This window comes from Rattus rattus, chromosome 4 (genome assembly GCF_011064425.1).
Source record: "Rattus rattus isolate New Zealand chromosome 4, Rrattus_CSIRO_v1, whole genome shotgun sequence".
NCBI lineage: Eukaryota > Metazoa > Chordata > Mammalia > Rodentia > Muridae > Rattus > Rattus rattus.
The window spans coordinates 31,074,037-31,218,215 of record NC_046157.1 but is presented as its reverse complement, the minus strand read 5'-3'; the positions used below and the strand labels follow the sequence as shown (position 1 = coordinate 31,218,215).

Genomic DNA, 144,179 nt, shown 5'->3' with positions numbered 1-144,179 from the left:
TGTCATTAAATCTGTGCTCATGTGGGAGTGGACATGAAAGGAAGTTATCAGTGGTAATATTTGCTTTAGCCATTCTTCCCTCCCCATATCTGTAAAGTAAATAAGGAAACAGAATTTATCTGATCTAGACTGTACATGGAAATTAGTCTGTAGCTGATCTGAAAACTAACTTCAGTCTCCTGTCGCTGTGAGCTTCAGGATCTCATCGGCTGTCAGGATTTACCTCAGGTAGATTCGCCTCGACCTTTCACCTTCCACCCACTACTCTCCAGGCATTTCAACTTACACGTACACACATGACCATGAATACTCACTCTTAAAGTTCTGCTAGTTTGTATCATACTCAAGTTGGACACGGCTCTCCACTGATACTCTCCCACTTGACTGGAGCTTTCAGGAAAGTTAAATAATCCTCTTTGTACAGCTGAAATAACCGCTTTATAGGTGTCTTATCTTGTTCAATTGGAATACTATAACCTTGTCCTTCTTTTGGTTTCGGTAGGTTTTAGAAGTTTGGTAAATGATCCAATCTTTTGTACCTGCCTCAGCTACTATGACTTATATTCCTTCCTCTTCATCCAAGAGAAACCCCTTCTCAATAGCTTTCCAATTTGGACAAAAACAAACTGCTGTCCTGGGGCCCATAGATAATTACTGGAAACTTGGCCTAACTGGAATCTGGTGTACCTCTACATCAACGGAGAGAAAGGCAAGGTAAGTCACCATTGGCTGTCTGACCTTGTGAAAATGTGTTTGCATACATGTATGTCCTACTTATTCTTTGAAGGAAATAATATAGAACTGATTCTTATGAGAAACATATTCCTCAAATGCCAAATATTATAATACTTACCCTGTAGAGCATAATAGGAATACAGTGCCTCTGAGAGAGTAACATGAGAGGTCTTATCAATGATTCATTGGAAATCATATTTTAAATAGTACTAAAAGAGTCACCCTAGGTTATAGCTTATATCAGTAAATATTAAGCTTTTAAAAAGCATGAACTTGCTTTTTAATTCACTGTCATCAATACAGAAGCAAACATTCAGGAGAGAGAGAGAGAAAGAGAGAGAGAGAGAGAGAGAGAGAGAGAGAGAGAGAGAGAATGCTTTAAATACATATTCAAGATAATGGCCCTGGCTACAGGGTTAAGCAGTAGAAAACTACACCAGCATCAGTCATTTTCACAGTCAGTAGTGTCTGTGTTCTTTGGGGAGCACTTTGTGTGAGGTAGAACATGACCTTGTCCTCACCAGGGCAGACAGTGGAAGTTCAACTGACTGGCTTGATCTTGGGGACCGGGAAGGGAATGCAGAATTGGCCTAGCTGGCCCCACCACTCCCCCTGGTTTGCCTTCTTTGCCTTTTTCTGCTCCGACTGCTTCATAAATCGGCCAAGAGTTACCTCTAATCTTCCCATAAACACTGGACAGCTAAACTGGATTTTCATGAACAGCATGACACTATTTCCTCTAGACTGGATTTGCAAGTTTGACATCTGAAACTTGATGAACAGAAGAAAGGTAGAAATCCTTTAAAATGACTCTCCCCCTCTTTCCCTCCTTTGTGCTTTATGGAAGAAGAGAATATGTGAGTTAATATAGAATATCTTCATGAACAACCTTGTCTATGTTTTGCTCTTATCAGCTGCTCATTTAACAAAAATTCACTGAAATCAGCAGTGTATTAGGTAAGGATTATCTTACATGTATAGTATACATTCTGTGTGTTTGTGTGTGTGTGTGTTTGTAAGAACAAATGACTTTCTTTTGCCTATACCTTTTGTAAGTTAGCTACTAATTCAAATAAACTTTATGTTAAGAAATAATCATGTCTCTGTAATTTAGAGATGAGAGCCGCAGAGGTCTTCTCTTTGAGAATAACACATAGAAAGACTTGAAAAATAATTGAATATTAGTCAAGATATTCTGGTGAAACCCGCCCCCTCAAGTTTCCTTATCTAAAACTAGTTCTGGGTATATTTACATGATTGAAACATAAACATTGTAGGGAAGTGTGTACTTTGCCAATAGGAATATTACTTTTTCTAAGCTTAAAACCGATTACATCCAGCAAAGTCATATCCTCTAGCATTAGAAGAGAAGTCCATGAGTACAATGGTTTATTATTTGGTGTCAGCAGGGCTAAGTAGACTGTCAGAGTAGGAAGAAGACCAGTGGGCAGATACAGGTTCCCCTAGTTGAAGGAATGACATTGAAAATTGCAGTATGAATGAGAGCGGGGCTTGCCCTAATGATAAACATACTCAAACCCTCTCCTGATCACACTATTGTTATTAAAAGCAGTGCTTTGGAGACACAAAAGAATATGAGTGTGATGTGTAGACAATATCTTGCTTAGACTTTAGAGTTCTGTTGGAAACCTATAACTCATAGACACAGATTCTCCCCTTCAGAGGCAAAAGGAAGATAAAGCTTAGCCTTAAGCTAGACTTTCTTGCTCTTTGTAACTAACTCCTGTGCCAGCAAACGTGACAGAGGTGAGCCCACTGTCTTGGAGGAATACTCCCACAGTGAGTACTCTTCCTGAAGAAGAACGCCAAGGAAAGAAAGCGAGGCTTGGGAGAGTAAGAACTTGATAATGACAGCTTGGCACCTAAGGAAAGAACTGAAGAAGAAGATCCCTTTCTCTTGCCTTTTCCCCCAAAGCAGACCATAAACGATCATCTGGTCTTCTTCTAGGGTGATCATACTAAGACTTACGATTGGGGAGTGGGTGTGTGGTTGGGGCATGTGAAAGTAAAGAGCAGGGAGCTGGACAAATGCCAACCTTAGCTCAGAACCTGGGGACAGAGAAGAATGTGCTCTGGATAATTTCTGGAAGTCCCTCAGTTACAGCCCCACCATATCCTCTCTGTCCAATCATCATTGCGCATGACCCCCCCATGTCGCATCAAGCTGAGCAACAAACACTGATTTCTCTGGGTCCTTCTCTCCCATGAAGGTCCCTGTGTGACACAAAATTCACATTAAGTCGGTTTATGTGATTTTTATCTTAATATGCCATTTGTCGCAGGAACTTCAACCATGAACTTAGCAATATAAGTGAGGGAAGCCTGGATTTCCTTGTATGTAAAGTAGAAAAAATATTAAATTCTTTTAGATAGAAAATTCCTCTCATTTAAAAGGTTCGTTTCCCTTATTGTATTCAGAAACAAAGAAACCTCCTTTCTTGTTTCAAGATTATATTTAAATCGTACTAGCTATGCAGGGTCTGTGGCAACAGGAAACAACATATATTTTAAATATATTTGCTCTTATTTATTTACTGTGTCGATGATTATATACTCTTAATACAAAATACTTGTGTTTCATGCTTCTTTGTGACAAGCCTTCCTCAATGCAATGGGGACTTTTTCATTGTTACTCGTGTAAAAATAACCAAATAACTTTTCCTGCTATAAGAATGTACAAGTTAAATTTCTCTATACAAATGCATATAAAGCTATTGTCCCATCACTGAAGAATATCTATTTGAAGAGAACTAAGACTTAATTACAAAGGGCCTGTCAATCAAGTCTTTGCGCGCAGCCCAGCACAGGTAAAATACCTTTTCCAATGACAACTCTGAAGACAAGCTCTTTAATGTTACTATTTAAAGACCTCCATGGGGAGCAATTCTTGGGCCCTGACATGAACTACCTCCAAAGTGAGAAGCATGAACCAGGGCCCTTGGAAAGTATTTATTAAGTAGATTTGCAATGGGCTTTTCAGGAAATGAGTATTATTTCATTTTTCAATAGGAGTCTGTGCTGTCACAATAAAAATAAGCTGCTATATCTTCTCCCATATAATTTTCTGAGTTCCAAATGCTAGGAAGGCCACAGCTATATTTGAATATTAAATTTTATCGAAACTACATTTGTTTTCAATATTAAAGTTAAGGATTTTAAAAAGTCTGGTGAGCAGAGTGTAAGTGCTATACTTGCAGTAAAAAAAAAAAAAAAAAACAGAACCTGGGGACAGAGAAGAATGTGCTCTGGATAATTTATTAATAATGTATTAATATACATATTTCAACTTTTTATAGTTAATGTATCATGAATAGCTGATTCACATCATTGTTAACATTTTCATAACAGCAAATAGCATGACTCAAGGGCATGGCCCTACTTTTATATTTGGCTTCATATTCTTAATAAAAAATATTTACTATACTATATTTTTTCAATGTTCATTTAAAGATCTCTTAAAACAGACACGTTATGTCAAATTTAACATGAATAGCATCTTAAAAAGAGTTTTACTAAGTGACAAATCTGCAGCTTCTGTGTAGTCTTATAGACAGATGTTGAATGCTGTCTGAGTACTAACACAATTTCAGAGAACTTAAGAGGATAAAATAGAATTGGTCTTTGTTATGTGGAGGCAAATCCTTATCAGTCTGTTCTTCCCTCACTGACAGACAATTGCCAGCAGAGAAATGGTACTTTTCTCTGCTACAGTAGCATTGCCTGCTATTTGAGTCCCCTCTTCCCACTGACAGATGTCGTCTTGTCCTTAGTTTTCCTCTTAGAAAGAAAAGCCCAAGGGTAACCACTGAGTTCCGTTCATTGTTTTGTCCCATCCCAAACAGCTCAGAGTTGATGGAGAAAGAGAGAGGAGCCGCTAGGGTTGCTCAATATCCACCCATCCATGAATCTACTGCCAATCCATCCTTTCTTAGGCATATAATTTCTACAACCTTCTATTCTTCTCAGACTTTATCCTTTGATTGACTGATTGATTGACTGACTGACTGACTGACTGATTTTTACAGTTTTCACAGTCTCCTCTCAAGGCATCCTCCCTTAAGACAAAGAAAATACAACAGAACAAACTCTCCTCAAACAAAGCTCCTTTTCATGGAAAATGTCTTTAACTTGGACCTAGTCAATTAACTCTGTGTCTCCCCTGTGTGGTCTGTAGAAATCGAGGAAACATTTTCTCTTGTTTAAGCATATCTGCCCAGTTATCCTGTGCATTCTAATTCCCCACGGATTTCTTAAACACGCATGCTTTTTCATCTCGTGTTAATTATTTTGCATGGTGATATATTTAAAAGATTCAAAGTTCAAAAATGATGGAAGAAGAGATGTTGGAAAGTCTCCGCTCCTTTGGAGACTGAGACGCCCAGCCTCTCCTTGGAATCAGATCTGCCAGAGATGCTCTAGCCATAGGGAATGAGCGCGTGAGTGCCTTTTCACTCCTAGGAGAAGGCAAAGCTCTAGACGCAGCTGCATAGCTGATTATCTCCTTTAAAATTTTATCTTCGGGATAATGCCAACTAATAGAGTGCCACTTTATCCTTCTCAATAATGGGGCATAAATTATGACTTTCTCAGACCTCAACCAGAACTTCCTGATGGATATTTTAGCTTGTCTCTAAGGTTTTACTATCATAAATAACACTGCCATCGCTGTACTTATGCTTGATTTTGCACATGCAAATGCTCACTCCATTTCAGTGGCTCTCAACCTCCCTAAGGCTATGACCCTTTACTATAGTTCTGAAAGCTGTGGTGACCCCAACCATGGAATTATGTTTGTTGCTACTTCATAGCTGTAATTTGGCTAATGATGACTCATAATATAAATACCCACAGGTTGAGAACCGCTTATCTGTGGGTTAAGTAACTTCTTTTTAGAGGGCTTTAAACATATAGGGTATGCAAATGCAATTTTGACCGGTGTTTCAAAATGATCCTCTCAACAAACAGTAAGAGCATGACAACACTTCCAGTGAAAACATCTGCTCTGTTTCTCAGAACTTCATCACTTTACGTTCAAGATTGAGCATTTTCAAATGTTTAGGACGTTTACGATGGATTTCATGTGCTTTCTTTGCTCTTACATTTTTCCTATTTTCTTTTTTTCCATTTTTTTATTGGATATTTCCTTTATCTACATTTCAAATGTTATCTTCCTGGTTTGCCCTCTGGAAACTCCCTATCCCATCTCCCCAGCCCCTGACTCCATGAGGGTGCTCTCCCACACAATCACCTACTCCCACTTCACTATCCTGACATTCCCCTACACTGGGGCATCCAGCCTTCACAGGACCAAGAGCCTCTCCTCCCACTGATGCCCGATAAGGCCATCCTCTGCTACATATGCAGCTGGAGATATGGGTCCTTCCATGTGTACTCTTTGGTTGATGGTTTAGTCCCTGGGAGCTCTGGGGGGGTCTGGTTGGTTGATATTGTTGCTCTTCCTATGGGGTTGCAAACCCTTCAGATACCTCAGTTCTTTCTCTACCTCCTCCACTGGGGACCCCGTTCTTAGTCCAATGGTTGGCTATGAGCATCTGCCTCTGCATTTGTCAGGCTCTGGCAGAGCCTCTCAGGAGTCAGCTACATCAGGCTCCTGAAAGCATGCACTTTTTGGCATCCCCAATAGTGACTGGGTTTGGTGACAGCATGTGGAATGGATCCCCATGTGTGGCAGTCTCTGGATAGTCTTTCCTTCAGTCTCTGCTCCACATTTTGTCTCTGTATTTCCTCCTGTATTTTGTTCCCCCTTCTAAGAACATCCACACTTTGTCTTCCTTCTTTTTGAGCTTCACATGGTCTATAAATTGTATCTTGGGTATTCCCAGCTTTTGGGCTAATATCCACTTATTATTGAGTGCATATCAGGTGTGTTCTTTTGTGATTGGGTTACCTCCCTCAGGATGATATTTTCTAGCTCCACCCGTTTGCCTAAGAATTTCATTAAATCGTTGTTTTGATAGCTGAGTAGTACTCCATCGTGTAGATGTACCACATTTTCTGTATCCATTTCTCTGTTGAAGGGCATCTGGGTTCTTTCCAGCTTCTGGCTATTATAAATGAGGCTGCTATGAACATAGTGGAGCACTATGTCTTTGTTATATGTTGGGGCATCTTTTGGGTATATGCCCAGGAATGGTATAGCTGGGTCCTCAGGTAGTGCAATGTCCAATTTTCTGAGGAACCTCCAGACTGATTTCCAGAATGGTTGTACCAGATTGCAATCCCACCAACAACGGATGAGTGTTCCTCTTTCTCCACATCCTCACCAGCATCTGTTGTCACCTGAGTTTTTGATCTTAGCCATTTTGACTGCTATGAAGTGGAATGTCAGGCTTGTTTTGATTTGCATTTCCCTGATGACTAAGGATGTTGAACATTTCTTTAGGTACTTCTCAGCCATACACTATTTCTCGGCTGAGAATTCGTTGTTTAGTTTTGTTTTGATGTACTTAGAAAGCTGCCCATCCCTACACTTCCACACCACTGCATCATGATGATAAAGGAAGATTGCACTTTCTTCTTCCTCTTTGATAATTTGTTTTAATTCACAAAATCTATTTATTTCTGTATATTAGTTTTGCAGTCAGTCACTGAATTCCCTGGTGGGTTCTTAATTAATTGTCTTGAGATTTGTGCAAGTACAATTGCATTATCTCTAAGTCTTAACGACTTAACCTCTTCCAACCTCTTATTTAAATCGCAACATTCATTTTCACCTGTTGTACTTAACATCCTCACCGGGGTTGGTGGGGGGAGGGGGGGCATGTCAGACAATCACATACCAGTAGGTATTGGTGCTTCTTACTCAGGGAGTCTTACACTTTAGATTATCTTCTTATTTCTAGCAACATCAGTTTCTTCCTATTCCCTTGCACCTTCTAACTTTAGAGACCCTTTGGGTTAGCACACATCCCCCATTTCCGCTCGGAGATAACAGGCATCCTGCATCTACTTGCCCTCTCTAAGCTATCTGGTCGTCCTCTTCCACTATTCTCCTTTCAGGTTTTGTTCACTTTTATTCTCCTTCCAGCGTCTGTTCCCAGCATTGGCTGGTGAGCTGCCCTGGCAGAAGGGCAGTGCTGACTGATGTACTACCCAACCTTTCTTGGTACCAGGTGTGGCCACTCCTGCTCACTGTCTGCAGGGACAGTGACCTCTGGAATTGCTGCACAGCTTGATTTGGAGCCATGTCCCTGGCTGTTGGCCTGGTTTGTTGCTCCTCCCAGAGGTTGATATTTTGACTCAGTATCTATTTTAATTAGCCATTCTTGGTTTTGCTCCTGAGATTACCAATGGTCTCATTTAATCACATTTCCTTTCCTTTTCTCTTTTCTTTCTCTCTTTCTTTCTTTCTTTCTTTCTTTCTTTCTTTCTTTCTTTCTTTCTTTCTTTCTTTCTTCCTTCTTTCCTTCCTTCCTTCCTTCCTTCCTTTCTTTCTTCCTTCCTTTCTTCCTTTTTCTTTTCTCAAGCCCTGGTCTTCTTTTCTGATACTGTGTCCCTTCAATCAAATACATCCAGCACTCAAGGTAAAACTTCATCTTCCTGTGACATGCTCATAAGTGATCTGATATACTTACATGTTAGAAACTTTAGAATTATTATCTTTGGCTTCCTTCCTTCTGACATCTAAATTCAACCAATGTCAAATCCTACCATGTTTGTTTCAGACTTGGCTTTATAACTTTAGATCTAACTACTATTACGTCTGACTTCAATTCTTGTATTCACTTAACTGACTGAATTCAGTTAATTCAATTCATGTATACACTTAACTGATCCCTGAATTTAGTTAATTCAATTCCCAGAGGGAACTCCTACACTCAGTGTTCGTGTTCTCGATAGTAGTCAAAATTGCCCTTTTATAAATGGAAAATTGATGATGTTATTTCTCAGCTGAGAATTCTTTAAAGGGTTGCTTCCTATAATTGATGGTCGAAATCCAAAATGTTTAGCCTGACCTTTAAGAATTTCTTCTAGCTCGATCCTTTCTACCTTCCTTGACTTACAGTATGGTTTTTTTTTTTTTTTTAGTTTATTTATTCACTTTACAACCCAATATCACCCCCTCCTCACCTCTGAGTACATCCTCCTGCCATTCCGCCTTCCACTTCTCTTTTGAGTAGAGGAAGTCCCCTTCTGGGTGTCACCTCCCCCAGTAACACCCCTCCCCTAGACCTCCCCATCACACATCAAGTCTCTGTGGGACGCATTCTCTTCTACTTAGGGCAGACAAGACAGTCAATTTTGGGGCTTGGGATTCACAAGCAGGCAGGCAACAGGTTCAGGGACAGCTCCCACTCCAGTTATTGGGGGACCCACATGAAGACCAAACTGATTATCTGTGCAGGGCTTCTAGACCCAGCACATGCTCACTCTTTGGTTGTTGATTTAGACTTTGGGAGTCCCTAAGGATTAAGGTTAGTTGACTTCATTGGTCTTTCTGTGGAATCCCTGTCCCTCAATCTTTCTCCCAATTCCCCTGAGTGCCATCTAATGTTTGGGTGTGAGTCTCTGCATCTCTTTCCATTGGGTGCTGAGTAGAACATCTCAGAGGAGAGTTATGCTAGGTTCCTGCCTGCAAGCCTAACAGAGTATTATTGATAGTGTCAGGGATTGGTTCTTGCCCATGAGTTGGGTCTCAGTTTGGGGCAGTCATTGGTTAGTCATTCCTTCCATCTCTGCTCTTGTTCCCTGCACAACATGGAGGTAGGACACATTTTGGGTCAAAGGTTTTGTGGTTGGGTTGGTGTCCTTATCCTTCCACTGGGAGTCCTGACTAGCTACAGGAAGTGGCCGCTGCAGGATCCATATCCCTCACTCATAGGAGTCTCAGCCTATGCTGCCCCAATAGACCCTTTGGAGTCATCCCCGCCCCCATCCCAGGTCTCTGGCATGCCCTAGAGATTGCTGTTCCCACCACCAATCACTTCCTCTCTCCCCTGCTCTCCCTACATATGATCTTGCTCCCCCACCCCTGCTCTCCTCCCCATCCCCTCTTCAACCCAGTTCCCTCCTTCAATCAATCTCCGGTGTATAGTTTGTTTCCCCTTCTGAAAAAGAGTCAACCATCCTCCCTCGGATCCTTCTTGTTATTTGGCTTCTTTGGGTCTGTTGATTATAGCATGGCGATCCTGTGCTTTATGGCTCATATCCACATAGAAGTGAGTATGCACTGTGTATGCGTGTCCTTTTGGGTCTGGGTTACCTCGCTTAGGATGATATTTTCTAGTTTCACCCATTGCTTAAAAAAAAATTCATGATGTCCTTGTTTTTAAAGGCTGAGTAGTATTTCATTGTGTAAATGAACCACGTTTTCTTTATCCATTCTCTACTTGAGGGTCATCTAGGTGGTTTCCAGTTTCTGGCTATTACAAATAAAGCTGCTAGTGTCTTGTGGGATGGTAGAGCATCTTTTCGGTAGATGTCTATAGCTAGGTCTTGGGGTAGAGCTATTTCCAATTGTCTGAGAAAACACCAAGTTGATTTCCAGAGCAGTTGTACAAGCTTGCACTCCCACCGGCCATGGAGGAGTGTTCCCCTAGCTCCACAGCCTCACCAGAATGTGCCATCGTTTGAGTTTTTGATCTTAACCATTCTGATGGGTATAAAGTGGAATCTCAGTGTCATTTTGATGTCAGTTTGCATTTCCATGATGACTATGGTTGCTGAACATTTCTTTAGGTAGGTGTATCTTGGCCATTTGAGATTCTTTTGTTGACAATTCTGTTTAGCTCTGTAATCCATATTTTAATTGGGTTATTTGGATTTTTGGTGTTTAACTTCTTGAGTTCTCTATATATTTTGGATATTAGCCTTCTGTCAGATTAAGTTAGTGAAGAACTTTTCTCTGTAGGCTGTTGTTTTGTGCTAATGACAGTGCCCTTTGACTTACTGAAGCTTTTCAGTTTAATTTAATTCTTCACCTCGTTCTGTTCAAGAAGTTGTCTCCTGTACTGACAAGGAGTTCAAGGCTGTTCCCTACTTACTGTTCTTAGTGCCATGAACTTTCCTCCTAGCACTGCTTTTAGGATGTCCTATAATTTGGGAACGTTGGTCCTCATTTTCATTTGAATTCTAGAAAGTCTTTAATTTCTTTCTTTCTTCAGAAACCCAGTGATTACTGAGTAGAGAGTTCTTCAGTTTCGATGAATATGCAGACTTTCTCTTGTGTCTGTTTTTGTAGAAGTCCAGCTTTAATCCATGGAGATCTGATAAGATGCATAGGGTAATTTCAATCTTGTATCTGTTGAAGCTTTCTTTGTGACTGATTATATGGTCAATTTTGGAAAAGGTTCTGTGAGGTGCTGAAAAGAAGGTATATTCTTTTGTGTTTGGGGGAAATGTTCTGTAGATCTCTATTAGGTCCATTTGAATCATAAGCTTTATAAGTTTTGTTATTTCTCTGTTTAGTTTCTCAATGACCTGTACATTGGTGATAGTGGGAGGTTGAGATCTTCTACTATTATTGTATGGGGTTCTGTGTGTGATTTAAGTGTTAGCAATGTTTCTGTTACAAATGTGGGTGCCCTTGCATTTAGGGCATAGATGTTCCAAACTGAGATGTCCCCTTCGTGGATTTTTCCTTTGATGAGTATGAAATGTGCCTCTGTATCTCTTGATTGCTTTCAGTTGAAAGTCTATGTTATTAGATATTAGATTGGCTACTCCAACTTGTTTCTTGGTTTTGTTTGCTTGGAAAACCTTTCTTCAGGCCTTTATACAGAGGTAATGACTGTCTTTATTGCTGAGATATGTTTCTTGCATGCAGCAGAATGTTGGTTCCTGTTTCCACACCCATTCTAAAAAGTCTGTGTCTTCTTATTGGGGAATTAAGTCTGTTGATGTTGAGAGATATTAATTACCATTGATTGTTAATTCCTGTTATTTTGATGGTAGTGCTGGTTGAGTGTGTGTGTGTGTTTGTGTGTGTGTGTGTGTTTGTGTTTGTGTGTGTGTGTATACATGTGCTTCTTTTCTATTGGTTTTAATGGTGTGAAATTATTTATATCTTGTGTTTTTTTTGAGTATAATTAGCTTCATTAGGTTGGAATTTTCCTTCTAGTATTCTCTAAGAGTTGGGCTAGTGGAATGGTATTGTTTTAATTGGTTTTGTCATGGAATATCTTGGTTTTTCCATCTATGATGATTGAAAGTTTTGCTGGGTATAGTTGTCTGGGCTGACATCTGCGGTCTCTTAGGGTCTGCAAATCCTCTGTCCAGGTCCTTTTAGCTTTTAGAGTCTCAGATGAGAAATCGGATATAATTCTGGAAGGTCTACCTTTATATGTTTGTTACTTGGCCTTTCCCCTTGCTGTTTCTAAAATTCTTTCTTTGTTCTGTATATATAGTGTTTTGATTATTATGTGGTAGGAGGATTTCTTTTCTAGTCTAATCTGTTTGGTGTTCTGTAAGCTACTTGTACCTTTTTAGGCATCTCTTTCTTTAGGTTAGGGAATTTTTCTTTTATGTTTTCTGGGACTTTGAGCTGGGAATCTTCTTCTATTCGTATATTATTAGGTTTGATCTTTTCGTAGTATCCCAAGTTTCCTGGATATTTTGTGTCGTGAACTTCTTAGATTTTGCATTCTCTTTGACTGATATAGTGATTTCATCTATTATATCATCTACACCTGAGGTTCTGTCTTCCATATCCATATTCTGTTGGTGATATTTCTGGCTGTAGTTCTTGTTCTCTTTTCTGGGTTTTCCATCTCCTGATTATGTCGCATTGTGTTTTCCTTATTGCTTCCATTTTTTTCAGGTCTTGAACAGTTTTATCATTATCTTTCTCCTGTTTGGTTTTGTTTCCCTGTATTTCTTATATTTATTTGCTTTCCCTTTTAATGTCTCCACCTGTTTGAAAGTATTTTCCTATATTTCCTTAAAGGATTTATTCATGTTCTCTCCAAAGCCTTCTGTCATCTTTATAAGGTTGGATTTAAGATCCTCTTCTTGTGCTTCAGTTTCATTAGGATATCTAGAGTTGTAACAGAATAGCTGGACTTTGGTGGTGCCATTGGTCATGTTGATTGTGTTCTTACACTGTCCTTTGGGCATCTGGCTGTCCCTGGTGTTGGCTAGATAATCCTGATGGCTGCAGACTTCTCAAAAAGGTGGGTCATCTGTAGACCAGTCAGTGAGGGTCAGGGTACCCAATTCTGCTGGCTGAGCCTCAGGCAGACCCCATTCTGCTGTCTGTGTTCTGGGTAGACTCTATTCTGCAGGCTGTGTCCCAGTCAGACTCTGACTAGGATAGGATTGGTAGAACAGGGTTCCAAGCTTGTTAGTATTGGAGCCCCTGGAGGTTTCCACAGGGAAGCAGAACACTTTTGGGCCCTTCAAGGGCCTTGCAGACTGAAGAGTGAGCCCAGAGCTAGAAAATGGGGCTCAGGGGACCACAGACGACTCACTTTTGCAGGCTATGTCCAGGGCAGACCAACTGTGATCTCAGTATGTTATTTTGAAAAAATATTTTAATTAATTTCTGTCTCTGCGAGATCATATTTGTATACATCATATTGTGGTTATATCACATACATACCATGTCTTGTCTCCTTGAGGAAATGGCAGTAGACAGCTGCTATAAGAAAGGAGGTCATTCTCTACATTGATGGAGTCACTGATGAATTTCTCATACTCTGGTTCAGAGCTTCCCATGCTTGTGCTCATAAGAGGCCCTACTTAAACCCAGCGAGTCACAAAGCAAAAGTGAATAAGTAGAATAACAGTGACATGGGATTGGGACTTTGGGGAAGGCTGATTGACAGGGGCGGGACAAAGATAAGAGAGCGAAAAGGGTGACCACAATGTACTAAATATGTGCGTGTAATTGTCAAAAGAAAAATCAATAGAAATACGATATGTTATTTTATGCTGAATAGTCTTTCTAGAACAAGAAAACTAATATCTGAGAACTATTTTGTCAAGTAAGATACCATCTGGGCCAGGACGCTGCTTTCCTCCTTGGACTGGTGCTCGTAGCTTTCTGTTCCCCTTCGTAGACCAGAGATGCTGCCTGCTTTGGCTCTACTAGAGCTAAGTAAGTGCCTTATTTTCTATAGAGGATGCTAGAAAGCTCTGTTGACCATGCTATGTCTTGTGCTGCAACTAAAGGCTCCCGAGTACAGGAAAATAAATGGCTTTTTACTTTGTAATGGCCACTGCCAGTGTTGCCCAGTGCTATATATGAACAGAAAATCTGTTGACCAAAGAATCTGCAAGTTTCCGTTTATACAGTTCCAGCCCCCATTGAGATGAGAACACAGTCAAGAATAGAGCTGGGAAAACAAACAAACAAACAAACAAAAAAGAATAGAGCTGGGAGGCAAATGTTCCCACTCTTAACTTAACAAATGAATCAAACGCCTGGCTCTTAACATCACCCTTTTCATGATGTGCACATACACAGCAAGTTGTTGAAAAGTTAATGCCAATGTGTCATAAGAGTCTTCATGGAAATAACAGCTCATCAGTAAAGCCATTTCAGATCCACATTAATCTGGATTTCTCAATACATATCCTCTGCCGTCCTGTGTCTTTCCTTATAAAGTTAATACGAATGACTAAGTAATGAATTACATAATTATTCATTTAATATCTACCTCCCATGCTAACCTGAAAAGTCATTGAAGAGAAGGATCTATATGTCTTATTCATGACTACCGAATGAAGCATGTGAAGTCTAGATTAAGTACTGTTGGGTACAGGAAGTGTCTCTTTTGTCATAGACTTTGAAAAAGTATTTCTTTCATCCATTGCCAGTGATCCTTTTAGGGACAAAACATTTATTACTTCAGAACAGTTACTTATCATTAGGCAAAGGGGTCAGTTCCTCAAGGGTTTCTCTCATGTTATCAATTCAGAGATAGAAAGGACATATTAGTTTTTCTGGGTAAGTCATGTTGAAGTTAAAGTAACATGTCTCTATATTTTTTCAGGAACCTCAACTGCTTTGGAATAATTTACGTCCCTGGGAAGATGGAGACAGATTGTGGAGGCACATTCAAGGAGTTAGATGACAGGACTATGGAAGACCTGAAGAGAACAAGATCTGATGAAACAACATTTGAGGAAAAAAACAGACCCTGAGATTCCCACACAGCTATTTATTGACCATAGGAATGATGCAAGTTATTCGCTTACCAAATGTTTACATACATTTCATGCCAAAGGGATGTGTTCCCACACCAAATGGCAACAGCTAATCATGACGTTACGGTTTCATGAAACGAATCCAACGTCTCTGAGAAGGTGGCAGGTAGCTTCTCTAGTTTGTTCCGTTCCTTAGGCCAGCTGCTTTTGCCTTTATGCTCCTGCAAAGAAGACCCTTGAGCAACATTTGAACTACCATCAGTCTGTTATTTCTGAATCTGGGTTCCAGGCTCCTAGTTAGAATTTAAAAACTATAAATGGTTTTAAAATTCTAATCTTCCAATGGTTGGCTATATATATATATTATATATATATATAATATATATTATATATATATTATATATATATAATATATATATTATATATTATATATATATATATTTTTTTTTTTAAAGAAGGGAGTTGCACTGATGCTCTTCTCTCCTCCTCAGCTGCAGAGACCATAATCATCCACAGGTTGTGACTTGTGGGGGAAGTTGGGAATGATGTTCCCAGAAGTGAATGTTTAAATGACTTCAGAGAAGAAAGAGTTGCCAGTTAAATTAGAAGGTGATTGCTAGATCATCCAGAAGCATCTCGATATTTTTCTGAGGAATTCAAGGTCGGGGAGATCTGAGGGGAGCACATGCAGGATTGAGAAGAAGAGAATAAAGAACTGCAAAGGCCTCAATTATACCAACAATAGATCGCTGCATAGCTTTGAGAAACTGAAGTGGAAGTTTGCAAAACAAAATTTCAGGAATTAAACCTGGCATGCTATTGAGATTTTTATCAAACAACTTGACCTAGGGCAGGAATGTTGAGTGCCATTAGTGAGGAACAGCAAATCACATAGGCATCGCTGAGTGCGTTTTTTGAAAAATTTGCCGTGACGTCCATTCCGGATAGGGAAGCAGACAAGCTAGACTGGGAACTTGGAGATGTGTCAGAACAGAACACAAAGCCTGGGAGATAGAGAGCTATTTGCCATTGATAATTTAGAGGAAACAAGGGACTAAGTTAAAATGACGTCTTACATCAGACATTTTTTTCCTAAGACTAAAGGGTCACATGGTGAGAGAGTACTGAGCACTAAGTAAGCTAAGTAGTTGAAGTAGAGCAGAATAAGAGTGTACATAGCATTCTAGCAGCAGCAGTGTTGTTGAATGCAGGCTACAGAACTGTGGTCCAGGAGTAGATACACTCAGTCCTGTTCTAGGAAGCCTGGGTTGAACAAAGTGGAAAACCAAACCAAACCAAACCAGAAGCTTCTTTGAGGACAGGAGATACAGATCTTACATTTTTGAGACACTAGTTCATGCTTCATTTCATTTTGAAGGGGAGGGTCAGTAAAGGCAGACATGAGGATGTTTGTCCCTAGCAGCATGGTGGCCCTAAAGGTATCAAAGACAAAGACTAGAAATGCAGATAGCACAGACTGCAGATAGGTAGGTGTGGTTGAAATAAACTGAGCTGATATCCCTGCCTTTCTGAACGCTGCTCAAAGTAGTTAAGAGTTGAAAAGTGCTGGACAAAGACTACTGATCAATGACTTTCAACAATGTATTATAGTTTTGCAGGTTAGTTTAACAGGGGTTTCTATGTGGCTGAAATCAAGGCGGGAAGAGTTGTCTTGCCTTCTCCCTCTTTTAGGTAGTGTGCTATTCCTTGATGCACATTTTCTTTCTTTTCTCTATCTTCAAAACCAGGACACAGCCTCCCTCTGGTCTTTCTAATGCACCGTTTTCTGACTCTTGTCTTCTGTCTCTCTTGACTTTTAAGAACCCTTGTGATTACACAGTATCCACCTGAAAAATTCAGGGGACCCTCACCATTTTTTAACTGAGCCAGTAGCAAATCAAATTTCATTCATAGGGGCTGGAGAGATGGCTCAGGGGTTAAGAGCACTGACTGCTCTTCCAGAGGTCCTGAGTTCAATTCCCAGCAACCACATGGTGGCTCATAACCATCTGTAATGAGACCCGATGCCCTCTTCTGGTGTGTCTGAAGACAGCTACAGTGTACTCACATACATAAAATAAATAAATAAATCTTAAAAAAAATTTCATTCATAGACCTTTCCCTTTGCCCTGGAACCCGATGTGTCCCTAGATTTTGAAGGTTGTCATGGGAACATATGCAAATTACCAGAAGTGAACTGATGAGGTCTGTATGTTATAAAGAAAAATGTGTACACTATTACTAATAGTGGGACAAGTTTAACAGAAGAGGTTTCAAGATCTTAATGGCATCGTTGAGAACCAAAACCTCATCAGAACAAGTCTCAGTTTGGTGTGATCAACAAGAAATAATAAGTTTATGTTTAAAACACCTCAGTGGTCAATAATAACTCAACCTCAATCAGAACTCTTGGGTTTTATTTCAAACCAGTTCTTAAGTGTCACATAAACTAAAGTAGCCTCAATAATCTGAGGACTGAATAATCATTTTCCTTACTTTCCATGAAGAAACGAAAGAGAATTAGTAATTTACCAAAGATTAAAAAGTAGGATGCTATGAACTGAATCCCTGGCAGAAATGGGCATTTTAACACCAATTACAACCTATGTACCCATATGTGCATATTTCTGGATTGGTGTACATGGAGTCGCTGCTGAATATCATTATGGATTGCATATCAAAGGAAGACTTAAAAACAATGCTTTACCTTGGGCAGGAACTACTGGAACCTCATGGAGAGCAAGGGGGTTTTCATTACATTGTCTACATGTTATGGATCCATTGTTATGGAGGATAACAAAGGGCTGTCTTAGTTCAGTGTGATTGAAATACAACAGCAAAAGCATCTCCAGGTCTAGTCCCTTTCCATTTCCATTCCATTAAAAAAAAAACCTATTGATTATTGACAGTTGAAAAGAAATTAGGCAATATACGAGCTGGCTAATTAAGACTTAAAAGTGATACAATTTACCCTGAAGTGGCCTAACAATGTATAAAACCATCAACTACATGGTGGCAGCTCTTGTAGTTTGTTTTTTCCCATGACAGGGTCACTGGTCTTTAACCATCTCCCACCTTTACACTGATTTCCAGTGCCTCTCCTTTCCCTCTCTCCCCACATCCTTTTATCCCTTCGTTGTCTCTCTCCACCATCTATAGCAGCACTTCTTAACCTGTGAGCTACAACCCTTTCACACAAGTGGCATATCAGATATCCCACGTGTCAGATATTTACATGCTGACTCATAACAGTAGCAAAATTACAGTTATGAAGTAGCAATTCTAGGATTGGGGTCATCCTGACATGCTGAACTATATTAAAGGATGACAGCATTGGGAAGGCTGAGAACCAGTGTTCTATAATATTACGTCTTATCTGCTTAGATAATATTCAGCACTACATGTACAGAGAATATTTTGTTTTAAGGCACCAAAATTTTTCCCAATTATTTTTTTGAGATGGACTTTCTCTTCTCCCCTTCCCCTTTCCATCCCCTCCTCATTCCCCTCCCACTCCCCCTCCTCTCCTTCTCCTTCTTCCTCTCCCCATATCTACCCCAGCCACAGTGGCCTCAAATTCAAAAAGACTCACCTGTCTCTGCTTCCCAAGTGTTGGGATTAAAGGCCTAGAGTTCCACACCTCTCTTCTTTAAACTGTTCTTTGTTTTATCATAATGACGTTCATTCACTAGCTGCTCTATGATGGTTAAACAGTTTTATGTGGAGAAACAATGTAGTCAGTCCCTCACTATACTCCCACTTGCAGTTTCCCCACATCAGTTCCTCCTTCACTTTCCCATTTTTCTCTCACTTCATTAGCAAAATACTTTGTCATTCTCTTACTCAAAATTCTTCAGTTGTTCCCATGATCTCAGACATAATCCAATCATCTTTACAAAATTTAGAACATCACAGATCATGCCTATAGTCCCGTCACTTCTGTGTAGGATTGTAACTTTATTTTTTTTCAAATCCTATTTTTAATGATGGTTCTTAAAACATCTTTAAATGCGTTAACCTCCCTTTTAGCCCACTACCGAGGATGTTGGGGAAGTGGACTTATTTAGAAAGGTTCTTTGGAGCAATTCCTGTCTGTGTTGTCTAGAAATCAGCAGTTTAGTTCACAGGTTAGCAGGCATGGCAGCTCGATCCACTCGCAAACACTTCACAGGTATACCAGCAGTCCAGTTCAGTAGAGTTGGGATAGCAAACGGGAATCACTGTCAGTGGTACTACCAAGGAGAGACAGCCAGGCCCCAGTCTCAGCACAAGTCAGAAGAGGGACCTGGAGGAAAGCCAGGGGAAGTTCTCAGCTGTGCCTCTCTCAGGAAATGAAGATCAACGAAGACGTGAGACCCATGAGCATTGCGCAGCTAGCTCTATTAGCAAGACTAGCTTAGCTTCTGACACTGTCCATTGAGTTCTGTGTGTACCCTACCAACATCACATGTGCTCAGGTCTGTCTCAGCTAACATCACTCTGCCAACCAATCAGAGTCCATGGAAGCAGCAAGAAACTACAGTATTACCACCTGAAGTTTTTTGGTGTGGTTTCTCTCTATGGGGTCCTGACAAGCACAACTCAACTATGAAATGTAAGGTGAACCAATGCCTGCATATTGTTAGCACGTGTCCTTTCACAAGTTCACTTTAGCAAACAACCTTTCACCTGTGTCTGCTTCAGCTAAATGTTCCTTCAGGAATCTGCCTCAGTCTTTCACCTGTGTCCACTTCAGCTTAAACGTTCTTTCATGTGTTTGCCCCAGCAAAACATTATCTAACTGGCTTTCCCAAGAACCCTTCAATTTCTAATTCATAGGATGGCCAAGACTATGCACCCAGCCTGGACTACAGGATAAGACCCATTCTCAAAAATTCCAAGCCAACCCAACCCAACAGCCCAAACAAAATATCTGTTGTCTTTGGGTTTTATTGCTGTGAAGAGACACCATGACCAAAGCAACTCTTACAAAGGCAAACATTTAATTGGGGCTGGTTTAGAGTATCAGAGGTTCAGTCCATCATCATCATGGCAGGAAGTATGGCACCATGCAGGGAGACATGGTGCTGAAGAAAATCCTGAGAGCTCTACAACTTGATCTGAAGGATGCCAGGAGGCTCTTCTGCACTGGGTGGAGCTTGAGCAATAGGAGACCTCAAAGCCTGCCTACAGTGACATGCTTCCTTCAACAAGGCCAGGTCTATACCAACAAAGCCACACCTCCTAATAGTGCCACTTCCCATAGGCCAAGCATATGCAAACCACCTCATCTGCCAACCTAAGTTCATTTTAATCTTCTGTCTTATATCCTTTTTATTCTACCCTCTAGTGGCACAGAAATGCTTGTGGTTTCCAGAGCATATAGTAACATGTCATGTGTCTGTAAGTTCCAACTGTCATTCCTGTTTTTCTCTCTTTTTTTTATTGTTGCTTTCCTTTCCCCCCTCTCTCTTATCTTTATGGAAAAATCTAGCTACATGTTAAGACTGTCCAAATGTTGTTTTGACTGAGAAGCTTTCCCATTCTTCTTAAGGTAAAGCTTTGCCCTCCATCTCTGTTCCCTTTTCAGTATGCATCTTTAAATGAATACTATCACTAGTATTAGAGTTAGTATTTGTTTTTGTTTTTGTTTTCCCCCAGAGCTGAGGACTGAACCCAGGGCTTTGCACTTGCTAGGCAAGTGCTCTACCACTGAGCTAAGCCCCCAACTCTCAACTATATTTGTTAATGCAACCTACTTTATTATTTAACAACTCAGTCTTGTAGCAAAGTTCTTCTTTCTGCTTGAATATGTTTCTTTTCAAGCTATGTTCTTTGGAATGCTGTAATCACTACAGAAGGTAAACTTCATTTTAGCAGTAGTCAGATGTATGACATGTGCATGCTCTCCCTGTTTGCTTGAGGAGTCCAACTCTTTTCCAAATAATCTACTAATCCCACAATGACTTATAAGTTCAGTCAACATGTATAAATAAAATAAATCACCATAGAAAATGAGAAGTTTGTATTTGGTTTTTAACATATCTGGATTAAAAAAAAATGACTAAGACCTATGCGTATAAGAAGTGCTTGCTGACAGGAGCCTGATGTAACTGTCTCCTGAGAGACTCTGCCAGAGTCTGGCAAATACAGAGGCAGATGCTCTCAGCCAAGCATTGGACTGAGAACAGGGTCCCCAATGGAGGAGTTAGAGAAAAGATTGAAGGAGCTGAAGAGGTTTGCAACTCCATAAGGAGAACAACAATATCAACCAACCAGACCCCCCAGAGCTCTCAGGGACTAAACCACCATCCCAAGAGTACATAGGGGTGGACCTATGGCTCCAGCTGCATATGTATCAGAGGATGGCCTTGTTGGGCATCAATGGGAGAGGCCCTTGGTCCTTGATGGTCTTGGCTTGATGGACCAGTATAGGGAAATGTCAGGGCAGGGAGGCGGGAGGGAGTGCGTGGGTGGGTGGGGGAACACCTTCATGGAAGCAGGGGGAGGGAGGATGGGATAGAGGGTTTCTGGAGGGAAAACCAGGAAAGGATAACATTTGAAATGTAAATAAAAAATATCCAATAAAAAATGTAAAAAAAATTAATAAAAAAAGGTAACAGTATCATATCCCTGCTTTCAGGATCACGTGTGCTAAATGTGTTTCGCCAAGGAAATAGAAAGTTTTGCTTTTTTGACTTGGGGCTTTTGTTTACATGTATTGGCAGATTAATGCTGGCTCTGTGCAGTTCAAACAGTTTTACATAGAGAAAAACGATGCCTATAAGTTAAGATGTACAGAAATAATCATAGAAAAACTGAGCATCACTTGGGGTCTGATGGTGGAGGTCCAAACTATTTAACTGAAAGAGAGTCACAGAGGAAAGTGTTGCAAAGGGGTTGGAAGGAGTCTTGGTTAAGAAGGGGCACATGAAGTCTCCTAGCGATAGGGCTTTATCTGGTAGGAGTGAAGTTATTGCCTCTATTGCTTTATCTGGTAGGAGTGAATAAAGGGGGAAGTTTGGATTATCCTTGCTCAGAAGTTCAGAGAAGACATGCTGAGCTCTCTGGAGAGCTCCTCTGAGGAATGGATGAGAAGAGCTTCGCTGGGGCAGGTCGCTCTAAAGACTGTGAAGAATCTGATATGTATGGTTTAAACTGAAAGTCTAGAAGCAAGTCCTAAAGACAAGGTAATGCAGACTCGGGTGGGGGTGGGGTGCTGTTGGGAGCAACAAATGGGAAGAAGCAAGCCCTGGAATCCAGTGACTTATCGATGGAACCTATCAGGAAGCCAGTCAGTCGACTGCAGGATTTCAGCCCTAGCATTAGGAAAGCAGAGTGCAGTATTCTGGGAGTACACAGCAGAGCTGGCTCAGTCGTGAAGCTGAGCATACGGGAGGAGCTGAGTTTAGATCTCTGCTGGCCTGGCCTGTTTGCCAGCTTTGTGGCATTAGTTTCCATCTCGGTCTTGCTCAGGCTCACTCTTCTCTATGGGAGTCCTCAAGGATGCTCTCTCATTGAGAATCTTCCTGGTCCTCCTCCCCCTTTCCATTTTCTCCTCCCCCACCCCCTTTTTTTCTCCAGACCCCGACAGGGATTGGAAGACTGGCCCTATTATTCTATTTTGCCCAGCTAATTGGCTGATCAGTTCTTTATTAATGAATCAGAGGTGATGGAAAACAATCTTTACACATCTTAGAAACGGGAGAGGCTGCAAATAGCATGACAATGCCAACGTCCAGACTGAAACTGAATCTCTGGCCACAGCAATCAGCATCTGAATACACAGGGCACAAAACAATCCCCAAACGCCTATGAGCTAAGAACCTAACCTGTTTCCCCAGGGCTAAAGGAGCAAACACAGAGGGATCTCTAGATGTCCCTGGTTAGGAAAGTTTAGTTTATTTGATAATTCCAGTTTAGTGAGAGGCCCTGCCTCAAAAAAAGAACTATTGATGAAGATATGCAATAATGATTTCTGCCTTCATGTGCATATGCATGCAGGTAATATGCATCCCCCAAATAACACACACACACCACACACAGACACACAGACACACAGACACACACACACACACACACACACAAATAAACAAATGTATCATTTATGGCAACTAAGTCAAACTCTTAAGCAACTGTCAGAACCAATTTCTATCTTGAACTTGCAACATGATCAATACATGCTAAAGTCTTGAAAATTTTAATGAATTTCTGTTGAATTTTTTTTAACCATTAGACAGGAATTTGAGTATGGTACATCATGTTGGTAGAGTGGTTATTTAATCATCCAATCTGGGGTCTGAGTGCTTCCTTTTTAGTAGTAAAAAAAAAAAAAAAATACGAAGGGACCTGGGGGCCCTTGTAGAACTTTCACTTTACAGGGAAATGACAACAGACATTGCTCATTACATGTGTGGAGATGAACTGAACTAAGTGTACAGAATGTATGGAGGTGGTTCTTGCACAGTTTATCCTTGACAATCTCAATGAAAAAGTGTTAAAAGTTGGGCAAGCAGAAGTAGTGCAAACTAATGTTTTTAATAAGACATTGCGTTTGATATAAGGTTGAAACTTCTCAAAGGGGTACACAGTTCTGTGAATTTGTACCTTGCTTGTAGTCATTTGCACAATTCTTTTTCGGAATCCTGTTGGCCTAAGTGGCTCACATCACCTACAATGTCTATATGGTACCAGAGTCCAAACATTCTATAAACCATTGTTCACCTCATCCACTAGGGAAAAGGAGTGCTTCTTTAATGTGGTTACTGAGGATAGGGACAATCAGTTGATATATATAATGTCCAACCTGTTTTACAAAGGACTTGTTTGGTCAAAGGATTTTACTAGCTTCAAACTTTTGAACCAATTTGAAATCACCAGCACTTTCCATAATTACTTCACTGTAAATAGAAAATCTGTTTTCTTAGGTAAGAGTTAATGAACTCTGATGATTGGCAAAGAGTCTTTAAAAATGGGATCGAGCCCACCTTGATGCTTAACCTGAAATAATGAAACTCTTTTTGGCATTAGACTTGTGTTACTTTTTCTTCAGATGTTTTTCCTAACATGAAAATATGTATTCCAATATGCAATGGGATCAAAAAAATCTTAATGAATTAGTTCTATTTCTCAACCATATTCTTAATGGGAATTTATCTGTAAAGTTAGACAACTGAAATTTATATGAAGCCTAATAATGTTCTCATGTTACAGGTTTTAAAAAAAAAACAATAATTCTAGTCTTTGGAGAAAAAAGTTTTATTATGAAATGGAAAATCTTTTTCTTTGGTCTGAGTAGAGTTTGGTGAGGACAATGTGCTCTCAGACTAGAGATTTGAAAGCAGAAAATCATTTCCTAAGTAAAGTTTTTAGTTAAAAGAAATCTTGAGATCTCAATGGTGTCCACAGGAAGGCAAGAGGAAATCTGGCAGGCAAAAAAAAAAAAAAAAAAAAAAAAACACTGGACGGGGGTGGGGGGGGAATTGGGAACTGGCAGGCAGGGAGGGTTGGCAGAGCACTTAACCTCTGTGCCTAGGTTCCTGCAACTGTCAAGTAGGGATAATAGTAATTGCCACCCTCCCTGTGATATGAACGTGCGCTTTGACATCTCTGGCTGAAAGTGCCATATCAACACAAATTATTATTATTAGCACATAATGCGTGTATTCGCATAAAACACCAGAGCATTGCTTTTCATTCATTATATCACCTCTCTAAGCACAAGCACGTTCTCTCCATGTCTTTGCTTCGTTTATAGGAGAGAATATAATCATAGCAAGCTACTATCCACTGTTTCCATATAGAGAGGACTGTTTAAAAGCTCCGTATCACCCTTGTGAGATAGCCTCAACCTGTTAATTCCTTATAGCTTTTGCAGCAGATGGCACAGTAGCCCCCAAATTAAGCCTTTGGCACCTTTAAAAATGTTAGCTAAATTATTTTTCCTGGAATCTGGAACCGTCAGGGGAAGACTGGGGAAATGAAATTGGCTAACAATATTAAAATTTTGGTTAACATTTAACTGAATCGCAGCAACGTGTTAAAAGTGCTATCTAAACAGATAATTAGCTGGTAGTTGCAGCAGTGGGCTCTGTCTAAATTTAGCAGTGAAATTAGATTTAGGGAATGTGAAAATAGGGGAAGAAGTGTTCTCAAGGGAAGCAGTGGTGTCAGCACAGCTGAGGGATGTCACAATAGCTACATTTTGTCAATTATGAGCATCATCGGGGGGATCGCCCCAGCAATGCAGGGCAAGGTTTATTCATAAGTGCATCTTGAGGATAGGTGGGAAGGCGATAGAAAGCAGTGACTGCAGGAAGACTGGGGCAGGCAGATGGAGGGAGAAAGAAGGGGAAGGGGGCGGAGGTAAGGAATTAGAAGTAGCCCCAGTGCTGGGAGCAAGATAAAGAGAGCCTGGATAGAATGCTACGGAGGTGAGTAAAACATCATAAATCAGTGTTGAGACGAGGAGATCCTAGTGATTCAAAGTCTTGAGCACAGCGTTGTCTTGGGCACCAGGCAAGCTTAACTTTAGCTGCCACAGGCTTCTCTCTGGGTGGCTGATGTTATTCTTATTGGAGCACATCTATAGCTATCTGGTGGAGATGTTAGGACCAACATAAAATTAATGGTGTCCAGCCTTAGGACAGTGTCCTCCGCTTCCACCTCCCCCGCAGATAGCCCAAACTGTTCATCCATCTCCTTCCCACTACAGTTACTGGGGCTTCAAGGTCAAGTCACTCTGGCTGTGCGGGGCGGGTATATGAGGAGGGCAAGGCAGACAAGCTTTTGGGGGTTGAGGGAGGGTTATGGTGAATCACAGGCGCTCCTCTTTTAAGGGTAAATGTCTAATACTTCCCGAGGTCACTTTTCGGAGACTAATTCAAAGAGAAACAAGCGAGAAAATAAAATTACACGTGCGAACATGCGAACGATCAAAGAGAAAACAAGACCACACTCGAAGCCCTCGCAGTGGGAGAAATCCATGGCCTCCTGTTGCCGGTCGCCTGGCGCAGAAAGTGGACAACCAGGCAAGGCAGCCCAAGAGAAGCAAAAGCTAAAGAGCAAACCTTCCGGGGCCCTTCCTGTCCTCAAGGCAGATTCGCTGACCCCTCCAACAAGCATCCCTCCCAGAGAAAAAAAGGAAGGTTAAACGCCTGGGCCAACGCGCGGCCAGGACAGCGAGGCAGGATGCCCCTGGGGAGGAAGGAGGAGTGGAGATTCTCCTTTCAGTCCCCACGCCTGGGTGAGGAAGGAGAAGGCTGGTCCAGCCCCGCGGCATCCAGCTTCCCAAATTAGGCACCTCCCGCTCGGACCAGCGGAGAGTGGGTACCCGCATCTTGCCTTCCCCGAACTCCCTCCTCCCCGGTTCCCGGTTGTTCCCCGTCCCGCTGGGGAACCGCGACACTCGGGAGGAGAGAAGGGCAGGACTGGGAGTCCCACAGCCCTCCGCCTCAGAGCGCCTCGGTGTGCCCCGGCGGCCCCGGCCCCGCGAGGGGCGGAATGGGCGAGACCATCTCAAGCGCTGGCGAGGGGAGAGACGAGGCGGGGCCGAGGGGCGGGGCCGCCTTTCCTGGTCCAGATTGCTTAGCCTCGGGAGAAGCCCGGTTTTCCAAGTGGATGAAGTTTTTTTTTTTTCGAAGTGGGAGGAGCGTGTGGGGAGAGAGGGTGGGAGGAGACTCGGCGGGGTGGCTAGGCGTCCGGGCAGCCGGGCGGCGGGGAGGGCGGGTTCGTCCTGGTAGTGAGGGTCGGCGGCTCCCCTCCGCAGGGCGGGTGGTGCGTTCCGAGTTCCCAGGAGTTCGCGGCGGGCGGGGACCACGGGGAGGGGAGTGGCGGCGGCGGCGGCGGCGGGCGGCTCCCGCTTCAGCCTCGGCAGTGGCGTCGGCGACGGCGGAGTCGAGGCAGCCGCGAGCGCTCGGCCGAGTGGCGGCGGGCGGCGACGGCGCAGGAGCCGGGGGTTGAGGACACGCGCGCTGGCCCTTCCGCGCCGCGGCCGCCGCCGCCGCCGCCACCCAGAGCCTGAGGCGCCGGGGCGCGGGCGAGCGGGTGGGCCGGGGCAAGACGGGCATGGCGCGGACCCCGGGCCCGGCCCTGTTGTGTCCTGGAGGCGGCAAAGCACAACTTTCCTCGGCGTCTCCTCCCGCGGCCGGACTGCTGCTGCCGGCCCCGACGCCGCCGCCGCTGCTGCTGCTGCTCATTCCCCTGCTTCTCTTCTCCCGGCTCTGTGGTAGGTGAAGCGGGCGAGCGAGGGGCAGAGCGGGGCGGGCGCGGGCGGCGAGGCGAGGCGAGGCTAGGCAAGGCGGTTGTGCCGGGCGGTTGGCTGCGCGAGCGGCCGCCGCGGACTTTGCCTGGAAACTTTTCGCCGCGCCCCGGGCGAGGCCCGGGAAGGGCAGGGAAAGCGAACAGGGCGCCGACCGCTGGCTTCCCGCCCCCGAGGCCGCGCGGGTCGTCGCGCTGGGCCCCCAGGGCTGGCGGTGGAGCTCGGTGCGCGGAGCCCCGCGTGCCCCGGGAACCGTTACTTCCGAGCTGATGCGCCGAAGCGGAGAGCGCGGACTTCTGGGCTGAGGTTAGGATGCCGGGATGTATGTTGCCGCCTCCTCCTTTCTCCCCGATGAAACTTGAGCTCCAAGTCCGGAAACCGTGTGGACACTAGCCCGGCGCACTGAAGCCTTCGGGTCCACGCCTCCTGGCCTCCGGGAGAAGGCACCATCTTAAAAACCCACCCTGCGGTAGCATCCCTTCCAGCAGGATTTGTGCCCTGGCAACCTTTGGATCTTTGGGTTGATCCCAGCTGGAACCCGCACGCCTCCTTTCAGTTGTTGGACGTCCTTCACGCAGCCCCTGGTTATTTTAGAAGAAAACCTTGTTTCCAGGGACTCAACATTTACCTTTTGAATACATATTGCATCTACTGTCCCCTGGCTGTTGAAACAAGTAGCCTCAGGTTTCTCCCGTGTGCCTTTTGTATTCCAGGTTTAGGAGCTAATCTCTCTGTAAGTTCTCTTCCCGGAATCTGAGACTAGTTTAGAGACCCACTTCTTAAGGAAAATGAAAAAATTGATAAATTTGCTTTTCATGCCAGAGAAGTGGACGTGATAATCAGTGGACGGCACTGATTTGGTGAAGTAAAGCTACCATTCTTAGGAGATTGAATGTCCGGGTGATATCAGAATGCCGAGAGGTGTTGTTCATTTAAGGTTTGCCGACGGGAAATGGAGGAATAAAACTTAGGTTGTTCAGACACTGGTTCTCAGTGCATATGAAATCTTAAAGCTGTTGTTCTACCAGTATTTGTTCTAAGGGAGAGATGTGTACGGGGATTTCCTTAGTGCTATCATGCAGAGGAAAGAAAATCTGCTACTGGTAGGTGAGTCAGGGTAGTTGGTTCAGAGGGAGAGGAAATTATGTTGAGATTGAGTGCCACTTACAGACTGAGAATTTTAGTACATTTCCAGTGCTGTAAGGCAAGTTTTTGATTTACATGGAATGCTTTGTGATAAAGGACACGCTATCTAGTCCAGTTTGCATATCCCCACTCCCCAGACGTTTGGTCCTGAGACAACAGTTTTTTAGCCCTTTAAGTTGTTAACTCACTTTGAAGGTAATATTAAATTCTAGATTGAATTTGTATGTTGTTCATATGAGCCATTAAGGAGAATCGTGGATGGTGCTTAATTAGGATTTCAGATTCATGATAAGTGGAAGTGGGGGGTGGTGTAGATAGGCATTTTACTGTGGTGACTTAGTTTGTGGTAAGTACTGAAAGAGTGTTTGTAGGTCTAGAGGGCGTTTTGTCTAGACAAAACCCAACGGGAGACTGAAATGATGCAAAAGTTGTTAGAGGAAATAGTTTGTATTGGGAATTTCATCGTGGCTGTGTCAGTGAGTTGTTTATTACTTCTGGGAACAAACATTAGTTTTTCCATAGAAGAAAATACATTTTAAGGGGATCCTGTATAGTGTTCTCATAGAGAAGGATGATCAGTTATTTTAGAGCCCAGTAAACTAAGCAGTGTGGGGAAGCACACTGATTTAGTCTGTATGGGAGTTTTTAAGAGTCAACTCTACTTGGCTGTTGTAGGTACAGATAGTAGCCATGTTACTGTGCCCCACTCATTTAAAGGGCTGCCTTTTTGGGCTTGTGTTATAACACCCTAATTTGCAAGTGCTTATGACACTTTTTTTAAATCAGCCTCTATTTTAGAATGCAGTGTTTGAATAGGACACAGTTGTCTTGACTTAGTAAGTATAGAAACGATTTTCATGTGAGCTTTTTTTAAATTCCCCTTGCTAACGACCTGTTGATATATGAATGATAGTAATATTAACATCCCACAGTACTAACACGCTTTGACTCATGCCTACTGTTTGAATGACTCAGTTTGAATGATTGAATAGAGTTTTAGAGTTGGTTCGTAGACTTTAAAAAAGATGACCCTGCCTGATTGTTAATCAGAATGCTCTTCTTTATCATTTGCGGTTTTAAAATTTTTAGACAAGTTGGTTTAAATTTAGCATTGCATTAGTTGGTATGTTTAACATCATCATGTTAATGTGACTGCTAAAAATACCCCTCATCCCTGGTAGACCTTATATTTTGAAAAAAATATATGTAAATGCTAGAGTTGGTAGTGCTTGGGGACTGTCCGATATCTCATTTGAACAGCTAAACTTTTCTCCTGGGGTCTTGGGGACAGGGTCTCACTGTCTAGTTGACATTGGCCTCAAATTCCTGATCCACCTGTTACCCTCCTAAATTCTGGGATTATGTAAGTATGCCACCATATGTAGGCTTTGAGAGCTGAAGTTTTAAAGAGCTTCAGCGGTGGAGAAATTGCCAGTTTTTTACAGTCTAAGACATTCTAGTTACAAGGTCTAAGGGACCAAGTTTGTGACATCTGACCCAAACCCAATTTCTTTAAGTCTGAAATTCCATATTCCTTTGTAATTATAATTATCAATTGATATTGTACGTGGCTTCCTCTTTCTTCCTACATTTTTTGGGGAGGTTGAGAACATTGTTTTATCAGCAGTGTGACATTGAAGTATTAGGAAGTGGGAGTTTTGATCGTTCTATGGCCATTGGTCTTTGGGGTTCTGCCATCATGGCTCTGCCTTTTGACCAAGGCTTTGTCTTATAACGGATGTTTAGAAGGTGGTGGCAAATAAGCTACCATATAATTGCAAACCTTTAAAAACACTTTGAATAGTTTTAGGGACTTTCTAAGCACTTGGGAATGCATGGTTGGCAGTGTGTTGCCCACAACATGCTTGCAAGTGTTCCCATAGAAAGAAAGGAAGGGGATTGCAGGAAAGGTTAGTGTTTCTGTAAAGAAGTGTATGAGATTCTCTGAGTTTCTAAATGAGTCTGCTCTAAAGGGGATAGAAGAACAGTAGGGAAACAGACCTACGTGAGGCCAAAACTCACTTTAATGTATGTATGTACGTATGTATATATGTATGTGTGTATGTATGTGTATATATGTATGTGTATATGTATGTGTATATATTTCTCTAGAGATGGAATCTAGGGAATTACATATTATAAGCAAGTACATTTACAACTGGACTATAGCCTGACTCTTAAAAATCACTTTAAAAAAATCATTTGAGTCGGACCTTCGTGAAATTAGACAGGTTAGTGATATGATATCCATCTGTTTCTCCTCCCTTTTCTCACCCTCTTACTGAAACTTATGATTTAGTCACTAAAAAGTCAATCTGATTCTGAATGAAGATTGCCACTTAGTAAAGATTAATTATTTGCAGGTTACATGTAGTATCCTACTGATATGGTTCTTAGAATATTAAAAGAAAGAATTAACTAAAACACTTAGAGTACATAGGTGTGCTTAGAGTACATAGTACATACTAGCTTACTACATTGTATATTATAAACTGTCAGTCCTGGCTAGGGGACTCTTAATCCTAAATAGTCGAGTTTCTAATTAAATTGATACTTCACATGTTTATTAGACTATATAACATAATCAGAAATGTTTATTAGATATACTTTATATAAACAAAGATCTAGCTGTTTCAGAAAACTAGAATATAGTCAAATTAAATGTGTATTAGCGTGGAAACTACTTGAATCCTCCCTTGGCCATGTTGAATGTGCTTTAAGATTTGGCAAGTTTCCATAGGGTCACTTAGAAAATTAGTGATTATATTGAACATGTGGGGTGGAGAAGGGAAGGGAGACACAATCTGGACACCACTCTGTATCTGTAACATCAGGTTAGGGTCTGTGTGAGTCTTTATGAATTATTGGAATGGCATCCAAGTTTAGGAGCGATAAAACCTTGCTTCTTTCTACAGAATCAGAACTAGGTATGTGTGTGCTTTTATTATGAATATTTATTGGCACACCTTACTTATGCCAGCCTTGTCGATGTCATCAGACTCTTAATTTGAAATACTTGGGATTGGGTATGTTTCAGGTTTAAGATAAAAAATAATCAGAATATTTTATTTTATGTGAAAATGATTTGTTTGTTATAAATAATCATGTGGGCCTGGTGCTTATGGAGGTCAAAAGAAGGAATCAGATCCTCTGGAACTGGAGATGAGAATTGTTGTGAACCACCATGTGGGTGCTGGGAACTGAACTTGGACCCCCTATGGAAACTGCAAATGTCCTTTACTGCTGAGCCATCTCTCTTGCCCTGAGACTTGGGTATTGGAATATACATACAGGTGATGTGATAATCATGATAGGACCGATCTAAATGTGTTCAAGTTTCTCATATTCCTTGTACACTTAACTTTAAGGTAACTTCATACAATGTTTTCAGTAACTTTGTGCATAGTATGATATTTTCTACTTGTGGCAACGTGTGCAAAGGTTTTTATTTGGGAGCATCTTGAATTTGGGATTGTGGATGTTCAACTTACATATTTGCATATACATACATATGTATTAGTACCTTACAAATTTTTTTTCTTTTTTTCCGGAGCTGAGGACCGAACCCAGGGCCTTGCTTGCGCTTGCTAGGCAAGCTCTACCACTGAGCTAAATCCCCAACCCCCCTTTTGATAATGCATCTTGCATCTTTATAAAGAAGTAAACTTTCTAGTTATTGCTAGTCATTAAAAAGTAATTGAAGAGAAGCTAGCTTTGATAGTCTTATTAAAAATAAGACTTATTTGATAGTCTTATTAAAAATAAGCATTTTGACATTCTATAATTTACCTATTAAAACTAGTAAGTGTATTTCCATAGAGTGTCCTGTTAACTCTTAGCCTTCATAAAAATTCATATTAAGAGCTGTATAATTTATAAAAGACATTTAATTAATAAATACTATTATATGTAAATTGGAGTAAAATAATCCTTAAGACAATAATGGAATTTTAAATATTCTGTGTGCTAAGCATTCAGAAAACACTTTGAATATCCATACACCATTAGTTTGTTGTACTTTTGTCTTTTAAATATATTTTTGCTTAAAATTGCCTTGTAATTCTTAAACACATGTACTTTACTGAATTTCATTAAGCTCATGATTTAAATTTTTAAAATTACTTTTTTTTTGTTTTGTTTTGTTTTGGACACAAAGTCTTACTATGTAGATATGTCTAGCTTGCAACTCACTATGTAGACAGGTTGACCTTGAACTCGAGCTCCAGTGTACTTCTACCACCCAGTGCTGGGCTTAAAAGAATTTGTCACCACCCCCAACTTATGTATTTTTCATGTGTGTGCATGTCCACGTGTGTGTGGGTGCACATATTTATGTAGGTGTTTGTATGTGAGTGTGCACATGAAGGCCAGAGGTAGAGATTGACGGTCTATTTTTTCTCTTTCTCTCTGTATTCACTGAGGTAAGTCTCTTGCACCCAGAGCTAGAAGGCAGGGATGGTCTGGCTGGCCTGGAGATCCCCTTGCCTGTTCCTCCCAAGGTTGCCATTACAACCTCCCAGCATTTATGTGGGTTCTAGGGATCAGTACCTTCTTTCTTACATGAAAAGCACCTTAATTATTGAGCCTTCTCCCTTCCCAGTAAGATGTTTATTTATTTTTTTTAGTAGAGTCTGACAGTTCGTTCATTTAGGTTTATTAAAAACATTATTAAGGGTGGACTTGAGGTTTTTTTTCCCTAAATGGCTCTTTTATAGGTTATCAACTTAAAATTTCAGTGAGGATTGCCTCACATTTGTCTTCATAATTCTATATTGCATATTTTGTGGTTACCTTACAAAGGATATTTATGCTTATGTTATAACTTTTATACATTTGCTTTAAACTAGTGTAGGCTTATTTTCTTGTAGGCTTATTGATTGCTTTCCATTCATGTACTAATCGTACAAGCAGGGAAGAGAAGAGCTGGTGTATTGTGAGTTGGAGAGCATTGAGTTCCGAGGTGTTTTGAGAGACACTTTTAGAATCTTCCCCCAGATGATTCTACTTGTTGCAACCTTTCATTTACAGCCTGACCAGATGAGCAGGCTCTGAAACAGATGCACTGCACCATCTTCTTCACCTGTCTGTATTTGCATGTGCTTGTCATGAGGTGGGGAGCACTCAAGTTTCTTAAAGAGTTTAACAACAAAATCAAGCTTAGTCTTAAGTGCACATGTGTATAATATGGTGTAATGAAACCTACATAATTTTGTTTTCCTAACATTACATTTAAAGGTTTAAAAGTAAACATGACATGAGGTAACCAAATACCATTTCAGCATTTAATTGATAATAAAATTGTAGATATTTATTTTTTATGTTACAGTTTTTCAGTCTTGTTGGCATTTTACACTTAAAGTTGGTTTCAATTTAGATAAGTCACACTCACAGTTGTGAGATGAATTGTAGATGATGTCTACCCTTTCAGACACTGAAGTAGTAAACTATAAATTGTCTCTGAAGTATGTTATCCTCTTTGGGCCTAAAGTCACATTGTTCTACCAACTTATACCCTAAAGTACTTGCTGTAAGAATGGCCTTCCTCACAAAGGCATCCTTCACAACTGCTTACATACAGTGAGAATGTCAATCCATTTCCCTGTGGTTTTATGTTCAGAATAGTGTTGGTAGGAGTTTTTCATGGAACATTCATCTTGGGAAGAAAATACCATGATTAATGTATTTGGGGATTGAAAAAGGTATATACTATATAGTTAATACCTCTCACAAAAGTTCATGGTGTGCATTACATTATTAGCGGGCTAAGAACTTGCTTTATGAAGCAATCTATTATAACTATTCTTTTTACGAAAAATTATGTTGTAAAAGTTATACTATATAAAATATGTTAAGGCAGATATGAACTGTTGAGATGTATTATAAATTTGAGGTTCGAACTAGGGAAGATTGATAGGCCTGGCTTTCTTTCCCGGTTTTCTTACTTTCCCATTGTAGTTTGTTTTGTTTTATCTGTTGGTTTTTCATTGCTATACCCATTTTGGATTTGAAGAAGTTCAAAATTGCCCTTTTGGAGGAATGTAACTTTTCTTCAGTGGTATTGTAAAATCAGCTGTGTTATTTAAGTAGTGTGGGTGTAGTTTAAATAGCTTCCAGTGGGGGCATATCTTTATAATTTGCATGAAGTGGGTAAATTTAGGATTGGTAGCATGTTATCTTACAATGTAAATATTCCAGACCTTCTGTTGTGGAAGACATAAAAGTACCAAGGAAAAAACCTAAAAATAGGTTGTTCATAGAGCTAGCCCTTCAAGTCAGTAACTGAGAGTATTACAATTAAGAATGTGGTACACACTTCAGAGAACAAAAGTATACAGTACTGGAAAACTGTGACAAGATTAGCTTTAAACAAATTATTCTGTGAATTGGGCATGATAGAAATGATTGTCTTTACAAAATATTTTGGACCATTGTTTTTGAAGACTTAGAATAAAATTTCTTAAATATAGCTACATTGAGTTAGGTTAAAATTAATTTCAGAATGGTCTTGTCATTGTGGATTCAATTTGATTTAAATTAGAGATAATTGTTTATGGCTCTAAGTTCAACTTAATGCTAAGGCAGTCAGTAAAATGATTTTAACTGGTTTAGAAATTGGTTAGGTCCTTAGAAAAAAAATGTCTTTTTTTTTTTTTTTTTTTTTTTTTTTTCCGAGCTGGGGACCAAACCCAGGGCCTTGAGCTTGCCAGGCAAGCGCTCTACCACTGAGCTAAATCCCCAACCCAAAAATGTCTTTTTTAATGCTTTTACTTAATCGTTTTTGAAGAGATTATGACTGAGAGTGGGTGGGGTAGTGCACACAGAGAACACTTGAACCTTGGTTTAAGGGTGCAAGCACACCGCAGAAGCATTTCTCACTAACTCGGAAGTCTGCTTCACGTTAGTTAATAGCCGACATAGCCTCTCTGAATGCTTGCAATTCTTGTAAAACTTGAGAGAGATAAACAAATAACTAGCATAAGACTCTAAAAACATGCCAGTAAGATACTCATGTGAATATCGATTTTTATACTAGCGTCTTCATTCACAAGCAGCGTTTAAATAGAATGAAATTTAGCATAAAATGTTGTAAAGAGTTGCAGTTTTCTTTCGTTTATTGTTTACTAATGTAATGTCAAAAGACTTTTTTTTTAAGTTGCTGTAGACCCTATACCTGGCTGGTTTTTAAATGAAAAAAGAGGGTATATAAAGTCTAGGATTGGTAATAGTGATGAACACGTACGTCTTAGAAAAATATGGCTGCCTGGTTAAAGTATGGCATTTTATTTCTGTATCTAAGAAGATAGTTCAAAAGTAAAAATAGATTATTTTCATGGTTTTAGTGGGAAAACCTTTTCAATTTAAGACTGGAAGTAATTAATGATTATAGTGCCTATTTTGAAGCCACGCATTGTTATTAAACTTATTTGTTTATATATAAATACACAGATTTGGATGTACGTGAAAATGTTTATATATGTGTGTATCTGCATGTATATACATACATACATATATACAAAAATTTTCATAACATTCCAAAAACCTCTTGCCTCCAAAGCTTTAATTTTGATGATGTATTTTGAGATTGAAGTTTTCTCTGAGGCTACTTGTGTTGCTTTGCTGCCCTCTACAGTCTTCTGGAGTAGCGGCTCTGTTTGTATTAATAGCTTCTTTTCCTATCAGATGGTTAGAGTACTTGTTGATTTGTGAAGTTTAAGTCTAAAGAGTGGGTTGAATAATATTTATAGTTAAGTTAAATGTGCTGAGGTTTAGGTAATTATAACAGTTGATCTTGTTATATAGAAATTAAAGGATTTAGAAACTGGATCCAGAGAGAGGTGCTGGTCATTGACTATTACTCAACATGATACCAGACTATATGTCATGGTACTTTCAGGAATGATGATCAAGAAAGCCTAAAAGAGATGCAAATAGAGTTCAGCTGAGTGAAATTGTTATTTCAGATAGGAAGGAGACTTCCCCACCTTTTATTAAACAAAGAACGCCCCTTTGGAATACTGGATCTTAAGATATGTACAGTTTATTTCTTTTTACAGCACCAGGGATCAAATGTCAGGCCTTGAACATGCTAGGCAAACACTTTCCCATTGAGCTATATGGCTTGCACCTAAGAAATATTAAGCTCAGTGTCAGGAGATCCGCATCGAAGGTGTGTGTGTGTGTGCGTGTGCGTGCGTGTGTGTGTAAGAAGAGACATATAGACAGAAACAGAGACTTAATTACTTTCTTCCTCTAAATGATACTGCATTCACACAGTTGTTGTTGAAATTAAGTTGTATTCCAGATGTACAACAAAACAAGTGTAAAGTGCTGTGGAGTAGGACCTGGTGCTGCCGGTCTGCAGTCTCAGCTACTCACAGGGTTGAGACAGGAGGATTTCAGTCAAATATTCAAGAACGTGAGCCTACCAGCATAGTGAGACCTTGTCTTAAAGAGATTTGAGCATATAGCTCAGTGGTAGTGCACAAGTCTAGCTTGCATTAGACTTTGTCTTCTGTCTCCAGTACTATAAAAATAAATGAAAATTGTTTGTAGGATTATAGGAAGAATATCTTTTACTATTGATAAAGGCTTGAGGAATCTAACATTCATAGCTGAGTCATGAACGAATCACTTATATTTACATTTACCATTATGTGGGAATCTAGTGAAGCAGGAGATAGTACATTGAAAAGACCGTTGGGGTAAGGATTCTAGAAGGAATTTCTACTTCTGTGGCATTCAAGTAGGAACTTTTGGAGGCAAATGATTATTTTTCCTAGCTAAGATTGGACTGGTTAACAGGTGCTATGGTAGTTTGAATGAGAACTCTGTGGGCTTTACTTGAACACGTGGTCTCAGTAGATGTGAGTTGGGGAAGTCATGGCGATGCTGGGAGTTGGGGCCTTACTGGAGGAGGTGCATCAGTTACTGCTCCCTCTCTCTACCCTTTGTGTGTGGATGGGAATCACACACTCAGTTCCTACTCTGGCTTCCATGCCGTTTCTTCTCTGCCTTTATGAACTTTCCTCTGGAGCCACATGCCCAAATAAACTAATGTCTTTCTTAAGTTGCTTCTTAACAGCAAAAGAAAAGTGACTACTAAGAGAAAATGGAAGGGTGCTGTGAAGAATGTGGGCCCATTAGTTTTGAAGGAATATGGAGTGCTTTGGAAGTTTGGACTAGCAAAGCTGTTAAATGCTGTAACAGAGCTCACCAAGGCATCGTCATAGGAATCCCTGAGACAGAAGTTCTCAGAGTAATGTGTACAGGGGAGACCTGGCTCGGGAAGTTCAAAGGTAGAATAAAGAGGTAGCAGTTGGACCACAGCCATTTGTATGATATTTCGTCAAATAATCTGATTGCATTATACCCTTGTCCCAAGAACTTACCTGAAGCTAAATTAAATAAGTCCTTTAGTAGAAAAGATTTGATGATAGTTGATTGATATTGAGTCTGTTGGCATGATTAATTCTTTGGGGGAAATTTACATTTGGAAAAGTAAGCAGGGCAAAAACAAAGGAGAAGAAAAAGTGACGGGGAAAAACTTGTGTAAATGTGGTTCAGATGGGGCAGGGTCAATCTCAAGCTGGCAGCAGAACTGTGGGCAGTGTCATCCGCATTCTGCTGTTTGGAAATCAGAAAGATGACAGACTCAGAGGGTAATGGATTCTTCCTCTGCAGTGTCAGAGAGGTATTGAGTCCAAACAATGTATGTCATGGTTGATGTTCTCAAGAGAAGGCCCTGTGAATCTATGAAGGTAAAGCCTGGGTTGTGGTGGAAACCCCAGGTTGTTGGAGATGCCAGAGCAGTGAGGGATCTGTCAAGGAGAGCTTTATACAGAGAGCAGCGCAGCCCAAGAGAAAGATGTGTGCTGCAGACAACAAAGCTGGGGGAATACTGAAGTCCCAAATGTGGGTTTGGAGAGATTTAATGATTGCCCTGATAGGACTCCACTCTTGTTTTGGTCCAGTAGTCTTCTCCTCACCATGCTTCTATTTTCTCTTTTGGAATAATAATGTGTATTCTTTGCAATTGTGTGTTGAGTATGTAATTTATTTCTGATTTAATGGGGTCATGAGTAAGAGATTGCCTTAAGTCTCAAAAGAGACTTTGGATATTAGACTATTGAGTAGTGAGACTTCAAGATTATGGAGACTTTTGAACTTTGACAAAATGCCTTTGGCATTCTATGGCCATGAGCCTGTGGGCAGGGCAGGGGCTTAATGTGGTGGTTTTGATGAGAAATGTGCCCTACCCTGACTCATGTATTTGAACAATGTCCCAAGCTAGTGTTGCTGTTAAGGGTGACTATGGGACCTTTAGGAGACGGATCCTTGCTGAAGGAAGTAAATGATCAGGTGAGCTTTGAGGGTTTGTTTACTCCTCTCCCTTCCTGTTTGTTCTGATTCTTGTGTATGGATGGAAATGGGATCACATCATTTCTCCCTGCTGCTGCCTTGTCGTGCATTCCTGCCGTTGTGGACTCTGAAACTGTAAGCCTGTTCTTCCTTAACTTGTTTTGGTTAGACCATTTTATCACAGTGATGGGAAAGTAACTGACTGAGAGGCTTTTGAAGGAAGGTAGCTATAGAGTCAACACTGTGGCTGAGTGTACATTAGTGGGTTCTGTTACTGCTGCATCAATGCTACGAGAGGCAAAAGTGGTCATTGGGAAGATAGGACTCCAAAATAAATGACAATATGTTAGGAAGACTTGAAAGGAGGAATGAATCTGAGAAGTAGAAGTACTTGGGTATCATTGTGACTCAGGGAGGAGTTAGATAAGAACTTGGATTTCTCCTTTAAGTGAGCAGCAAAGAGTAGTGATGGTATTGATTAATCAGTTCATTAATTATGGTGCCTATTCTTTAGATGCACTTGGAATGAAGTAGGATGCGATGTTGGGAATTGTTAGGATTAAGATACACTTGTATTTGGAGCTATTTGTGAGATTATATGACACAATAGAAGAAAGAGGGGGGTTGGGGATTTAGCTCAGTGGTAGAGCGCTTGCCTAGCAAACACAAGGCCCTGGGTTCGGTCCTCAGCTCCAAAAAAAAAAAAGAAAGAGGGATCCGGACGAAAAGCAGAAAGGGAACTAAGAAAGGGAAGATGGAAAGATCAAAGTGTTTCGATTAGATAAGCTGTCAGAGGGAGGAGGAGAGGCAAGGGTAATTTGGAGGGCTGACAAGATAGCAATGCCTTTGGATTGGTGAAGGGAGTAGAGATAAACCACTCTGTAGACAGTTTCATAAAACAGTGTCTGCTTTATTGCATGGGAGCAACCTCTTAAATAGTGGAAGCTTTTGTACTGTGAATGGTTAGCACATTACCTTGGATTGGATCACGGACACTAATATCACTAGGAAGAAGCACATTAAAGGAGATTGGGAGAATGCAGACTTATCCTCAGGCCAGATACTGTATACTACATCAGAATTCAGTACTCTGACTTCCATTATGACGTGCCATTTCTCTTATTTAGAAGTTCAATGTGCCAGGCCATGCCTGTATTTTCTACTATAGCAGGAGATAGGTCAGTTGGTACAATGCTTTCTTAGCACACATGGGCCCCAGGTCTGAGCACACAAGCCACATATTGTGACTCACACCTGGAATCCTTGCGGAGGGAAGAATCCTTGGGTCAGGAGAATCAGAAGCTCAGGGTCATTCTTTGAAACTGGTCTGGAATACATGAGACCCTGACTTGGTGCATAGAGGAAGAAAGGGGGAAAAAAGCTTTTAATAAGTAGACAAGTCGATCACTAGTCAGGAAGAAAAAGACTCAATTTTGTGTATGTATGTATGGATGTGTATGCCCATGGAGTGCTATAAGAGGGCATCAGATCCCCTTTAAATCCTGGAACAGGATTCAAAGATGGTTATAAGCTGCTCTAAATATGAGTGCTAGGAACCAAATTCACAACCTTTACCTTTCTAAGAGCAGTGAGGGAGTGCTCTTAACCAAAGAACCATCTTTCCAAGTCCCAGGGCTCAATAATTTTGGTGTAAAGAAATGGGGGAAATGTCAAAACCCAATGAATTATCCAGTGAGGTTGATGGATTATTTATTACTATATTTATTAAAGGAAGTAGGATATAGTTCCCAGTTACCTTTCGAGTTTCATGTAATGGAATGTCTTGACAGTTTAGGATGAGAGAATAATATAGGGAAAGTAATATGTAAAAGTTTGGGAAGAGAGAAATCATGTAAGGAGAGTAATATGATTTATAATAAAAAATATGTTCTGGGTTAGAATAGTAATGGTAAAAATGAAAAGGAAAGGTTTAAAATAAGAGATTAGAAGAAAATAAGTCTTTATGATCCCAGATATTAAAAATGTAGGGAAATGAGTGGATTTGGGGTTTTGTATTGAATATATTAAGAAGAGAGTAGTGTAGCACTTGTTGAATGGAAGACTGCGGTAAGAATCAGAAATTATATAGAGAAATGTATTAGCTTTCTATGTGTGCTAGCTTTCTATGTGTGCCATATAAGTACCATATAAGTTACTTAAACCACTGATATGTGTCCTAGAAATCTTAAATTTGTTTTTAGAATATACTCTTTCTTTGCAAACTAGTTCCTGTGACTGTTGGCAGCTTTTCTTGTTGGTAGCTATGTCAGTAGCGTAACTGCCTCTGTCATCATGTTACTCTTTCTGTACGTATGTCATAGGGATTTTGGACAACAATCCTATTCTATTAAAGCATACCCTACTTTAGTGTGACTACATCTTAAGTTACATGTTAGTTACATGTGCACATAATCCTATTTTCAAATAAGTCACATTTACAGGTATCAAGGCTTAGGTCTTCAACATATATTCTTCTGTAACACAATTGAATTCATGTCAGAAGTGTGAGGCTTTGTTTTGATGGTATGAACTACTATTTGGGGTTTGGTTCAAGTGAAAGGGCCAGGTAAATACAGCATTTGGGAGATGCTAATGTGAGCTGGCCTAGACAAAGTTCAGACAAATGAATGCAGTGTTAAACTCACATATGTAAGTGTGCTATTGAATCACTATGGAATTGATGTATGCAGGAAACCAAAACTCAGGACAAGAAATAAATCATTAGCAACATGCCAGAGGTCCTTCTAACTTTCCTTTGCAATTTTAAGTCTTCAGAAATAACCGCAATTCTGTCTGTTCACACTAAATTTTTCATCTTTTCTGATACTAGTGGGTTGGACCACATTATTATACATAGCAGCTTTTTAGAGCCACTGTATAGTATTTTTCATTCTGACTCTTGCAAAATTTATTAGAGTTCTGATATTACTTTGAATTGTCTTTATTTTTTAAGCTTTTATGAATAGTGTTGGTCTGAGCATCCATAGCAGCTGTCCTGGCAGTGGAATTTCTGGGCACACATAATCATGTCTTGCTTTGACATAGCTTAGAACACTTTATATACTCTTAACAGTAGAGTGCAAGAGTTTCCTCTATAATAGCAGATTTTTCTTGTAGTCATTCTAACTATTGAGCAATACTAAAGCATTAGCTAAATTTGTATTTCCCTGATGGTTTTAGGATTGTGGACCATATGAACACTTGTTTTGTGAAGTGTGTGTTCATTGTCTTGCTGTTTTAATATATTGGGATGCCTTTATTTAGATTTTGTAGGAGTCTTGTACACGTGCTAGATTGGAACTCTTGTATGTATCTTAGCTTTATATATTACAGATCTATTCTGCGCTTTTCGGTTAGTGAGGTGTTTGAGTGGAAGTACTTTGCTCAGGTCATCAAAGCGAATGTTTTTCTCTGACACTATCATCCATGCAGAATTTACTTCTGCGATGATATGTACTAGGTTCTGTGTTCGTTTTCTGTTGACTCTTCGCCGTCACTGTTGTCCTGTTGTATGATCATCAGTCTAGTAGCCCTGGATATGTTTTTTTTTTACTATTTGATTAGACAAGCAACCAGTTGTGATATTTTTATTATCAACACACACACATATACACACACGTATATGGATTTAAATTTAGTAGAGTTTTATCTTTATGAATATTTTATCCATAAGCATACTTTAAAAATTCTTTTGTGAATTTATATAGAGCAAAATTCAAGTTAAACAAGTTTAAGATTTTCCTGTTACTTCTTTACATTGTGTCTTTTTCTTACTTTTTGTATGTACAAACCATTTTTTTGTTTTTGGTTTTTTTTTTATCTCAGTGCTTTAAAGAGTTTTTTGATACTTTAATTTTTTGAATACTTTTTAACTTTGGTACATTTCCCCATTCCCTTTTTTCTCTCTCACCATGTACCTTTCTCTTCAAATTCATGGTTTCTTTTTAATATTCTTTACATATATGTGTATACATTTCTAAATGTGTATTATATACCTTAAATAAATGCAACCTGTTTGGCCTGTATGCTGTTACTTGTGTGTGTATGTTTTCAGGCCCAGGGAAGAGCACACTAATTAATGCTTGCTTTCTTTTTTTTAACTAACTAACTAACTAACTAACTAACTAACTAACTAACTAACTAGTGTTGCTTCCCAGTATCAGCCTCCTTTTCTTCTAGTTACCTCTCACATATATTCTCCCCACTCCCCCCTTCCCTTCTCCTCTAAGAAGGACCTCCCCTCATTCACTTTTTCTTATCAAGTCACTGAGGGCTGGCTAGGTGCGTCCTCTCCCTCTGAGGCCAGACAAGAGCCCAGTTAGGGGAACTGGATCCACAGGTAGGCAACAGATTAAGGGACAGCCAGTTGCTGGGGAACCTGCAGAAAGACCAAGTTGCTTAATGCTACATATGTGCAGAGGGCCTAGTCCAGCCCATTTTTGCTCTTTGGTGGTTCAGTCCCTGGGGTCCAAGTTAGTTGACTATGATGGTCTTCCTGTGGAGTTCTTGTCCCCTTTGGTTCCCCTCAATCCTTCCCCCGACTCTTCCACAAGATTTCCCGAGCTCCATTTAATGTTTGGCTGTAGATCTCTGGATTTGTTTTCATTGGCTGCTGGGTAGAGCCTCTCAGAGGACAGTTGTGCTAGGTTCTTGTCTGCAAGCATAACAGTATTATTAGTAGTGTCAGGAACTGGTTCTTTCCCATGGGGTAGGTCTCAGTTTGGGGCAGTCATTGGTCAGCCATTCTCTCCATCTCTGCTCTGTCTCTGTCCCTGCACATCTTGTAGGGAAGACACATTTTGGGTAAGAGGTTTTATGGGTAGGTTGCATGTCCTAATCCCTCCACTGGGAGTTCTGCCTTGCTACAGAAAGTGGCTACTTCAGGATCTTTCAGCTAGAGTCACCCCCATAGACACCCTGGAGCTCCCCTCCCCTCTGCCCATGACCAAATGCTTGCTTTCTTAAAAGCTATGTTAGGTTTTTCAGGAATTCTTTAGGACTCAGCATACTTTCATTCTTAAGGCTGCAAGTTATTACAGCAAGACAGTATGAGCATTATTATTAGCAGTGGTGGGGGGGGGTCGGGTCATAAGGCAATCTGGGGGAAATCAGGCACAAGCTTCCAGAGTGCCTTCCTAAAGTCCCACAGGATACATTTGATTGTCACAGGAAAAGCTGTGATGGCACATATGAAATGTCACTAACCACTGAAGCTTGTTTGAGACTCAGTGCTTCCTTGCTTAATAGATGCCCACATTCCAGGCTCAGAAGGAAAGCAGGGTGGTGCACTGTAGAATCCACCTAGTTGTATCTGAACCTCAAATTCACTAATTCTTGGTGCTTAGTACTCATTCTTGTGTTTGATATTTTGTTGAGGCTTTGTTAGGTGGTGACATTGATATCTTTTAAGTGGTAAGATAGACTTCTGTACCCAATGTGTTGTTAGGGATAATTTGTGTGTTCGTGAATACAATGTAGTTTGTTTTCATATTTGTTACCTACACTTTAAACATTTTATATTTATTTATGGATGTGGGAAGAGGTGTGTGTGTGTGTGTGTGTGTGTGTGTGTGTGTGTGTGTGTGTGGTATGTGCATGTGTGTACCCTTCTTCTATAGCAGGCTGTGTGGAAGTCAGAGACTGTGAAATTGGTTCTCTTCTCCACCATGTGATCTCCCGAAGTTTGGCTCAGACCGTTAGGCTTGGGGGCAAGTAGCTTTACCCACCAGGGCTCATGTTGCCGATCCCAGGCACAGTTTTATATCTCAGTTTTGTATCTGGAAAGTATACCACTGAACTGTGAGCTCTGTGTACTTCTGTGGGGATTCTGTCCGTAATACTTGGTAGGGTTCTCGATTATTCATTCATGTTAATGTGTATATACAATTGTGCATTTAATCAACACAAAAACTTGATATAAATAAAACTTAATACTAGATTATTGTCTTGAAAGCACTAGTTCTTTCTCTGGTGCTTATGAGATGGTTGTTGCTTATTTATACATCCCTGCTTCCTTTTATCCACCGCACACTTAAAATCAGAAGTACAGGACCAAAAGGAAGAGGTCAGAAGTGGATTCCACACAAAAGTGTGGTTAAAAATTATTCATTTGGTTGAAAATTGCTTGGTTGTTCTAATCACTGAAATATTGTGGAACACAAATTTTGTTATGGATAAAACTTAGTTTTTAACTAATTTTATTATTTAAAAACATAACAATACTGTGACAAAATATGTTGACAAGCAGCTTAAGGAAGCAAAGGCTTGCTTTGGCTCTTAAGACCTGGGTACAGACCGTCGTAGGGAAGTCATGGCAGCAGGGCCTCAGGGAAGCTTGTCACATGCAGTCAGGAAGCAGAGATGGTGCTGTTCTCAGCTACTTTCTTACACTTGGAACCATAGCCCACCCAGTGGATGGGACCACAGACATTAGTTGCCACTTGACCTCACCAAATCTAGATGACTCCTCATAGATATGCCTATAAACCTGTCTCCATGGTGAGTAAGTCTGCAGCCTGTCAAAATGACAGTACTAACCCTCTCAGGCACCGAAGGAAGAGTCTTGTAATTACCATGAACCCCTAGGCCGTTTGCCTCTGGTAGATGTAGTGCCGACTTGTGAACCATACATAGCCTTTCTCTGCCTCGGTATCTGGAAGTCATGGGAGTCTGGAAAGACTGGGTAAATAATCCAGTTTTTCTTTCTGCTAAACTGCCAAAACTTTCTCATATAGAGTGTGCACATGACTGGGACAGGACGAATGTCCTTTCAAATCTAGGAAGTGGCTTTTTGTGCTTTTGTTATAAACTGGCCACATGGAAAGAACCCTTTGTTTTACTGTAGAATAAGTTAGATCAGATACCATGCAAAATTCCTTCCTGATATTTGCAGTTTGCTTTTTTTTTTTTTTGGAAACTGAAATTTATAAATTTATTTAGGCATATCATGAACTGTTCTAAGTTTTGGGACAAATTAAGAACCTATGTAGTAGGAAAATACAGAAATGATGTCAGAGGTAAATGAGGAATTCTGTAGTTCAAAAGCATAAGGTGAAATAATTTCAATAGTTTAAAGACTTTTGGTAATTGCTTTTCAATTTTCCAGTTAGCATTTATGAAGTGGAAGCCTTAAGTGTTAGCTCATGACTAAACATTTATACTCTGAAGGATTTATAATTAAGGAATGAAAGAGTTAATGTCTAGGTTTTATACATTTATTTTCCTAATTAAATTTACCATAGTAAGGAATCTATTTCATTATTTCATAAATAAATATTATTACCACTTACTCTTTTTAAAAAAAGATTTATTTACTTTATGTATATGAGTACACCATAGCTGTCTTCAGACACCAGAAGAGGGCATCAGATCCCATTAGAGATGGTTGTGAGTCACTGTGTGGTTGCTGGGAATTGAACTCAGTACCTCTAGCAGAGCAGTCAGTGCTCTTAACTGCATAGCCATCTCTAAAGCACCTGCAGTTTACTCTGATACAGCTCTCTTCCTCAGCCATCCTTCCCCTTCTGATTGGTTCTTTTCCTTCCTCTATCAGTCCCCTTGTCTTTCTTGTCACAAGTATCACATGACTGTCTCATTTCCTCTTTGTTTAAATCTTTTTGTCTGCAGTCTTCTTTCTACTTCCCGGTGTGTGCGCGCGTGTGTGTGTGTGTGTGTGCGCGCGCGCGTGTGTGTGTGTGCGTGCGTGCGTGCGTGCGTGCGTGCGTGCGTGTGTGTGTGTGTGTGTGTGTGTATGTGCGCTTGCATGCATGGTGTAAGGTTATCACTGTGCGAGTTTGTGAGTCTCTGCTCTGCCTCATTGCTCTAACTCACATGCTGTCCTGCTGCTAGTGTGTTCGTATGAGACCCTCTGATGTCAGATACTGTGATGCCTCCAGGGTTGCTCTTGTTGCCTGTTTGTTGTCTTATTTTTCATGGGATTTTTAGAATTGTTTCTGCAGTTGTGTACAAATACCACTTACATTTGATAGACAAAGCTTTGAAGATAGTTTTCAGTAACAGCCATTTCATAATATTAAGTCTGCCAATCCATGAGCATGGGAGGCTTCACAATTTTAAGCATTTAAGTTTCTGTCTTACTTTGAAATTTTCATTGTAAAGGTCCTTCATTCTTCGGGTAGGACTGTTCTGGGTGTTTCATGGTTTAGGAACGTCTTTACTGGATGATTTGCCTTTGTTACTGGCTTGACGTTTGGACTTTTCCACTACACTGCTGTGGGGTGGCTCTTCTGTGCCCATGTCTATTTGTGGTTCTTCTTTGGGCGTGGTGTCACTTTACATTTGGGAAATTTTCATTTAATAGGATCTGTGTCTATGTTTTATATCAACAGTTCTACCCACATATTCTTGGGTCATATTCTTGGGTTTGATTTCTTGTTAGATTTGATCTTGCTTTAGTTGTTGTTTGTTTGTAAATGCCTGACTACTACTGTCTGGACTTTATTACACTTTTTCTTATAATTAATCTTGGGTTGACAGGTTCACTGTGTTTATTAATTTTTTTCCTCATCATCTCATTGTCCTTGCTGGCATTTTTTCTCTGTAGTTTTAAATTTCTCCTAAACATTGTTGATCTTTTCATCTAGTTTGCTAATTTTCTTGGCTAGGTGGTACCTTTATTTTTTTCATCTACTTCAGGCCTCTCTGTGGTCATATTTTTTTTAATGATTGTTAATTAAAAAAATTTTTTTAGCAGTTTCATTCTTTTTCCCTCCCTGGTTCCCTCCCTCCCTCCGACCCTCCCGCCCCCCCTGCCTCTCTGCCCCACCTCTTACTCTCAGGCACACAGTGCAGTCTAATTACTCTTTATCCCTTTCCCTCCTGTCAAACCCACAGTAGTCTCTTTCCAAGCTTCATGTCTTTTTGTTTTGTTAACCACTGAGTTTAACTAGGGCTACGTGTGTGATCATGGGCTGCTCATGCTTGACTCTTCACTGGCCAAGTGTGGGGAGGCCCAGAGGAGATAGTCCATCGTTGCTGTTGAGTTCATGACGACAGTGGCTGTGATGTGCCGTCGAGATGATGTTTTTCAGCCCTTTTCACTCCCTTTGACTCTTGCATTTTTTGCAGCTCTCTTCAGCAGTGCTGCTTAAACATTCAAGAGAATAATACATGTTTCCTGGTTAGGGCCGAGTACTCACTCAGGTGCCGCTTCCTCTCAGCCCTTCAGGGACCCATGAGCTGAGCATCACTGTTGTTCACTGGAGAGAGGCTGTCTGATTAACTGCCCATAGCAATTGATATGTGTATAAACATAAGACAGTTTAATGCTATGCCAGTATAGCTAATACAATAGCAGAAAGTGCCCCCCACCCACCACGGACGTGTGATATTCCAGACATGAGTTTTTGACCAGCTTATCGTGCTGTCTGTTGATTTCCATGTGGAGCAGATGTTAACTGGACTCAGTTATAGGATCTTCCCAGCCATGCCTCTATGCATAAGTAGGCTCATCTAATCTGGATAGGTGGGATTACATTGTTAGGATTCATAAGCACATATGACCATTGGTGCCTCTTCTCTACCATCAGCCTGTATAACATCTTGCAACCTTATGAAAGCCGGCCAGAAAGGAAGAAGTACTGAATGCTGGTCTTTAGTTTCTTTGTATCTTACATCCAAGGTATGTTGTGTCATCAGCAGTAGGACTTACCATCTAGTTCTGGTGGGCAACCAGAACTAGGGAAATGCCAGCCAACCTGTATTGTTTGGGGTACATGCAGGGCTGTCTTATGGAGGTATGCCGCATTCATCAGTATTAACCCACAGCTCCTAGGAACAGGGTTTTCAAGCTACGCAGTTTCATCTTTCAAAGTCATTTTTTTAAATTGTATTTTTTTAAACTGGGTTATAATGAACATGCAGAATCTGTTTTCTAAGGAAGAAATAAAGCACAGAGGTAAATGGGTGGAAGGTAGAGAGGAGCTGGGGTAGGGGAACCAGATCAGAATATACTCTTATGAAGAAAAATTTTCAGTAAATGTTGGGCCATTTACAGGAACACCTTGAAAATGTTCATATAAGAATCCAGTAAAACTTTCATGTACAAAACTCACATGCAGAAAACTACTAAAGCCCGAATAAAAGCAAAGAGCTAAATAAATGAGGTGGTTTTACATTCGTGGATTCAAGGCGCGATGTCTTTAGGATGTTCTTTCTTCACAGATTAGCATATATATGCAGTGCAGCTCCAATGAAGGCTTCGTCTTGTTAGATACTGACAAGTGATTTCCACGTTTGTATAGTTTTGTTTTGTAGATTGCCATTTTCGAGTTGAAGAACCTGCTTATTAATAATTAATAAAACTTCTTTCATTGTGAAGTAATATTTTACTGTGTAGTGTATTGCAAGTTGTTTACGTGTTGATGAGCAAGGGGCTGTTTCCAGTTTGGGTCTGTTTGCATCAAGTTACTGTGTCCATTTCAGGGGCTCGTCCAAGAGTGTCTTAAAGAGCAGAACTTATTGAAGCTTACTGGATAATCCTGTGACATGGCCAAGAGATTATTATTACCTAGCCAAGATCACTTTTGCAGTTCTATTTGAATTTTACAAACCTCTTGTCCATTCCTTCTAAAATCCCAATAAGATTTTTGATTGTATTAAGTGTACAAATCAATTTAGAGAGATATAGTGCCTTATTTATTGTCCAGTCTGTCTCACGGATAGAGCCCATCTCTATTTAGATCTTTACATTCCTCTTAGCATTTGCTTTTAGTTTCAGTTATGCAGAGCTTTCACACTTTTGCTCAGATTTTTCCCCATTTCTTTCCTAGCACTAGAATTTAAATACCAGGAGTATTTAAAATGTTTATTTTTGGACTTTTCATTGTTAGTGTGTAGGAATTCAGTCAGTTATGCATATTGTTCCCTATGAAATTGGCATCTCAAACATAAGATGTCTAAAACTGCATTTTGGAACTCAGTCTTCTTTCTCTGTGAAAAATTACACTTCCTAGTTCTCTTTGATAGATGGACGTCCTGTCATTCGGCATGTGCTGACCAGAAGCCATGGAGTACCTTTGCCTTATCTGCTTCTTTTACACTCTTGCTCATCTCTGCTGGAAATCCCTACCCTATGGTTTCCCTTCTCTCCCAAGACAAAAACCAGCTGATTTGGTCCCTGCTCCCTTGTGGTTTCTCTCTCCTCCTGTCACCCCCGCACTCATTGTACCCCAGTGAGCCTGAATTGTTCTTTGAAAGTCCTTGCTACAGTCTCCTGGTAAGAAGACCTCCATTTATCACTCTTGTATCTGTCACACCTGCCTACAGTGAACCTTCTTACCATGTTTCCTTTTCCTCCGTATCTATGCTGAATGTTATTTCCTTAATTATGTCTGAATTGGAGTAGACTCGCTAAAGGCTGGCATCTCTGCTCGAGCAGAGTTCCAGCCGCCTAGAGTGTGTTGCATAAAGTACGTGTTTCACACCTAACTGATGAATGAAAGAATGCTGGCTCCTCTCAACTTTTATGTGACAGTTTCTCCTAAGAGTATAGATTATAACCCCAGAGTTTGCCTTTCTAGTGATGGCATGAGAAAGATTCATATTGAAGAACATTTGAGTTTTATAGTGTATAAATTGTGATTTATTTTATGTTACTATTCTAATATTTCTGTTTAAGTAGTCGAGGATCTTAAAAAGCCCTTTTTCCTCAGGTCTTTGAATATGATATGACATTTATCATTTTAAAAGAATTCGGAGTATTTATTCAAAGTGTGTTTCTTAAAGTCTGGAGTTGATAAGGCATATCAATTTCAGAAAAGCTCTTAAAGTTATTGTAAATTACTGGAATTTGTAGTAGACTTTATTCTTTCATGATATTTAGAGTTATTTAATTTGGACAGAGACTAAAATAAGAACATTTTATTTATAGACTATTTTTAAATACTTACTTTATAAATATTGACATTTAAAAGAAATTGATACCTGAAATGTGTAAATTAGTTGTAGGTGAGAAGTTAAAAAAATAAGTTATGATACAAGATAGTATTTAAGTAGATAGAATCGTTTATGAAAAATTCCTTTACTTGTCGAGGCAAAGGGTGAAGAAGAGAACCGCCGTCTTAGTACTTCCACCTGACACTGTAGTGTACTCTTCAGTACGTGCGTTTGAAAAACTAATCCATACTAGTCATGGTATGTGGTATTCCATTTTCTCTTCAGCTGGAGGTTCCCAGATGCCTCGTCTTCTGGGGACACGAGTACCGCCTCTGATTGGAAGGTGCGTTTGTAGTATTTTCACTGATGAAGAGGTGCTCTCGTGTCTGAGATAATGACACATTCAAGTTAGCTAGGTAGATAATGGCACACAGCTTAACGGGTAAGCACGTGGAGATGCAGAGCCGAAGTAGGTGCCTCAGCGTGGGTTTTCTGCCAGAAGCAACTAGGGCAAAGCTAGCACTCTACGTAGGAACCATTGACGACGGCTCATGGTTCCTCAGACTCTTCAGATTCTGAACTTAATGTATTGGTACACTTTAAGCAGTTGAGGTATTTCATAATAAGCATTTGTGCATCTCAAGGACCCCTTTGTTTTTTAGTTAAACCTGGCTTCACGTGAGAAAGAAGGGACAGAGAATGGGCTTACTGTGCAGCAGGAGCGGCCCCCAGGAAACAGGGTCTTCTGATAAGGAGTTTGGCTTAAGAATTGTAACAGGGTAACAGAAAATCTGTTCCCCCACAGTTTCCAGGTTCCAAATGGGAAAAGCTTATTCAGAAGTGGTTTATAACCTGTGGGTTTATAGAAATGGAAACATGTTTAAGTCTTGTTTGGAAGGAAGCAAAAACCCTGTTCACAAAAGAAAAGAATTGTAATTTTAAACCGGTGGAGTGTGAGGACAACTGAAGCCTCGTTGCTTGATGGGCGGTGCAAAGCCTTGCTTTAAGGTTTAGAAACACCACAGTTGGTCTGTTATGTGTGCACCCCTGTTCATTTCCTCACGATAGTCAAACTATGTTATCTCCTGTGCTTGTAGTCTGTAATGTGTTTGACTTCTTCTTGGCCAGTGACCCACTGACAAAACTGATACAAGTAGAAGTTTAAAATTGCATTTGCTTGAGGATTACTTTTTCTTACCAAGTCTATTACAGTATGTCAGACTTCTTGGTATCTTTTTTTTTTATCTTTATTGTCAAGCTGAGAATTATTTAAATACTCTTTTAAAAACATTTTGAACAAATGGATTAGTTGTTTTCTCTTAGCCTTCCACATTCCTCCCTCCTGGCTTACTACTGTACAAATACTCTTTTAGCAATGGTGACCCAACAGGCTTTAGTTCTTGTGGGTCATTAGGATGTCCAGTTAGAAGTAGTTGGCCAAGTTTATTCTGATCTGTCTGTGTTGGTCAGCTTCAGCTGCTGTAACGTGTAAGATAGACCGAGTGGAGTGTTTCTCACCGCTGAAAGGCTGGGATGTCCCAAGACGCACGTGCCAGAACGCTGCTGTGTGTGAGTCAGTCAGGTTACCTTCCAGTACCGTGCATGCCAGTCCATGGAGGTGAGCGCACTCACTGAGATGTGTAGCTGTGCTCTTCAGCAGTAGAGCCTTACCATCAGGCCGGTAATTGATTTATTGGATAGTAAGTCTAACTTCTCCCACAGTCAATTTATACAAGTTGTATCAATCATAGCACATAGCTATGATTTATGTATTTCGTTATGTGAGCAGCTAGACTATTTGTTCTCTAACTCTGTTGCTTCGTCTTGATTTTTCTTTCAAGTGATGGGGTATTCTGTGCTTTATAAATAAGTTTTCGTTTTCCCTTTTCCTGACTTATTGTACTGGTTTGAATTAACATGGGGACAGTGACAACAGCCATCTTTTTTTTTTAAAGATTTATTTATTTATTATTATATATGAGTACACTGCAGCTGTCTTCAGACACACCAGAAGAGGGCATCAGATCCCATTACAGATGGTTGTTAGCCACCATGTGATTGCTGGACAGCAGCCATCTTTAAGGACTTCATTTCTTTGTATAATTTCAGTGTGATAATGGTGACTGTTTTGCAAAGTCTGTATTGTTATTGAGAGGCCTTGTTTCCTCATATGCCAGCCTTTGCTTTGATAAAAGGCAGGTTGTAAGAGTTAATGGGATGGGGGCTTGTATCCACTTTCTCCTCAATGTTGGGACCCCACATGCAAACCCAAACCTATGCAGGCCCTGTGCGTGCTGCCACAGTCTGAGTTCACATACATTTAGGCATGCTGTTTCTAGAAGGCCTTGTTTTCTTGGTGTCCTTTATCCCCTCTTCCTTAGGGTTCTCTGATCACAGAGGGAAGGAATTAATGGAGACCCCTTTAGGAATGAATGTTCCAAGATTTCGGTATTCCCTCTCTGTGGCAGTTGTGGCTGTCTGTATCTGTTCCCATCTGTTGTTCCCTTTTCTGATGATGGCTGAATAATGGAATGTCCTTAGGAGCTATCTTATTGCTATGTTCCTTTAGCAGAGCAGTTGTATTTGGTTTTACCCAGGTCCCTGGCCTATCTCGTATCCACTTCATGGCCATCTGAGCAGTGTTGGGGATAGAGTCTGTCTCAGAGTGGGCCTAAAACAGAACCAGATATTGGTTGGTGAGTTCTATTACACTAGTGCATCCTGCAGGCAGGGCATCGTTGTAGATCAGAGGTTTTGTAGTAGAGTTGGTGTTTACCTTTCTCCTTTGGTAGCTCGCAGAGTACCTTCCAGCACCGTGAATGTCAGCCAGTAAAGGTGAAGGTGTTCACCGAGTTGTGTAACTGTGGTCCTCAGCAGTAGAACCTTACCATCACGCTAGTAACTCCATTAGATATAACCCCTTCCCAGAGCTGGAAACTTGGCTTGGTGATGAGGAATTTCTAGTTAGGACTCTGTTTTCCCATTATTTAGCAGTTCCACTTAGATCACCTCCAATTATGTATGTCTATATTTTAGGAAGCTTCTGCTGCATTAGATTTCCACATGACTCCTTGAGTGGTCCTTCCCTTCCTCATCCTCCTCTGCCTCCCCCTCTCCCCATCTGATCATTTTGTCCTATTCCCCAATAAAAATCATAAGACTTTTTCATGAGTTTGGCCATAATTTCTGGCTTAATGCCTGACTCCTCTTGTTGCTAAAGTATCTTAGAATACTGCATATTATACAGCTTGAGTTAGTTATATCAACATTTGGAATGGATAATGGTAATAGAGGGGCTTGATAATGAACTATGGTATAAATATTCAAGGCTGTTAAATATACTGTTATAAATGATCAATACCTTCTTATGGTATCCTTCGTCACCTGTGAGAAGGTACATTTTTCCATCTAATTAATTTTTTACAATATTATCTCTACTGTTTAAAACTTTTCTCTAGGACTGTTTGAAGAATGCTATATGTGGTGGCACCAACCTGTAAATGAGCACTGTGGGGCTGTGAGAGGAGTCAGGAGGGTGACGGCCAGCTTTTCTGTATAGCCAGACTCTGTCAAACCAACAAAAACAATGTTTGAGTAAAACGGAATGCATTTAAAAATTATTTTCATTCCTTCTGAGTAAAAGAAACTCAATTTAAAATGTTAGACATAAAGCTAAGTGCTAAAGATGTTTTTACAGGTTATGGTTATGGCTTCACAGTCTTTGTCAGGTCCCATGTGTTATGAGCACTGTAAGGGCAGTGTCTGTCTACTGAACAGTGTGGTTAGTGTTGGTCTCCTTCAGGATGATCATGGTTGTCTATGGCTTCTAGGAAAGAACAACGGACATGTTTGCTGTCGTTTCAATTTAAACTCAATTGTGGTAGTTTTCTTCACTCAGCTGAAGTAATCAATTTTATATCAATGTAACATTTTTTCATCAGTGTTTTCTGGAAGTTGGTCTATTTTGAAGATTAGGTTTTTTGTTTTTTGTTTTTTGTTGTTTTTTTTTAAGAGAATTGTAATATGGAAGGATTCCACAGGAAAGTACTTGGGTCATATTTGATTTCAAAGATCTTATACAAATAAGTATTAAAACTACCTTAAAACTTGATAATTTTGAAATAACACCCACGCTCCTTAGGTTCTGTGGACCAGGGTATCTAGCCATGGTTCAAAGGTATCCTGCTTTATTTAGCTTCTCATAATGCTGCAGACAAGGTGTCAGCTAGGTCTGAAATCTCATGTGGAGTCTTGCTGGGGGAGAATCTGCTCCAAGCTTGTTAGCAGTGGAGTTCACTTACTACGAGCTCATTGCTATTATAGTCACTTTGGATGTGAATCTTAACTGAACTCAGATCCATCCTTTTCAATCTCTTATTGTTCAGGGGTGTGTGTGTGTGTGTGTGTGTGTGTGTGTGTGTGTGTGTGTGTGTGTGTGTGTGTGTGTGTGTGATGGGTGAGCTATGCAAATGTGTGTAGAAAAGAGGGAGAGTTAAGTTATAAGATAACATAAATATTCCATGGTCACACTGTGCTCTGTGTTTTCCCTGTAGGTGCCTTAGCTGGATCAATTATTGTGGAGCCGCATGTCACAGCAGTGTGGGGAAAGAATGTCTCCTTGAAGTGTTTAATTGAAGTGAATGAGACTATCACACAGATCTCATGGGAGAAGATACACGGCAAGAGTACACAGACCGTTGCAGTGCATCATCCTCAGTATGGATTCTCTGTTCAGGGAGAGTATCAGGGAAGAATCTTGTTTAAAAACTATTCACTTAATGATGCAACAATTACTCTGCATAACATAGGCTTCTCAGATTCTGGAAAATACATATGCAAAGCTGTTACATTCCCACTTGGAAATGCCCAGTCCTCTACAACTGTGACTGTGCTAGGTAAGCATACATGCCTTGGGTTGGGTTATTATGATAAATATTAAAACAAAAGATGTTTTCAAGAATATAAAATGAGGATTTCTGTAAATTTGGTTTAAATTAAATATGCATTTTCTAATTCTGTCCTTTTTTGTTTTTTTAGTTTGAATTTTTTTTTTTTTTTTTTTAACTTAGGTATTTCTTATATACATTTAGTGTTATTCCTTTCCGGTTTCGAACAAACATTTTAATCTTTATTAACTTGAGTATTTCTTATTTACATTTCGATTGTTATTCCCCTTCCCGGTTTCCAGGCCAACATCCCCCCTAACCCTCCCCCCCTTCCTTATGGGTGTTCCCCTCCCCACCCTCCCCCCATTGCCGCCCTACCCCCGACAGTCTAGTTCACTGGGGTTTCAGTAATAGCAGGACCCAGGGCTTCCCCTTCCACTGGTGCTCTTACTAGGATATTCATTGCTACCTATGAGGTCAGAGTCCAGGGTCAGTCCATGTATATAGTCTTTAGGTAGTGGCTTAGTCCCTGGAAGCTCTGGTTGCTTGGCATTGTTGTTCATATGGGGTCTCGGGCCCCTTCGCTTTTCTAGTCCTTCCTCTGATTCCTTCAATGGGGGTCCCGCTCTCAGTTCAGTCTTAAAGTCACACATTTCTGGTCTCTCAGTGTAGAGAGTCTGGGTGTGCTTGTCTGAAATGTTGTATGGAGTTTTCCTACGAGAGAGCAGCAGATGGCATTCTCAGCCGTGTATGGTGGCTCACACCTGTAATTTTGGCTCTTGAAAGGCCAAGGTGGGATCATTGCCACAAATTCCATGTTAGCTGGGGCTACAGAGTGAAATCCTGTTCTTCAAACAAAATCTGAACTATCTATAACATTTTTATTACTTTCTTTAAAAGCTTGAGACACATTTTTAGTTTAAGTTTTTCCTGGTTTGTTTTGGTCCTGGTGGCTTGCATTGGGCTTGTGGAGTCTTTTGTCACCTTGTGCTTGTTTTTCCCATTGATTTTTGCTGCTGAAGATTTGTATCCTATTTGGATCATACACTGTTTTCCACAGTAAATTACATTTATTTTCCTACCTGAATTAAGTTTGTGGTGAGAGTTTGAGTAAACCTGTTACCTTGTGGTAACTCCCTGAAGTGGACCGTAAAGCAGACTGGACCTTGTGCAGTCTGGTGCACTGGTGCAGATGAGTACTGTAGTGGTCGAGACCTAGGAGGGAGGAACCACAGCAATGTAGCTAACAAGGAGAGTACCACTGGTCTCCTTCAGAAAGCCTCACTGCTCAGCTCAGGAGCCCAGCCTTTCCCTAAGGCCAGTAAGAGCTCCCGAATAAGATATAGGAATGACCTGGTGAACACAGCAGCCAAGAAATATATTATGAAAGGAATGATTGTGAGTCCTGAAGTAATGGGTAGTGTGGGTTTGGCACATGGAAGGAAATTTAGGGACCCATTCAACTGCAATTGACAGAGAGCCAGGTCTAAGACCTTTTGAGCAAAGTTTCCTTATTTCTCAATTGTTGAATTTAAGAGCTATAATTTTTTTTTGTTGTGGACTCTGTCCTATTCATCATAGACTGCTTTGGAGATCCATGGATTCCAACCCATCAAATGCCAGTACCCTTTAGTCATTGTGATGAAAATCTGTGCCACACAGGTTGTCCTGAGGAAGTACAGAATTGAGGGAATTGAAATGGTTGGAAGGGGACCATTGATAAAATAGTTTGTCAGTTGATCAAAGGATTCATATGACATATAAGAAATTTCAAGTCTGGAGCATATGAAAATAAGTTGATTGAATGGAAAATTTGATGTTTCCACTATAAACATGACCGTGTGCTGCTGCCTCATCTGCTCTCAAGCGCTTGCTGCTTAGCGTGTAGCTTATAGTCCTGCAGCCATGTTCTCACTTAGAAGTGTGTTAGACACACAGCATTGGGGCTCCTTGTGTCTTATTAAATAGTATTGCCTAGGTTAGCAAGATCACGAGGGGTCCAAAGAGGCCGATGTGGAAGATGCTTTGCAGAGGGCATCTATTCACAGAAGCCAACTAAAATAAAGCCAGTTGGAACGACCAAGGACAATATAAACAGTATCATTCAAAGTTAACTTTAAATATGCATTTTTCCTGAAGAGGAAAAGAAAGCTTTAGTGGGTATGTAAGTTGCTCAAGCCAGCGCTTCAGCTGAGGCGTTTGGAGCCACTAAGAATGTCGTGAGGAATATGATTGCATAATCCTAGGAGAAGACGGCCTGGCACTGGAAGCTGATCCAACCTGGAGAACTTGGATAATCAGGAAGAAATGTCATGACGCTTCCATGAGATGGGAAGCCTACAGAAGGGAAGGTTGTCCTCAGCCTGTGAGCTAAGATCAAATGAAGCAAGAAGCAAAATCTAGTTCTGTCCATTGCGGAAATCTAACCTTATTTGCTTTGTGTCTTAAAGATTTGCACTCTGAGCAACAGTAATCTCAAAGCAAATCATGCTTGAACAGCGTAGACCTGTGATCTAGCTATTACTTTCAGTAGGCTGAACTTAAAAGTCCTGGCCTGGTTAACTTATAGGAGCTCAGCATTAAAAAAGAAAGATCTTTTCTGGAGGGAATGATCTTTAGTCTGAAAATATTTCTACATTAATAATTCAAATATAGGCCTGTCCTCCATTTGAGTACCACCAGTTGTAGAAGTAAGGGCAGTCTATATTCAATACCCTGTACAAAGAAAACCTGATGGAACAAATTGTGGCTGCGGATTTGGCTCAGCTGGTAGAGTGTCAATCACACATGTAGGCTGGGTTGTGACTCGCCAGTGCCACAAGTTTGCCATAACTTGGGGGCACATTCTTGTAATCCCTGTGCCCTGGATGTCGAGTCAGGCGGAACAGAAGCTTAGCGTCAGCAGGCTCCAGAGTAAGTTTGAGCCCAGCCTTGGGAGAAGAGCAGGATTGCCTTAAAAACACCCAAATGGATCTAAACAGATCTAGGAAGTTGAAATTACCAGAGTCTTTAAAGCAGAATTGCTTGTACCATTTGGGGAAGTGCATCAATCTATAAATTTATGGAAAGAACTAGAAACGAACAAAAATCACATAATAGCCTCAATTTGGAGTAGAATATTTGTTAGTATACAAATAATCAGCCATCAGAATAAATGACAGATTACTCAGTAAATTTGAATTTTTCAAAAAAGACTAGGGATACAACTCAATGACAGACGTGTCTAGCACCCACAAGACCTTGGTTCAGTTCCTGAGCATGTCAAGACAAACCAAAAAACAAAAACAAAACAAAAACTCCCACAGTACAGTAGAATGGCAAGTTTGAAACTGATAGAAAATAATCTGTCCTACATATAATTTAGAAGAAACACTTTCCATGGTTCATGTATAAGCTTTACATAATAGTTAAAAAAAACTATCTTTAATATACATTTGTCAGAAAACAAAGTTGAAAATAACCCTAAAACATATCTGATGGTATCTATGCTCATTCATAACTTGAGAAATATAAATTTTAATATTGTGTCATTATATATGAGATTAGTGAATACATCCTAATAACACAGCTAGCGATATGATTCCATATCTTGAAAATTGCAAATTAATTGGCACCTTGAGTAAGTTTAGGTGAAACTGAAAATAAACATAGAAGCAGGTCTAGTATTTGGTACAAACCAAAAAAAAAAGTTGTTCACCCATAAGGAAGGGGGGGAGGGAAGGGGATGTTTGCCCGGAAACCGGGAAAGGGAATAACACTCGAAATGTACATGAGAAATACTCAAGTTAATTAAAAAAAAAAAAAAAAAAAGTTGTTATAAATATACCATAATATGAATATGAGTGATGATTGTAGAGCTATTTAAGAAAAATAGGGAACAACCCTAGTATATATTAGCGATAAATTCTGGTATGAATAAATGACTTACTGTATAAATAAATTCTGCAGTAATTAAAATTCCACAAGGATCTAAGTCATGGGAAAATAAATAGTTGACATGAATTTAAAAACAAAGATAAATAAACAAATCTATTATATTCAAGGTTGGATAAAAGAAAACCTCACAATAATGTATAGCAGTTCTGTTATGCACTTCAAGTGCAGGTAAAGGAAGGCTGTCTGGTTTAGGTTTGTCATAATGATTTTAATGAGAAGATATTTAAAGTTCATTTACCAAGTTAGCATTAAAGAGCATAAGGTAAGATAAGGAGAGACAAGGAACTTTGGAACTGCTATTTTTAGTTTAGATGGTGGTGGATACTGGGCTATTTGCTATAAACTTACTCGTTATCTTTCTTTCCTTTCCTCTGTTTCTCAGAAGGAGCTAGGTAAGGAAACGTATGAACTAGAGGTGGAGCAGAACCAGTAACATTTCCTTAGAGTGAAGTAAGACACACACACACACACACACACACACACACACACACACACACCACATTCTTAAAGTATAAAAGTTCCAAAAAGTAATGGTTTTAATATCATAAAGGAAATTATGATCAAGGTCACTGATGTGTTTAATTAATTGGGTTATAGTTCATTCACCTCTGAATATGAAACTTTATCAGGGACAGCTATCTTTGTGGTGATAATTTAAAATTTGTCTTCTTGTTCTAGAAATGTAGTTGATGTTGGCATTACTTAAAAAAATACTTATATTATTTGTATTTGTCCTTAGATTATGAAATATTTCTAGATCTGGCTAGAACAAATTGTAAGTTACTATCTTAATTGATGTACCTTTTTTCTTAAACAGTTGAACCCACCGTGAGCCTGATGAAAGGGCCAGACTCTTTAATTGATGGAGGAAATGAGACCGTAGCAGCCGTTTGTATAGCGGCCACTGGAAAACCAGTTGCACGTATTGACTGGGAAGGGGATCTCGGCGAAATGGAATCTACTATAACTTCTTTTCCCAATGAAACAGCAACGATTGTCAGCCAATACAAGCTGTTTCCCACAAGATTTGCTAGAGGAAGGCGAATTACTTGTGTTGTAAAACATCCAACCTTAGAAAAGGACATTCGATATTCTTTCATACTCGACATCCAGTGTAAGTATGCACTAGCACTGCTTTTAACAGTCACACAGTGTGTTGTCTTCTGTCGACAAAGGTCATGGCTTTTGGTCTGAATACTGAATATGCAGGTATTCTACAGTGGAGTTATTCCAATTATATATGTGCTTAATTTTGTTGTTTTGAGACTTTAAAGTAGGCTAGCTTTAAGGAAGCTGTGGAAACTTGTACTTCAGATGTGTACTTGACAAGAAACTCCATTGTCTCTTACTGGACTGCTAAACCAGTCCTGGGTCTTATTGTTTTCCATAAGAATCTTTTACTTAGCCAGGTAGTAGTGGAGCTCTCACTTGTAATCCTAGCACTCATGAGAAGTATTTCTGTGAATACTTGCGTGGTCTACAGAGCGAGTTCCACCACAGCTGGGGTCACACAGAATCCTGTTTCAGAAAGCGAAACACAAAACAAAACAAATTCCCCTTTACTTTCTAGATACATTTTAGCAATTTGAAAGTCTGTCTTTCTCTGGTATTGTAAGCTGAACCTCCCCAAAAAAATCATATAATTTTTTACATATTTGAAAGTATTTTAAAGTAAATATTTTGAAATAGTAAAACTACATATAAGAGTCAAAGCTACCTGTACTTTAAAGTTAGAGGAGTTCTCTGACATGTTTTTATATTTCACGCGTATCTACATCTCACTTCAGCAGTTGCTGTTTTGATACATTATAATTTGTTTAGCATTTTCATTTTTTTGAATTAAAGGTGGTTGCTTATATTTTTTAGCAAGGGTGACTAGTGTTAGGCGGATTGGTGAGATGGTTAGCAGGTGTTGAAGTTAAGTGTGACAGTTGATGTCATCTGTATGGGGTTTTGACGTCATCTGTATGGGGTTTTGACGTTGTGTTGTTGTTACTTGGTGCCGAAATGCCAGGCTGAGGAGTTTCGATTACACTCAGTGCACTTATGTAAGTGTGCTTATGCCCTGCATGTGCTGTAGACCCTTGGGCTGCAGTGAGCAAATGGTTTCTTTTATTACTGTAGCAGCCAGTACTAGATATACTATACTTAGAGTCTCAAAAGTGCGTGCCATGGCTTTCCATGGCAGCCAAATGGTACTTAATTTTAAGGTATGAATCTTACTTCTCTTAGATTAAACATCCTTTTCAAGACAGTTTTAGAAGGTCCTTGGTACTAAAGCTAAGGCAGTACCTAAATGCCAGGTCTTATTAAGTACCACATTGTACCTTTTTGTTTATGTGGCTATGTCTTTCATAAATAGGGTTTATGAAGTCTTACATTCAGTGTCCATGCTAAATAGAGTCTTGGGTGACTTTTGTTTATCTGGTGTCTGAATTCCATTCATCCAGTCATCAATTTATTCATTCATTGTCTTAGTCAAGTACTGTTTACTGAATTTTGCCTTCCCTAGTGATTATGTTGAAAGTAAGGAAAAATAATTTCCATTCTTCTAAAGCTTATCTATTACATTAATGGTTTTTCATTGTACAGTGTATTTATTCCTAACAATAGATAATTGTGTCCTGTGTGCATTGATTTTTATAGATGCTCCTGAAGTCTCAGTGACAGGATATGATGGAAATTGGTTTGTGGGAAGAAAAGGTGTTAACCTCAAGTGTAATGCTGACGCAAATCCTCCACCCTTCAAGTCTGTGTGGAGCAGGTAATACGTAGTTAAAGTCACAGTAGCCAATCGTTTAAAAGAGAAATGTATTCTTAAATGCACTAAGGCTGATTTTAATCAGTGCATAATTAAATTAATAGCTAAAGAAATTAAACAAATGGAAAGTTTCTCAATAGTGGTATTTCTGTCTCTGGATACTGGCAGCAGTGTTAGAGATTTTAGCTTCCCCTCCTCCCCCTTTCACCTATAACTGCTGTCATGTGATGACAGCTTCCTGCAGTGAGGAAGCTTCCACTTCAGTTTCAGCTTGGTGTCTCTGTATCCCATCCTTAGGGTGCGTGATAGCTTCAGCAGCAGACTCTTACCTAATTCTGTCGGGCAATCTTGAGAAATGACAAGAGGCTCTATTGTTGGGGTCTCCAGGGCTTAGCTAATAAAGAGGCATCTCATATCTAGTGCTATTTTTGTTTAGTAATCCATGGCTTTTAGGAGTGGCACTAACTGAGATACGCAGAATGGCTCTTCTAGCTCTCCCTCTTGGTTTTGGCTTATATTTAAGTTAGCAAGTCTGCATATGGCCTCTTTAGGTCTACATCATTGATCTCTCTGCCTTGTAATTTCCCTGCCTCCCCTACCACAAACCTTGCACTTTGCATTTCTCCTGTCCCTTCCGTTCACTTTCCTATCACCACATCACCCATATTGTACTGCACCCCCTTTCTTATGTACCCAACCCCAGTGGCCCCTTTGGCTTTCACAGGTACTTGAAGCTGAACACAAGTCTACAGACTCAGTGCTGAGGCCTAGATGGGAGAAAGCACACGGCATGCTTTGTTTCTGCGCCTGGGTTACCCATCATTTTTCCATTCCATTTACTTACAGATTCAATCTCATTTTTCTTCTCAGTTGAATAAAATTATATTATGTCTATCTACATTTTTAATCATCCATTCATCAATTGATGAACATCTAAGCTGATTTCATTTCTTAGCTGTTGTGAATAAAGCATCACTGAATATGGATGAACAAATATCTCTGTAGTAGGATGTAGAGTCCTTTGGGTTTATCCCTAGCAGTGGAGAGCTGGGTGATAGTTCTATTTCTAGTATTTTGAAGAACTGATTTTCATACTCTCACTAACAGTGACTATGTGTTCCTCTTTGTCTACAGCCTTGACAGCATTTGTTGTCAGTTGATTATTTATATTTTGTTTGATTTTATGTGTATGTGCTTGCATATGCATACCATGTTCACATAGAAGCCCATGAAGACAGCACAGGGCTTTAATATCTTCTGGATGTGTAGAGAGACTATTGTGAGGGCCATATGGGTGCTGGAGCCAAGCACAGTCTTGGTTCAGTAACAGTAAATGCTTTTAACTGCTAAGTCGCGTCTCCAGCTCCTCACTTGCTTCCTTGATGATATCCATGCTAATGGATGAAATCAGCTCTCAAAGTAGTTTGAATCTTTATTCTTTCATGGCTAACGATGTCTAAATTTTTAAAAGTGGGTATTAGCCTTTTGTATCATTATCATCATCATTGAGAATTACCTGTTTAGATTGTTACTTTGCTGTCTATTCATGTGGTAAAACACTCTGACAGAAAGCAACTTAGGGAAGAAATGGTTTGTGCCCATTTACAGGTCATAGTCCATTATCAGGGAAAATTAGGTCAGAAATGAAGCAGAAACCATTGAGCAATGCTGCGTGTTGACTCCTTAACATGCTAAGCTAGCTTTTGTCCAGTTTCATTTACGTAGGAATTTGGTGTCCACAGTGGACTATGCCTTCCTAAATCAATTAATAATCAAACATTTCCCCCAAGCATGCCCATAATACAGTCTGATGTAGGAAATCCTTCAATTGAGATTTCCATCGTATGTGAGTCAAGGCAATATCAAACTGACACTTACAGCAAACTAGGACTTAACTCCATAGCCTGTTTTTAGAATTAGATTATTTTCTTGATTTTTTTTCTTGTGTGTATAGATTAACTCTGTAGATGTGTATAGCTGGTAAAGATTTTTCTTTGACTGGGCTTTTCTTTGCTGTACACAGCCATTTAATTTTGATTGTTGACTTTGTTTTCTGAGTGACTCAATTCCTATTTAAAAACCCTTGCCTATGACTGTATCTTGTATACATTTCGTTCCTTTTCTTCTAATAGTTTCAGAACGTGTGGTTTTACGTTGAGGTCTTCCATCCATTTAGAGTTGATTTTTGTGCCAGGATTGATCTACAGATTTAGTTTCCCTCAACAGTGAATGGTATCGAGACTTAATGGCTGCTTAGGGTCCTGAGACTTGAGTGATGGTTGAACACTCAGTGATAAATAGGACATATATACCACTCCATCAAAGGCTAGAGAAATACTGTGAAGAGTGAGTGGGAAATAAAAGGCAGGAAGATGGAAGGAAGTTTTAGCTGCAGCACCCTGTACTAGTCCTGGACATGACTCAACCTGTCACCAGTCAGGAAGGGACTAATAGGACCCATCTCTACTTACCGAACTATTAGCTATTCTTATATCCCTGGGGAAGGGAAGAAATAACATTGTTTTCAGTTAGGTACCAAGGATGAGCCACTAACCTCCAGTAGATAGTTCCAAATACATGGTCATACCAGTAGTTCTGGTTAAACTCAGTGTATCATAAAAAGACATGAATAGGGTGGGTTTGGCAGAAGGGGGTATGGAGCTTCAGAGATGTGGAGGGTGATAGTTATCAGGATGAGGTATATATGTAATTGATGCAATTTAATAAAAGCTTTGAAAAGCTTCCCTTTCATTATGCTGACCTATCTAACACACATGGATTAATTTTCCAAAGAAGTGTATGTATTTAATGGACTTGTATAGTTCATCTTTATTGAAATGAAAATTATATGCTTTCATAAGTAATTATAGGTAAAGGACACAAGAGTTTTACTGGTATCCTAAAAGTACAACAGTTTAATTATAGGGGTTTGCTATTTGAAGCTATTTAAAATAATGTTATGCTTTTTAAACATCTAGGTTGGATGGACAATGGCCTGATGGTTTATTGGCGTCAGACAATACTCTTCATTTTGTTCAGCCACTGACTTTCAATTATTCTGGTGTTTATGTCTGTAAAGTGACAAATTCCCTTGGTCAAAGAAGTGATCAAAAGGTCATCTACATTTCAGGTAAGCCATTGCCTTTTTCTGAGATGAGTTAATATAGTCATATCATAATAATCGTAAGGTAGTACTGAACAGTACTTTTCCTCATAGCAGTTCAGCTTCATTGATAGGAAATTTAAGAGACCATAAAGGGGCTATGATAGAGTAAGAGCATCTAAGATGTGTAAAGCAGTAGTTCTTTAAGAGAGGTCAACATGTGTAGTCAGCCAGTTCTTCATATAGCTTGACCCTAGCATGCCTTTCTAAATTGTGTTTAAACAATGAACAGTGTTTTGTTTTGTTTTCCTTCTTTATTTTCTGCTCTGCATGTAATTGTCTGATAAGTAAAATGTGCTATTAACTTTTTTATTTTGGCTTTGGAAATAACATTGCTTGCCATTGGAGATGGGACTGCCATTTTAGAGTAATGAGAAGTGAAGTAAGAATGCTACTGTGTTTTAATGATGTAAAATTTGATATTTTTCCTAAGTTTTTAAACCCTGAAAATGTATTTTTCACATACTGTTTTCACTATGAAAGTTTTGTTAATTCAGTATAAATTTGAGCATTTACAAAATATAAGAACAAAACCCATATTTTTTATTAATTACCCATAAGGTACTGAAACAGGGAAAATACATTAAATTCTTTGAATAATTCTTAATGATCAGAAGGATATAGCAGTGCTCACATCTACTTCATAGAAAATGAGTATGAGAAAAAGAAGGGCCCTCAGATGAAGTTTTCTACTACGGAAAGAATAGTTGTGGTTCTAAGTCTCTGCAAGTGTAAGAATGTGTTACAGACTTTAGAAAACAGTATGCTTTGCTGTCAGTTTTGTGTGACCCTGTGTGTGCCCCAGTGTCACTACAGGCTGGTGACAGTGCTTGCGTAGGTGCTCACCTGTCCTCAGGACAAGCCGTGGATCAGTGCTGGCGTACACCAGCGGTTCTGGTTTCCTGTGTGATACTCAGAAGGAACACAAAGCCATGTGCATTCACTTACCGCTCCTTAGTAACAGCGTTTTGGTGGGAAGGGGATTAAAGTATTAGTTACTTCTTCTGTTGAAAAATAACCATAGGCAGTGTGTAGTTAAATTATATTGGAGACTTAAATTTTAGTTTCCTGAGGAGTACTTACCTGTTGTTTCTTTTACTCCGCTTCCTATGAGGTAATGACCTTAGCTCCAATGTTACTGTTCTATCTTCTTTACATACCCAGGTTTAAGTTGGTCTCTTACATATGTGTACTGATTCCGTAGGTGACAGCCAAACTCTACTCCAGGGTTGTAATTTGTTCTGTTTTATTTTGAAGAATTCTTAGCCTTCATTTGCAGTCACCTATTTATAATCATGAATTCCATGCAGAAATTCAGTAGACATTTACAACTTACCTTGTTCAAAATCAAGATCTGGCCTGACTTTTCTCCTGCCCCTTGATGCAAACTCTATCACTTTCTCCCTTCGGTTGCTTATGACTTCTGTTACTGCATTCACTCAAGACACAGCCCTTTTAAATCAACTTTCTTATCACTCTTTCTTCTATACTCCACTCAGTCTACCATTAAACCAGCATCAGCTTTCCAGCATCCATTATATGGAATATTAATCCACTCTTCACCTTTTCTGCTGTTACCGCTTTGATCAAGAACAACCAGAACTCTTTACCTGTAAAGTTGTTAATCTCCCTCTTTGAACCTGTCACCCTTCAGTCTGTATTCACACAAGCAGCCAGTCTTTGAAAGAGTGCATTAGATTATGTCACTCTTCTTAAAACCTTTCGTGAACTCCATTTACTGGGTTAAAGTAGATCTTCATTGTGAATAGCAAGGCCCTCTGCATGCTTGCAGTCCTAGCGTCATCTCTGTCAGTGCTCAGTGGCTCCGCCTTTCCACTGAACAGACCAGGCATGCTTCTGACTCAGTGTGCATTTCCTGTCTCTGAAAGTCTGCAGGGCCCTGGTAACTCTTTCCTTACTTCCCTTTCCAAAATGTCACCTTTTCCAACAGAATCTCTCTTCTGGGATTCTCTATACCTGATTGCCACCCCTGTTCTCTGCCTTGTTTTCCTTGGTACTTGTTAGTATTTTATTCATATGTGTACCCATTTTTATCCCCACTAGAAGTTAACACTTAGAGGTCAAGGGTTTGTGTCTACTTTATTATTCATAGGTACATTGTTGCCATGTCCAATAATCTGTAACATAAGTAGGTACCCCATACACTTTTGCTGCATGAGTGAAAAAAATTAGATTTAGCAAAGAAGTAACCTTATTTTTCTTTAGGGAACTGAAGACTAACCAGTTTTTTAAAAATCAAAATCTATTTAAAGTGTTATAAAATGCGGAGACAACTGAGTAAAAATGAGACATCGGTTTAATTCCTCAGAGTACTGCTGAAGACGATAACTTTGTGTGAGGTAGTGCTTATGAAGTGATCAAGAATTAGATGTTACTTCCTAGGCAGAGTCTATGGTGCTGATGTCTCTGCCCCTGTAGTTGCCCTCTTTACTACTGTGTGTTCTTTTAAGTATCCTCGGTGTGCTGGTGTGTTTCCAAGGTGCCTTTTCTCCAACCTGCTGGGCTTTTGTCAGGATGAAAGGCTGTATGTGGTACAGTAAGATGCCATCTCAGTGTTAGGTTTAAAAATACATAATCAGAGTTTTACTAGGAGACTATGGACGTAGCAACTGTGAGTGAATTTGTTTTTAACGTATCTGTTTTTCCGTGTTCATGGCCATTAGGGTTAGGACAGAAGGCCATGGCTCAGGATTAGAGGATTGAATTCAGGCTGCTGCACTGTACCCGAGCTGACTGTCACTCTGTGGCTTTCAGCCCAGGACTAGCTGACTGCTGGACATTGTGTTTTCCTGATTTGCTGTTTGCTTGCCCCCTCCTGTAACTAATTTACCACTTCTCTGAAAATAGAAAATTTTCTCTGAAAATGTGTGTCAAATCACAACATTTTACATCAGTACCCAAGCCTGATATTCCCACTCCTCGCACAGTAGAATTTCATATTATTAATTTTGGGATCCAGGCATAAATTCAAGAATCTATAAATGGTGATTTCTGATTTTAAGATAGGAAGTTTTTAAAATTTTAACAACCAATATAGAAAAAAGTTAAGGTCAATATATTTAATTTTAACATATTTATTAATAGATTGAATTGTGCCTTATAGCTACAAGGATATTCCTGAATGTACTATTTGTTCTTCTAATTGGCAGAACTAATTAAGTCATTGGCAAAACAGACTAAAAAGACCTTTCCTTTGGTAGAGATCTTAGAATCAACTGCAGTTTTTATATTTGTCTTTTTATATGTCATACAGTTAGCAAATAATACAGATGTCTGGTTGAAACAATAAGGAGTGAGGATGTGATTTTCAATCACTATAGATGGGTAGCTGTTGATGATTAAAACATTTGACTCTATGCATGAACCAAGATTCATTGTAGGTCAAAATACAATTACCATATGTCCGTTGCTTAAGATGTAAAATGAAGTGTTCACTCCTGTACTGCTGACACTGTGGTTATGCTGTCTTTAACACTAGTTAAGGAGAATAGTTAATTGAAAAGTTGCCAGGGCCACTAATAAGGTTAACTAAGTTTTAAATATTTTTGTTAAATTTTTCTGAAATCTTTCTTTTATTACATATGAAAAAAACCAGTAGATATCCATTTGTGTATGCATAAAGAACTTTGCAAATGGAAATAAAGTTCAAATTTTTCATCAACATATTATAACACTGTTGAGTTTTATATTTTTTAGTTGGTAGGAACTCAGGTGTATGCATTGCTCTAAGAAAACTAGGGCGTTAGGGTCGTTCTAAGCTTTGAACAGCTCCATGTATACAGATATGTAGAGTTGGATAAGTTTTAAATAATTAATGTAGGCAATTTGTATTTTTTTCAATGTGCTAGTACATGTACATTTTTCCTTTACATATTACCGTTCAGTAATTTGGCTGCCCTGTTACTCCCCTAAAATTATACATATATTGTTTCATATAAAAGCTTTAGGTTTTGTCTTTACTTTTTTTTTTTTTTTTTCGAGCTGGGGACCAACCCAGGGCCTTAACATAGGCAAGCACTCTACCACTGAGCTAAATCCCAACCCCGCTTTTTGTCTTACTTTAGTAAATTTAATTTCTTGAAGTTGGATCATATGAAGCTTTACTCCTTTTTTCTTCAAAGTGAACTTGCCCATCTAGAGAAGATTGTCTCACAAAGTCTTCCTAGACTCACATACATGTAGCATTTGATAGCACCCATCAGAATTTCCCCTTACAGCAGCTTAAAACCATAGGAAAAGAGGTTACAGTATTTGGTGGCTTTTTTTTTTAATGCTGTACTTGCTAAATTTTTACCACATTCTATACATATGGCATTCCGTGATGAATCCTGTTTCAGTAAGTACATTTCTTTAGCTTGTGACGTTAGAATAACTTACCCCATGTAGATTTAGTACTTTTCTAACAATCATTTTAAAAAGTTCTATCAGAACCACTCACATAAAAATTAATTTTAGGAGATTACCATTTGGGTTATTTATTTTTATCTATGAAAAACTCAACATTTTAAACTCATCTTTAAACTCTAGGACTGTGTATAACATGGCCTACAGATATTACTTAATGGACAATTAACCAATCTTTAATTTTTACTATTTATGTTTAGTTACTTTTCAATTTTAATGGCTACTCTAATATAATGTCAATAAATGATCCATTTGCATCTAATACTTAAATATTATTAGAATGTTCTCTCTAAAATATTAGCTATTCTCTTTTACAGTCTATCCTAAAACAATGGTATGGAATTATACAAATACAGTTGAAATTCCTTAATGTTACAAATGCTCACTACATTACCTTGATTATTAGAGGTGATTATTATATTTCTACTCTGTGTATATTATACTCATTTAATAATAGTGCACTTGATTGACAGTTTACATACCTCCTTATTTTTTTTTAAATTACCAAATAATGGTCTTTACTATTATATATTTTTCATAAGAACATTATAGTATTTTGTATTTAAGAAAAATATTTTTGAGAGAATTATTAAACCCACAATTTATATAGTATGTCCACTTAACAAGACTATGGTTTTTCATTCTTTTAAAAGATAACTATATAATAAGTAAACGTGCATATTAAGAAAATATTTTATTGCCAATTTTTATTTTATTTCCTTTTGATTATGGCTCACAGGCTACACATTTGAAATTTTGATTTAATTGAAATTCTGAATGATAATTCTAAAGCCGGCCTTGCATAGGCCACTTTCGACGACGAGCAGTAGCCATGCCTTTGAGCGCAGTACTCAAGTGTGGATCAGTGGCTTCCGACACACCACTGCCTTCTCTTCCTTATTTCACTGGTGACAGACTGAAGTGTCAGGATTTTTAAAAAATATCTGTTAAGTAGTGCAACTTTTTAATCTTACATTAAGAATGAAAAACTATTGTTATTTGAACATGTATTCCTTAACTGTGGTGCCTGTTCCCTGCTGCTGACTCAGCCTCATTGACATTGTCTGCCTTTCTGTGTCTTGTCTGTCTTTACTGTTTCCATTAGATCCTCCCACTACCACCACCCTTCAGCCTACAGTTCAGTGGCGTTCCTCAACTGCTGACGTCCAGGATCTAGCAACAGAACATAAAAAGTTGCCCTTCCCATTGTCAACTTTGGCAACACTTAAGGATGACACAATTGGCACCATCATTGCTAGTGTAGTGGGTGGGGCTCTCTTCGTAGTGCTTGTGAGCATTTTGGCTGGAGTATTCTGCTATAGGAGACGACGGACGTTTCGTGGAGACTACTTTGCCAAAAACTATATTCCACCATCAGACATGCAAAAAGAGTCGCAGATCGATGTTCTTCAACAGGATGAGCATGATTCTTACCCAGACAGTGTGAAAAAGGAAAACAAAGCCCCAGTGAACAACCTAATACGTAAAGACTACTTAGAAGAGACCGAGAAAACTCAGTGGAATAATGTAGAGAATCTCACTAGGTTTGAAAGACCGATGGATTATTACGAAGATCTAAAAATGGGAATGAAGTTCGTCAGTGATGAACGGTATAATGAAAATGAAGATGATTTAGTTTCCCATGTAGATGGTTCCGTAATTTCCAGGAGGGAGTGGTATGTTTAACAGCCACTGATGTGACTTCACTATGTACAGTGTTTCATTCATACTAGTTGATCATTTTCAGATTGTTCATACTTTTTCTTGAGGAAGAATAAGCTTTTTCAAGTTGATTTCGAGCTTACTTTTTATATTCTGATCTGACAAATGAAAATGTAAAACCTGGGTTCAATGTATCTGAGCTGCTTTACAGTTTTTCACTGCTATACTACTGTCTCAAGATTTAAATTCTAATGCAGAGTACTTTTATTGGTCTGAGGCACACAGGTAAGAAAGATGTCAACGTTACATGTATGACGTTTTTGGTACAAAAATTAAAAACAGAAAAAAATGAAACTACCTTGGCATTGCGTATTAAATATTTACCTAAGACTATAATCTCAAGTATAATGATTGTGTAACATATACCTCTCAAAACTTATCACCACTAAGTATACTCCATCAAAATTGACAGTAAAACTCATTCAAGAAATGCTTCTATATTTTTAGTATACTGAAATCATTCATCCTGATGGAGTATCTTTTCCTCTGCAAACATTCTTTCCTAAGTCTTGTGTAGCTAGGATCTTCACCTCTGCATTTAAGTGAGCCTTGCCGTAATTCCTGTAGAGTGGCTTCTCAGCGAGATTCTGTTGCACTAAAACTGTGGCCATAAACTCAGTGAGTGTGATGTGTGCAAGAGCAGAAGTGGCTCTTCACTATTTTTGTCCAAAATACATGCAAGAGTAATAAAATATATGCCTCCCGACACAATAATTAATAATTTTTTCATTTCTGGAAGAAAATTCTTTAGTTGTTTGTGAACATGGTTTTGGTACACGAAGCATTAACCTTATTTTAATGCTTTATTTGCTAAGCGTGTGAACAATGATGAAAACGCGGTACAGGACAGAGAGGGTATTTGAGTCTGTTTGTGTGCCAGGGTTAGACGTGAGTCGTTCCATCCAAGAACCTATACAAAGGGTTTTCTAGATCTTTTTGTTTTAGTTATTTAATGTTGGTATTGTTCAAACGGGTACATGTACAAAAACAATATTAAAATAAACTTTGAAGCTTGAGGTTTCGTTAGAGAAATGTGAAGTACAGAACTAGTTATTGATAACACTTGCTGATGGATATTGGCAGTCCCTCCCTTTTTCCTTCATTTTCTCCTAATTGGATGTATATGTTTCAAACTTTTTCCTTTGTTTGTTTGTTTGGATTTTTTTTTTTCAAATTAAAACTGGAAACATGAGATTTTTGGGGGTTTATTTTGTTCATTTGTTTCATATAGCTCATTAACTACATTCTTTCCAGTATCATGTAACTTCTGAGATGTTATATAAATCTTCAAATGTTAATATTCTTTGTATGGTAAATTACTTCTGCAGTAGAGTTCTTAAAATTGTGATAATGGAAATTGCTTTAAGGCCCGAAGAATGTTTTTCTATGGATTGATTGTGGGAAAGGATTGTGTAGAACCAGTGTCTTGCCAGGACATTGAAGATGTTATTAAATGAATCATAATAGATAAATTATTTTTAATAATAAAGCAAATTAGATACCAACCACCACCAACCACCTACTCCCAATCCTCTTTCATTCATATATATGTGTGAATTATATATACATATATATATATATATAAAATAGATTTTTATTATATGTTTCATATAGAAGACAGAATTGTGACATATTCCTAAAATATTGTAAGTAGTGAAAGCTTTATTCTGAATGATTAGACACTATTTTTCTTTAGCAGTGTTATTAAAATTAGCTCTACCCCAACATGTATTACAAGGCAATAACAGAAGATTGAGTAGTATAGTTAGCTTGCCAATATATCACTCTTAATATTTTAATATGTTTAATCACTAACATACAGACACCTTAGTTCAAGTTGTTGGAAGTACACTTTTTAGTAATAATACACTGTGACAGAACTAACTTTATCAGTAATAATATAAGCCACAGGAAAAATAGGTCTAAAATTTCTTTCCGTGAAAGATAAGAATTTATTGCTCTTTTGATCAAAGATTTTATCTTAAGAAGTGGGGTTTTGATGTGTTGTATGAGTCCAAGCAGAGTGGTCACATTTAGGCTTCTATATAAATCTCCACTTGAATATCTAATGTAAAAGAAATGAGCAATGCTCTCTTGAGAACTGTGTCCTGAAGTTCACATACCTACGGATGACGAACCCCTTTGTGTTTTGTTTATGAACTGGCTAGTCTAGGCATTTTGTTTGATTTGTGGGCAAAGGGCAATCTCAAGACCTATAGAGTATTTGATACAGTCTGTATCCATAATTTGGATCACTTGGCATGCTAGAGGCTTGGCAGGTTCTAGGAATCTTACACTGGTGCTTAAGGCTTTTGGAAGCATTGCACTCTTGTTCATTAAAGCTTTATGTACGTACACTGTATGTAGGGGGTTGTCTGTGAACACACGTATTCATATGAATACTGATGATGTGCACAGCTGATTGTCAGGTATATAAAAATCACAACTCCTTAAAAAATTTGAAAGATAATTTTTACTCTATTGAGACCATGTTTACTTTTGTTACTTTGATATGTTTTGAACCGTTTTTACATTTTTATATTTACTTCATGGTTTCTTTCCTACTGGTAAACATATTTCAATAATACAAATTGTTTTCTTCCAATAAAATTTTATTAAAATACACTCAACTTCCATAAGCTACAAGTTAACTATAAAATAGTACTTGATTATATTTAAACATTTGGTATTTAACCATGTGCCTGATAAGAGCTCTGTGTGTGTTTCTCCCCTGCCACTCCCCCCCACACACACAGCTGTCTATATATAAAGAAGTCATTACGTTTTTTAGTAGTAACTATTGCTTCTGATAGTCACCCATGTGTGAAAAGTTTAGGAAGAAACTATAGCTACACATTTTACACTAAGGGATTATAGGATTTAGAATAAGTGCAAAATTTGGCAAGAATGTAGCCATGTCATATGCAAAAATATTTGATGTGATTTTGATAAAGACTGTCAAAGTATATAAATATAATAGGTCATATATGAAAGTAATAACATAAAATATGAGAGGAAAAATGGCACACATACTGAATTTTTAATCTAGAGTCTAGAATATAAACAGATTTTCTCCCCTACTTGTTTATTGGAAATGACCTGTCAGAAAGGGGGACGTATTTCTCAGATGTTTTTTGACACTGGGTTCAGTTTTCTTCCGTTTTAGTGTAACCAAGTTACTTACTAGGTGATGACCCTCATTGATTGCCATGCAGTAAATCATGAAATAGAATTTCAAACAAAGCCTTTCAGTGGTATACTTCTAAAACGAAACTCAATTCTGTATTCTTTTCTTCATTCTCATATGAGCTTCTGTGCCTGTGTTTTATTTCATGTATGCGTAGCCCACTGTCCTTGCAATTAACCCTTAAAATGCCATTGGACTCGTAGAAATTAGAGTCTACGTCATTTGTCTTCACAAACAGCTAATATCAGGTTAACGATAGAGTTAAGTAAACTTGACAGTGCCTATAAGTAGACATGTTAGCCACATTGACATGTTAGCCACATTGACATGTTAGCCATTGTGCGGTTTGGCTTTAACACGTACTCTGTAGCTATTTGTATGTTCATCATCAATGATACTCAGAAATATTTGAAAAACTGCATCTGCATCAAACACCCAACTTGTTTATCTCACCTCTTCTTAAGCACTACATACAACAGTTACACAGAATTTACAATTCATTAGGCATCTTAAATGATCTGAAGGTAAAAGTCTGTAGGAGGATATGTACAGGTTATATTCATTTCATAGATTGCTAGGGATTTGTACATCACTGTAATGTGACATTTTGGAATCCTGGAACCCTTGTGTGTAGAAATCAGTTGGTTTTTATTTTGAAATTAGCTCCATTTAAGAAATACTTAGCTTGCCATTTAGTGGTGTTTACTTACTGCTTATGAACTGTTTTGAATAGAAGTAACACATTATAATCAATTTCCTGTTTACTGTTCGTTATTTTTAACAATGGCATATATTTTTCTAAGCTGTTTTTGAACAAGCAGCCCTTTCAAGTGGCATACACTTTGTTTTGTTCACTTCATGGTATACACATAAGAGTTCACTCATGAGAGCACCTTCATAATAGTGTCAGTGAATTCCAACTTCAAAGTTTTAAACATGTCTCTGCTTACATATGTCTGTTTTCCTCTTTTATGGTACGTCCAGATTTTTAAAACATGATACTGAGTAGTGAGACTCAGCCTAGTTTTACAAAAGGTCGCACTGTTATTATGTTATTGGCGTTTGGCAGTAGTTAATACTGGTTACAATTTGGAATAGGAAAGCTTACTTTATTATGGGAAGAAAGTAGCATTCTGCTGCTGCTGTAGCTGTACCCCATGATAACAGCAGAGACAGTGAGCTCTCTCGGTAACAGTGCCACAGAAGTCATTCATAATTCTTGACAACAATCCAAAGCCTTATTCCTTACATGCACGATACTGCTATATAATACATCGATACAGAAATTATTCCATTTCAGTTACCAGAAGTGTCTCAGGGAAAACCTACTTGTAGATTTGTTTGTTTGTTTCAAAGCCACCACTTTGGTTATTACCATGCCACTGCTGTTGCATTTTAAGCCCGACACTCTTTTTGACATTACCTCATTGGGAGTAAATCCTTATCCATTCTAAAAGATAAAGATTGTTCTAAAAACCAGCCATAGTATCTTTTTTAAAAATAAGTTTCCATGGTATCTTTATCATACCAAAAATGAATATTTCTCTAATTTCAAGCAGTAAGTATTCACATTTCTTACTTTTAGCGGTTTTGATTAGGATCCAAGTATGATCTGTATATTGTAATTTTAGAAATACCTTTTCATGTGTTCTGGCTGACATGCCAGAACCTTCTTCCATCTGTCTTTTCACTCTAAAAATGTCTTAATTTTCTGATAGTTTCCCTGTGTTGGTTGTTCCATTGCACCCTGAATGCATCCTCTGCATTTTTACAAGTTGTTGGTAAGGTCTAGAGCCTTGCTTGCATTCAAGATGCATTGTGTACACAGGGTTGCTTCCTAGGAGATGATGCGTTCTTCCACCCAGAGGCTCGTAATACTTGCTTTCTGCTCTGACACTGGCAGCCACTTGGCCCTCAATGCAGAGACACAGTAAGAGAGGGCCTACTCATGCTAGGATGTGTTAACCGTGCTTTTCCATTGCAGCGTGCCTGATACATGCATAGTTCTGTTCATGCTTCCCCTTGTCACACTGGGAGCCAGTCCATATAAGTGTGTCTCAAATGGTAGATTTATGACACTTCAACGGAATTAACAAATGGTCTTTTCTGTTATCTTGTATCTTGATTTATATTTTATTATTTTTGTCTATCTTGTAGATCAGTGAAAACTCTTGATTGTAACATGAGCTAAAATTAGTATGTATTCCAAGTATATTTGTGCTTCTAGAGCAACTCAGTTGTATGTATTTTAAGATAGTCTGAAATGGACATTTTAAGTGATAAATAATACTTTTAAATGTCAGTGTAATTGTCACTATTTGGGATACATAATGTGCTTCATTTTAAAAGTTAACCTTTTCTCACAGAATATTTAAAAATGATTAAATGTGCTTCATTTTTAAAATCTTGGTTTTTAGACTTTTTGATTCAATAATTTACAAAGTCACTTATTCTGTGGGTCAAATCTTTTGATACTTGGCTTAATGCGGTATTCTCAAAGGCAACTCAGTTCACATGGAATCAGTGCATCATTGAAAACTCGAATGATTTAATCACAGTGGCTAGTTTGAGAGCTTGTCTTTAAGTAATAGATGTATATTTTCCTGTGTCTTGTCAATTGTGGCAAATTTACTACTCTGTGCTACTTTTAGCCCTTCATAGATTTATTATGAGTGTAATTAATATGAAGAAAATATAAGCATATTTATTTGGTCTCTTGAGACACCCGAGTTGTTTGTGGTTGGTTCATTACAGCCCACTAGGTTGTCATGGTTTTCCTTGAATATTATAACTAATTGGTGGAAGTTTGTGTGTTGAGTAAGAGTTGGCTGTGCTTTTATCTGCATTCTGGGATACCTTCCTTATGCTGCTGTTTTCACAGGAATGCATATGCTAGGTGTGATGCATGCGTATCACAGATGAGTTCTGATAATCTCTCTTGGTGAGGTGCTCAGATGGTACATGGGTTACCCATGTAAATCCGCCTTTACCGTTTTTAGTATTAAAAATGAATACTGGATCAGTCAGCTGATCTCCTGTGTGTCCTACACGTTAATTATGCTAATAAAATAATATATACACATAAGTGAAGGGCTTGAAGTACTACAGTTCACATTTGTTTGGCAAATATCCCATTCCTTTGTCCCCATGTGATGCCCCAAGTATTGGGTGAGCAACTAATTCATGGATCATGTCAGACTGACAGTGCCAGCTCAAGTATTGTATGCAAGTTAGGGTTTGGGTCCATTTTAACCAAAGCTGCTTTCTTTGCTTTTCTTTGAAATGGGTGGGTGGTAATTTGCTAATAATGGGATGTAGCTCCTCGTTCTAGGCAAGCAGTATCACTGATTTATATCCTAGCCTTATTAAATGTGTTTGGATTATAAGTGCTGTTTTTGTACTTTATTGGAGTTTGCATGCTTTATGAATTCGACAGCCTGATCTTGGGACTGTCTCTCTCGCTCGTGAAATCCTGAGAAGCAGAATTATGGTTTGCCCTTGTATTCCTAGGGGTGGTACTGTGCTTGGCAAATAGATGTTTGTCATTCATTGAATGAACAGCTGAAAACTGACCTGAGCTAAATATGGTACTTAGAAAAACCAGTGATATGCAATGGTGCGTGGGCACAAGCTTGGGTGTCATGTTGAGAACAAAAAGGAACTGTTGGAAAATGAACACTGGAAGTCTGGGAGTGTAGTTCAGAGGTAGATCATGGGCTCGACATGGACAAGGTCTGGATCCTTAGCGCTGAAAACTGAAGGATTATTTATAGGAAAAATTAGTAATAACAGCTCAGTATAGTATGAGTAAGTAATGATCAATAATAAAACCAAAATTAATATTTGATATCTATGATATTTAACATATGCATTTTTTTTGAGTTCAGTATGTATTGTTGGTTGGCTTTTGAACATCTGAGAAGATGTACGCTTGATGTCTTTAGTTGTTGGAGGTATATTTTTGAGGCCTGGGAGATGGTCACTTTGGGTTTTGGGTAAGGGAGTAAGTTGGCAGCGACTGTGAGATCATATACCTGCTGTCTGCTGTGAGAGCGATCTGTAGTGAGATCCCTATACCACATTTTCATGGTAAAATGGTAACTTATTCTGTGTCCCTTAGAACATTTGAGTTTTGTACACCATCTCCGTTGGTGAGAAGATGTTTCTTCAGGTCACTGGCTTAGGTTTAAAAAAGCCAAGTTTCACTTTTGCACTGAACCTTTTCACAGCGCAGTGCCAACAGTCTGCATAGTGGCTGTTCGTTTATCTGAAATGGTATTTTTTAACCAAATTCTGAAATTTCTCTTAAAATGCAAAAGATGTTATATCTTCTTTTGTATTTCACATAGAACTCAAGAACTTATATCCTTAAAATATTGGACTGTCCTTAAGAATGCTATGTCATTTTCTTTCCCTTAATTAGTAAAATCATCAGGAAAGAAAATGTGAAACGTATTTATCATCAACTTTACCCATGTGAAGTGAATTGGTTTTGTGGGTTGAGAATCTTAGTTTTCACTCAAGAGTAACCTTAACTTTTGAAAAAGAGTTTTGGAAGTGCTACTCTTACTGACCTTTGAACATCATTATAAGAGTTCATACATTTTAAATTCTATGGCCTTACCATTTTACCCTTATCAGATGAAACAATTATATTAAAGACATTTAAAAGAGCTAGTTTATAAAGTTTATCATAAATACCAAATTTGGCAATTGGGCCTTTTATTTCTGCCACTGCTTTTAGGTGGTTGGCCTTGCTCAAGATCCTTAAAATGGATTTTAGTTGGCCTATCACTACAGACAGACCCCATTATTGTTTGGTTGAAAATACAAGTTACATTTTGAAGGAAATAGTAGGTAGAGTTATTCCAGTTCTCTGTCACACTGCAAGCACTAAGTAGACTGCACTGACAAATTTTTGAATCTTCCTAGATTCAAAAATCTAGTTGAGAGCTAGCAACTGGACAGGTGTGAACAGAAGTCGATAATCTCAGTTGGGTTAACAGTGAAAGTTTTAGTGTGAGCATAACCACCTGCGATTCCCACTCTGTCTATATCGTATTTATTGACAGTTTATTCAAATGGATGACTTGCCCTGAATGGTAAGAGTTTCAATCTAAAATGAAGCTAATGAAATGACCCAGTAGTAAGCGATAGTTTGCTAAAGAAAATTATAGAAAAACCTTTCAGCCGTGAAAACACCATGTGAACAAGACTGGTCTTGAACAGACATTGATCTGCCTCAGCCTCCCCAGTGCTGCGATTTAATAAATCATTTCCATTTCCAACATGCTGGTGCACCAGTTTCATTTCAGTTTGGTTATCTGGTCTGAAACTAGTTGCAAGGATTTAAGACATGTGTACAAAACATGTTAATGAAAGCTTTTGGTTTTCCATAAGGAACCAAAGGGCCAACCTGTGTACTAGCTGTTGCCTCCCACCCCACCCCAAATCTGATCAAGAGAGTGGGCTGGAGACTTGTGTCTCAGGCCAGCTTTCTGTGTTGTTCTCTACTGCTCATTAACTGGAGGACCGTGGGCAGGCTTCCTTAGAACTTTGACCTTCTTTGTAAAGTGGCACTTTTGCTGTCCGCCTTACTGGGTAGAAGAAGATCAAGTTTATAGGTTGAGGGTGTAGTTGATTTGGCAGAGTATATACTTACCATGCACAAACTGGGTCGGTTCCCCAGCAGCCCATAAACTGGGCATGACAGCAGATGCCTATAATCACCACTTATAAGGCCCCTCCCACCTTCGGGTCACAACTTCATAGTTCTCCATGGTTACACGGCAAGTGCCAGGTTAACCTGAAATACATGGTAAGCTATCTCCAAAAAGCATGAAAGAACAGAATCTGGGCATGAAGAAACTTAAGACTCCACTGAACTGGGCAGCTGCATTGCATATGGCTAGAATTAGCAAAGTAAGACATAATACTATTAATACAGTTGAATCCCAGTGATTCCATTGTTTCTGAGTTTATGAACGTTAGCACCTTTTTAAAATGTGTGAGATGCTGGTACATCAACTCCTTAACAGAATGCATGCTTTAATATGAGAAATATAGTCAAGTTTTATACACATGTATATCTAGAGAGATGTAAATGTAGCCTTTAGCTATATAGGAAAGAACTGCCATTGTTGATGTGTGTACTATTTTGAAATAGTCTACTTTAAAACATTCTTAAAAGTTCAATACAATATCTGCTATCACGCGTTAGCATTTATTTGTAAATTTTTTGTTTAGCCCTTGAATATTCTTACTTTTTTTCTTTGAAACAGGGTTTCTCTGTGTAGTCTTGGCTGTCTTGGAACTTGTTCTGTAGACCAGGCTGGCCTCAAACTCAGAGATTTGCCTGCCTGTGCCTCCCAAGAACTGAGATTGAAAGGCATGCATCACCACTGTGTGGTTTTATTACATTATTTTAATAGTTTTTCTTTTCCATCTTAATAGAATAAAAATGGTAACTGTGTCTACTAATAGTCAACTGCTTATTTTTATCACCGGTTAGAATGAGAACTTAAATTGTTACCATGTTTTTATTTATGATTTTTTTCTTTAGTCAATCTTTGATTGTAGAGGATAAATTTACTCAATAATGCCTGATTGGAGATATTTTTTACATAAATTGAGTAAAACACAGCTGGAGTAGGTACTTAAGGAAAATAGAAGGGTATCAACATAACACTTGTAAAATTGATGAATTAAGTTTGGAGTCCCCTAAACTAATTATTGGATATCAGAATCAAGTAACCATTGAGCACTGTAAAAATTAAAGCACGCGTCTTTAAGAACGCTTCTGAGTTGTTTGAAAAGCTTCTTTATTACTTAACAGACATCCCGCTTAAGCAGACCTCATCCATAGCAGTGGCTGGAGCTGTGATTGGAGCTGTCCTGGCCCTCTTCATCATCGCTGTCTTTGTGACTGTGTTGCTGACACCTCGGAAAAAGAGACCATCCTATCTTGACAAAGTGTAGGTAACTGTTGTGCTTGTGTTCAACTGTGACCATTTTCCGTCGCCCTTTATGTCTGCCTTTCCATGACTTACAGCCAGTGTTCTGTACATGGAAATAAGGGTAGTGTTTGCCCTGTTCGTTGGTTGTGATTTCATCAGAGCATCCTAAGCAGCGTGCTAGCAAGCGAGAATCTTGACAGGGCTGCTGGAGACTTGTTAGGCAGCTCCTCCCCCACAGGCATTAGGCCTCTTTCCAAATGCACTGTGACGATAGTGTATGTTGTCCAGCCTGATTACAGTTCAGGATGTTAATAAGTACTGCTTCCAGTGTTAAGGACATCTTTAACTTAATTGATTATATGTCTGTCTTATGAATGTATAAAATTAAACTACCAAATTATTTTTAAAGACTCCCAATTTAAAGCTTTTTCCTTAAGAAAACAGCTTTGTTTCAGTAAATTATAAAAGAAGCATATTTTCATGTAAGGAATAACCAGTTTTTGGCAGATTGAATTCTAAGATAAATATTGTGCCTTGTTGTAGAATAGAACATCCACTATGTCAGATCTTGTCATTATCTCTCAGTTGTTTAGCTGGATGATACCTTTCATATTCACGTGGTTGTTGTATTTGGATCAGAGTAGTGGGGGTTCCTGTGTCCTCGGTTGTTCCTTGAGGGCTCGAGGTTGGTGTTCCAATGAGACACGCCTCTCAGTGCTGTGGAGTGATGGGTGCTGCTGCTGCCTGCACACAGGAGCCAGAGGCAGATGAGTATCCTGAGTGGGAGGCCAGTCTGGAGTTCCAGGACAAGCAGAGCTACAGAGAAAACCCTGTCTCAGAGAGCAGACCCCTCTGTACTCGCTTAGTCACTGCACTGGTCTTTCTGGATTGTAGACCCTGTTAGATGTAGTTGGTGCTGTTTCCAGGAGCATCCCTCGGGTCCCACAAGCCCTTGGTTCCTTTGCTAAATGGTGCTATGCATTTTTTACAGTTTTCATTAGCAGAAAGTTACTTTTTATGAATAAAAGATGGTAAAATGCAGCTTTAACTTGGTAAATGTAAAACTGGAGTTCTTTTATAATTGACGGTTTTATGACACATGGGTATCTGCTTACATGTGGCAGACAGAAGACACATAAATAAAAACCTTTAAAAAACTATCTTTAAAATATTTGTCTGCATATCCAAAGGTAAGTAAAAATAGAGCGAATGTAAGGAGGTGGATCATGCACAGGATTACTTGTTTAATAATAATTTTCAATGCCTATCTTCAAATTGCTGCTTCAATGTGAATAAGTTAGTTTGGTGTCAAGTACTAGAGATAGTGCCGTCTTTTATTCCCTGACATATTAACTACATGACTTAAATAAACACATGGAGTATAATTATATGTATTATAGCCCGAAGAAAATATCCTTCAGATTTGTGAGAACCGTGTTTTTTTTTTCTCTCCGATATTCCCCTATCCCTGTTTACTATTTTGAACACAGAATCGACCTTCCACCTACACATAAGCCACCCCCTGTATATGAAGAACGAATTCCTTCTCTCCCTCAGAAAAACCGTCTGTTCCAGGTATGTGTTCATGAAGATACTTAAATCACCTGAACTAGCTTCTAAACGTCTGCCCAGCTGTGGCGGCGCACATCTGCAACCTGAGAGGCTGGAGCACGACCAGAAGCTTAAAGTCGGCCTTGGCTACACAGTGAGTTCGAGGCCTGCCTGGGCTACTGGAAACCCCACTGCAAAATTTGAAGTGAATAAATTTTTTAAAAATCCTATGCCATTTGTATTAATTTTTCAAAGCTTTGTCATCCTTTGCAACAACCTAAGATTCTTAACATGTTCAAGCATTCCTCTGAAATAAGGGATCCATCAGCCTTGTGTACAAGTACGTGAGAAAGTGATGGCTACCGTGGATAAGGGGAGCAGTACTCCAGTGGCCTTTCTCTAGGAGCTCTGGTTAGAGACTGATTACGATGCAGTCATATTAACCTGGAGATTCATTGTACAAACTGGCAGTTTTTATGTGGATAAGATGTGGAGAGCTTGAGTGTCTTTGGAATGCTGTGGACCTGGCTCTCTGAGCACTGCATTTTCCCATTGCTTCTTTCCAGTATGAAATCTGTCTATACTTCAGCACTCCTTTACTCGGTGACAGGCGGTATATATTCCAGGAAACTCCTGAACATGAATACTGGGTCATCACACTACAGTTGTGGTGCCTCTTAGCTTTTATGTTGGAATCAGTGCTCATGTGCAAGGGCAGCACTGGTGTCCACACCTGGGTACTGTTTTTGTTTGGTGTTTGAGAAGATAAAGGCCAAGTACTTGAATTATTGTAATCCCGGTTACAGTTTTTGTTGTTGCTGTTGTTTACTGTTTTAGTTTGTTCTTCCATTTTCTGTATTACACATACAGTGTCTTGGGCTCTCACTGTATCTGGGACTTGCCTGTGGAATAGTCCATTTTGCTTAAAAGATATGCCTTTGATCTTCACCCTGCATTCAGTCTGAATAAACTGGAAAGGACTGGTTCTGTAGAGATACTCTCAGCTTCTGCTCCCTTGATGACCATACAGTCCGTCTGCTGCTAAGCAGGGATGGGGCAGGCAGGGCTGGGAAGCACCCTGCCATGTACTGCTGTCTTTTCAGAACAAAGTACATAGCCTCTGGCGAATGGATGGATAGATGGATGGATGAATGAACAAAAGAACGAATGAATGAACGAACGAGGGAAACTGAAATGCCCACAGACCCTTTGACCAGAACTGTTAATGCTACTGAGGATTCATGCCTTAATTTGTGAGTGGCCAAACCTTTAAGAATTTTGTTCAAGATATTAATCATAGCTTCTTTAGAAGATTAACTGAATATAATTTGTCTTGTCAAGAAAATCAGTTTGTATATAACTTATCCTCTACTTTTTCAAGATGATTGTTTAGAGAAGCTTGAATTAGAAAAAGTTACCAGTTCAGGTCATATGCGTTGTTTTACAACTGTTCCATATACACTATAAGGCACTGCATGCAAAGAAAAGGGAGGTGCTATTTCCTATGACTTGAGCTGCCAGTGAAGCAGAGCGCTTTCAGGGTGGCTCAGTTCGGGAGGTAGGAGATGAATTACTCAGATAATAATTACTTTGATTGTCGAAAGCTTAGTCACAGGAGTAATCCTGGGCAGAAGTGACGAATGGCACTGCATAGTAGTCAGAACCTTTTGTTGAAGGAAGCTTGCTGGGAAAACACCTTGGAAACATTGAGCAGTATTGGTCCTTATGAAGTAAGCAACCAGTTAGCAATGTGATTTCCTTTTCCTTGTCCATGTCAAGCAGTCAAAAGCATTAGTCAGCGATGTTTTCTTCTAATTATAAAGCTAAATCTTAGCTAGGAGATCAGAACTTGTGTTGGTCATGAAATCAGACATATTCTTCATTCTTTTAAAAATGCCTTCAGAAATACTTAAAGCTTTAGAAAGATAATTTATTATGATTCACGCTAGTTGCATGAATTTTTCGTTTGAGTCTGTCATATCAAAATTCAAAGCTTATAACTTTCCTTTTTACTAAGTAACTTGTAAGTTTATGATGGCCATGTTCTGATTCAAAAGATAACTTATGAATTTTAGATTCATTAATTTCTACTTGAAATCCTGTTTAGCTCTATGCCTAGTACCAAGGGCCTCATGTTCCCAGAAGGCCAACCTGGCTTTAGGGAAAAGCCTGTTGTCAACATTAAAACACCATTCTCTCCTCAAAGGTGATAAGAGATAGTTTATTCTTGAGCCAAATATAAATGCCCACAGCTCAGGAACAAGGAAGCCTCAAATGACATGCCCCTAATATAGAAACAAGGTCTAGAGTAAACAGAAGTTTTAAATTGAGGCACATTTTCAAATGCATTGGTAGAAACATAAAGTAGGCTACAGCAGACCTCCATCCCAACTGTAGGTACCACAGGCTGTGCAGTAATGTTTACACCTTCTGAGTTGGTGGAAACTTGTGGTCTGTTACGCTAATGCTTTACGAGGGGTGGGCAGACAGACACAGGAATACCAAGTCTAGTGCAGAAGTGGCTGTGATGGCTGTTAAGGGAACTAAAGATAGCCCATGATAATTTGACTTTAGATCACCAATATTCCAGCAATCAAGTTCTGATCCTCAGTCAGCATTGTGGAATTGTCGTGATGAGTGTGACTTTTTTGTAGTATGTCAGTTTGTGCTGAGCTTTTCACTATAGAAAGAAGCGATTCCTACGCATATATGCTTGTTGGCAGTGATGAGGAATTACGTTGGTGGTAACCTTAATCTATGAGGAAAACAAAGCCGGGTATTGTCAAGAGACACTTTCTTGAGCAGCAAGTGTCTTCCTACAGAGATGTCTTAAGTGGTGGTACACACACTCAGGTACACAAGCGCTGTCTTGTCTGAAGGCAGAGAGCATTTAAGTCCACCCATGTGTCCTCTCTCTAGATGGACATCTGACAGGACATCTGATCTTCATTTATGAAATATACAAGGTTGAACACTACACTGTGTCTTATCATTTTATGATGGTTTGTTTTCCTTGTATGCTTCATACACAAGTATACTTTTCATACAAAATATAAATTACAATCTTACAGAAACTTAAAAATAGCAAGTATGCAAATTATTTTCATTTTGCCATCCTCAAGGCTCCCACTTCTTTCCCCTAGACAACACTGCTATTGAAGAATTAAACTTCTCTCCACGCTTTCCTCCATGACTTTACTTCATATGTGTTCATATTTTATCTGCGATATTTTAAAACGGGGTAGCTATGATATCAGAATTTTCAGAGTGGCCAATGCATTTACCTTTATCAAGGTCCTCTGAGTTATTAAAGGAATATTCTTAAACACAATTTCAATTAGCTTGAACCACAGTCTTTGGGTTTGTTAACAATTGGTATATCCCTGTTGGGCCAGGTGTGTTTTAATCATCATTCAGGTCTAAGCTCTGTTTGTGTATCTCTGTTCCACTCTTGGTGACTTTCAAAATATTCCATTACATTTATACATGAAATTCACCCAATGAGATCCTTATCTTTTTGCATAATTGTACTGAAAAGATGTATGCATTTTGTTGTGAAATTTATGCCAGGAAGTAGAATTACTGTATCATTTTGTGTTTTTCCATTTTAGAAGGTGTCATTATCAGCATCATCTTACAAACAGCATGCAAAAACCTGCTTCCCTCTCCATCCTGTTGTATGTGGTATTTCCCAGGATTCTTGGGGGAATTGAGCCTCATAATCAGTTACCAGTTACTAAACTACCAATTTACATCTTTTTCTCCCCAACTATTTAGTTCTGTTTTGAATTTTGATTGTTTTTTATTTAGAAAATCTGGTGGAGATATAGTCTTGGTCTTATCTCATTTCCTATTTTATAGCTTTATGTTGTCATGTACGAAAATAAAGTTTTTATGTAGTCAAAGAATATTATTTTAATCTTATAAAAGTCTAATGGTTTTATTTTTTTACTTGAAATCTGAGATTTTGTTTGAATCATTTCAGAGAACCGTTTAACCAGTTCAAATTTTTGAGATCTTAATTGTATAATTACATTTTTCTTTCATTCTCTTACTGAACCGTTAGCTGGTGATGATTTACTTACTATTCATTGTAGTAAATTCTCATATCGATTGTTTCTTGCCAAGATTATTTTTTTTTTTTTTACTTTAAGAATGACTTACCACATGAAACTCAAGAAGGATGACCAAAGTGCGAATACTTCACTCCTTCTTTAAAAGGGGAACAAGAATACCCTTGGCAGGGAATAGGGAGGCAAAGTTTAAAACAGAGGCAGAAGGAACACCCATTCAGAGCCTGCCCCACATGTGGTCCATACATATACAGCCACCCAATTAGATAAGATGGATGAAGCAAACAGGAACCGGATGTAGATCCTGAGAGACACAGCCAGAATACAGCAAATACATAGGCGAAGGCCATCATTAAACCATTGAACTGAGAACGGGACTCCCGTTGAAGGAATCAGAGAAAGGACTGAAAGAGCTTGAAGGGGCTTGAGACCCCATATGAACAACAATGCCAACCAACCAGAGCTTCCAGGGACTAAGCCACTACCCAAAGACTATACATGGACTGACCCTGGGCTCCAACTGCATCCGTAGCAATGAATATCCTAGTAAGAGCACCAGTGGAAGGGGAAGCCCTGGGTCCTGCCAAGACTGAAACCCCAGTGAATGTGATTGTTGGGGGGAAGGCATTAACGGGGGGGAGGATAGGGAGGGGAAGCCCATATAGAGGGGGAGGGGTTGGGGGGAAACTGGGAAAGGGAATAACAATTGAAATGTAAATAAGAAATACCCAAGTTAATAAAGATTAAAAAAAAAAGTGACTTCCCAGGCTTCAGAAGAGTGAGGGATCACTTTAAAGTGACTGACAGTGTGGTAATGCCAATCCCAGAGCCACACAGGCACTCTGTAGTGTTTGCTCATGTCCTGGGATGAAATTTCCTTCTGTGGGCACACGTGTTGTTTTCTCTTTCGATGTATTGTACACAGCTCAAATATTGTGATGATCAGTGGATCCCCCCCATCTCCATGGCTTCTTCTAGGTGGTTGTTATTAACATGTAGACAGACCCTCACTAAAACCACCTAGGGCTTTTTATATTTCTCCTTGTTCATAGGTATGTAAAATTGTTATCTGGCATATAATCTTAGTAAATGTAAAACTTAACAGTATTGAAACTAATTCATGAGTAATATTTCTATTGTAAGAATATACAGAACAGGTTTCATAGTTGAAGCATGTGGGGATGTTAGGTGCACATGTATAAATGTTCTGCACTTTCAGCTGATGAGCCTTCAATTCTGTATACAGACCTTTAAGAAACTAGCACCAAGACACACTTTGGGGGTAGTACTGCACACATTTTCCACTTACACCTAAAAAGGCGATTGAAATAGGCCTCGCTTTCCCAACCTATCTGTGTGAGGCTGATTTTCTTTTATGGTCTTCAACTAAATAGCATATTACAACAGAGTGAAAACAGTAGCTATGGGAAAATCTAGTTTCCTTTCTGATTTAGTTTTTGTTTTTTAGCTTTTACTTTTGACATTGATATTTTATTTCATTGCTTGAGCGCACACATGTGCCTGCGTGTGCGTGTGCGCGTGTGTGTGTGTGTGTGTGTGTGTGTGTGTAGGTGCACATGCAGTAGAGGCCCAAGGTTAACGTGGGAATCCTCCAACACTGATGACTCTTCTACCTTATTCTTTGAGGCAAAGTTTCTTAGACGAGCTCCGAGTTCTGTGGTTTGACTGGCTTCATTGGCCAGCTTGCTCCAGGATCCCTCTCTGCCTAAGGAGGCTGCATTACAGGTGGGCCTTCACAGCTACCTAGCATTTCTGAGGCTACTGAGTTTTGTGAGTCGATTTACCTGACATACCATGTTGTCAGCAATCACACATGATTTGACTCCTGCTGTTTACATTCTTTACACTTCTTTCTCTTTCCCTTCACCAGCTCTGGCTGGTGTTTCTAGTGCTACATTGAAAAGAAGTGGGGATGGTGGGCAGCCTGAGCTCCTTCCTGTTGGTAATTAGAGTGCTTCATTCTTTCTACCACTTAAGAAATGGGCTTGTCATAGGTCACCTTCATTTGGTTGAGGCACACATGTTCCCTCCCATCCAGTTTTCCCCAGGACATTTATTATGAAAGCACGCTGGATTTTGTTAAAGGCTTTTTCTGCATCTATTGAGATAATCATGTGCGTCATATCAAAGTCCTTTGTGTGGTTTATTACATTTATTTACTTGTATATGTTGAATCAACCATCCTGGAATTTCAAAGATAAAGCTAACTTTTTCGTAGTGGATGATCTTCTTGGTCTGCTCCTATATTTGGTTTGATGGTTACTGAAGAGTTCTGCATCTATATGGGCAGAGGTGGCTCACACACCGAAAAGAGTCATGGGTAAGGTCTCAGGCCAGGCGTGCGGATTCCAGGAGACGAGGGGCTAAAGAGTGTTCTAATTTGACATAAATAACTTGCATTATTTATTATTTAAATGGATGGCTTGATGTATGCATGCCTTGTAAACAACTAAGTAGTCAATCCTTGCATTACCTTATATATTTTGATAAAATATTTTGAATGAATAATTGAAAACATCAAACTCTTCTTACATTCTCCTTACTTCACTCATTCTGTGATAGCTAATTGTGTATGTTCATGAATATGAATACTTCAGTATACTAATATATTGTAAATATATGTAATATATAATATAAATATATACATACAGTATAATGTCTGTACAGCTCATGTTGTCTATGTACTGGATATCATTATATCATGTATGAAAAGGAAATACAGAAGAGGAGACTGGAAGCATCCTTAAGTGTTAGCAGTGGCTATATTTACATTTGATGGAATTCTCAATGGGTCTTATTTGTATGTTCTTCTTTTCTGTAAAGTTTTCTGTAGTGGCTTCTCTGTTAGTGGCTTCAGAATAGGATGACTTACACGTATGTGTTGAGAACCTGTTGTAAAACTGCAGGCTGCAGTTTTAGGTTAACCAAGCTGACTAGTCAGGGCATCCCCAGTACTCACTTTCTGGTAAGACTGAGGGGGTTTTCTCAGTATATTCCATTCCTTACTAGATGCCCCTGAGTGTTCATGTTAGGATGTTTTCATAGGAAGACTGTCCACTTAGGTTTCAGTAATTAATACAAAACAGTATTGTATGTACACACAAACACATATATATTTCAATACTTTGTTTCCTTGTTTTTTTTTATTGGATATTTTTATTTACATTTTAAATGTCATCTCCTTTCCTGATTTCCCATCCATAATCCCCCTACCCCACCATCTTCTATGAGGGTATTCCCCCTCCCCAGCCACCCACCCTTCCTGCTTCCCTGCCTTGACATTCCCCTACACTTGGGGATCCAGCCTTGGCAAGACCAAGAACTTCTCCTCCTTTGGTGCCCAACAAGGCCATCCTCTGCTACATATGCAGCTGGAGCCATGGGTCTCTCCATATGTACTCTTTGGGTAGTGGTTTAGTCCCTGGGAGCTCTGGTTGGTTGGTATTATTGTTCTTATGGGGTCGCAAGCCCCTTCAGCTCCTTCAATCCTTTCTCCAGCTCCTCCAACTGGAACCCTGTTCTCAGTTCAATGGCTTGCTGCTGGCATTCACCTCTGTATTTGTTTCTAATGTCAGGGTGGGGATAATGTATTAAAATGTCAGTTTATTCACAAACACTCTAATAGAACATGTTGTCTGCTTAACTAATCCTAGTTTACCAGAAATGGCATATCTATATTTTATATATTATAAATATACAGTAGAATAAAATAAAAATAATTGTAGCTTCAATATTTGTTAGTATTAGTATCAAGTGTTTCAAATGCTATTTTTCTACAGACTGTCACTTTTTCATATTCTTATTTATTTGTATAAGATTACTGTGAGCTGTGAGTGGCTTTTACTTTATCCTTGCCATGAACCTTGGTGTATACACTATTTCATACCAAACTCTGTAGTAAGCAAACGTCAGGAAGATGAATGTTCTTGGAGAGATGATTCAGTGGTTATGACACGTGGTGTATTTACAAAGGGCCTGGGTCTCACTCCTAACACCTGCAGGGCAGCTCCCACCCGTCTGTAACTCCAGTTACAGGGAGTCTGATGCTGTCTTCTAACCTCTGCAAACACCAGAATTCAGGTGGTGTGTGTGTGTGTGTGTGTGTGTGTGTGTGTGTGTGTGTGTGCGTGTTCACACATGCCGACAAATACTCATAGCATAAAACATAAAAATAAGTCTTTTTCAAATAGTGTTCCTCAGAGGAGATCCACAGCTCGTTACCTACTACCAAGCAGTCAGCTTTGAACCATATACGTATAAGTGGCATTCTATAGACTCAGCAAGTTGTACTTACAGATTTAGGACTATATGTACACACACACACACACACACACACACACACACACACACACACCCCCCCACAGTAATTTAAAGGGGCATGAAATGACAAGGGATTATGTGAGAAAAGATGGGATGGAGAAAACGGAAGTCGGGAAATGATGTGATGATCTTTCAGTTCAGTTAACAAAAAATGAATGTTCTATTACCGTTGATTTATGTTATAAAGATAAGAACTGCAGAGCCTGTAGAGTTGGAGCTCAGATGTTCCTGGTGTACACGAGTTTAGTTCACATGCAAGGGTAAGAAACATCTGTCCACCATGTCGTAGCTTCAGTTACTGACATTCAGAGTTTTAGTTACTTTGCTTGAACCTCTCCCCATCCTGCCCTTTCTGGTTTCCTTCATAGATTTCCGTCATTATCTCCTCAGGTTGATCTCCAGCACATGGCTCTCGTCCTGTGTTTTTCAAGTAGGCTGCAGCTGTTGATAATCATTGTCTTGACATCATTGACAGTCTTGTCTTTTCTGAGACTGGAAGTTGTTAAGATTTGTTAAGAGGTTTCCAAAGACCACCAATTTTAGGAAAAGAAGGAAGGTGAGAAAATAGGAAGCACACCCCCCCCCAAAATTACAGGAAAGTATGTTACTTACTGGAGCATACATAAAAATAACTACTGAGTATTTCAGGCATGAGTTTGCTCTCATAAGAAAGGAAAAGTTCCCCTACATTGTCCCAATTTCATTTCCGTTGCTATGATAAAATAACCTGACAAAAAAACCAAATCAAAAAGAAAGGGATGATTTCAGCTGACAATTCCTGATTAGGTCCATCGCTGTGGGAAAATCGGCAGTGCCATGAATCTGAAACAGCTGCTCACAATACATCCAGTCAGGAGCAGAGAATATGAGCATATGAATGCTCACTTCCTTGCTATGTTCTGCTTAAACTGTCCTCTCATCACCAGTATAGGAATAGGAACCCTGTCTAAGGAGTGGTGCTGCCCACAGTGGGCTGAGGCTTTCCACATCACTTAAGTTAATTGAGACAATCCCTCACAGGCATGGCCACAGATCAGTGTCATATAGACAGTCCTTCACTGAACCTCTCTTCCCTAATGATTCAAGGCTATAACAAGTCAGCCATTAAGCATGCATATTCTCTCTAGCTAGAGGCATTGAAGCATGAGAAGAAGGAAGTTTTGTAAGTTTTAGATGATATAATATTTACATACTGATAATGTGAGGACAGCCTTTCAAAGCAAAATCTAAGATTTGAAGGTGAAAATGGTTGTTAAGGGCACAATAAAATTGTTTGACCTGAGGTGAAACTGCTGGAACATGTGAGTTTACAAGCGCTGGCCGCCAAAGATGAGCACACAGTGAGTCCACTTCGTGATGAATGGCTGGGGGGACTTGTAATGTATGCAGCAGTCCTAAAGCCCAGCCAAACGCATTATACTCCCTGCTTGCTGTGACTTCACAGTGAAAACATTAGAGACACCAAAGCCCCAAAGCCACTTGAATAAAGATGGTAATGCTGCCTCCGACTCATCTAGACCAGGATATTCCTTTTAAAAACTATTTCTTGCGGGTTGGGGATTTAGCTCAGTGGTAGAGCGCTTGCCTAGCAAGCGCAAGGCCCTGGGTTCGGTCCTCAGCTCCAAAAAAAATTTCTTTTGGAAATTATTGCTGCTTTATTATAATTTTATCAGTGCTTGAAATTAAAATAGCATCTGTTTTATATTCATAATACAACTCTTTAAAATTAACCATTGGTATGTCATCCATTTTTGCTTCCTCCTTTTTTCACTTCTTTTCAAGATTATAATTTCCTTTGTTTCTCCCCTCCCTTTCCTCCCTTTAAACCCCTTCCTTATACCACCGCCTGCTCTCTTTCAAATTCATGGCTTCCTTTTTTATATTAACCATTGCTACATGCATATAGTTGCATGTTTATACATATGTTCCTACATATAACCTGCTTAGTCTGCATAATGTTACGTGTATGTATGTTCACAGGGCTGACCATCTGGTATTGGATGTGCTCTTCCCTGGGGAAGACTATGTCTCCTGCTCCCAGCATTCCTCAGTTGCCTGTAGTTCTCCCTGTAGGACTGAGGGCTCGTGGCTCCTCCCTGTCGACTTTAGCATGTCTGTTGTTGTTAGATACTAAATTAGGGACACCCACCTGCTTCCTGGTCCCATTTGATTGGAATATTTTCCTCTTCTACAGGACTGGTAGGTTTTAGAGTAGTTTAATCCATCATGTCCATCCAGTTCCCACTACCCTTTATCTTCCCTGCACTCCTTCCCAGAATACTTTTCCACATTCCCAGGCACCACTGAACTCTCTGCTTTCTGTCAATTTATGCAGTAATATCCCCCAATTCTTGCTAAGAAAGATCCCTCCCAAGTCATCTTGGGATGCAGATTTTACAAAGCCTTACCTGTCTGGTTTTTATACATAGATAGCTACTATAGTAGTTTTGTTTCTAACTTAGCTATGGTAGCGTTATATGAATGCAGTCCCTCATGAAAGAGTTAACACGTTCCCAGATCACATAGGTGTTTAGTTGATCTACAGAGAATGGCACTCAGTACATTCATACAGAATGTCATCCTTTTTGTTTTCCTTCCTGAAGTTTCCATGATAGTTTTGACATTCATTTCTGATCATTGTACATCATCTCTTAGATAGTATTTCTTGTACATATACAACATTTTGTTTGTATAATTACAAACAAAAATTTTGTAAATTCTAGTTTGGGCTTATGGTAGAGCAGCATTGCAGGGAGCCTTTCAATGCATGCCTCTGTGTAAATATTGTAAATATGTGATCTCATTTCTCTTGGAATTAATCACTAAGTGATGGGGTAGGCATATTTTTAATTTTTAAGGAAATGCAAAACTGTCGTTCTGTGTATTAATTATTTCTCTTTCTGTAGACAGTATAGGAGTTTCTTCATGTCCTTCCCAGTAATTCTTAGAGTCAGTCTACTAAATATTTAGACACTCTACTAGATGTGTGCTCAGATTTTGTCTTGGTTTTAATTTTCATTTTTTTTCTAGTTCCTGTCTAGAGTCTTTTGTGTATTGAAGTGAGTGTTTATCTTCTTTGGTGAATTGCATGTTCATACATGCTCAGTTTTTATTGGACTACTTTCCTTTTTATATCCCACCACCTATACACCCACACTTTCTTCTCCTTTCCCTTCACTGCTTCCTTCTCTCTTTTGGATTCATTCTTCGTGTTGAATTAGAACATTCTTTATGAGTTTTGAATGGAAGTACTTTCTCAACAGTTTGTAAATATTTCTTCTCATTGTCTTAATGGTAACTCTCGAGGAACAAAGTTCCCTTGAGTTGAAGGTGTGGAGAATCTTCATTAAAACCGTGGTTAATACGTTTGTATACACTGTTACTGTTAATTTTTTCTTTGTGAACATTCTCACCAGTTAGGAAATTCAAGGAATTAACTCAGAGAGAGGAGTTTTGTTGAATCATCAAAAATCCTTAGTTTCTCCTATTCTCAGGAGACATTAAATATATTTCTCACCTGAGCTCCATAGACATTAGAAAGGTTTAGTCTCCTCAGTAGTATGAAGTATGTGTCTTAAGGAACAAAAGTAAACCTTACATGTTACATGTTGTACTCATTTCTCTGTAAGGTCCAAAACCACCACAAGTGTAAGCTTACCAAAAAAAAGAAAAGGAGTAAGTCTGCATGACATAAAGGAGCAACACTTCTGAGTCATGATATTGTCTCTAGAATTACATAGGACCCATGAAGCTAATCACAGTCAGGACAGTTTTAGTTCAAGTTCAGAAATGTCTGGACATAGAAATGGAGCTGGTTTTATTTGATTTATTCTTTTATTTTATGCATGTGCATGCATGCAAGTTCTTGAGTGTGTTCCAGTATGTATGTGGAGGCAGAGGACAAAACTGGTGGAGGCAGTGCTCTCTCTCTGCCGCTGTATCCCCGAGATCAAACTCAGGTCCTCAGCCTTGGCAACGAGCGCCTGTACCCACTCAGCCTTTTTGCTGGGCTGCTGTTGTTGTTGTTGTTGTTGTTGTTCATTTGTTTCTTTTTTAAAAAAGAAAACAGACTTCTTCTAAAGGACATTTTATCCTTACATTACCAATATAATTTTATTTTGAATGTGGTCTCATGTATTTAGACTTGGCTTACTGTAGACAAGTTGTTATATTGACTTTTGTTTTGTTTTGTTTTTTAACTACAAGTTGTCTTATCTCTGCTCACATGCTATGATACTATCATGTCCCATCCCCTAAATAAATGTAAAAACCATTCCACTGATTAAAGCATAGGTCATAATTTTCAACAGAATCATAGAGAGAAATAAGAAATAAAGATGTTAGAACCTGACTCTACAGACGCTGATGTACTTGGAATCCTTACGTGAAATTTAAGCCACAGAGTTTTGCAGATCCTCCAAATACTTTAAATCAGGCATGCCCCACCTGTGACCCATAGGCTGCATTACTACATGGCACTAGATGCCGCTCAACATGGTCAGCATGTACCTAGAGCACAGCATCACATCTGAATGTCAGCACATGAAGCCATCTTAGGCTTGCTTAGTACAAAATAAAGACTTATAAGTTTTTAATCTGCAGTGTTTGGAACAGTAAGGAGACATCAATGTGTCCATTGAGGCATATATAAAAACTCATATTTTAAAGTTCTTTTAGCATTTTTAGCCTTGGCAACCTGTCAAATGAGTTTTTATAACTCCTAACCTAGCATGATACAAATATCCTATTCCAAGTGATGGTGGTAGACATAGTTACCATGGTCACTAAGTTCCAGGGATATGTTTCTCACCAATGGTTACATTTAAAATTATATGAGTCCAAACTAATTTTGTTGTCTCATTGGAAAACCAAGATGTTCATCTACTCAGTTTGACATATAGTAGTTTACTTGATGTACTAGCATTTGCTGAATTATGAGTGTGTTTGGAGCAAGTACATCAGTAAATTAGTCTTATCAGTAAGACAAATTTTATTCTTCTGAATTTATTTTAAGAATAAATTAGACCACAAGTAGCCTACATGTTTCTGTAGCCAGACTGATTACAATAAATTTAAATTACACTTTTATTATTCATGAGGGGTCATATACCAAGGCCAAGGAGGAGTTAGTTCTTACCACCCTCTAGGAATCAAACTAAGGTCATCAAGTTTGATAGCAAGTGCATCTTTCTGGCCCTAAATCATTAACTTTGTAATTCAGATTAACATCATTTTACCCTTGATGAATTAATAAAACTACTTAGAGGTAGGAAAAGGAGTGATTCTTCACTTTTGAGTCTTTGGTGTTGATTTACAGATACCTTTCACGAATCATTAGATGAGTTAGTCTTTCACAGTGTCACAACTTGCCATCCTTCCTTTTGTGTTACTACCAAATACATTTGTAACACATCAAGATCATCCCCTGGGGTGGTTTCCATGGCATCTAAACAGTAACTTAAGAGTTTCTATCAAATTCTTCTAGCTCTACTTCTGTAACTTTCTAAGAAGGTTGATTTCTTTTAACATTTCAAAGATGGCAGACTTGTTCATCTGTTTTTTCCTATAAAGCCAAATGACAGTTGTTTTGTATTCCCGTGGTTTGTTGATCATAATTGTTATAATGGTTTGTAACATGGGGTTAAGACTTGATTGTGACGATGCAGGAAGAGAGAGCCTTGGGTACTCCCTTCCCAGCAGATTTTCTAATGATTAGGTCTGAGAAAGGGCCGATGGATCCATAAGAAGTGACTTGGTGTTGTTTGCAACCCTAACCGTAGGTAAGAAGAGCCACTTATGTGTCAAGAATAAATTCTTCTTAATTCACTTGATTTTTATTTATGTGTATAGAAACTTTGCCTTACTGTAAGTGTATCATATGCATGCAGAGCCCAGAAGAGGGTGGTGGGTCCCCTGGAACTGGAGTTACAGACAGTTAGCCTTCATGTGGTTGCCAGGAACCATAGGCCAGGTCCTGTAGAAAAGAAGATGGGGTATCTCCTTAGCCCTAAAGTTGTGTTTTTAGGCTCCTTCCTTACTAACCTCCAAATAGTTTCTCCCTTAAGGAAATAATACGGACTTTCTCATATACCGGAAAAACTAAGTGACAGAGACAAAAGGTTAATTTTGCCTCACTCTTGTGCAGATTTGGTTCCTTGACTCTTGATGGCTCCCATGACACTCTCCAGAAGTGGAGAGGGCAGTAGAGAACAGCTTTTTTCATGGGCAAAGCAAAGGAGAAAAGAAGAGGAAGAGCTCAAGGACTCATTAACCGCAGACATGCTTAGCTGACTTCTTTCCTCTACCCCAACTCTAGGGACCAGCCCTCTAACACATGGGCTCCCAGTCCTAACAGCTAGGTCCTGAGTTGCCAACGGCCCCTTAGCTGCTCTACACATGATTGTATTCTACTTTATTTCAAGAACTGCTGCTGATTCCAGATACTACTGCGCCATCCTATAAAGGAGTATAACACACGCTGAAGTCACACTTTGGTGACTTGGTATTTGTTGTTATTGTTGTTGGTTTTGTTTTTGTCTTTCAATAACAAAAGAACTTCTTAAAATGCAATTTTTACACTGGTTTGTGCTTGCTAACTTTTCTACTGCTGTGACAAAGCACCATGACCAGGTCAGGGTAACTGCCAAGCCATCTCTTTAGTCGTAAACTTGTGTTTTAAGTCTAAAGAGTTTGTAGGGAGCTTGCTTATCGTTTCAAAAGTCAGTAACCATCTTGATATGGCATATGGTGGCTGGCAGGCAGGCAGACAGGCAGGTGAGCAGGCAGGCAGGTGAGCTGGCAGGCAGGCAGGCAGGCATGGTGCTGGAGCAGTAGCTGAGGGCTTACATCTTGATCCACAAGCATGAGGCAGAGAGGAATAACTGGAATGATGGAAAGCTCACCTCAGTGGCACATCTTCTCCAACAAGGCCACACCTCCTAATCCTCCCCCAAAAGCTTCACCACTAGAAGATCAAATATGTGAACATGTGAGATACCAGGCCTGTCTCCCTCAAACCATTGCAATTTACAAATTTGATTCTGTTCTTATAGCAAAAACTGAAAATCCATATCGAATATCTTGACAGTAGCTTTAACAACAGTGAGTATTAAAGGATAACATCTTCTAGGTGCAGATTATTACTTACAGTAGCTGTAGAAGGGTGTAGATAGGCAAAAGTCCTCTAAAGAACATACTTGACCTTGCTATGGTGGTTGCTTTAACTTTAGAGGCACTTTACAGAAGGCAATGATCCCATCTAAGATTTCTAATGGGCAGTGTTCTTTTAGGCGGTCGTTCTTATTAAAAGATATGCCATGTAATTGTATTTGATTGCAAGTCCTTTAGAAAAACATGATGTAAAATATTACCTTTATTTGTATGTGGAAGCTGAGCCACCCTGGGCTGTATTCAAGAAAAGGTAACTGTAAAGTTGAGTAACTTACTATGACTCCTTTCTACTGAGCTGTGTCTGCATGGATCCTACTGAGCTGTGACTACATGGATCCTACTGAGATGTGTCTGCATGTCTGCATGCAGGGATCCTACTGAGCTGTGACTGCAGGGATCCTACTGAGATGTGTCTGCATGGATCCTACTGAGCTGTGTCTGCATGGATCCTACTGAGCTGTGACTGCATGTATCCTACTGAGCTGTGTCTGCATGGATCCTACTGAGCTGTGACTGCATAGATCCTACTGAGCTGTGTCTGCATGGATCCTACTGAGCTGTGTCTGCATGTATCCTACTGAGCTGTGTCTGCATGTATCCTACTGAGCTGTGACTGCATGTATCCTACTGAGCTGTGTCTGCATGGATCCTACTGAGATGTGACTGCATGTATCCTACTGAGCTGTGTCTGCATGTATCCTACTGAGCTGTGACTGCATGTATCCTACTGAGCTGTGACTGCATGTAAGCTGTGTGTTTGCATACACCAAACTAATAAATTGTCTTAGAACATAAAAGTATGAACTATAAAATGTGAAGTTGGGCTGAATTAAAATTTAAAAAGTATTTTAAAGCACACCCTTAAGAAAACAAAAGCAAAACACAGTCTAGGAAGAAAATAATTATATAGAAATTATAAATATACCAAAAGATTTATATATAAAGTTGTATAACTCAATAAAAGAGGGTGACTCTGTTTTTTAGAAATGGACAGAAGACTTCTGTAGCTATTTTTATCAGATAAATGTGTATAATAAATGCTGATATATTCAGAATCATCCATCACCAGAGACATGTGAATTAAATCAAAATGAAAATCCAGCTGCTTGAAATGGTTGTCTGTGTCACTATATGCCAGTTAGAGTGACTAAGACTAACAGATTGGCCAGGCTAGGGGTTACTATCTCAGTAATGACTCCTGAATTACGTTTTATAAGTTTATTCTCTTATTCATTTAGTTTACAGGAAACAACTTGTACTTGATCTCTATTATTATTAACCAAGTATGTGTATTGTTTTTATTTTCTATTCTATCAGAGAATTGCACGTAACTGGAAGCCCATATGTCATTATTGTTCTGAGGATCTATAGGAGCTAATCTTCCTTGTTGGCTTAACTAGATTTAGAGGAATGTAGAACTCTCCTCTGGATCAGTCCGCGAGGCACTTCCAGAAAGATTTAGCTAAGTCTTCACCCCCGAATGTGAGTGGCAGCATCCGAGGGACCAGGCTTCCAGAACTAAAGGAAAGCACCAGCACTCATCTCTTCCCTATGGTCACAGTTCTACCTCATGGTCCTGCTTCCCTCACTGAAACCACAAGCCCGAGTACATTCTCCTCCCTTTGGTTGCCATTGTCAGACAGAGTAAAGTACCTCACACAGTGTGTTCCCTCACCCCTTCTCCTGTTGAGTGAGGTTCTTATATCAAAGGTCTATAATAGTCAAGGCCTGGGACTCTGCATAGTGAGTCAGCTCTCTACTACTGAGTAACCCAGTACTTCATGGTAGTTTCATATAATTAACTAATTACAAAAATTTGTTGTTGTTTAGTTTTGTTTTTAATGGATGTGATATAATTGTTAGCTGATTGGCCAGAGGAAAAGCTTAAAGCATATGGTATTTGTAAACCATGCTCTAGAATCAGATACCATTTGAGACCTTTTACTCTAGGTAAAAGTCTCTCTAACACTGCTCCACCTCAAAAGCTAGTCACCCTGCCTTAACTTAAAGCATTTAGACTAATAATTTACCTCCCAAGACATTCCGTTCTATTATTCATATTGAAAGCTGTGGGCTGGAGAGATGTTTCAGTGGTTAAAAGCACCGACTCTTCCTCAGAGTTCGGTTCCCAGCACCTGCATGGTGCTTCACAACTTGACTTACAAGGGATCTGACACCCTTTTCTGGCTACCATGGGCATGGGGGACCCACATGATTCACAGACACACATGTATAAACATCAGTGTGTAAAAATAAAGTTGCCAGAAATTTAGAAATCTAGCTAGCTTGCTTGCTTGCTTTCTTTCTTTCTTTCTTTCTTTCTTTCTTTCTTTCTTTCTTTCTTTCTTTCTTTCTTTCTTTCTTTCTTTCATTCATTTGTTTTTGTGAGACAGGGACTTTTGTGGATTTGTCCTCAGATTCTGTGAAGCCTAAGGAAGACTCGATCACCTCTACCTTCCAGTTCTGGGATCATAAGCCTGTACCACCACATTTAATTTTCGTGGTGTTGGGGATCAAACCCCAGGCTTCTTGCATGCAAGGCAAGCACTCAGCCAACTAAGCTACAGCCTTGGCCCCTTCTAATCCCATCTAATTGTCTGTGGTCACTTTATACGTGTTCATATTTCCTTTAGCATGAGTCTGTGGTCATTTTATACGTGTTCATATTTCCTTTAGCATGAGTCTGTGGTCATTTTGTAAGTGTTCATATTTCCTTTAGCATTTCGGGCTACAGTCATTAAGGGTGTATAAATGCTGTTAATCCATGTGCTGTTAGCTCAGATCTTAGATGCTTACAGCAGCCCTTCAGAGACTGTTTTATACCTTTCCAAATTTTTAAAGTTCTCAGACCACCTTTTACCATTTTTTATACCAACCTGAACGTTCCTTTTTATATTTATTTTTATATTCATTCCTTGTATAATGTAACGTATCTTCCTTGTGTGGGCTCCCCATCCAAATGTGGTTAGTATTTGTCATGGTGTAATTGAGATCTTAACAAAATACTCCCAACTCTGTCTTACATGATGGCAACAGAGAGCCAGGGAACTCCCTTAAGACCAACTTGTGTGCTTTACACATACATGTAAGGTAACGAACTCGGCCACTTGTACAAGCATCATCTCAAGCACAGTGGTCCATACTCTTACTCAAGTTACAGAATCACAAATTAAGGGTGATTAACAAATTATTTTTCTAGAACAATATTTGGGAAATTGCCTGGTTTTTGTTACAATAAAATATGTTAAATAAGATAACTTTAAAGACTCTTAACCTTTTATACAGATAATGTATACAATATAATTAAACATACTTACTTGCTTATCTTTATGTAGACTTTTAAATAATTGTTATAAAACTTTTTAAATTCTCCTCTTTTATTTACTACAAGTACCAGTACTTAGCTCTCCATAGCGAGGAGACAATAAAATACAGATAATTGAATCTCACTGGAAATTCAGAAACTGGTAACCTGAACTCACCCTTCAGAAAAATTCTTCCCAAGCTACTGCCTGTGGCAGAGCATGCCTGGCTCCTTAGCACTGGGGATAAGCGTGGTTATTCCAAGCAAACCAGCCATCCATGATTTCAAGAGCTTATAGAAGGCAAACGTTTATTGCTGTGCCTGGAGTCTGCTGCAATTGTTTGCAGTGACCTGAGCCAGCTTTCTCTGCTCATTGACTGGCTGAGTTACGCAACAGTACACACTTCTGCAGCCATTGGGGTCCACCCCACAGCCTGGGGAGCTCTGCCCCATGAGTCAGTGTAGCTTTGGATGCATTTCTCCTTACCTGCTTGAGTAGTTCATTCCCATCACGTAACTTCAAGAGCATGAGATAATGTAATAAAACTCCTGAGAAAGAGAAGGGAACTACATGATCTCCAAACTGAACTCAGAACAAATTACCTACCCATGCCCTTTGTAGAAAAGTTTAGAAGGATCTCATCTGACTTAGAATTGAACCACTGCAGCTCTTTTCCCAAAGTGGGATTAAGCAAGGAAAGCCACTTTGTGACACAATAACACCTTTGTGTGTTACTGGAGAGTTCTACCTGGGGTTATTTCCAGGTTTTCATGTCTTGTTCCAGAATCACGTGTGTTATAAACTGGCAAGTAAAGTTTACTAAGCAACAGAGAGAGAACAGGTCAGACATAGCACATGAGCTAAGCACTCACAGGCACCGGTCCTTATTTGGGCTTCCTTTTAAAGGATCCACAAGGAAGAAGAGTTGGTTGCTACGGAGTGTATGTGGATGGGTCTGTTTTGATTGGCAGGCTTGGATTATGTGAGGCCTTGTTTACTGACCATGATGAACTTGATTTTACTTATATGCATGCCAGATTATGCAGAAGCATAAGATGTTTAGCAGGGGCTTTTTCTTGGAAGTTCACTGGGAGGACAGTGTTGTGCCTTTTGTGGATGTACCCAACACTACTGTAGGCAAAATGAGGTACCTGCCTCCATTATCCTCATAGGTTTTGGATACATTTGAGTAGAAACTGGCGAAAGAGGGACATTATAAAGTCTGCCCAAAAGAGGTAACTTAGTCCATCAGTTGAAGTGAGATGTGCCTGCAGTTTGATGTGTTTGCTGTCTTGGTAGCTCTGTTATTTAGTTAGATGTGCACATAACCTAAACCAAGCGAAAGCCCAGTTTGCCAAGCTATGTGTGTAATTGCCTGCCTTGCTGGTTTTGGTACCTACCCGACTTTGATCCGAAGTCCTTTGGCATCCCATCTAGATCAATATCTGCCTGAAGAGGCATCGTGTTCTTTATTTGGTATGAGAATGGTGGGAGGTAGAGGGTTCCAGTGAAGAAGGTAGGTTGTTAGAAAGTACAGAATGTGTTTTATTCTTCCACTGTATGCTTTCTGTAACCCCGACATGACTGCACTCAGGCACATACTGGCCTCACCAAATCAATTCAATACTGAAACAGAAACACGTAGGAGAGAATAGTAGTGTCAGTGAGAAGAAAGAAATTGAAGAGGGGGTGGGGTGGATTGACCTGATCAAAGCACATTATATATTTATGTATATTCTCAAACAAAAATTTTAAAGTTAAAAGCTTTTCTCAAGTTATTTTATTGTTAGCAATTTTGTGTACTGAGTATTAATTTGATGGAAGTTACTGTTTTTAGTGCTTACATACGCCATTTTACCATTATAGTCACTCAGGTTGGAATTACTGTCTTCCTATCAGAAAGGAAGCTGAGACTCTGGGGATTGTTAAGCAGGCATAGCATGGGAAGGTTGATGCAGACCATCAGCCTGTGCAAAGGGCCCACTACAGCAGGGCGGTGCTTAACTGTGAATACAGTAGGGCATGTGGGAATCATAGGAAAGAACAGGCTGGGGTCAGTGGATGGAAAATGATGGAGAAAACAAGGACCAAACTGACCTAAGAAGGTTCTTGCTGAGGCCAAGCCTGGTGATAGGCCATATGCCACCTGTCAGGGAAAGTAAAGACACAAATGCTGTGACCCTCTAATAGTTCCTAATGCTGTGGTGACCTTCAACCATAAAATTATTCAATGTTACTTCATAAATGTAGTTTTGCCACTGTTAGGAATCATAATGTGAATCATCTCATATGAAGAATATCTTCATATGCAACCCCAAAAGGGTTATGACCCACAGGTTGAGAACCACTGCATTAGCGGGTGAGGAATTCTGCCTGGCTTTCTTAGCAAGGATGGAGGAACTGGATCACATAGACCACACACAAAGGAACCCAGGATAAGGTTCAGAAAGCAGACTGAAGTGTAGTCAAGCTGATCTGGGGGGTCAGTTTTCCCAAGGTTATCTCTAATAGTTCCTGAGCTTGGTCTTTTCTTTACTACCTACCAACTGAAGAAACATATGTTAATTCTAATTATAGCTTCCACTTACGTTGCTTATGTTAATTTTAAAGTGAAAGGCATTATTCTAAGTGCTTTACTTGTATTAACTCACCAGGAGGAGTGGGAGTTGAGTCCCCTCCCCCAGCTTCAGAACCCACACGGTGATCACTGGCTTGTGAGTCAAGGAATATGGGTTTAGATTCATGCTTAATTTACACACATGAACGCTGAACAAAATGCTTTTACCTCCCCGGACCTCCGTTTTCGTATAGAAGAAGAGAGGGATCGCTAGGCAAGTCTTGAGGTTCTTGCACTGGCATTTTAGAATTCCTGAGACGAAAAGCTCAAAGCAGCCGTGCACCTTCTGAGTTGTCAGCTGAGGACAGCTTGAACCCTGCAGCTATGCACCCTGCACCTTCCACGTGTGTGCCCAGAAGGCATTCAGCTGCTGCACCGTACTGCATATGGGCCCCAGCATCTTTGGGGGACACAGTCCTGTGCTCCTCAGTGTATTAGCATTGAAAGCTGTTTGTATAAGGGTATCATGTGACCCTGTTGTTCACATGAGAGAACCTTCTTAAGTAAAAAGTTCTTAAAAGCTGCTGACGGGTATGCATGTGGACATATGCACTTAGTGTATGTATGTATGTGTGACTGACATCTGTAACAGAGTAACGATACTAAAATGTAAAGACATGTATTTTTGTAGAACAGTTTACATGTTCATCTACCTTGCCTTGGTGAAGGTCTGTTGAACAGACTTGTCGTGAAGTACTTTTTAAATATCTCAAACATTCAGGCATTTTCTAATTTAGTCATTTAAATATTCTATATGCTTTCTTCCTTTGAACTGAATGCAGGTCAACTAAAATACATTAAATAAATTGATAGAGCAAGAGAAGATTCAGCTATTAGGAATTTTTAGCACCCTCATTGGTGCTGTTCCAAAGGCTTTTGAAATTCCAGTTCCAGGGTATTTGATGACTTCTGACTTCCTCCAGGCATGTTCATACATGGTATACATACATACATATGCACACACACACACACACACACACACACACACACACACACACACACACGCTTGAATACATATATTGAGGATTTTTATTATAGGCCTCATTCTTCTGGATACATGGCCTAGTTTAAGAGTTTCTCCATGCACTCTACAGTAGATGTTCTAAATCCTGAATCTCTTCCCTTGTGTATATAATGGCTGCTTCTTGCTATAGGCTACTTTCTTTTAACTTCCTTGCTCCCTTATTCTCACACCTCCTGCTAAACACACACACACACACACACACACACACACACACACACACACACACACACACACACACACACACACACGTTAAACATCGTGCAGGCACCTTGTAACTGTGGTATAGAATCCTAGATGTTGCTAAGTTAAAGTGCACATGAAATATTGTAAATATGTTTAAATTTTGGATGAAGAAGATCAGAAATAAAAATAAAATCTGTTCTACCCATGTTTACATCTTAAAAGAGTCTAAAGTTCTCCTGGATTTCATGTCACATAAAAGATAGTTAGATTACTTAACTTAATTCTTAATAGCCCTTAATATTCATTAGCAAGTTCTCTACCCGCACATTAGCAAGTGAACACTTTTCTTTCTTCCTGTTGCACTGACCTGCTCTTCTGTGGATAAGTCGGCAGCCTGGTGTTTTCTGTGAATTCCAGAGTGAAATTCTATACTGCTCTTTCTGAGTCCTTGTATTACTGAGTTTCTAAAACTCCCCAAAAGCATGGCTTCAGCAAACTACTCCAAGCGATTTTGAGAGAAAGGTGACAATTTTTGTAGCTTTCAAAGCCTCCCACATTGAGCACGATCTTTTCTTCCTCTACTCCAAACAGCTTGCATACAAATTCCATATTCTTTGTCTCTGGGGAGGATGCAGAGAGACTGTCCAGAGCAAACCATTATGCCCTTAGTTCTCGAGTGGAGCTCACTGTCTTTGATGTGTTACCCACTCCACTCCACGTGCTTTTCTCCACTAAGGAGGAAAGTTGATTTCTGAACCTGAATCTGTTCCTTGTGTTCCCTTTAACAGGCCCCTCATATGATAACACTTAGGCCCTCTCCTCTCCTGACATCTTGTCAGATTTCAGGCTGGAGGCAGCTCATACCTCCAGGGTCTGTCTTTCACTTGTGATCATACATGGTCTTTTAACCAGGATTTTCTGTGGGACCAGTAAAGCCTTGTTCCTTCTTTCAGAACATTGTCTGTAACACAGGCCTAGGAGCTCACACAGTCATTTACCCAGGAGCCAGGCCCTGCAGAACAGGCCCTCTTGCAGCTAAGCAGGCCGCCTTCCTCCTCCTCTGCACCTTTGTGTTCCCAGGCAGAGTGAACTTGACCCAGCTTACTCTGAGGCTCATCTGTGGGAATGGCTCTGATCCTCTCACACAGATACACACGTCAGCACCGCAAGCCTTTATTTAGTAGAGTGTAAAGTCCTCACGTGTACTACCTTTTGGTTTAAGATCATTGGTGGTGTTTCCTTTCTTTACTTTGCCCTTCTTTGGCCCCAGCTGTTAGTGATTAAACCCTGCATTGTGAGGGATGGAAGGAAACTAGTCATTTCTGTCGCCATCCCCACATCCATCTTCATCATCACCATCATCTTCACCATCAGTCAGACCAGTGTCTCTCAGGTCCTACCCTGCTCATTGCCCCAACCTGGTATCTAGGGGATTTGGGGGCTGAGATACCTCAGTCGTTCTCTATGTGATCCCCATGTGACCTCTCTTTTCACCAGTGGGTCCTTGTTAATACTGGTCAGCATCCACCTCTGCTTAACTGTTGGCATTAAGAGAAGTAAGCCAGGAACAGAAAGACGAATGTTACAGGTATAGCAGCTCACATGTAGAACCTAAAACAGTTGATCTATTATAGTTAAAAAGAAGGTACCCAGGCAAAGCTTGTTAAGCATGAGTTCTAGTCACCTGTAGAACAACACAGTAACCAGTATGTAAAAATGTATTAATGTCTCAAAAGAGCTGTAAAGGTGGATAGCTTGAAGACTGTGATACAAAGAAAGACTAATTACCTTAATTTGGTCATCACATATACATGTTTCAAATTATCATCTGGCTCTTATAGTCTCAGATGTAATGGGCCTCTAGTGTTCTGAGTACTATGATAAACAGGGAGAAAGAAAAGCAGAACGCAGGCAGAGCCCTGGCCTCCAAAGTGCCTTTCTTTGTTGCATATTGAAAAGAAGGCCCACATGAAACAGATTAATAAATTCCTGAAGAGCACAGGCCCATGAGCTCTTTCAACACCCTTAGTAGAAAGTTAAGAGATCTGAGGCTTTGTAGACAACTGACTATGAGTTTCCTGGCTACTCCCCTTGCCTGGCTTTTTACAGATAACAGAACATTTATATCCTATTTCAAGCCAGATTTCCCAAACACGCCAACCCTGTGATCCTGTCTGCTTGGGGCTAAGAGACAGGCTTTTCTGATTCAGGGTGCCTAATGTTATCCAAGGAGGGCTCTGCATGGGGCTAATACTAACCAGTCACTTGCTGGCCAGGACTATTATAGCATGTGCTGAGAGTAGGTTGCATTTAATTGCTGGATGAGTATTCCACTAAGATTGTTTGGGTTTTCTTTTCTTGTTTTTTGGTTTTTAGAGTCAGGGTTTCTCTGTGTAGCCCTGGCTGTCCTGGAACTCATTCTATAGACCAGGTTGGCCTTGAACTCACAGAGGATCTGTCTGCCTCTGCCTCCCTAGTACTGGTATTAACGGAGTGCGCTACCACTTCCGGGCTCGGCTAAGCATTTTTGAATTGCTGTCCAGAGGTACATTCAGTTCTGTGGTAAATAATGGAAGTGTTTATGTGCCAGCAGACTGACTGAGTCCTTTCCTCCCAAGTAATGGAATGCCATCTTTCAATGGCATTTACTAGTCTCAGACTAAGTACACGATCTTATTTGTAGTGTAAGCCTATTTTAGAAGCCAATAGTAACATACTCCAACTCTGTTTGGTCATGAATTATGCATGAAGAGAAAAGGCTTTTAGCTGTCATTTATTCTTGGCATGCAGGATTTCTTGCCTCGGCAAGAATAACATCTAATAAAGCAGTGCCATTGTGTAGCAAGTAGGAATACTTGTTATGTATGTAAAGGATGAAGTGAAGACAAGAGAAGCACGTGACTCGTTCCTGGTGTTACTAGGCAGCATGTGTGCTGTGGAAGAATTTCTCTCCTTGGTATCACCCGATTCACTTTTCTCCTGAACCACCAGTGTATGGCTTCTCATTCCAGTCATTGCAACTGGCTGTTATCGCTTAACTCGAGAGCCAGCTGCCAGCACAAAGTACCTTGGAGCTCATCATCCAAGTGTCAGTGCAGCCGGGCTGCACCATACAAACCAGCGTTGCAGTGACTTCTCTGATTCAAACAAAACTGCCTTCTACCTAAGAATCTTCTGTATAATTTCCTTCAAAGTTGATAGTGTTCTGCTATCTTACTTTGTACTTAAAATGTCCTGGGACTCAGATGCTAAAAGCATGGTGAAACTTAGAGGAAGTAGAAGCTGGTGGAAGGAAATTAGGTGCTGTTCCCTCACAGGTAATATTGAGATGTTCTGTTTGGCCCTTCCTTTCTCTCTTTTTGCTTCCTGACTGACATGAAGTGGATGGTGTCCACTGGTCTTTATATACTGCCCTCAGGCCCACATTTTCTTACTTTATTACGCCCTCAGTAATTGAGTTTATTATTGACGAGGGACAGGACTCCTGGACCACAAAACCTTTCAGTAGGAGGAACCATGAGAAAGTGAAGTCTAGTCTAGTGTGCTGCCTACTGGCTCCCATCCACGGGTGTGCACACTTAGATAGTAGATTGGATATGAGGTTCCGTGAGGCTCATGTTAATGAGTTAATGGCCTCTAGAGAGGAATTTATGTTGGTTCTTACTTAGGCTAGAGAATTTTACCTTTCTGCATAAAGCCATTTCTGGGAAAGGTTGAGGCATATATCCTCTGATAATGCATGCTTTCACAAGGTGGTATGTGTTGATGTCAGCACCTCTGCTTGTACTGGCATGGGATATAGCACTGTGCTTGATGCGAAAGGGGCCATTGTCATTTTTCTTGAGAGTGTTTGCGTGTGTGGATGTAATTACATGTAATAGGTAATCCTTGGAAATGACAGTTCAGTTTGTATGAATATCTAGAAATACGTGTGCTATGTGTGTTTCATCCAGAATAAGATTAGAATATTTGGATATTCTTCAACCAAGCAACCCAAAGCATAGATTCTGTAGCATTCTGATATAAATTTGTAACAATATATTGATTGTGAGTACTAGTCACTAGGCATGTAAACCCTTGACTTGTTAACCTGGAAATGGTTTGGATTCATAGGTGGAGGGACATTTTAGAATTGCATGTGGGTGACTAGTTTGCTTGTAAATAATTTTTTATCTCTTTTTATCATCTGTACACTCTAATTAGATACTTTGCTTTGCATACATATTGCAACTTAAGTGAACTTTTGCTATCTTGTGTATTTTAATATGAGGATTGAAACTATACTCTGAGATAAGAAATTTCATTAAAATGTCTTATCAAGTTTCACTTTAAAAATTAAAATCCAGTGTGTCTACTCAGCAGAAGTAATGCATTTGTTTATCCTTGAGAAGGGAGAGCACACCCTTCCTTCCCGATGAAACATTTGCAACAACAAAGCTCCTAGAATCCTGGGACAACTTCAGAAAAGTCTCATGCTGCCAAACGTGATAATGTTTACACTCTTAAGTCTTGAGAGTGAGTCTAGTGATTTAGGCCTGCATTTGAAAATATTACCAAGTGGTCATTTCTTCCTTAACTCTTTCATTACAGTCTGTAATAGCCTGAATTAGGGAATTGGATAATGAACTTTAATAACGCTCTCTCTTCAAGGTATAAGCAACCAATCCAAGAATCTGCCCTCCAAACCGTTTCAAAGCAGTGGTTCTCAACCTATGGGTCACTACCCTTTCAGCAAACCTCTGTCTCTAAAAGTATTTACATTACAATTTATAACAGCAGCAAAAGTGCAGTTACAAAGTAGCAACAAAAATAGTTTTATGGTTGGGGGTCACAACAACATGAGGAAGTGCATTAGGAAGGCTGAGAAGCACCATTTTAGAGCATTATCCTGTAGCAGATAAGCATTCTGAGTTTACCCCCAGGATGGGTCTCATGTTTGCTCGTGGAAAGCTGCTGTAGCCTAGGTAGGTGGTATGATGTCACTTATGCCATCCTTCTATCTGATGAGATAAAGGTAGACCTTAGATGTGGAACACTGGCAAGGACTGAGCACTGGGGTCCGTCCTTGGACACTCTGCCAGCTTACCTAGTTCACCCTCTCTTTTTCTGAGTCGAATTTGGAAGACTAGATAATCTTGAGACAGGCAGTTTCTGATCCTGTTGAAAACACAGACCAATAGTACATCAACATGAATTTAAATCTTAACTCTACAAATGTGGACATTGCCTTAATTTCTTCAAGTGTAACATGGGAACAGTTATATTGCCTAGGATATAAAAACATGACATCTAGATTATCTTTGTCAAGGTCTGTCTGATTATAACTCTGCAGATATGTTCTCAGGAAAGTACACATTAAGTTCAGAGAGCCTCTGCCAACCTCTTACAGAACTAAGGAGAGTGCTCAAAGATGAGAACTTCCAGAGAGTGCATGGAGGACAACCTTAACTGCCACACATTAGAAAAGAAGGGCTATATGCAAAGAAATCCCAAGTATTTGAAAGTCTAGTCCACACAGCCTTTACACAGTTATTGTGTGTAATGTGGGATCAAAGTCTACAGTGAGCATGGTTCATTGCAGATACCAGAGAACCATAAATTAATTTAAAAGTATAAGGGGAATTCAGAGCCTGCCCCACATGTGGCCCATACACATACAGCCACCCAATTAGACAAGATGGATGAAGCAAAGAAGTGCAGGCCGACAGGAACTGGATGTAGATCTCTCCTGAGAGACACAGCCAGAATACAGCAAATACATAGGCAAATGCCAGCAGCAAACCACTGAACTGAGAACAGGACCCCCGTTGAAGGAATCAGAGAAAGGACTGGAAGAGCTTGAAGGGGCTTAAAACCCCATATGAACAACAATGCCAAGCAACCAGAGCTTCCAGGGACTAAGCTACTACCCAAAGACTACACATGGACTGACCCTGGACTCTGACCTCATAGGTAGCAATGAATATTCTAGTAAGAGCACCAGTGGAAGGGGAAGCCCTGGGTCCTGCTAAGACTGAACCCCCAGTGAACGTGATTGTTGGGGGGAGGGCGGAAATGGGGGGAGAATGGGGAGGGGAACACCCATAAAGAAGGGGAAGGGGAGGGGTTAGGGGGATGTTGGCCCGGAAACCGGGAAAGGGAATAACATTCAAAATGTAAATAAGAAATACTCAAGTTAATTAAAAAAAAAAAGTATAAGGGGAAAAGTCCAAGCTTAGTGACATGTCACCTCCCCCAAGCAACAATCCTATATTCCAAATACCTCTGTATTTTTATAAAAATGATATGTCAAGTTAAAAATAGAAGCTAAGGGTGGCTATTGAGTGGTCCCTGAGCTTGGTGGTTGACTAAATAATACGTTTCGTCAAGAAAACCTCTCTGGTCTTGATTCCAGTTTGTCTTTAAAAGTTCATATCATCTGTCATGGGCCTCTTATGGTCACTCATGAGCACTGGCAGTGGATGCCACCCAGTCTCTAAGATGTCAAAGGTCTGTCTGAGTAAGTTGCCATGTGGGTAATTGTCACGAGAGCATAACGAGCACTTACCTTGCTACACAGGGACCTGAGTGCTGTGAATGCTGCTTAATTAGAACCCCGTCATCATGGGTGTTCTCCTGCAGCATGCTCTGCCTCCCACAACTCTAACATCAGTGAAAGAGAAGGTGAACTTTGGCTAGGGTCTTCGTTGGTTTGAAGCAGGGTCTCTCTGATGTCCAGATTGGCCTTAATTCCTCAGCTCAAGTCATTCTCCTGCCTCACTTTCCCAAGTAGCTGAGATTTAAGATATACTCTACCACACCCCAATAGGTTTTGTCTCATTTCAAAAGGTAGTTAATAGGTAGGAGGATATCATACATGTTTTGAAGACTCTGCACATTATTAATTATGTATGATAGCCATTTCTTTTACATTTCTCTATTAGCATAGAGAAACCATCTGCAAAGATTAGCAACTCCGTCATTAAAACACAAGTACACACCTGGATACATTAACAGAAAAGTTTCTGTCAGAGACCAGGTTGTAATTGAGAATTTGCTTTATTGTGGCAGATGCCATACTACTTCAGCTCTTCAATCGAGTTCTTCCTAAATGGGACAACTGTGATAAAATGGAAATGTGGCCATTTAAAAGTCAACTTCATTGAAGTACAGCTTGTGTAACAATGCTACGTTCTAAATGTAAACTTTGATAAAACACCACCAGACATATGAATTTTTTAAGCCCTGCCTCACCCAAGACCATTTCAGTGACCAGAAACTTTACTCACACAGTGTTCCTCCTTATCACTACCACTACCTTCCAAGCATGCACTCACGCGCACGCGTGCACACACACACACACACACACACACACACACAGAGAGAGAGAGAGAGAGAGAGAGAGGTGTATTTTCTAGTTTCCCTTGTTCTTCAGTCAATTATGTTTGTAAATTAATAAATTATGAAAATTAGTATAAATAAAAATAATTGAAATGGAAAAATATTTCAATATTAACCTCCCATTAATTTTCTACTGATATATATATATATCTCTAGTGAGAATTAATGCTTATAAAAATGACTATAAAGTTTTAGCCCCTCCGTGTTGAGACTTTTTAAACCCCAGCACATGGTCTGTCTTGCTGCACTGTTGTGTAAATGTCATTGTGCTGTGATTGGATGTAGTCTTCTACCAATGTCAGTTAGGTCAAGGTGGTTCATAGAGTTGGTGACCCATCAGACAGTTTTCTTTTAGTTGATAAGAAAGGAGTACTTGACCAACTGTTTATGTGAGTGCATCTGTGTCTTTTAGCTCTGTCAGTAAGTTTTTTATGCATTTTTGTAATTCTCCTATTGGATGGGTGCACATGGCTTGAGGACTGCCTTCTTGTCTCTTTATACCTTTGTCCCTTTTTAAAAATTGTTATCTGACAGTTTTCTACATGTGTGTAACAATTTCAGTGCTTTTTGCCCTCTCCCCCAATACCCTCTCCTACCCCTACTCCTTTTCCTGCTGAAACCCTCCATTTAACCTGTCTCCCCCCTTCCTCTCTCCCATCTCTGTGTCTGTCTGTGACTCACTGAGTTTAAATAGGTCTGCCTGCCTGAGCATGGCTGGGGATACTTCACTGAAGCACATGTAATGCCTCAGGGACAAATGCACTGAAAGAAATGGCACCCCTTCTTCTGGCCACCATTACCATAGCCCCACAGGGAGCAGGACTTCAAGTCTTACTCTCACTCTCTACTGGTTTGCTTTCATCGTGCCAGAGGGTTCAGTCCCCAGGAGGGAACCCATGCCTGCCTGGTACTGTAAACCTGGCTAAGAACCTAAGCCCAAGGGAGAACTTACTCCTCCTGGAAGTGAGGCCTCATGGGTAAGGCGCTGTGGTTCCAGTACCATCTAGCCACAGGGGTGTATGAACTCTGCTCAGGCAGCCGAAACTCAGAAAGCTAGGCTACATTTCACCCTACACTGCCATCAGGTGTTGGGCTTGAGGGAAGCACCAATACACTGCTCAGGGAGTGGGAGAACAAGGAATGTCCAGGAGGGGTGCTTATTGACTAAACCCTCTGGGCCCATCCAGATACCCCATTAGCATGGGAAACTCTGTGTTCTGTACCGTGTGTGACCAGTAGTCACGTTCTTTATGCGGGGACTTGTGGTCATGTGTTCCAAACCAGGAGTCTGGTCAGGAGTAGGTGAAACGCCTACCGTCCTCAAGTAGGTACGAGGCCTTCTGAACCCATTGGACCTTGCCAGGTTTCCTGGCACAGGCCACTGCCCCACAAGGCAGGGCCTCTTCCTTAGTGAAATGTGGAGGGGCATGATCTTGGTCTGGTAGCTGAAGCTACAGTGGAGACACTTTTGCAGTTATGCTCCTCAGCCTCTGCCTCTTAGATCCTTTCTGCCCCTCTTTCCACAACATTCCCCAAGCCTTGTTAGTAAGGGCAGGGTGGCACAGTCACAGTGCTGCACTTTGAGTGGCTGAGTCTCTGTATTAACCACTGAGCACTGCAAAAAGAAGCTTCTGTGGTGAAGCCGAGGGCTCTACCCATCTATGAATATAAAGCATGTAGAAGGCAGTTTGATTGTCAGGTTAGCAAAACAGGAGTAGGTTGTCCCCCAGTCTGTAACCGCCCCAGCTCCAAGTTCTTAGCCAGGGTTACGGTACTAGATTTGTTCCCTCCTGTAGAGTAAACCATCCAGCACTATGAAAGCCAGCCAGTAAGAGTAAACTTCACTCCAGTTTTTAAGCACTTTTAATGTTTCTCTAATGGCTTCTGTTTCCATGGTATGGATTTTTCTTCTTGTTTTGAGGAAGGAAGAGGGTTGTTTGAATTAATGTTTTATTTTATAGCCCAGGCTAACCCTTGAATTTGTTGTAATCTTATCTCTGCTTCTCAAGTGCTGGTGGTATTGCAGGAGTGAATCATCACACAGTGCTTCCTTTGCTTTTTTTTGATACCCTCTTTGTAGCATAAATGAATTGTAAATACATCTTGTCAGTTGGATGAGTCGTAGTCATCTAACAGTCCTTGTCTTTCATTCATATACGTACTCTATCCTTACCTCTATGGTTGGGTTTAACTTCACCATCTGATGTCTTAAGTGTGTTCTGTTGATTATTTATCTCATCCTTTCCCCATTTCCTTCCAAACTTGCTGAGTCCTTTGGTATTAGCTTCTTTGTTGAATTGTTAGTTACATATTTTTATTTTTACTATTTTCTGTGGTTTTTCAAGCTTTCAGCAAGCTCACTTTTTACTTACTGTCCATAGTTCGGGTTTCTGTTGCTGCGATAAACACTCTCACCAATGCAATTTGGAGAGGAGAGGGTTCATTTCAGCTCTCAGTTCTCAGTCACTGAGGGAAGGTGGGGCAGGAACCTGGAGACAGAAACTGAAGCACAGCCGTGGAGGGATGCTGCTCACTGGCTTGCTCCTCGTAGCTTGCTCAGCCTGCCGTCCTGTAACACTGAGGGTCACTTGTATGGGTGGCTCTGCCCATGATGGACTGAGCAAGAGCTCAATACCAGGCATGAGTTCACATCAGTCATTAATGAAGAAAATACCCTACAAACTTGCCACCACACCAGTCTTATGAAGGCATTTCCCCATTATGGTTCTCTCAAAGATAACAATGGCCTGTGTCAAGTTGACAAAGAGAAAAACCTGTGCCCTACTATAACGTAACATTACACAACTTCATTTATTATATAAAACACTACTTCTGCTTCTTTACTTCCTTTAGTATTCTTAGAATAATAGAATAATTCGTTGATTTTTCATGTGCTATACAAACTTGGTAATCCATTCTTACTGTATTATTTCTTAAACCATAATACATATTTGTGAAATGTCAAAGTTCTTGTTGGAGTCAGTTTTCTTCAACATGGAGAATCTTTCTGTAACACTTCAGTGATGCAGATGATCTGAGTACAAATTGTCTCAGCTTTTGTTTGTGTGGGCATTTCTTCATTTCGCTCTAACATTTCTGTGGGGCCTACAATTGATATCCAGTTAGTTTTTTTCACCACTCACATTACATTTGAATTTGCATAGTCTCTTGTCTCCCATGTTTTCCATTATTGCCGATAAAAAGTAAGGGATAATTCTTGCATAATTTTTGCATATTTTATATCATTTTTCTTCTAGCTATATCTTTGAATATGTCTTTAATATTGATTTTTCAGCAACTGTATTGTGAAGTATCTTTGGGTAGTATTACATATTTTAATTCATTCATTTTAGGGTGCAATGACCTTTAGAAATAAAGACTTGGGTTTTTTGTTTTTTTGTTTCACCAAAACTGGTGTTTGCTAACTTTCTCTTTCCAGTGTGTTGTTTGCATGTATGCACATATACACCCACTGTATACCTGTATACACTCAGTGTCTAATCAACTATAAGCACATCTAGAGAGTTTTCCAGTTCACGTTGTAATTCTTTGTCTTTGGATTCCCTTTCATTCTGTTTCGCCTTTATTAATGCTTTTTTTCTTGGTTGCTGTAAATGTATTAATAATAGCCTTTTGGTGACCATCTTCCCTGTGTGGTCTGGCTAGCATGGAGCTAATGTTCTTCCTGCTTTGACATCTGGGGTGCTGGAATTATAGGTGTGAGCCGCCATGTCTGACCTAGGATAGACATTTTAACGTGTATATTCCATTCCAGGCTAATTTTTTTATTTACTTTTCTATTTTTTTTTCATTGTTGTTAGATATCATTTAGGCACAGGACATCAATTTACCTAATTCTTCTGTTACTCCTTAGTAAGAATTGTGTTATTTTCTGGCAGTATTCACTTAAAAATCAACTTCATCTTCTAGAAACTTATGTTTGTCCTAGAAGCCTATTCTTACCCCTAAGGAGGACAAATTCTTGTTGTCTCTTAAGTTTTGGGTGTGTGTTCAGTATCTGTGAAGGCTTCATATGTTGAAATTTAATCCTCACTGTATTAAGAGGATGGAAACTCAGTGCAGCTCTACTGCTGAGAGGTGGCTTTTGAGATGTGATTGAGATTAGTTAAGGCCGTTAGCAAGGATCCCCATAGCAATCCTTTTAGTGATGGCTTTATGGGAAGAGGGGAACCATGCATACACTCCCTGTCTCTTGCGATTCCCCTGTGTTGTCTCAGCTTCTATTAGCAAGAAGACCAACATTAGATGCAGCCTCTTACATATGCCCACAGGGCAGGGAGCCAGTGTAAACTAAACCTCTTTTCTTGAGGTAGTAACCAACATGGAGTAATTGGGTATCATGTTGAGCGTGAATTTTCTGCTTCAGCTGGTTAGAACCTGAGCATTTCTCAGCTTTAACCAGGCTCTAGCAGTGGTAAGACCATAGTTCCTACCAATGTCTCCTTCTCTTTTATCCATTTGTTATCTGATCCATGTGTGCTTAGACTTGTCGTGAGCCAAATGAACTCCCTCTGTGCCTGTATCTGAGCTCTTCAACCTGAACCTCATTTTCAGTTGCCTTCTCCAGATTCTAGACACTTCAGCTTACTTAAAAGTAGAACTTTCCCCAGTGAGTTCAGTAAGACATTGATCATCATGAATCTCCTGAAGGCAACAGAAAAGTCAGGGGGGATGGGGTGAGGGGAGGGAGAGAGAGAGAATATGCACATGTGTATGTGTGTGGTGAGTGTGTATATAGTGTGAAGTGTGTGTGTGTGTGTGTGTGTGTGTGTGTGCACGCGCTGCTTCTGTGTATGCTCTTATTCTCTGGGATTTCCTCTTTGTGCAACAATTGTCTAAACTCTTGTTCTGAGGACTTGATTCATGATTTATGGCATAAACCAACATAACTGAGACTTACTTGGTGGTCTATACAAAAACTACTAGGGCAAACTATTTCAATAGGATTGAAGTCCTTTTTACCAATGTGACGTACTAAAAGGAGACAGGATGCCTGCAGACATGTGGCACCACGTGGAAAGCAACCCAGGAGAGTCCTGCAGCAAGCATCCAGCTCAGAAAAGATAGCTCAGGTTTCTGTGCCCCCAGAATTGTCCATTTATTAGAAGTCCGTTGAAAAGTACATTTACAGATTATCTTAGGTATTAACCTGAAACTGATCAGAGAAAGAGAAAGAAGCACAGTTTGTGTGGTCAGCGCTGAAACCATGAAGATAACAGAATTGCAAAGGATGATGACACGGCGGAGGACAGAAGCCATTGACCTAGGAGGCCAGGTCCCAGTCAGAAGATTAATGTGATCGTAAGCCATGAGATGGCAGGCCATTCTGTGTCCTCTCAGCAAAGCCAGAAACGGTAGGCGGTGGTGCCCGTGGCAGTGGCCATCAGTTAGAGCATGCCAGGGGAAGCCTGAAAGGACAGGAGTGCGGTTTTGACAGTGAAGAGGTGGCTCAGTAGTGAACAGTGCTGGCTGTACTCCAGATGACGTGGGTTTGATTCCTGCCACCCACATGGTGGCTCACAGCTGTATTAAAGACAGAGAGCCCAGGGGGACTGGGACGGCAAACTATTCTTCATCATTGTATGGATAAAATGACACATCCATGCCATTGGACACTTGCTAACAACCAAATATGGTGCACTGCCACAGACACCTGAAGAAAAGAGTGTGTACAAAAGTAACAGATGAGCCTCAGTGTAGCTGGAAGTTGTCCTGAGCTGAGGTTTAAACCCATATATGGAGGGAACAAGTGAGGTATATGAAAACTATATTTCCCACCCAACTTTTATAGACGTGTTAAACTGACCCCTAAAAATCAGTTTATTTATAAACTCAATTTCAGCATTTCAGACTCATGGGTCCTCTGAAGTATATGATTTGCTGAATATTTCAGATATGAGATAGAGTCTAGGTACTCCCATTCTGGGTCAGCTCTGTGTTGCTAAATGTTTGGTTAATTTCCTATCTCTTACCATAGGAAAAGATAGCAATTCTCTATTAGTTCGTTTATGAGTACAGTTTAGCCTCTGCAGTCCCTTGCTCTGGCAAGCTCAATGGAGATGTTGTTGCATTCCTAACTTTGGCTTCCAGAGAGTCATTCCTGTGTTGACACAGGGAGAGGCTTCCTAGCATGTTGGGAAGAGGGGGGTGATAACAAATCTCCTGGTCATGGGGAAGTCGGCATCTGGAATATTGTAGAGTAAATTGGACCAGCATGTTTTCCCAACACATCTCTCTGTAAATGGTTGCAGCCATGTATGTATGTATGTGTAGATATAGATATAGATATAGATATATTTGTAGATTGTATCTCCTTCAGAGTTGGTGGCAGCTCTTCTTTCCACAGGCATCTTGTACCCATCTCACCAGAGTCGTCTTCAAGGTCTTCTTACACTTTTTCTCTTCTCATTCTCCCACATGATTGTGTTCTTTTATACAAAAGAGGAACAGCCTCCAGACATTGCTGACTGCCTTTGCTTTGGTAGATTGTATGCTTTCTGGAAGATAGGGCAGCTTAGTCTGTGACCAGATTCCTTTTTCTTTCTCTGAGAGCATTAAATGTAGAAATTGAATCAGACTGTTAGACAGGTGAGACTGCTGTAGACAACAGTGTGGGTGGGCTGTACCTGGACTTTGTCAGAGGTTACTTGGTGCTGATAAAAGACGCCAAACATTGTGATGGCTTTTACTGACTTATTTTTCTAGAAATCAACACAAATAGGTTTAGCTTTTATTGTAACATAGAGGATATTGGAAGACAAAGAAATGAAGTTATAAATAAGATGTATTTTATACAGACATCCAGACACCTCTTCAAAAAGATGAATTGATCTAGATGATTTAGAAAATCTATGCCCGCTCTCTCTGTAGAGCTATTACCTACTGTCTTATCAAATTATACTTTGTTATGAGTGACACAAAACAATTTCTTAATCATCTGTATAAAAAGTAGGAAGAAAACAGATGCAGAGATCCTCTAGAAAAGCCAAGAAGCTGAGGAAAATACTAATTTTACTTTAAGGTATTAGTTCTCAAGTCTCTATCCCTTGGACCATGAGCAAGAAAATAATTTGTGAAGATTGTGGTGATGATACTTCTTACCCAGCTTGGGTTGAGTAGGACTCTTGATTTTGCTGGGACGTGGCCTCAGGGGACCTGCCAAGTTGTACAGTGCTGGAAGAGCATACTTCTGACCTTGGTTTTTCCTAAGCCAGTACTGTCTCCTTTTGTGGTAGAAGCATGGCATCGCTGGATGGGGTAGTAGGTGAGACCTGGGCACTAGAAGACGGTAGTGATATCCAACAGTCAACTAGAGCCAAGTACCAGAAGGCAGGGTGCCCAGGAACTCGGGTTCCTTATCTTAAGCATGCTGCTTTACCTTAAGCCAATGACAAGATCCACATTTACAGTAAAATTAAGAAATCAAATATGACAGCTACATCGTATTGAATTTCAAGGGTTCCACATGATTGGCCACAGGTCCATTAAGATGACCTGCCTGGAATTTATTACCAGTACGTATTATGTTGTTAATGTCATCTGGGCATGTGAAAATCACCCTAGTATCATGTTGCAGATGGCTTTGGGGGGAGGTAGCTTATCAGAGATAATTTATAATATGGATAATCTTGACACAGGAGACCAAGAACCAATGAGAGTTTAGCTTCTAATCAGTTCATTAACCATTGACTTATTACAGAAGACAGGGTAGGATACAGGGATGAAAATAGACAGTCTTGTTTGAGCTGCTATAAAAACAAACCATAAAAGGGAGCTCACAACAAACAGAAATGTCACCTAGTTCTAGGGGTTGAGTATTCCAAAATCCAGTGCCTGGGGAAAACCCTTCTCCTGATATGGCCATCTCTCTGTAACCTCATAGTTTAGAAAATAACTCTAGTCTCATCAGTGCCTTATAAGGAGCACTAATGCCACTCATGTGAGACCCACTTCCTGGTACCATCACATTACAGATTGAGTTTCGGCAAATGGACTTGGAGGAGGACAAATATTCAGTCAGAGCAGCAGACCAGACATGACCAGTATGTCAACTGGAGTTGAAGATTATAAAAGGCAAACTATGAGGCAAGGCATAATAGACACACAGAGAACAGTGGGAAAAGCGGGTGGAAAGGCTTGACTGTGTCACAGAAAGGCTCTGAGGGAAGGGAACAGTGAGTTTAGTCAGGCCACCATATAGGGAGAGTATTTCAACCACCAGGGCATAAGGGGTAAACCTTTCAGACCAAAGGGACAGCAGAGCAAAGACATGCTGGGAGATAGAGCCACACAGGGCATTCAGTCTTCCTCTTATTGTGCTTGCAGACCATCTCCCTGTAGTCATGGAGCTAGAAGCAAGGGATGTAAGCCTCAAAAACCTAGATGCTACTCAAAACCTTGAGTAGCTGTCTACTAACCATCTGTGATCTGAGACACCTTAGTTACAGATTTAGACACATGCAGAATATAGCTGATAAAAAAAAAGCACAGTTTGTACTTCAAAGCAAATAAGAGATGGTTTATTGTGGAGTCAAATATGAGTGACAATGGCCTGGGGACTTAGATTCAAACATGGTGGAAGCAGGAACTCGAGATTTTTGTTAGTTACGGAAGAACGTTCTAACGTTCTAATTGCCAGATGCATGGATGGATGCCACATGTATGTGTTTTTAGATGCTACTTGACGACAATCCTTAGCCCTTGGGTTAGGGAAGGCTTGTGGTCTGCTAAGAATGCATTTTGAAAGTTTTGATAGTTAAGTCAGATAGGGGTGAACACTGACTGCCTTTCAACAGGACTAAAAGTAGGGGAATATAATTTAGCTTTGTTCTGTAACATTTTCATTCTCATTCTTAGGAAGTGAGCAATTGGCTTTGTAGAATCTTTACCACAAGTGCAGTGATCTCCCTGACTTCAACAACTTCAAGGGAGACCGACTTTATACAATGACGTGTGTGTGATAGATGAATGAACACTTACGAGACTCCTTCCAGCACTCTATCTTCTTCAGGAGACTGACGAGAAAACAGTAGTGCTATTAAACGCTCCAATGGCCACCTCCACCTGAGGCCTTAAAAATGATGTGGCACTTGAATGTATCAGGCAGAGGGGGCTGGGAAAGATCCTTTGCAGCTGAGGTGATGTTCAAAGTGATGACTCCCTTTACAACTTGTGAGGTAGGATTCAGGCCACATGGATGACCACAGATAAAGGCTTGTCATTGTCAGTTCAGTCCACTCTTACCTGATGCAAAGTACCAGACCGTTCCACTGGGGAAAGACAGAAGACCTCCGGTGCTCTAGCTCTCAAGTCATATATTCGGTTTGCCCCAACCCTTGTAGTCACATGTGGATATTTTCTCCCTGACGAAGCCAGGAGAGATGGGGTGAGGGGAGAGAATTTGTAGCTGTTTTTGTCTTCCGTCCTCCTGAAGAACATTTCACTTCATTGGTAGACATTTAGCAAGTCATGATCGGCTCCTTGTTCACGGGAGTCTGCCTGGTATTGGTTGATGTGTTGGCGCTTTACAGGTGTGTGTCTTTTAATTTCTTCCAGACTGAACGCTTGCCTTTGCAGACTCAGTTCAAAGAGAAAGGAGCTGGTGGTCTTCAGCCCCCTGTAAGTAAGGCCCATGCTGTACTCACCCAGCTATGTCTTACAGTCTGTCAGATGTTCATAAACGTTCATTTTATCCATTGCTCCCTATTTAAATGGCTGTTCATGATGTGATAAAGGCTTCAAACATGCTTCCCCTTGCAGGTAATCTAAAGAACACTCCTAAGTAATCTCAAAAGCAGCTGTCCTTTGTGTGAAACCTGTACCCAGGCAGACGGGGCCATTTTAGAAATACCAGAGATCATCACAGGGAATTCATTCTAGAGTTAAGTGTCAGCTGTGGCTCAAGGTCAATTCAGAAGGAAAGGTCAAGAGAGAGGCTATTTTGGGCAGTGTTTTAAAATCTCCCTTTGATCAGACATATGGTCAAATGCCAGTTCCTTTTGCTGTGTCCATTCCCTAATCCCCCAGTGCTGAATCTTGGTGTTTATTTTTGTTTTGTTTGACTTAACTCTTCAACTATCTCATATATTCCATCCAAGCCAGAGCCCTTTTTGAGAGGCTCCTGACATTCACAACCATGTCTTCCCCAGCTGACCTTGGTGGGAACGAATTTCAGACCTCAAATCCTAAAATTCCTCCCAGTTTGTGGTTTACAGTTTGTAGTTCCAAGGCACCACTCCTCTTCCTCAGGTGGACTGCACCATGGTGACTTTCACGGCTGAAGTTTGTCTTGCCGTCCAGTTCCTTGTGGGGTAGGGAATCGGGTTGTGGACTTGAGCAAATTGGACTGTTGCTTGCTTTTGCCAGTGTGTTAGAAGGATGTAACCAGTGTGTCTGCTAACGCAAGCAATGTTTGGATTTCTAGAATGGACCAATTAGGAGACTTGACTATGAGGATGAGAACACAGTGCAAGAAGATGGGACTCAGCAGATGTGCCCCCTTTATAACCAGATGTGCCACCAAGACCGAAGCCCTCACCAACATCGCCCACGCAACCCCGAGAGACTCTACATCAACCCAAGAGAACATTATGTGTGATTTTTCTCATTATAAAGGGTGTTCTAACCAATGCCTATTAGACCTGAGAGAGAAACTGAGGCATCGAAACGATTTTAGTCCTAAGGGTGTTGGAATGCTCAATGGATGAATCAGAGCTAAGGGTAGATTGCTTGACTTCATTAAGGGCTCCTTACCCACCAGCTGTGTGTGTGAGCTCACCTGTAGCTTCCCTTCGCTGTAACTCTGCAGTTTAGCTACTAACACTTGGCCTACCTTAGTGTGTTCCTTAGAAGGGGAGGCCCCAGATGCTGGCAGCCACTCTGCTTGGGTCTCGGGCAGCACTCGTCTGAAATTTAAACAGGTGGGCAGACGGGCTCCCAATCCAGTTCACTAATTATTAAGCCGGGATTTAGATTTCCCTAGCATCTCAGTACCATAACAATACCTGCGAACGAGGGTGGGGGGGAAGCAGCAGACTGCTGTATCTAGCCAATAACAAAGACAAGGGGAAGTGGCAAGGCTTGTGTGCTTGTGAACCAGTGTTAGTGCTGTGTGTCCTTCCTGGCCACTAGGCTTCAAGGGCTCCACGGGGCCAGCTGCCCTCTGTCACCTAGTGACCAGCATGTCTAGTGTTGTCAATTTTGTCCCTGTTGCTGCAGCCTTGTGTTCCACTGGCCAGATTTCCCACCTCTTCAGTCCTAAAAACCCCTGCCAAGATGGGATGCCCTCCTTTTAGCCTTGCCCCTCTTTGCTTACACAGGACATAGTCAGTGCTCACTTCTTAAAGCTTTCAAGGCCATCTCACCACACAGGCTTTAGCTAGCTACTCTTCTGCATCCTTTCCTCCTCTACGTCTTATCTACCTAGAGAGAGAGAGAGAGAGAGAGAGAGAGAGAAAGAGAGAGAGAGAGAGAGAGAGAGAGAGAGAGAGAGAGAGGAGAGGAGAGATTTTGAAGAAAACCTATTGAAAATTACCACAAAATAACCCCCACTCTTAAATCTTACAAGCCTGGCAGAAAATTTGAAAACTAATTTTTTTAAAACTACTTCAGTATGACATGCTCGCTAAATCTGCATGTCCTCTCTTCTCCTCCCCATAATCACTTGGTCAGAAAGCCCGAAGAGATGCTACACAGTGGGTAGCAGTAGCCTCTCTGCCAGGGCAGGCAGCCGCGGTGCTGCACTGTGATGCCCTGATGCCTGCTCCTCCTGCCTGCCTGGAGCTCTAGAACTTAACCTCCCTCTGCCAGCTGTCCATCACCGACAGTGGACGTCACAGAGGGAAACGTAAGGGCAAACAATCCTTGATACATCTTAAGAATAGTGTCGCTTTATTGTGTATCCTGGAAAGGTCAGAGAGTGCTCCAGTATTAAGCAATAAAACACTGTGTACTCGTTACACATTTTTTTAAAAAAAGAGAACAGTATAAACAGCAAAATAATTAGTATACATTTCTAGCCTGAGCCTCAAGAGGAAACGAGACCATTACCAGATTTACAGTGATAGCCAAAGGCGCCTGTTCACGCTGTGCTGGCCTGGGTTCTCCTTCGCTTTCTCTTTTCGTCAGGCTTTGTGGGCTAAGTCATAGAGGTGGCTCCATTCCCCGGGTGATGGGCAGCTCTAGGAGCAAGCTTGCTCCAATTGCCTCTCATATCTTCAGCAGGGTTAGCGTTTTCAGAAGATGCAGCCCAAAGCACCTAGAGCTGGTCCTCTGGCCCCTCACTGCAGTACTTGATTTAGTTACTGCCTTTATAGCAAAGTTGATGGCCAGCTTCATTGCTCAGAATGCCATTGCGAAGCCAATGTAACAAATGTATAGGATTCCCTGTGAATGTTTCCCAGTAGTTAGGGTTGTACTGAGAGCTTTCTTTGACCCGGGAGCATTTCGTAATACTTGATGGTAGGGCCCAGAGTGCAGCACCCCCTCCTCCAGAAGGCTTTAAAAATACCTTAATACTGAAGACAGTTTCTAGAATCCTGCTGGGAAGCGGATTGTAGAATCCACACCACAAAAGCACATTATGGAGGCAGGGAGAGGGGCGGGATGTCTTCGTTTGTGTCGGAGAAAAGGATTTGGAAGTCTTTTGTCCTGTCCTTAGCATCATCCCAGGAGGAACCCACTGTCTACCTTTCTTAGTATTGTTATGAAAAAGTTATTTTAGGGTGTGGGCTCTGTCTGCTGCCAGCAAGTTCACTAACGTCTGCGACTCCTGGCTATGAAAGTCCTTGGGCAAACTGCTATATTTTTTGATAGTTGTTGGCCCCAAACATGGGTCACATAGACTTCATAATAGCTTATTCTAGCACCTCCTGTCTGTTCTCTATTTAAAAAGAAAAAGTTAGCTAAATACAGAGCAGCTTTAAAAGGGTTTGATTAACCAGTCCCCTCAACCAAAGAATGCCATCCAAAATTAGTCTGCTGACCTCTGAATTTGGAGCACTTGATGGTGCCATTTAAATTTGGAAGTTAGACTGTAAAGGTCAGTAAGTGAGTTTGAGGGACATATCCGCAGCTGGTCATGCTCTCTCCATTACTGGTTTCATTAAAGTTCATGGAGACAGATGTAAATCCCCATAGCAGATTTCCCATGCACTGCTCCCATTCTGCATTCCAAGGAGTCAGGGGTGCATGCTAAGCCTCACCATAGCCCCCATTGCCTATTTCACCTGCCAGCATTGTGGCGACAGTACTAGACCACCAGATTCATGGCATCACACTCCACTGAAGTATCGATACTGGCTAGGATCAGCCTGGCTTAATGGAATGTGCATATAAACTGGTCATGTGCTATGTCCTCCATAACAGTTCCCTCCATACCTGGCATTTCGCATGGTCTAAATGTGAAGATATTGTCATGCTTTGGAGTATATGACATTCTTACCTGTCTTACACACACACACACACACACACACACACACACACACACACACACACACACACAGGAGAGACTAAAGAAATACCCATTAAGTGACCTGGTTCTTGCCATCGCTATTATTTTCTATGTCCTGGTCACTGCTAAACAGAACCAAGTCCTTCACCCCAAGTTGTCTTTCATAGAAGTCTAAGTCTCCAGAATTGTGTGTGTTGTCGCTTATCTTTTCTTATTCTCACTCTCCTCCTGGTGCTGTTCTTGCTGTACAGTAGAGCCTGCCTTGAAATTAGAGGATCTGCCATTCTCAGAATCAGCAGATCTATACCCAGCATTAACCCCGACTGTGAAATCTTAGGAGACTAACCTGAAGTGTCTCTGGTATCTGCTGTCCCGGCCCATGAACCTGAGGCTTTCCCTGTCAGCTGTGCAGAACTGTGATGAGAGCTAAACTAGGGGATGGTGGGTGAGAAACTTCTCCACAACCTGACAAGTACCCACGACTCCACTGTGTGACCTTCAGCTTCCCGTACCTTTGCCAGTCTTTAGAGTACTGGAATGTTCCAGGAGAGCCTTCAACAGTGGGCAATTTCAATCTGATATAGTCTGAATATAACCAATTGCAAAGTGCAGACATTCCATTATTACAATAAACGTTTATTCCATAAAGTATTTCATATCTGGGCCATGGAGGTGGGTCCTCTGATAAAGGCACTCGCCATGCAAGCCTGGACCCTGAGTCCAATCCCTGGTGATAACATAGAAGTAAAGGAGTGACAAGGGCCACAACATGGCTGGCCCACTTACCCCCACTTGAGCTTATACACCTCATGCATATGCAATAATAATAATAAATATTGTTAGAAGGTTCATCTCTGGCAGGCTTTAGGTAGGATTGCAGAGACATATATTAGAATTCATGGTTGCTCCTGTTATAAATTTCACTGTTAATAAGTACCTTTACTGAGTGCAGGATAGGTTCTAGGGCCAGCATCCTACATGAATCATCTCACTAGATAGGCTTTCATCCCTGTTCTGTCCTCTTTCAAGAGCTCCCATGGGAACAGACAGGTTCCTACTCCCGTACCATCCAGTTGTAGTCATGCAGATCGTCAGTCAATTGTTATCTCCAAACCTGCTTTGTTTGAGGGGGGCAGGGATGTAGTCTTGGTTTTCTTTTTAGGGCAGCGTGATAGCCTGCACATAAAACTGTAAGAAATGTTAAAGCAGAAACCAAGTGCACATGCTCACCTTCGCCCTGTAAATATTCAGACACTCTTCCATCCATTAGGTTACTCGACAAAGGCCAGCCAAGCAAATCAAATAAAGAAGCCTACACCAATGGGTTTGCTTTTACAGGGCACTGACTTCTAACATTCTCTCCTAGTCTTAATTCGGCACTCTTCTTGCTGTTTGCCTCTGTACAATAAAGATTCACCTCCCAGGGTGGCAACACTCATCCTGCAGACAGCTAGAAAGAAGCCAGAGAAGGGTAGAAAGGGTGAAACCTCAAAATGCCAATGTCACACCTCCTGCTCCCTGGCTTTGTGTGTCTCTGTTCTGGTGCCTGAATGACAAGCCTTCATCCTTAGGTCATTCAGAGACTAAAAGAATCCAGGATTTTTATCCTTATTAAAGCAAAAGCTAATGTTAGCAAACCCAGTTAACGGTAAAACGTTACTATAGTAATCTTCTCACAGCAGATGAAATGTATGGATTTCTTCCACTTAGGAATAGACTCTGGCCTTCATCAGAGTGAGGGCTGGTCTGGAAGTCTTTGGTAGATATATGTGTAAGGGCTACCTGCCTCTAGCCCAACCTCACTAGGTGACACCTTATACCGGAATTGGTCTTTAGCCTGAGGACTACATCACGTGTGCTAATAAGCCAGGAAGCCGCAGAGCAGTCTACCAGTCTCCTATACCAGACTCTGCCCTTCCTTCTGGGCAAACCAACAACATCCCATGCCTATCTGCAAGAGCTATCAGAAATAAGTCCAGCAGTTCTTCCTGATTCAGTGAGCTGGACTGCTGTTCTCTTTGATATAAATCAGGTATCTTAGTCTGTTGGGCTTCCTCACGGGAGGACTGACCCGATGTAATTTGAGTCACCAAACCATTAACACCACCAAGTTGACCACAGAATCTAGTCACTCACTGGATCAACAAAGGCTAGGGTGGAGCTTCAAGCGAAGTATGTGGTACCAGCGTCTGGAGCGAGGAGAGCTTTGCTTAAGGCCCCTGGAAGATGCACATTCCCAATATGGATGCATCGGATAATAACCAGCCATCCCTAGAGGCATACTAAAACTGATCAGCATGTTTGAAAATAATTTTAAAGGTTAAGTTCAGTGCAACAGAATTTGATAAAGATTTCTCAGGTTGTCCTGACCACAGGATGGGGGTGGGGCTGTTCACTGCTCTGAAGTCAGGAACCTGTTGAAGAGTTACTGACATTTATCTTTAGTAACGAGTGTTATCTTGGGTTGCACTGTCAGCGCTATGCAGATTTATGGAAAAGAGGAAAATAATCTGAATTGACCTACTGACAGGCATCTGCCCTCTTGGGCTACAATTCCAGAGTGGATTTATCACACTTGTCACCAGAAAACACTACATATGGGGTAGGTCACTTAGATAATGAAGAGAGCTGCACTTGGTGTTTCAAGTTCTAATTACTATCACAAACAGTCTTCAGTAAACAAGGGGCCTTTCGGAACTAGGTCAGTCGCCTGCCAGTCGAAGGTGGGAGGCTACACAGTTGCCCCTTCATGGGTTTACCCAAAACATTTCTAGGATCAGATCTCATGGGACCACACAACGGCTGCTTTTGTGACCTACACTGGATTGAGTGTATCTCCTGGAATTTGGCTGTAGAAGGTGATTAGAGGAGACCCCAAGGGACATCCTCCCTGGGAATCCATAACATCAGATTTGCTACAGTGACTTAGGACTGAGCCCTGTCCCCAACCCAGATGTGTCTGACAGCCGTGAAGAGATGGATTCTTTGTCTTCCTCAGAGGTTAATTTCCCTCAATGACATGCAGTAGATCTATGAAGCCCCGAGTTACACACAGTTTTTCAAGTGAATGGACACCATTGCTTTGGTTTTCAGCACTATTTTCAAGAACAATCAGGATATTAAATCCAGTCGAGTGTATTTATCAAGCTAAAGTAAATTCCTCTCTGAAATCTTATGAACCGCCCCAGTGTTCATTATGTTTTAACTAGAGGCAGCAGAAGTTTATTCTGCATGCATTAGTTTACTGCAGGGTACCCCATGGCTCAGTCGCACCTCTGTACTCTCACATGCTCTCATGAGACATAAGTGCAAAGAGTCTCTTCGATGGAGTACATCAGCACCCAGAGTGTCCAGCGTCTTTGGTTTCACGGTATACTTGAAATCCCAAATCCTCTGTAAAAAGTGTATGTTAAGTAGCAGGTATTGCTACCAGATCCCCAAATTATTCCATTTGTCTATAAAAGTTCCTATTGCTTCTCTCCCTTCCACTTCCAGCTCTAAGCCGGCGCTACAATATACCATCCATCTCCAGCCTGTTTGCTCGCCCTCCATGTGGTCCTCCCCCCTCAACCTGTCTACTTGGCAGCTTTGTCCCTTCAAGTCTCTGTCTCACAGGCTGCACCAGTGGTAGTGGGAAATAAGATGTCTAAGGGCTATCTTCAAGCGAGAGCTTTCTTTCAAAGTGGTTTTTACTAAAGCCCTGGGCTTAGAAATGAGAAACTCTCTGGCTATTATATTTTTCTATTCTTGTTTTGCTATTTTTACTTCTGGAAAGTGATCTCTGTCTGAAAAGAGGCTTTCTCCTGGTTTTAACTCTCTCCCTATTAACCCTCTCACACGGAAAGTCCCACCTTGTGTTCTGAACTTCCTACTCTGACCCAAAATTAAATCTCACAGTGGAAATCCCAACTCTTGTACTTCTACTTCAAAATAGTAATTCTTTCTGCAGAGGAAACTCTAGCTGTTGCCCTGGAAAACCAGTGAGGCCCCACACTGGCTCTGTCCAGATCTCATAGCAAGCCTTGCTTCTTGGAGTCTAAGCTGAGGCTAATGCAGTTGCTTCGCAGTACCTGGGTGTTGAATCCCAGATAATGAATGGCAGAAGTGTTTTGCACACTGCCTGTGCTTCACTAATGGACAATGGGTAATCTAGACAGCCTTCAAGTAGGAGTAAGTCTAGCTCGATTGGGAATCCCTTTACCCCCACTGTTTGCAAAGGAAGCACTCCTTGCTGTCTTTTTATAGTAGAGATCCATTGCTTGTTTTTGAAATTCTTTGCATTTTGTTTGTTGTATAGAAAGAGTTCAATGCTGTGTATTTCTACTTGTGAGAAAAGACCGAAGTTATAAATTTAAGCATTAGAACAGAAACAGTAGTGTAGTTGGGTGAATAAAATTCAATCAAAGACGTTGCGAAATACAAAAATAAACACAAAGATCAGCTTAGACTTTGATATTATATTTTGAATACTAGATGTCAATCTGGGGGTTTTAGACAGTCTTTAAATTTCCAGAAATTGTCTTTTATTTTTGCATTTTGGACTATATGGCTCTAGATATTTTGAATAAAGTTTTTTATCATCTAATTTTTTATTTCTGTTCTCAATAACTCAATTATTCAAGGTACATATGAAATCATTAACCCTAACTACCTGACCATGGAATTCACAAACTATAAACAGTCTGAAATTCTTCTGTGCTTGGGGCCTCCCTAAAGACACACAAGAGTGGTGTGTGCTTCAAACAGTACAGAAAGTGGAAGGCATTGCTGTAGCTACTTATAAAAACCACATGGCACAGGCTTATTGTTCATTTGTATATGTGTGGTGTGGTTATATGCATGTGAGTGCAGGTGCCCTGGGGATAAAGTCATCAGGCTGCCCTGGAGCTCTAGGCACCCTGATTCAAACTCGGGTTCTCTGCGATAGAATATGCTCCTAACTACTGGGCCAGCCTTCCTGGGCCCAGTAATACTTTTAAAACGCTGTTTCCAAATTGTTCATCATTCACTTATTCCTTTAATCACTTAAAAATACCTTCCTCTCAGTAAATTATGTCAGTGATATTGTAAGTGGCCAATAAGTGTTGCTATACATCAAAAGCAAATAAAAACATGGGCAGCTATGGAAGATTCCAGAATTTTTCCTGTCAGTGCCTCTGAAGTCTCAAAATCGAGGAGCCATATTTTAAGAACATTTTATTATTGAGATAAACTCATGCTCATAAACTCAAAACCATAACTTGTAAAAAGTATTAAATTTCATAGCTTTTAGTATATTTACAGGTTTTGAAGTCATTACCATAATGATATTTCAATTTTGTTCATTACCCCCAAAATAAACCTATGCACATTTCCTTCTACGAAGTCCCTGACTTGGTCCTGGAGAAGCCACATTCTTCTGTCTGTCAGTTGTTTGTTCTGGGCATGGTATATATTTGGCAGTACACAATAGGTAGTTGGTCCTGGGAGAGTCAGTCTCTCATTTGCCCCATGCTTCCCAAGTTAACCTTGTTGCTTCATGCACTTCCCTCATTGCCAACGTCAGTTCACCATAACAGGTTGTGCCCATTAGCACTGGACACTTGGGACATTTGCCTTTGGGAAGTAATTAGGAATTATTAATGAAACTGCTATGAACACTGGTGGTTTGAGTAGGTATGTCCCCAAAGACTCGTGTGGCACTGTTAGGAGGTATGGCCTTGTTAGAATAGCTGTGGCCTTGTGGGAGGAAGTATGTGGAGGTGGGCTTTGAGGTCTCAGATATACTCAAGCCATGCCCAGTGAGAGAGTCACACTTTGCTGTCTATGAATCAAGATGTAGAACTCTCAGCTCTTCTAGCACCATGTCCGCCTGCACACTGGCATGCTTCCTGCTGTGATAGTCGCTGGGGTCCAGGAATTACCTCACAACCACAGAACACCAGTCTTAGTCAGACAGGGATAGTGTACTGAGCATGTGCCCCAGGACTGACAAACCAGGGCCATAGTCCAGAATTGAAAACTGAACCATGACCCCAAGTTCATATCCTACAGGGTTTTTAAGCCCAAATCCACAAACATATATGTCAATTTATTTTACCAATCAGGATTTAGGGATAGGAGATTTCCTCAGGAACATGTCTTCGTTGTACAGTTATCCTGCTCCCATTGGTTGGGATATTCAATGGTGACAGGGGACTTATATTCATGTCTTCACTTGTCTACCAGAATGTCAGTAATTCATGTTCATGTCTCTGCAGAGGTAGATATCAGTTTTCAGGGAGATCTTGGGAACTTAAACTTTACTCACTTTGACCACTATTCAAATTCAAAAGTCTTATTTAAATAGTTTCTTATATTGGTGCGGGTGTCTATTATGTTGGGGTCACACCCAGCAGCTGCTTATACCATAAAAGCTTATGCATAGGTGCAAGAATTGCTGTTGGGTGGTTGTTTTGGGTCCAAACTTATTGTGGGTCTCTATACAAAACAGTTCTACTGTCTTCTATCACGATTAGTTTCCAAGTGCACAGAACATAACAAAATGTCATCAATCTTGGCATTAATAAGTTTCCTAGCAGAAATATATGAGATTGTTTCCTTATAATGGCAGGCTAGCCAGGTCACTACTTCCTAGGCCATAAATTTCATCTAAGCCTTAATACTTTACCTAGACTTTACCATTCCATCTGGGTCTTAATGTTTTATCTAAGCCCTAACAATAATAATGGTCTGAACCTCTGAACTGTAAGCCAACCCCAATTAAATGTTTTCCTTTATAAGAGCTGCCATCGTCATGGTGTTTCTTCACAGCACTGCAAACAGGAACTAAAACATGTCCGTACAGTTTCCATGTGGAATGGCTTGACTTCCCTTGCACACATCTAGGAATGGACCTACAGTTTGCATGGCCACGGTGGCTTATGCTTTTGGCTTTTTCAAAGCTGCTGTACCATTCTCACCAGCATGTTCTCTTCAGTCTTGGTGATGATAGCAACCATAATATTGTATATGTGTTGCTGGGATTTTCCTGCTTCCTCACGGTATTCAATTATTTACTCCACCTCCTTAAGGAAGACAATAATCCATCAATCACTCCTTTCTCAGGAGCAGCGTGAAAACAGGCTACAGACTATATCGCACCCACAGTTAGCCGAGTTCTCACTGAGAGGATGGACTTAGGAGACAAATGCACCCAAACAAGCATTGTAAGAACAGGTGTCAGAACACGAAGAAAGCCATGAGCCTGTAACAGACATGGGAAATTGGAGAAAAGGAATCAGACAGAGTTGACAATTTGCCCCACCACATACTAGTCATGTGCTATATGCCCGTAGTTCCAGCACTTGAATGTATCAAGATTTCAAAGTATCAGGATTTCAGAGTTATCATTAGCTACATATCAGGTTCAAGGCCAGCCTTGGCTACACAAGACTTTGGGTCAAAAGAAAAAAGTTGACGGACTTAGAGAAAAAAAAAAAAAAACAAAACAAAACAAAACAAAAAAAACCCAACCAATCCATGGGGTTGATTCCGTTGCTGATTCCTTCATGAGTACCAGTAACTAGGACCCATTTTGAGCTTCCAAGGTGATGCCGCTGAGCCAGCATTGAGAGCTGGAGTCATCTGCCTCCCACAAATCCCTGATGTCAGCCTCCCCACCCCCACCCCTGTGCTTAACCCACGGGAGCCAGTAAATACAACTAATACCTCCATCAGGACTAGTCTAGGTGTTTTACAGATGCCCAAAGAGAAGGGGAAAGTTTGCCGCTTTCACCGTATCATTTACCCATCACAACCTTTTACTGTCAGTTCTTCTTACCTTAGGATCCTAGCCAGCTAGCCACAGGTTTGCTTGTGTTTTCCTGTTTGTTTCTTTGATTGATTGGTTGGTTTCTTGGTTGGTTGGTTGGTTGGTTGGTTGGTTGGTTGGTTGGTTGGTTGGTTAGTGTTGTTTAATCACCCCAATATTTGTAGTCTCCAAAACTTGAACACAAACAACAAACAAAAATCCGTCACAGAATAAAAGCAAGGAGAAACACTCTGACCTCCTACACAGCCCCACCAAGAAAAGTTCCCTGGAAGTACATTTATCTGGAGGTTACATGGGTGGGAGATGGTCCTTCAAACCCAAACACAGACATACGTGTTCCACACATATGGATCACTTGTGCAACAGTTTAAAGCTTGAGAGTAAATGACAACAAAAATTCAAAGAACTTGTCTCAGTGGTTCGACATGCGTGCAATGCCTGATCAGATGTCTGGCCTCTCTGTTTCTTTGCTCAAGAGATGCCAAGAAAAGCCTTTCCACCAAAATGCAAGGGGCAGCGGGGGTTGGGGTGGGATACCCTTCTATACCTTCTGAAGTTGTTGCAAAACGCTCTGGAGAAATTCGATGGTGAATCACCCAGAAAATAAGCAGTTCATAACTTGGGCTTTAAATAGCCCTCTGCAATTCTAGTCTAATGTTTCCCACTTGGCATTGCTTTGTGTAGTGTATTTAAGTACGACCACGCCTTTTTGTCCACAGTCTCCTGGGCTCCTGTCTTCTCTAAATACTTTGCCTTCTGCTGTATTTATGGCACAGAGGTCAGTGAGGGTCTCCCTCTTTTGCCCTGGCAGATGTGTGCTCCAAACAAAGTAAAGAACAACGCAACAACTTTGCTGACCTAAATTGCTACCTTGCTACCTTTGTATCAGCTGGCCTGGTCTTCATTGCAGGGAGGCATAGGGATGCTGAGAACTCCCCATGGCCAGATCAACAACTGGAGACTTCCCACACAGGCATGAAAAGAGATTGGGCCTTGCGCATTCTGGGACTAATCGTGAGCTTTGAGAGGCAGCTCTGTGACTTCTTTTCCTGGCTAAAGGAAAGGCAGAGTCTTTTCTTAAATGTAAAAGATGTACTGACACAGATGTCCCCTGCTGTGAGCCAACAGACTTCCAGGATTTTCCTGGAATAGTCCTTTATTCCAAAATAAGCTTGGTTATCCCCATAGAAACCTCTCAGATGGGGTACCACTATAGTGGGTTCAGTACCCAGAGTCTGAATTCAAACATCAGATGGTATGGGTGAAAACAGGGACTATGGGATCATGGCCCTTCCTCCTCACATTTCAACCTATCCTGTGTTCAGGAGTCGAGGGTGGGAAATGGTGCCACTGTCCAGCTCTCTGCTGTGAATACAAGAAATCCACTCTCTACAGCTTCCTTTTCTTTCTTTTTTAAAAAGATTTTACTTATTCATATGAGCACACTGTCCTGTCGCTGTCTTCAGACACACCAGAAAAGGACATCAGATCCCATCACAAATGAAACACTATGTGGTTGCTGGGAATTGAACTTAGGACCTTTGAGAGAACAGTCAGTGCTCTTAAATGCTGAGCCATCTCTCCAGTCCAATGTGTAGACCAGACTGTCCTCAAACTCGTGATCCTCCTGCCTCTGCATCCTTCAGCAAATCCTACCGGCTTACACCACCATAACCGTCTAGCTGCTTGTTTCTAAAGAGGCAATGTGAGGTTGTCAGGAAAGCAAGGTTGTGCCGCTTTGCTGTGTGGACAGGATTCCAGTACAGGAGAACAAGGTATCCATCATCAAAGGACAGGTGGGGGAAACATCTGAACTGCGGCTCACCAGGATGGGTGGTGTGCAGTGGAGTGGTATATGCCTGTACGTGTGCAAGTGTGTGTGTGCGTATATGTATTCAGGTTGTGTTCTCAGACAGCAAAAAATAAAAAAATTTCGGAATGTAGGATAAATATCAGGCATCTACAGCTGTGGAATGTAAGGCAGGAAGTAGGATCAGATGGGGGAAGACGCAAACTAGCCCCACTGCATAGGACACTCCAGAAGGCAAAGCAGCCGTCTGTCACCTTGGCAAGACTGGCAGCTGGCTTTGCAAGCCTTCCCCTGCAGGGGAGCCCTGTGGCAGTGCTTCAGACCTGCCTTGGTACACTCTTAATGCTGACTGGTTCACTTGGGGGATCTACTCCAGGGCACCTCCTTCATGGTCTTGGTGGACCATACGTATGCACCTGGCTTTGGGGCTAAGACTGATCCACTATGTCTCCATTTTCATTCTTTATTTTAGATTTGCCTTATTCTAAATGGTCGAATAGAGGTAGTAGTTGGTCAAGGAACATAATGCTCATTCTCATCCTTGAGAATTTAGAGCCCCGATGACCACATCTTTCTAAGGCTAAAATTACCCTCTTTATGTCAATATCAAGGGACACCAGCCAGACTCTAAGGGTACACAGACGTCTTTCCACACTGGGTTACAGCATCCTGAATCTTCTTACAGATAAGGATAATTAGCTCTGTCAAGTTGGTGGTATCACTCCAGTTGCTCTCTAGACAGACATAGCTTAGACTCCACTGGAACTCTCTCTGTCGAAAGTATGTGTCCCCTTGGTAGATGACCCACAGTGCTCAGAGCTCAGAAACAGAAGGGTATCAAATTCCTCCATGAATCAGAGCATGATGGTCCATGGGCACACTCCTGGTCCCACATTTGATTTTGCTCCCATGTTGTCTTTCTATCACAAACACAGTCTCATGTAAAGATCTTGAACTCAGTGTGCACATTCTTTCCTGGAGGAGAGCACCCATCTCTGTAGGTTAGAGCTTTTATGTCTAAGATAGCACACCAAGCCCCACTTCAATTAACAGTAACAGTGATTTGTGTCAATTTCTAATTGTCACCTTATATGAAATGCCCAATGAATCCCACACTGTTGGGCCTACATTCACTTTCTTCACTGTAAACGAACCCCTCTGTGTGAGTCAATGTTGTGACATGTATGGGACCATGTCAGAGACCCACATACACCCTAAGTACACAAATTGCAATAAGTTGCAATGTTTGCTGAAGCCTTAGAGAAAGGAAAGGAAAATCAATATGCAGGATGCGTCCATTCATTCCCAAGACTACCAAGGATGTTTGTGTGTTCATTTCTTTGCCATGCTGGAGACTTTGATGCTGGTAGGTTGGCTATTGAGTGGCAGCAGTAATTTGGAAGGATTTATGAAAGTGACAGTGCATACTGCTGGCCCCATTCATAACGCCTGCCTCTGCCTGCCTTCTTGCTGCGCCATCTTGTAGAAGAAACCAATGTGCTCAAGAGAGCAAGAAGGGGTCAAACTCAGCATTTTATGGTAGCATCAGCCCACTTATTTCCCTTGTTAATTTTTTCCTCTTCATACTATTACACTGACTATTTGATTTCAATGTAAGATACGGAGGGAAAAGTGTACATCCCATGGAACTTCCCTAAACAAAGTTTCTCTTGTAAACAATTGTGAAAAGCACCCCCATATCACCATAGTACTGATCTGAGAGAAAGGCACAAGTGTAACAGTGGCAGAGATGTATAGACTACGTGAAGCATGGATTGTGTGCCTTTGAGTCTTGCTCCTGCTTGGTCATAAGGAGCTTCATCTAAAAATGGCCTGCTGCCAGGCTATGAGTTGGTGGGTCCTGAGAAGACTCAGTACATGAGAAGAATGACCAGTTGCTATGCCTGGTGTCCCATGATGACACATGCCATCTCTGCCATGTTAAGAATAGCTCGGAATCTTTTTTTTAAGTCATAATTATCTGATGGAAAAGTCCTACACTTGTCCTGGCTTTCAAGGCCTCTGCTATGACTTCTACCGTGAAACCTTCAGTAAGGTTCACAGAGCTTTTTTTCCCAACACAGCTCAATCTGGATGCGCTAGAGACCCCTCTCCTGCCAAGAGTCTCACTCGAAGGCAAAATGTGTCTTGTGCAGCCAAATATGCATCACAGCGGGCTCCCAGGTATTAAATTTCTGTCTTTAGAACATGAAGAGAAGACATCAGTCTTTTACTTTATTTCTTTATGGTAGATGATCCAGATTTAAAGAAAAAATAGTCTAGTTACTTTCAACAACCAGAATTTTAAACAATTTACTGGCGTGTTTAAAATAAACTTGTAATTCCACTTTGGTTTTTGCTTACTTGTTTTGTTTTTTTGAGACAGGGTCTCACCATATAGATCTGACTGTCAGAGAACTCACAGAAATTTGCCTACCTGCTTCTACCTCCTAAGTGCTAGGATTGAAGGTGTGCACCACCACACTCTACTAAACTTAGAATTTCACATCTTAGAATTAATATAGAACTTATCTCTGGAATTCATAATGTTACTGGAAATGGCCTATAGCCTGCCAAACAATGTCTTGCTTGGCCAGCTCCTTACACATAATACTAGAGAAGTAGTGGGTAAATGGGATTCTCTTTGGTATATTCAGACTGTAAGCATCTTTTCCTACATTTAGACAAAAGTAGGATGATTAATATAATTCTGGTTTAAAACTATAACTTTAGATATGTGTTGTTGTTCATACCTGTTATCCCAATGCTCAGGACATGGATACAAGACAATCATAGACCAATCTCAGATGTATAGTAACTAAGTCCAGCCTGACTTTATGGAGACCCCGCCTTATCAATGATCGGCATGGCACGGTAAACCTAAGAGTACAGTAGTGGTGCACATACCTTGATGGTAACCATCGACTCTAACAGTGGCTCAAGACCCACTCAACAAGAGGGATTTGATACCTGGTACTGGAAACAAAGATAACTACTCAGAACTTGTGAAAACATAGTAATTGGAGAAGAATCAATAACCACTCATTTAGTCCAGCAGAGTCCCTAACAACAATCTATAAACATTTGCCCTTAGACCCAAACAAAGATAAGTGTAGCCTTCTTTCCCTCCTTGAGGAAACTTCTTTTTGCAACAGAGACTATTAAAACTGTAAGCTATAAAAATGCAGAATTTTAGACCCCAGTCCCAATAGATGGGTTTACAAAACACTCCTGCATCCAAGGATCAGGGAATATTACACAAGAGGGGCCAGAAAGGTTGTAAAAGCCAGAGAATTAGGGAGTTCGCTATGAGATAATGTCACAAGCTCTACTCATAAAGTCTCACCAATACATGGCACATGTACCATGCCACTAAAGGAAGGTATGGGACTGGTGAGGTAGGACATGCTCAAACCCTGGAAATCTCAGAGTTTGAGAAGACAGGAGTAGGACTAACTCCTTCCCTCACTCCATGTTTTTGGGCACAAAACTACCACCCCCAAGTAGGTGACTATGGGACACCAGCCAACGTAGCACAGCACCTGGAATTCTTCTCCATGCAAATAGAGCATCACCAGCATCTTAGCCTCAGCCAATAGACAGTATTTACCCCCAAAATCACATCCCACTTCCCAAGGTTCATATAGTCCCTGTCCACATGGACCAAAGCACACAAGTTATTTCAGCAAGGATCCTCTGAGACTAGCTGCTCTTAACTAAGCTGTAACACTTGGGGGAAGGTTCTCTCCCTGGACGTACTCATCATTGGACCTTGGACCCGCCTGGCTGGCTGGGCTCCTATGGCTCACATCAGAACACTGGCTTCCGACATTGTTATCACTACTGCAGCCACTGTGGGACCAGGATCCCTGCAGGACCCAGGTCACTTGCCCTGTGCTGACTGTCTAAACCTTTATTTTTAAAAAACACAAACCTTTTTATTTATTTTCTAAGAGTGGTAAGAGAGTATTCATTGCAGGACCAGAGCCCTGTGGATCCTATTCCCAGACTCTGCTTCAGCCTCCCATGGTCTGGTGCACAGCAAGGTCTGATGCCCCAAAGGGAAGGGGCAGACTGCGGACCACAGTGACTATAATTCAGACTGCTCTGTGGTTGAGTGGAAATCCTATAAGCTATGGGAAATGTATGAAAACCCATGAACTCCTCCCCATACAAGGTCGTGACCCAACCTTATTGGACCAAGCCAAATTTGTTACTTCTGGTTCATTCCTGGCATCAGCCAGTATACCTTAGCAGGACTCACAGCTTCTTTGGTGTAGAGTTCTGTTACTCTCTTATGCTCCGCTGGTTATTATTTAATCCTGCCTATGGGTCTGGAGGCCAGGGTGAAAGACGGAAGTTATGAATTACGTCTTAAAAGAGAGAGATTTCAGGTTTCCTGACAAGAAGCTCTAAGTGGGGAGAGATGGGTTTCTGCTGCAGGCTCTGAGGCATTGCAGAGTCCACAGTGCACCTGCTTTGTCACCAGGGCCTACGGACTGAGCCGTTTACATCCCAGCACACTTGTCAAGATACCATAATTCAGGAGACTTGGGTTTTACAGAGAGATCTTTCTAGATGTTCCTTCTTTCAGGGTTCCATTTTTTTTTAACCCCAACCAGGTTTGAAGAGCAAGTCATCCCTGGATGGTCACCTCAGAAAATTAGTGATAGGTTTTGCATTGACTGAGAGTTTCAGTTTTTTTCTGTCCTCCTGAAGGAAGATGTGAGAGCCTCTTAGTGACAGAATGGGGACATCCTCTGGTTGTCATACCTGGCTTTCAGTTGTCTAGAGACTCCACACAGTTGCCCACTGTCTTTAGAACATCAGTATTGGTTCTCAGCTGCCATTACTATTTCCTTCCACTCAACATAGACCCCATCAGCTAGTGCATTCTTCTCCATGACTAAAACGTCTCATGTCACCTATGGGGGCTGTTGTTTGTGCCTGGTCCTATCAGATTTTTTGTGATGGAGAATTGATATTTTACTCTACTACAGGCTGGCCTGCAATTCCCTATATATCCAAAGCTGTCCCTAATTTGGAACAGTTCTCTTACTCAGTCTCTCAAGTGCTGGACCTCAGGCGTGAGCTACCATGCCGAGCTCTCCATGTTCTCTATTTTTTGAGTTGAGTCCTCCACTCAGGTATCACATCAGGTATCAGGATTTACCGCCATAATTTCATTAGATTAGCTGCCTTCTAGGACCATCCCAAAACAAACATAGGTAATCAGATTTAGCATGGTGTCCACCAAGAATGAATATCTGTGGGCAAAGGAAGTAAAAAAAGCATAGAATATGTAGTCCATTTGTGCTATTCCTATGTGGGGCTAACATGCATAGCTGGGCTTTCTCAGTCACTGGATACACACTACCCCGAGAAGGGCATGTCCTTGAGAGAGGAGGTCCTCAACAGTGGGTCAGCCATGGGGTTGGGAACTGGAGAAGCTGGTCCTGCCTGAGAGGAGTGTATTTTCTCATCTGCCATGATCAGAGCTGAACTGGAGGACTATGGAGTTGTTTTCATTCTGGTAAGTGGTTATCAATTGCTTTACAAGCCAAAACCATTCTTTAAATGGCAAAATAATATTTGTTTTCTTTCCGTGTTTTTCCCACTCAAGGGGTAGAGATTTCTATTTCTTTATACAGAGGGAAATTTACTCTGCTCCTTTCTGAACTTTTTCCTGGGCATTTAAATCTGTTGTTCTGAGAATAGTTTGAATAGGAGGAATTTTCTGTTCAAACTTAAGATGCTCCACAATGGAGGTTCTAAAAGAAATACAGATATGCAGGAAGGAGGGAGAGGGAAAGGGAAGAGGGAGAGGGACAGAGATAGAGACAGAGACACAGAGAGACAGAGAGACAGAGGGAAGGAGAGGGAGGAGAGAAGAGGGAGGAGGGAGGAAGTAGGAGGGAGGGGTAGGATAGAGGGAGAGGAGAAAGGAGAAAGTCCTGGTGTGGTGGTTTGAATAGACCTGGCCCAGGGAGCGGCACTATTTGGAGGTATGGCCTTGTTGGAATAGGATAGGTATGGCCTTGTTGGAGGGAGAATGTTACTGTAGGCATGGGCTTTAAGACCCTCATCCTAGCTGCCTAGAAGCCAATCTTCTCCAGTTTGATGTAGAACTCTTAGCTCCTCCTACACCGTGCCTGCCTGCATGCTGCCATGCTTCCACCTTGATGATAATGGACTGAACCTCTAAATCTGTAAGCCAGCCCCAATTAAATGTTGTCCTTTATAAGACTTGCCTTGGTAATGGTGCTCTGTTTACAGCTATAAAACCCTAAGAAACGTGGAGTCCAAGAAGATAACTACAGAAAGTGCAAATGCCCTGTGTTTCCAGCCGTGAAGATGCTCAATGGTGGACACACACAACTGTGGAACACTTGGCCTGGCTTGACAGGTGTCAGAGCAAGATGATAGCACCCTGGAGCTTTGTGAGCACCCAAGGATGATGCGAGCTACAAGATTAGAGCTGTGCATGTCTAGATCACCTGGAGGGAGCCAGGCAAGGCTTTAGAAGTAGCTTATGGGAAGAAATCAGTGGCACAGAAGTGTAATATCTAAGTGTATGGTCCGATTCTAGCTGTGTCTTCCCTGTAAAGGAACCCAGTGTGCACCCCTCTCCTTCCTCACTTCCTTCCTGTCTCAGGCCATCTGGACCCCTTCTCTCCAGATGGATGCTGACAGTAGGGTAAGCATTTTCTGCGAAGCTGCCTTCCTGCACCTGCTTGTCCCTCTGAGGTCAGCAGCAGGCGTGCTCTCCTCCACACCCATCCTGTTTGCTATTTCTTACATTAATCTGATCTCATTTCTTGTCCCAAGCAGGTTATTTATAGCATCACTTTAGGAAAAATAACCCACCCTAATACTGTTTTTGTTTTATCCTCAGAGTTTTCCTTCCCATAGTCAGTTGCTTCCCTTTCACATTTGCTTACATTGTATCATCTTCCTCCAGTTCCCACAGATCCGAGCCTCTTTGGGACTTTTAATTGTAAAGCTACATGTTGCAATATTTCTCATAGAAATTCCAAAATGCCATTTCAAAAAAAAAAAAAAACCTATGAGCTCTGGAAGGACTGTGCCATGCCAGTGTTAGAGTTCTGACTAAATTAAAACAGTCCTCTTACAGTGATTACCAAACGTCATTAAAAATAGAAATTGAAAAATGCGAGTTTCTCAACCTCACTGAAAATAAATGGGAAAAGGATGTGGAGGTTTATTCATGGCGAGGGCTATTTAATGAATTTGATTTATGTTTACTTAGTTCCAAGATGCTTCCCCTTCATAACACCATGATCTCATCAGTCCCTGTTTAAGACATGCAAACTGACTGCAGGGCTTTGCTGAGAGGCCCTGGCTTTCTTCAATCCATCCTGCTAATCATCCAAAGGCCCTGGGCCATTTAGGAATCTCTCTAAGCTTCTACCCTTTTCTCTATTCCTACAGCCATCATCCTCTTCTCATCCTTAGTTCGCATGTTTCTGTGCCAGTCACTCACTCCTGCTTCCACTGAACAAGTACAAAGAACTTTCTTCAAAGCTTCATATGCGTGAGAACAGGACAAACCAAAGTTCCCACCCCATGGGGACAGCTGGAGAGAAAAGGAGAATAAAGAATTGAAAATATTGGTATTAACATGTGAGACTAATAAGAGTGCATGAATAGCATAGGAAGAAAGGAAGCAGCAAGGGTTGGCGGGTAGAAGGCTCATGTCTTTGGAAGGGAGAGCAGAAAAAGACAGCTATCGCTTGATTGTGAAATGTCTTCCCAAGGTTCATGGTTTGAATGCGGGGTGCTGTTATTTTGTACTTGTGGTGCTATGCTGTAGGCCGTGGAGCGAAACAGTAGTTTTCAAACTCCCTAATGCTGTGACCCTTTAATACGGTTCCTCCTGTTGCGGTGACCCCCAACCTTAAA

At 40.4% G+C, this 144,179-nt stretch overlaps 1 protein-coding gene across 2 annotated transcripts; it reads left to right on the top strand.

Annotated features, from left to right (window-relative positions):
* The first annotated feature begins 26,657 nt into the window (after window positions 1-26,657).
* Nectin3 (nectin cell adhesion molecule 3) lies at window positions 26,658-123,832 on the top strand. 2 transcript variants are annotated; one of them, XM_032900260.1, is made up of 9 exons: window positions 26,658-27,070; window positions 55,057-55,398; window positions 60,143-60,439; window positions 61,972-62,089; window positions 65,065-65,216; window positions 81,419-81,557; window positions 83,030-83,114; window positions 122,760-122,822; window positions 123,628-123,832. In XM_032900260.1, exons 1-9 carry the CDS (start codon window positions 26,911-26,913, stop codon window positions 123,799-123,801), a joined length of 1,530 nt encoding a protein of 509 aa, XP_032756151.1. In that variant the 5' UTR covers window positions 26,658-26,910; the 3' UTR covers window positions 123,802-123,832. The 2 variants fall into 2 exon arrangements, with proteins under 2 accessions (XP_032756151.1, XP_032756150.1); XM_032900259.1 differs by lacking the exons at window positions 81,419-81,557; window positions 83,030-83,114; window positions 122,760-122,822; window positions 123,628-123,832 and adding an exon at window positions 70,780-72,911 and having other exon boundaries at window positions 26,673-27,070.
* The last annotated feature ends 20,347 nt before the right edge of the window (window positions 123,833-144,179 follow it).

Bases quoted from the DNA above. Each gene is read 5' to 3' on its own strand.
- Nectin3 (XM_032900259.1), top strand. From the start codon at position 26,911: ATGGCGCGGACCCCGGGCCCGGCCCTGTTGTGTCCTGGAGGCGGCAAA. The intron at 27,071-55,056 runs GTAGGTGAAGCG...TTTTCCCTGTAG, and splicing joins TCTCTTCTCCCGGCTCTGTG to GTGCCTTAGCTGGATCAATT. The intron at 62,090-65,064 runs GTAATACGTAGT...TTAAACATCTAG, and splicing joins TTCAAGTCTGTGTGGAGCAG to GTTGGATGGACAATGGCCTG.